The 103119-nt window shown below is 38.7% G+C and overlaps 1 protein-coding gene across 2 annotated transcripts; it reads left to right on the top strand.

The window, feature by feature from the left end:
- Positions 1–4253: 4253 nt before the first annotated feature.
- C5 (complement C5) lies at positions 4254–102291 on the top strand. 2 transcript variants are annotated; one of them, XM_070430817.1, is made up of 41 exons: positions 4254–4357; positions 7926–8118; positions 9950–10112; positions 10396–10466; positions 12735–12826; positions 19738–19820; positions 23024–23114; positions 24887–25001; positions 28798–28924; positions 31513–31628; positions 35342–35527; positions 37068–37271; positions 38528–38737; positions 38862–39011; positions 43669–43798; positions 45408–45470; positions 46592–46789; positions 48923–49013; positions 51730–51803; positions 52567–52706; positions 56127–56354; positions 58332–58392; positions 69745–69834; positions 71057–71266; positions 71727–71802; positions 73693–73852; positions 75712–75807; positions 77435–77606; positions 80746–80948; positions 82511–82663; positions 85773–85835; positions 88661–88742; positions 89730–89781; positions 92965–93067; positions 94147–94221; positions 94338–94443; positions 95772–95855; positions 97121–97210; positions 99599–99682; positions 101192–101330; positions 101895–102291. In XM_070430817.1, exons 1-41 carry the CDS (start codon positions 4293–4295, stop codon positions 102031–102033), a joined length of 5028 nt encoding a protein of 1675 aa, XP_070286918.1. In that variant the 5' UTR covers positions 4254–4292; the 3' UTR covers positions 102034–102291. The 2 variants fall into 2 exon arrangements, with proteins under 2 accessions (XP_070286918.1, XP_070286919.1); XM_070430818.1 differs by lacking the exon at positions 69745–69834.
- Positions 102292–103119: the final 828 nt, after the last annotated feature.

The raw sequence follows: 103119 nt of genomic DNA, 5'->3' as shown, positions 1-103119 counted from the left end.
GGCACATACAGGAGGCAACCTAGATTGCGGGTTCAATCCCAGTTGGTGCACATGCAGGAGGCAACTTATCGATTTTTTTCCCAAAGAGTAAAACTGAATTAAATACAGATTTCTATGATCCAATGCACATATTAAAAATAAAAAGTAGATAGCCCTCGAATATGTGGTTCAGTTAGTTGTGCGTCCTCCTGTGCTACAAAAGGTTGCCAGTTCAATTCCTGATCAGGGCACATGTGCCCATGGTTGCTGTTTGACCCCTGATAGGGGGTGTGCAGTAGGCAGCCGATTAATGTTTCGCTCTCACATTGATGTTTCTCTCTCCCTCTCCCATCTCTTTCTCTAAAAATCAATTTAAAATATTTTTTAAAAATAAAGAGTAGATGATTATTAATGTCTTAAACCAGTAATAATAATAGTGAAATATTTTCAAATTCATGCTATTTCAGGTTCAAATTCAGAGCCAAAGACTTTGTACATGTTTCATTTCATTCTCCCATCAGCGCTATGAGGCATTTTTTAAATTTGATTTCAGTTGATGAAAGGGAGGTTCCAAGGTTTCATTAAGTTGACCAGGATCACATTGGTAGTTAAATAGAGCCAGAATGTGAATTCAAGTTTCCTCACTCCAAAACATACTTTTTTTTAAAAAATATATTTTATTGATATTTTACAGAGAGGAAAGGAGAGAGATAGAGAGTTAGAAACATCGATCAGCTGCCTCCTGCACATCTCCTACTGGGGATGTGCCTGCAACCCAGGTACATGCCCTTGACCGGAATCGAATCTGGGACCTTTCAGTCCGCAGGCCGACGCTCTATGCACTGAGCCAAACCGGTTTCAGCCCAAAACATACTTTTAAAAAAATGTAACATTTCAAACTTTTAGAAAAGTACAGCAACTAACCTATCAAATACCAGTATATCTACCACTAAACTCTACTGAATTATTTGTGAGATAGTGCTATACTGACCTCAGATGTTCCTTTAAAACAAAAGGTGATGGATTGGAAGCACTCTATAAACCTGCTTCCTACCCCCATATTCTGCTTCCCTTCCCATACAAATTTATCCTGACTTAGTATTTGCTTTTCACCATCATTTGTGTATGCTATTACTACCAGTGGAAATGTCTATAGACAGTAACATTGCTCTATATGTTGTCGTTTTTATTAAGCCCTGATCAGGTGTACCTTGGTAAATATGTTCTCCCATTCAGTTTGTTGATAGTTTCTTTTGCTGTGGAGAAGCTTTTTATTTTTTTAAAATTTTTTGTGTGTGTATTTCTTTTTTTATTGATTAAGTTATTACATATGTGTCCTTATCCCCATATTATCCCCCATCCCCCCCACTCATGCCCTCACTCCCCTGTTGTCTGTGTCCATTGGTTAGGCCTATATGCTTGCATATAAGTCCTTTGGTTGACCTCTCGCTCTATATGTTTTTAAACTTATATAAATGTTATTATGCTCTTTGTGTCATTCTGCAAGCTGGTTTAATCAACCAACATTGCCTTCCATTGTATGCATATAAAGTAATGTATTTGTCATTTTTCTGTTGTTTTAAGTTTCTGCCAAATTTTTCTTATCACAAATAATGCTACAGAAAGCATTTCTATACTAGTCTTTTTAGGCATATGTGTAAAAGTTTTTCTGGAGTACATATCTGGAGTGTTCACTTTTCCATTATCCTCTACCAGGGCTCATGCAGTCTGTGTGAATTCCCTATTTGATGGTGAGATACCAGGGTCTTGGATGTGAGATATAGGTACAGGATTGTGAAGAAACGGGGGCTTTTAGAGGACTTTGTGTTGATAGCCCAAGTCATTTTGGAGAGGAATTTTAATTTGCAGCTAAAGCAGTGGATCTTGGGCACAAGATGAAAAGAGATTGGTTTATCCTTTGGCCTGATCAACTAACAAACTAATTTCAAGCTTGATTTGGAGTTATTGATAGAGTGAAGTAAAAGGGAATGGTCCAAGTGAAATAAGATCGTTGGGAATAAGCTGTTTGGTGCTTTAAGTCAATGTTTTTAAACCAGGCATCCAGGGACCCCAGGTTTCCCATTGATCTACCTGAAGGTCCAGCTGAGGGTATATGTTCGGGAGACAGGCAGACAGCAGGGCCACCCCACACTGACACACTTTTACTTTATACATTAGACTTTGTGTAAGATTTTGTTTCAATAAAGTTTTCGTAGCTCAATGTCTTTTAAAATTTGTATAAATACATAGGAAGTCAAGTGACTAATGAGAGATATGTACTTATAAGGCTCCACAACTGGACATAGTTTGTGCCCCCAATTCTCTTTCACGTGGTGTTATGGTGAAGCACTGGAGTAGTCTGTGTTCTGCAGTGCTGGTAGCAGCAATCCATATCTAAACCATGTTTCTGATGATATGGCAAATTAAGGATATAAATAGGTTAAGCATAGTAGTAATAGTATTTGGCTGTTTACTATCCCAGGAGCACCATTATGTTGTGGTGAACTCAAAGAAGAATAAGTAATTCAGCTTCTTGCTTGCAGTGAAGAATGGGAACACCGAAGCTGGAGAATCAAGTGGGACCCAGGTCAGGAGGTGGCCTTGTAAACTAAGTGAAGCCATTTGTGCTCAATCCTCAGCGTAGAATTGAGGTAGCATTAGCAGGAAGGTCGGCTGACCACCAAAGTTTCTGCCAGACCTAGCTTCTCCTCTTTTAGAGATGCAGATTTGTATAAAAGCCAAAGACTCCCCAAAGGTCAACATTTTTAGAATGTAAAGAAGAATTCATCTCAGCCATGTTTAAAAGGCAGGCAGAAATTTTAAACACTGGTGAGAACCTGTAAATTGTTGAACTTTGGTTCTATTAAGGATCTTTGAGATTCATCATTTTAAAAAAAGTTTTCTATTTGAGAAACCAATATCGTCACTATTCACTTTATAATACAAGCAAAAAACTTGCGCTTAGCATACATATATCATCTATGATGATTTAAGTGTTCTCACTTTATCCTAATATCTTTTCCCGAAAATGACGGCAAGAGTACTTTGTTTGTTTTAACTTGACCTATCTTTCACAACCCAGTTTAATCATTTCACAGGTATTCTTTTGAAACAAATGGGCTAGATGATCAGACAATAGTGGCATATTTTTACCATTTTAGTAATATATGCAAGAAACACCTTTAGTGATATTTGTATATCAAATTTCCTTTGTGTGTCTTTTTTCCCTAATGAATTCAGTATTAAAGGATTTATAAAATAGAACCTTATTAATTCAAAGCAAGGAATGCTAATGTGACCATAAAACATCTGAATTACAGAATAATGTTTAGAGAAATTTGTTTTATTATTTTAAAATAGAGTACTTACTATGTACTAAAATAGAAATGATTGCTAATATAAGGAAGGTAGTGAATTAAAAGTTTTATAGTGAACATAAAATATCATAATATCTTAAAGATAAAATTGTATTTCATTCTAAATTAATTACTAGACTTCTTTGTTATAGGAAGCTTTGTTTTTCCTGAACTCTTACATTAAGATCCTCACTGGAAGATTTAACCTGAGGTTGTGTTTTGTTTTGTTTTTTTAAAGAAAGATATTCTGTGTCTGAATGGGTATAAATTTTGTATTTGTGGTGTACAAATTAATAGATATTGAAGGATATTCATTCCCTACTAAATACTAAAGTCTTTGACTGGCTACTTATTTCCTAAAAATGATGTTGGCCTGCTCAACGTGGCATTTCCATTGCCCATCACAATCTTTCCTCCACCTAATGTTCAGCTTCTTTTCTAGACTGGGATAGCCCAAAGAACTATTCCATAAATTTCCTTTGCAGATTCAGCTTATCATTAGGCCATTCCCAATTCTAACAACAGTATTGCTCAGGACTTCTCTAAAAAGACCACTCAGTGAGCCCTGTCTAAACCAGGTGCTCACAGATGATGTAATGGCAGAGCAATTACCCTGGCCAAAAGAGGAAAGGCCAAGGGCAGTGTGATTGACTTACTAGTTTCTAGCTTTAAGCCATTCATTGCAGTGCCAAACTCCCATGTTAGAATCCCTTTCTTTGTATTAATTAAAATAAAATCTCTAGGTGTAAATCCCTATGAAGTATCGCCTACTTTTATACCTGGGCATTAAAGGTTGCTTCAGTTCTGATTTTATTTTTCCAACTTAGAAGTCTTTCTTTCTTATATTAATAATTAACCAGTAAACTAATTTACTCAAATTCTTTTAGCAAGGTTTATTTAAAAGGAGAGTAACTTCAAGAAAAAGGTTATACCCATGGTTTACTGCTGTCTCCAGCCATGGGTCTTTGGGGCATACTTTGTTTTTTAATCTTCCTGGGGAAAAGTTGGGGACAGGAACAAACGTAAGTAAAAGGACCTATCTTGATTTTCAATGCATCTTAGTTGTGATGAGTGAAAAATAAAATCAGTTAACTTTGTTAATTCAAAAATTACTTTCTACTTTTGAGAATACCAAGTGAATATTCTCATCTGAATAAAAAACTCATGGTAGTATTTTGATTTGATGAATAGCTAACAACATGACAGCTTTTACGGGATTGCTTTTTTTTAATTACATAAGTGATGATTTAAATTCACTTTGAAAAAGCACAAAATGACAAACTTTCTTGTCATTTATTGCTTGTTTATATTTGGTGCATTGTTTTCTAAATACTGTGCATAATTAAACGGGTTACTTGGGGGTTAATTCTAATACAGTGATTTGAAAAACTATTGTAATTATTTTTATATTTACGAGCTCATTCTTCACAATGGTTAGTGTTATTATTGAAATACTGTATATTTTAAACTATGTCTTAAAATAGTGATCCATATCTAGAAATAACATTATTGAAAAGGAACTGAGTATCTAATTGAACCTACTAATTTCACATATGAGGATAAGTGGCGACAGGGAAAGTGACTTACCAAAAGTCACTCTATTAAAGAGAGAAAGAAGCAGGACTAGTATTAAGGACTCCTCTTTACCATTTTAATTTTTTTCCAGTTTATCATAAATGTATAAATATGTAAACTATATTATGAATATAAATGTGTTCTTAGGATCTCATAAATCTGATTTCCTTGCATTGCTACAATCACCCCAGTACCTTTGGTATTTTTTATTTATTCGTTTTTGAAAGACAAGTGGCTGAAGTTCAAAGAGGTTGAGATTAAGTGGTAGAACTAGGACCAGGATTCTGAATTCTTCCTATACACTGTACTGGCCTTTAATAAGCATTGCCTTTCTTTCTCTTGAAAAAGTGAGAGTGTACCATTTACAACATGGTCATCAGTCAATTAAATTAATAAATTTATATACAGCTTGCATTTTAGTGGGAGAAGCAAATAATGAATGAACCAATGAATAAATGAATAAATAAGGTCAGGTGATTATTAATGCTATGAAGAAAGAAGTAAAGGAGAGTAATAGGATACAAAAATGATGAGGAACTATTTGAAAATGTAGACAGATAAGGTTCTTTTTAAAATTATTATTTTTTATTTTTTATTTTTTTCCGTCACCATTCTCTAAGGCACTCATACAGAACTTGAAGGAAGGGAACAGTCTTTGCAAATATCTCGGGAAAGAACATACCAGGTAGAGGCCAAACTGACATTTTTACCCCCCTGCAAGCTGAGTGGCCTGATCCTCTGCAACTATTGAAAGAAAATTTTAAAAGTGCAAAATTCTTTGGATTAGATTGTGCAACTGATAAATCAGTATAGACCAAAATCTGGAAAAATGGTGGTTCCAGAGCCATCTTTTACGGACTTGTAAACACTGAGTATTTTATGTTTCCCTACCCCTACCACATAGACAATTCAAAATTAAAACATAAAATACAAAATTTCTAAGAATACTGAAATTAAAATACATATTTTTTTCTAGATTTGCAAAGCTCTTGATAAATTCAGTGTAGTACAGCAATTGAAAGTGTTACTTCAGGAAACAGGCTGCTTGAGAACAATTCCAAATTCTATGACTTATTAGCTGTGTGACCTTGGGCAAGTTAATTATCAGTTTTCTCATCTGTAAAACAGAGATAATAATAAGACTTTTCTCAGACAGTGGTGGTAGCAATACAGTGAATTTACATATGTATAATATGCTTAAAAAGGTACTTAGCACATTGTAACATTTCTGTATATTTACCTTATTATCATCAAAGCTAAAATTTTCTTATTTTCCGATATTTCTGGGTAAGCACTTGGGGAAATCAGATGACGGTTGGAAGTCCGGAGATTCTTTTCTCTCGTTCATAATTTGACTGTAAATGGTTCCAAATTAGTTGTCATGTAGAACCGCCAGATGTTTAAAGGAGTTAATTGCCTCCAAATTAATTTCATTGTTACTAAACACTTGCTGATTTGAAAAGACTTTTTAAATGTCATAATTTTGACAAGAGCCTGCAATAATTCTGCCAGTTGAAGTGATGAGCTCTTAGATCTCAATCATTATCACCTTTTGGATTGAAACTCTTTTTTCTATGCAGTAGAATAAACACTTTTTTCTATGTAGTAGCTTTCGCTATTCAAACTATATACTTTGTGATATAATTAATAACCTGGTTTATATTTATAGGTTTTCTTTTAATAAACAATGAAAAAAATCACACATTAAAAAATTTATTTCAAAAACATATGATTCATATTCATTCTTGTATATATCACATGAAAAATAAAACTGAGGGAACAGCCTGGGGCTGTGAACAAAGCTTGTAACTTTGACCACAGTTTAACACAACAAGAGAGATCTGAATATAGTCTTTCATTCACATATAAGCCAGGTGACCTCAGTCAAATTAACCTCTTATCACTTGTAAAATAAGAAAACAATAGTATCTACGTCATTGGGTTGTTGTAAAGATGAAAAGAATCTATACTAATAAAAGGGTAATATGCTAATTAGAGCAGATGTCTTCCGGATGTCCTTCTGGACAAAGTCACGATGGTGGGGGTCGAGGCAGAGGCAGTTAGGGGCGATCAGGCTGGCAAGGAGAAAGCAGTTAGGGGCGATCAGGCCAGCAGGGGAGGGCAGTTAGGATCAGGCCTAAACCGGTAGCTGGACATCTCCTGAGGGGTCTTGGATTGGAGAGGGTGCAGGCCAGGCTTAGGGACCCCTCCCCTGCACAATTTCGTGCACCAGGCCTCTAGTTGTGTATAAAGTGCTAATACAGACACTCATATATGATAACTACTCAGTTACTGTTATCATTATTATTGTATGGTTGTGATTATTTGGTCTCTAAGGACTCTATAACTATTTGCATTTTCAAATGCATTCTCCCAAACTCACTTTTATTCTATCTTTTTAAAAAATCCACTCACTAGTATAATACCAGTACTTCTAAGATTACTTCCTTTCAAATAATTTAGTGAAATTAATGAATCTTAACATTTATTGAGTACTAAACATGCTAAGTGCTTTCATGTACATAGTCTCACTTCATCCTTACCTCAGCCTGGTAAAGAAGGTGATATTTTCACAGTTAAGTTATTTTTGTCTCAGAGAGGGTTAGTGACTTTAGCATGGTTACTCAGCCAGTAGGTGGCAGCACTGGAATTCAATCATTGGTAACTTGCTTTTTTCTGCTTTGGGCAAAAATAGTGACCCTATTTACATGTTCTAGTCAACACCATTAAGTCTTCCTTTGTTGCAGTAGCTCAAGAAGGTGCTATTACTACCTTCCTAAATGTTAACTAAATCTCCAGTGCTATTTTTCAAGTCCTGATTTCAAGCTATTTCTTTTTTGGAGACTATGCTGAAATGACCATAGATCACAAATAAATTTTAATTAAAAAATTATTTTTAAGTTGAGAAAATGTGCCTATTTTAAATTGAATATCTCAAGTGAGATGAAGAAATCAGAAGTATAACAATGTATGTCATATAGAGATACTGATCCTTCTCTTTTCCTGTTTCAACAGGTATGTCATATCAGCACCAAAAGTACTTCGTGTTGGAGCATCTGAAAATATTGTAATTCAAGTTTATGGATACACTGAAGCATTTGATGCAACAATCTCCATTAAAAGCTATCCAGATAAAAAAATTATTTATGCTTCAGCCTCTGTTACTTTATCCACAGAAAATAAATTCCAAAACTCTGCAATCTTAACAGTATGTATTTATCTTTTATTTTCTATAAACATGTAAAATATTCTCAATTAAATATGTTCAAAGTTTGAATATTGATAGCATAGAGATTTGATCTTTTATAACATTATATCTTTGTGTGATTATTAAATGATGTATGTCAATCACTAATGATAATATGAAGGAAACAGAAAATTCTAAATAGGAAAATAAAATTGTACTAATATGTAAATATTTGAAAATACATAGAAAATACTTATTATCTGTGAAAATTATCTTTAGAGAGAAATAGAGAAATATGATATGCATATTGATCTATAATGCATTGCCTACAGAAAGCCATAGATGCTATTGAACATTTGTTTGTTTAAATTCCAATACTATACAATTATAGTTTCCAAAATGAATAAATTATTGATAACTGAAGTAAATAGCTCTGATTGATAACCTATAGTTAGTAAAATAAAATAAAACCTTGATCAAATAACTTTTTTCCTATTAAGTTATTATAATATAGCTTGGCTAGAAAGGTGCTTTCAACTCATTTCTTATTAAAAATTCTGATAACTAAAAATAAATTTCCATACTTATTTATTTAGCAACATGAATAAATATAACCAAAATATTATTTTACAATAAAAATTCAAGAACCAGAAAAATAAAAGACTGCTAGGGCTCTGAGGTTCATTTATACCACTGTTTCTTAAAAGTGAGTTCTGTTTAAACAGTGCTAACTTAGTTAATTGGAAAGGAGATTAAGGTCGACAAATCATAAATATTGGTGCAAATTTTAAGCGTCTAATTTTATCTTAACATTATAATGTATCTTTATTTGCCAATTGTTTGATATTGTGCCAAGGCCTTTTCTTCATGTGCAAACCCATTGATTGGAATGCCAAATCTTATTTACTATGTGCCACACCTTTAATAAATCATCTTTGTTCCACAGTTTCTGTTTCTTTGAAGTGGACAAAGTACTTAAAGACACTTGCGAAGAACCTGAGTGCAGAATCTTAATAGCTTGTTACTGTTTTCCAAACTTTTTCAGTGCTCTCACATATGTAATTTCAAGCAGTTGATTTTAGTGATTAACTTATTCTATGTGTGAAGCCTAAGTTTTCAGAGAAGCACTTGTCTTTCTTTTATTACTTTTTATGTATTAAATTTGCATACCATGCAACGTAAAGTGGATAATTACAATTACTTACAAATATTGGAAAGCATGCAGCTCAACTGGTGGGAACAGAAGGATATAGATATAATACAAAGTGTCCAGACATCAGTGGGAATGTTGAAGGGAAGAAATGGAGACCATGAGCTAATCCAGCAAACTGATGAAGTGAAAAAGAGCTTCTATAGCCCTAGCCGTTTTGGCTCAGTGGATAGAGTGTCAACCTGCGGACTGAAGGTTCCTGGGTTTGATTATGGTCAAGGGCACATGCCTGGGTTGCGGGCTCAATCCTCAGTAGGGGACGTGCAGGAGGCATCCAACCAATGATTCTCTGTCATCATTCATATTTCTATTTCTCTCTCCCTCTTCCTTCCTCTCTGAAATCAGTAAAAATATATTTTAAAAACAAGAGAACTTCAATAGCTTAAATAGTTTTACTAAATGCATATAACATTTAGGAAACACTTCTAATTGCTTAAAACTAAATTTTGGTTATGATATTTAACACTGAAGGGCTTTGGGCAAAATTTATTTACTATTCTTTCTCCCCTACTGCTTTTAAAATGATTAAATACACATACTTATTTCTCCTTCTAATGAGATTACAGTGGTATTTAGAAAATCTGAATATTTTATAACCTTAAAACTATTATGTTCTTTTTTTAATCAACATTTCTGTTACAGATACAACCCAAACAGTTGCCTGGAGGACAAAACCTAGTTCCACATGTGTATTTGGATGTTTTATCAAAGCATTTTTCAAAATCAAAAAAAATGCCAATAACCTATGACAATGGATTTCTCTTCATTCAAACAGACAAACCTGTTTACACTCCAGAACAATCAGGTAGAGTTTAAGGTGCTTCTTCCCGTAGGGAGGAAAATTGACGCTACTTAGAGCTTTTTAACACTTGAAAATATGTGGATACAGGTTTTTAAAAGAAAAGACTCATTAATAATTTATATATCTGCAGACTAACTTTTTCTTTCTTTCAAAAATAGATTTTCGTGTATTAACCATGTATTGATTTATTTTAATGAGACATCTCTTTTAAGAATGATTATTGTTTAAAAAACTAAAATACCCTTGTGTTTAACAGAGTTTTTGATGCTATCAATTATTTTTACAGTAAAGGTTAGAGTTTATTCACTGAATGATGACTTGAAGCCAGCCAAAAGAGAAATTGTCTTAACTTTCATAGTAAGTATGTTATTTATTTAAATAATAATTTAACTCATTTATAGGATAAGATACATAATTTCATAACCCTACCCCAATGCCATATGAACTCATTCAGTGCTCAGTAAATGGTGACTGAACACTTTCTGTGAATATAACATTGTATGTCTATATCTCTAAAATTGGCATGTGTAAAGAAGCCATGAAAATGAAATCTCAACGATTTTAAACTAAATCATTTAAATATATACTTCATGATTTCTTTCTTTAAGAACATCAGCCAATCACTAAGAATTAATTGAATATCTATTATGAGATTTTTTATTTGTACAATTCAAGATAAAGAATTATAATCAATGAAATTTACATTTGAGGACTTTAGAGTTTAATAACTAACATACTAACACATGAAAAATAGTGCTAAATCATGAGGTAAAGATGAGCAGTTACCTATTAACAATATAGGTGTATTAGTAATGACCCTTCACTATAGGCTGCAGCACCTTTTCTCCTAATTGTACAATAGGACAAATGACACATAAACTCAGAGGGAAGACAAAATAGGGGTGAAATTGAAGGATGATGTAATCCTTTTCTGTAATTGAATACGTAAAGAAATCTTAAGCTGGGTTTTAATGACAGGAATAGCCATAGGTTTTTTTAAAATAATGAAGAACTTCCCATGGTAATATATAGCATGAATTTAGCTATGACAGTAAGAAATGGGGATAATACATAAACTGGCTGACTGATGTCAGAAGTCTGGAAGAGAACAAAGGAGAGGCAGTCAGCTCAAATACCCTTTTTCTGTCAGAAAATACTAGAGCATGTGGTCAGATGCTGTTTATTCTACCTTCTACCCCTCTCGGTGGTTGCACTTGAGTGATGTAGGATCCTGACACCACACAAGGAAGAATGGATGCCAGTTGTGCTGTGTAAGAGCTGTCCCAGGAAGACGGGATTGAGGAATTTGATCCTAGAGCAGTGGAGAGTCAGCATGCAGGTTGCCTGTCACTACTTGAGCCAATTAAGCAGAGACAGGATTGAATCGTATATGAGCGTTTTATTTTCCAATATTGCCGGCAACATGGGAGAGCAGTGGTCATCCACAGAAATCTGTTCCACACACCCCCTTTCCCTATAAACAAGTTGCTTATATTGGGTAGAAGGACAAAGATTAGGAATGGGTAAAATGGTTACAGATTACAGACAATGCAGGCTAGTGGTTACAAAGGGTAGGTGCTTCCAGGTGGTTACAGCCCAGGATTCCATTGTTTTGGCAACAAAATTGTTCATCTTTCCATGATGATAGGCAGTTCTCGGATAAGGAGAATGGACCACATTTCGAGTTCAACTCCCAGGTCCCGGGGCATACAACTCCCAGCCAGGTCAGAGTATGCTTTCTTTAATCAGAACGAAACAATCACAGTTAACAGAGCATGATTAATATTCTTTATAACTATAGCTATTCCCCACTATTCTATTTCTGCCCCTAAACAAAAATAGTACTTGAGAGAGATCATCTTAGAAGCACAGTGTACAATGGACTGCAGGGATAAAAATCAACCTAGAAGATATTTTGCCTCAATTCTAATTCTTTTTCAAAATGGACCTTTGCAACTCAAGAAAAAAAATACCTCAAAAATCCGACCATTAATTTCACAGTCATGGCATATAGTGGTAAATTTCTGGGTTAAGTTCAAAATGGACCTCTACATGTAGTCCAAAGAAAATAAGAAACCTCATTTAAATAATTTCCAAGCCCACACAGAAAAGGAAGCTTATGGGAAAGCTTTATGAAAACTTTAAAATTTGTTTAATTTGAATGTTTTATCAAGTTCAAAATGACCATACTGCAACTATAAAGTATCTAGCTACTAAATGTATTTTATAGATTTTGGTATCTATAAAGCCTATGAGTTCACATTTGATTAATTATAACATCAGTTATTTCTGTACTTTGTTTTTTTTAGTTATACTAGATAGAGTTGAATCTCATCTAAATAACTGAGACTAGGATACCTGGAAACTGATTTGTGTGTGTGTGTGTGTGTGTGTGTGTGTGTGTGTGTGTGTCAAGAGAGAGAGAAGGGGTCCAAGAAGAGAGAGGGACGTGGTTTAAATGAGCCATATTTGCCTTCCACACATTTAAATAATCTTTCTCCTTCATATTTAATTTGAAGGCATGGATATTTGTTAGTAAATATTTCTGTAGATCAAATATAATATAATCAGTTAATTTTTAAAATTCGGTTTATGTGCTTTGATGTTGTTTGTTTTTATTCAAAGGATCCTCAAGGATCAGGAGTTGACATTGTAGAAGAAAGTGATTATACTGGAATTATCTCTTTTCCTGACTTCAAGATTCCATCTAATCCTAGGTATTTTAAAATATTTGTTAATAAAAGTTTTCTTTAAAAAAACACATCTGGAACTTTTTTTTTTTTTTTTTTTTTAAATTGCAAGATTTTTTTTTTTTTTTCGCTAAAAGTATTACAAAGTGTATTACATAAGTGTCCTTTTTTCCCCCCCGCCCTTGACAGACCCCTGCCCTCCCTAACCCCCCAGTGTCTTATGTCCATTAGTTATGGTTATATGGATGCATACCAGTCCTTCGGTTGATCTCTTAATCCCCTCCCTCCTCCCCCCCAACCCTCCCTGGCCTTCCCACTGCAGTTTGACAATCAGTTTGAGGCAGCTCTGCCTCTGTATCTATTATTGTTCAAAAGTTTGTAATGGTCTTTATTATCCATGAATGAGTGAGATCATGTGGTATTTTTCCTTCATTGACTGGCTTATTTCACTTAGCATAATGCTCTCCAGTTCCATCCATGCTGTTGCAAATGGTAGGAATTCCTTCTTTTTTACAGCAGCATAGTATTCCATCGTGTAGATGTACCACAGCTTTCTAATCCATTCATCTACTGATGGGCACTTAGGCTGTTTCCAGATCTTAGCTATGGTGAATTGTGCTGCTATGAACATCGGGGTGCATATATCCTTTCTGATTGGTGTTTCTGGTTTCTTGGGATATATTCCTAGAAGTGGGATCACAGGGTCAAATGGGAGTTCCATTTCCAATTTTTTGAGGAACCTCCATACTGCCTTCCATAGTGGCTGCACCAGTCTGCATTCCCACCAGCAGTGCACAAGTGTTCCTTTTTCTCCACATCCTCTCCAGCACTTGTCGTTTGTTGATTTGTTGATGATGGCCATTCTGACAGGTGTGAGATGGTACCTCATTGTTGTTTTGATTTGCATCTCTCGGATGATTAGTGACTTTGAGCATGTTTTCATATGTCTCTTGGCTTTCTGAATGTCCTCTTTTGAAAGGTGTCTATTTAGATCCTTGGCCCATTTTTTGATTGGATTGTTTATCTTCTTTTTGTTAAGTTGTATGAGTTCCCTATAAATTTTGGAGATTAAGCCCTTATCAGATATGACGTTGGCAAATATGTTTTCCCACGAGGTGGGTTTTCTTGTTGTTTTGTTGATGGTTTCTTTTGCTGTGCAGAAGCTTTTTATTTTGATGTAGTCCCATTTGTTCAGTTTCTCTTTAGTTTCAACTGCCCTAGGAGCTGTATCAGTGAAGAAATTGTTTTGGCATATGTCTGAGATTTTGCTGCCTTTGTATTCTTCTAGAATTTTTATGGTTTCCTGTCGTACATTTAAGTCCTTTATCCATTTTGAGTTTATTCTTGTGTATGGTGTAAGTTGGTGGTCTAGTTTCATTTTCTTGCATATATCTGTCCAATTTTCCCAACACCATTTATTGAAGAGACTATCTTGGCTCCATTGTATGTTCATGCCTCCTTTGTCAAAAATTAATTGAGCATATTGGTTCGGGCTAATTTCTGGACTCTCTATTCTATTCCACTGATCTATATGTCTGTTCTTGTGCCAGTACCAGGCAGTTTTGAGAACAGTGGCTTTGTAATACAGCTTGATATCTGGCATTGAGATCCCACCTACTTTGTTTTTTCTCAGGATCGCTGCAGCTATTCGGGGTCTTTTTTTATTCCAGATGAATTTTTGGAGAGTTCATTCTAGATCCTTGAAGAAGGCCATTGGTATTTTAATGGGAAGTGCGTTGAATGTATAGATTGCTTTGGGTAATATGGACATTTTAATAATGTTGATTCTACCAATCCAAGAACATGGTATGTTCTTCCATCTGTTTATGTCTTCCTCTATTTTTTTTTTCAACGTCCTATAGTTTTCTGAGTAGAGGTCTTTTACCTCTTTAGTTAAGTTTATTCCTAGGTATCTTAATTTTTGGGGTGCGATGGTAAATGGGATTGTTTTTATAATCTCTCTTTCTGAAAGTTCACTATTGGTATATAGAAATGCCTCGGATTTCTTGGGGTTAATTTTGTATCCTGCTACATTGCCAAATTCATGTATTAAGTCTAGTAGTTTTTTGATGGAGTCTCTAGGGTTCTGTATGTATAATATCATGTCATCTGCAAATAAGGACAGTTTTACTTCCTCTTTTCCAATTTGGATGCCTTTTATTTCTTCTTCTTGTCTAATTGCAATGGCTAATACTTCCAGGACTATGTTGAACAGGAGTGGAGAGAGTGGACATCCCTGTCTTGTTCCTGTTCTTAGGGGAAATGGTGTTAGTTTTTGTCCATTGAGTATGATGTTGGCTGTGGGCCTGTCATATATGGCTTTTATTATGTTGAGGTATGATCCTTCTATTCCCACCTTGCTGAGAGTTTTTATCAAAAATGGGTGTTGGATTTTGTCAAATGCTTTTTCTGCATCAATTGATATGACCATGTGGTTTTTTTCTTTCAATTTGTTTATGTGATGTATCACGTTTATTGATTTACGGATGTTGTACCATCCTTGCATCCCTGGGATAAATCCTACTTGGTCATGGTGTATGATCCTTCTGATGTACTGCTGGATCCGATTTGCTAAGATTTTGTTGAGGATTTTGGCATCTATGTTCATGAGGGATATTGGCCTGTAATTCTCTTTCATTGTGTTGTCTTTACCTGGTTTTGGTATTAGGGTGATGCTAGCTTCATAAAATGTGTTTGGAAGTGTTCCATCCTCTTGGGCTTTTTGTAGTAATCTGAGGAGGATAGGTTTCAGTTCTTCCTTAAAAGTTTGGTAAAACTCCCCTGAGAAGCCGTCTGGTCCTGGGCTTTTGTTTGCTGGAAGCTTTTTGATGACTGCTTCAATTTCTTCCATCGTTATTGGCCTATTGAGATTTTTAGATTCTTCCTGATTGAGTTTTGGAATGTTGTATTTTTCTAGGAATTTGTCCATTTCCTCCAGGTTGTCTAGTTTGTTGGAGTAGAGTTGTCCGTAGTATTGTTTAACAATCATTTGTATTTCTTTGGGGTCTGTTGTTATTTCGCCTCTATCATTTCTGATTTGGTTTATTTGGGACCTCTCTCTTTGCTTCTTGGTGAGCCTGGCTAGGGGTTTGTCAATCTTGTTTATCCTTTCAAAGAACCAGCTCTTGGTTTCATTGATTTTCTGTATTGTTTTTTTGGTCTCTATTTCATTGATTTCTGCTCTAATCTTTATTATCTCCTTCCTTCTGCTCACTCTGGGCTTTTCTTGTTGCTCTCTTTCTAATTCTTTGAGTTGTAGAGTTAGATGATTAACTACCATTTTTTCTTGTTTTTTGAGGTAGGCCTGTAGAGCTATAAACTTCCCTCTCAGGACTGCTTTCATTGTGTCCCAGAGGTTTTGGATTGTTGTGTTTTCATTGTCATTAGTGTCCAGGATGTTTTTAATTTCTTCTTTGATGTCATCGGTAACCCAATCAATATTTAATAACATGCTATTCAGCTTCCAAGTGTTTGAGTATTTTGGGTTGTTTTTATTGTGGTTTATTTCTAACATTATGCCATCGTGGTCTGAGAAGATGCTTTTTATGATTTCAATCTTCTTGAATTTGTGGAGACTTTGCTTGTGACCCAATATGTGGTCTATTTTTGAATATGTCCCATGAGCACCTGAGAGGAATGTATATTCCGCAGCTGTGGGGTGAAGTGTTCTGAAGATGTCAATTAAGTCCATCTGATCTAGTGAGTCATTTAGGATTGCTGTTTCTTTGCTGAGTTTTTGTCTAGCGGATTTATCCAGTGATGTTAGTGGTGTATTAAAGTCCCCTACTATGATTGTATTGTTGTCGATCTCTCCCCTGATACCTTCCAGGAGTTTTCTTATGTATGTGGGTGCTCCTGCATTGGGTGCATATATGTTTATCAGGGTTATATCCTCTTGTTGTATTGATCCCTTTAGTATTATGAAGTGGCCTTCCTTATCTCTGGTTATGGCCTTCACTTTGAGGTCTATTTTGTCGGATATAAGTATTGCTACCCCAGCTTTTTTTTCATTTCCATTTGCCTGAAAGATATTTTTCCATCCCTTCACTTTCAGTCTGTGTGAGTCCCTTCTAATGAGGTGGGTCTCTTGTAGACAGCAAATGTATGGGTCGTGTTTTTTTATCCATTCAGCCACTCGATATCTTTTGATTGGACCATTTAGTCCATTTACATTTAAAGTTATTATTGAAAGGTGCTTGTTTGTAGCCATTTCTATTTTTTTGTGGCTGCTTTCTTTCTGGGCTTTTTATTTCTTCTTTTTACACCAGTCCCTTTAGCATTTCTTGCATTGCTGGCTTGGTGGTGATGAACTCCCTTAGCCTTTTTTTGTCTGTGAAGCTTCTTATTTCCCCTTCAATTTTGAATGATAGCCTTGCTGGATAGAGTATTCTTGGATTCAGTCCTTTGCTTTGCATCACTTTGTAGATTTCCGTCCATTCTTTTCTGGCCTGATGTGTTTCTGTTGAGAAATCGTTTGATAATCTGATGGGGGACCCTTTGTAGGTAACTCTCTGTTTCTCTCTTGCAGCCTTTAAGATTCTCTCTTTGTCTTGTACATTTGCCATCGTTATTATGACGTGTCTTGGTGTCGGTCTTTTGGGGTTCATCTTGCCTGGGACTCTCTGTATTTGTGTAACTTTTTTCTTCCCCATATCTGGGAAGTTTTCTGTCATTATTTCTTCAAATAGATTTTCTAATCCTTGCTGCTCTTCTTGTCCTTCTTGCAGCCCTATTATGCGTATGTTACTTCGTTTCATGTTGTCCTGAAGCTCCCTTAGGCTCTCCTCCTGTTTTTTAATTCTTTTCTCCAGTTGCTGTTCAGATTGAGCTTGTTTCTCTGCCTTATCTTCTAACTCACTAATTCGGTCTTCTGCTTCTTCTAGTCTGCTGTTGAAACTTTCCATGGTGTTTTTGATTGTAGCTATATCACTTTTCATTTCTTCCTGATTCTTGCATAGGTTGTTGATTTTTGGTGGTGAGGCAGATCACCAATCAAATGAAGCAACCTACTGTGAAAGAAATGAGGATATGCAAAATCTTTTAAAGAGTAATGAGAAGCTAGACTCAATTTCTAGGGGAGGGGAGAGGAGAATTTCCCAATACTTCTCATCAATCTGCTTTACACACAGAAATTAAACTTTGGAAGAGGAAAAAATAGACCCCAGGCTGGCTGGCTTTCTTTCTTTCTTTCTTTCTTTCTTTCTTTCTATCAAAACCATCAACCTTCCATCCTTTAAGAAAATCAAATAGACTATCAGTCTAAAAGGCTAGTGTGGTCCCGTGCCTTGCTCTGAAAGTTATAAATATATTACTATTTGTAGTCTTTTCTGCATAGACTATCATAGTTCAAGAGGGAGGATGTTCTTGGAGCTATTTCTCCCACTTGGCGTCATGTTAAAAGATTTAAGAATATGTTTAAACAGAATCAAATGTAAAAAATATTTAGTGAACACATTTCTAGTATGTGCAAAGTACAAGAGGAATGAGAGATATAAAATAGGAATGAAGAATCCACAGTTCCTGCCTTCAAGTTGTTTAGAGTAGGACAAATAAGATAGGTGCACCTATAAATGGCCAAATTACTTTAAAGTAAAAATCTTTTTATGGTAATTTTTGCTTTGTCCTCTAGAAGGTAGTTTACAGTTAATTTACTATACTGAAGATTATCTAGAAATTTGGATTAAATTGGGGAATTTAAATAATTTGGATAATTTTTAAATTGTATACTTTCTTGAAAATATTACATACTCTGTAGCACAGAACTGAACCTATTTTACAACTATTATCATTTCTCCAACTGTTATAATTTCTTCATCTTGTGCCATTTGCTCTGTGACAGATTATGTGTCAACCATGGTAGCTTCTCATGGCCAGTATTTTCATGCTCTAGTACCTTTGCACATGTTGTTTCCTCTGCTTAGATCGTGTTTTACCTTGTTCTTCATAAAGCTGGCTTCTTCCCATTCTGTAGAACACAGGTTAAATGCTCCCTTTTCAAAGACGTTAGTCCTGGACACATGATTTATTGTAGTCCCTCTCCTTTCTTTTATTCTCTTATTCCTTAGTGGCACTTATTTCAATTTTACAATTATTTATTTAGTTATTTACTTGCCTTTTGTTCCCACTAGACTGTAAACTCCTTGAGAACAGGGATGGTGTTTTTATTGTTCACTGTTATATCTCCAGCCCTTCAACATAACAGGCACATTGAATTAATTATGATGATAATATTCAATGTATTGATTGATAGCCAGTACACAAAGTAGATATTGTCTTTCCCATTTCACAAATGAGGTTAAGCAACTTTCCCAAGTATCCAATCTGCTAATAAATGGAAAAGTAAAAATTTGAAATCCCATGGACTATTAGCTCTATGAAGACGGACCCTTTTATCTTGTTTATTTTTTTTAATCTACAGTGTTTAATCCAGTGCTCAGTAAATATTTTTGACTGAAAGTTTTTAATTAAACCCAGATAATTTTCCTCTTTGAACAGGCCATACTTTGTCTCCAGCTATAGCTTCTTTTACATGAGGTGTGAATCTTATCATCTGGATGGGCTTGACCTGAATTATATGTTTCTAGAGACATTATTATGAATGTCCTACTATAGTGTAGATTTTAATATTACATTAAAAATATAAGAAAGCTCCAGAATCAAGTAAATTCTCAAGTATCACAAGCTCTTCAATTCAAAGCTATTGACAATATTAAGATAAAGTACCTGAAAAAATAACACAACATATGAAAAACTAATTACTAAACAGTGTCTAATATCTCCAAAACACTCAGCTATTTCCATTTATTGCAAATAAAATATATCACTTAGACTATATTAACTAACTTTTCCCTCCTTAAAACAAGAATTGATTAGATTTCTGCTGGGTAAATTAAAAATATTTGAAAACTTACGTAATTTTAAATATCTTGCTTTCACAGATATGGTATGTGGAAAATTCAAGCTAAATATAAAGAGGACTTTTCAACAACTGGAACTGCATATTTTGAAGTTAAAGAATATGGTAATTTTTGACAATTAAAAATTTATCTATAAAGAGTTAATGCTTTTGCAATAATTATTTTCATTAATGAATTTAATGTAAACTCAATCCCTGAAGAAAAGGCAACCTACTGATATGGTCAGAAGTACTGGTGGAGGGGGTGAGAGTGATTGTCCCCATGCCTAGGCTCTAGTTTCAGCATGCTCTTGTTAACCTTGAATAAGCACACCAACCTCTCTGGACCTTTGTTCCTCATCATAGAACCTGAAAAGTGCTAGCCTCCTGAGGAGCTTGACTAGTGAAGGTATTTTTCCAAGTTATGATTTTAGGAGAAACTTACTCAGAGATGAGGTAAATGGAACCTAGAAAGACTAATAGATGATTTATTAAAGTCATTACAACCAATTAGTGACAGAACAAGGACAGCAATTGGATTTCCTTACCTCTAGTCCAATGCTGTTTTTCTTCTGGTTCACAAATCCCTAATATATTTATTTGGAAATTAAAGATATTCTTATTTTGAAATCAGTCACATTAAAGGACTAATAATTAATGTATAAATAGATTAATCTTTCAGTTTTTAATAGTTGTTTATTAGAGTATTTGTGTGCTCTAATATCCAATTTAACTTTCTTGAAATCATTTTTAATTCCCCATGAAACTCTTTTTTTTAAAAATATATTTTATTGATTTTTTACAGAGAGGAAGGGAGAGAGATAGAGAGTTAGAAACATCGATGAGAGAGAAACATCGATCAGCTGCCTCCTGCACATCTCCTACTGGGGATGTGCCCGCAACCCAGGTACATGCCCTTGACCGGAATCGAACCTGGGACCTTTCAGTCCGCAGGCCGACGCTCTATCCACTGAGCCAAACCGGTTTCGGCTCCCCATGAAACTCTTAATTTGGAAAATAAACACACAAATTTAACAATTAAACAAAATAGTGAAAACAGATTTGTTACAATGAAACTCAACTTGAAGGATTATAGGCTTGCCCAGACAGTGTGGATCAGTGGTTGAGTGTCAACCTATGAACTAGGGATGTGCAGGAGGCAGCCGATCAATGATTCTTTCTCATCATTGATGTTTCTATCCCTTTATCCCTTTCCCTTCCTCTTTGAAATCAATAAAAATAAATAAATAAGTAAAGATGATAGACTCTCAATACATATAATTACAACCAACCTCCCTTCCTCCAAGTGTTTTTGCTGCTTTCTGTATATATCTAAAATTCATACACCTCTTATTATCTGTGGTCACCCTCATCTATTCATCAACAAGCTCTCTCCTGGATTACTGCAAAGCCTCTTCATTGCTATCTCTGCTTCCAAACTCTTCCCCCTTGGTTTTAGCCAAAATAATGTTGAAATGCAAATCTCATAATGTTATATCACTATTGAAAAGTCCCCAATAATCCCTCATTCCTTTTATAATGAAAATCAAAATCTCTAATTTGAGCTGGCCTACCTCCTCTTCAGCCTCATTTTATACCACTCTCACCCTTGCTTCCCTCCAACAGTGGGTACTTTGTGCATGATATTCCATCTGCCTACAACACTTTTCCCTCCCTCATTGCCTAGCCAGTTCCTACTCACCTTTCAAGTCTCAATTGAAAAGCCATTTATCCAGAAAAGCTTTCCTTGAATTCTCTTTCCTGAGTAGGAGTCTCTATATTTCTTCATATCTGTTTTCATAACTGTGGCTTAGGTGTTTATCTGTGCTTATGCTTGTCTTCCCTGCTTGACTGTGAGCTCATTAAGGACAGGGTTTGTGTCAATTTTGTTCACTGGTATATCACTGTTGACAGGAGTGTCCCTGCTATATGGATGAAAGGGTGAAATATTTTCTTGCATTTCATATCCTGGAGAGAGCACATCTACCTGGATCTTTGATAACATAGGAACACAGCCTCGAGTAGAAAATTGCATTGTTCTTTTACTTCTAGCCTTCACCATCCAGAAAACACATGAACCGTATCTGTAGCTAACTATCTCACTTACAGTTGTTTGCCAGTCTATGTCCACAATATCAGGGTCACTCAATCACCCAATTTTCTATTAACTGCTGTGTAGGTTAATAGAATTAGAATCCAGAAGCCCTGGTACACAGTCTGAGGAAGTATAAAGAGAAAACAGGCCCTGACTGGTTTGGCTCAGTGGATGGAGCGTTGGCCTGCGGACTGAAAGGTCCCGGGTTCGATTCCGGTCAAGGGCATGTGCCTTGGTTGTGGGCACGTGCCTTGGTTGTGGGCACATTTCCAGTAGGGGATGTGCTGATCAATGTTTCTCTCTCATCGATGTTTCTAACTCTCTATCCTTCTCCCTTCCTCTCTGTAAAATATCAATAAAAAATATTTAAAAAAAGAGAGAGAGAAAACAGTGGCATTTCAACTGGTGATATTATTTTCTCTTGGGCAATCAAAAAAAAAAGAAAGAAAGAAAGAAAGAAAAGCGGGGATAACCCAACTCCTTTCTGCTCTAGTTTTTACTTTTGCATGGGTATTATTTCTTATAGTTCATGACAAACTCTCTTTTCTTTTTTTAAAATATATTTTTATTGATTTCAGAGAGGAAGGGAGAGGGAGATAGAAACATCAATGATCAGAGAGAATCACTGGTCCTCTGACTCCTACATGCCCCCCACTGGGGATCAAGCCTGCAACCTGGGCATGTGCCCTGACTGAAATCGAACCGTGACCTCCTGGTTCATAGGTCAACATTCAACCATTGAGCCACGCTGGCTGGGCATAAACTCTCTCTTCTTGACTAAAGTCAGAGTTTTATGCTGGAATTTTGGACTGGGTGGATTTTATCTACTGGACAAAAAAGGGAAATGTTAAATAAGCAGGAATTTTCTATTTTTAATTTAATAAGCATTTATTATATTTAAGACTTATGAGAAGGATGAGAGGGGAAGATATACAAAGATATATAGAGAACATTTTATTTTCAAGGAATCCACACTCTAGTCAAGGAAATAAACAATTGCCTATAATAAATGCTGCAATCTAAGTATAAACAAAGTGCTTCTGATACATAGATAGCTGGATTGACTTCCGATTGGTGGAGTAGGAGACTTCCCAGTGATGTCATAATTGTTGTTGTTGTCCCTGATAATGATGATGACTACAGCTGGATGTTGTGTTGATGTTACATCAATTTTACCAGACAGAAGGCTGCTCTAATTTAAGTGGTAATATTGCCTTTTCCTTTTTATTTTCAGTGTTGCCACAGTTTTCTATCTCAATAGAACCAGAAAATAGTTTCATTGGTCATAAGAACTTTAATAATTTTGAAATTACTATAAAAGCAAGGTAAGAAAGTTATTTATTTTTCATATTATCCAGCTAAATTAAGTGCCAACTCTGGTTGGTGACAGTTATCCAAAATGAGATCTGTGATTTTTTTTCCAGCTTTATTGAGATGTAATTGACACGTAACATTGTGAATGTTTAAGATGCACAATATGTTGATTTAATACATTTATGTTGTTGAGATCTGTAATTTATTGGCAATGTCTGCCATGAGTTTGGGATTGACTGATTGAGGAGACATTGTACCTATAGTTTATTTGCTCATTCTGATGTGAGCTGGTTCTGATTTTAGCTTTGTTGTTATTCACCAGCAAAAATAATCCTAAAGAATCATTGTATACATTTAGGAAACAGCATGATTTAGGATATTGGGACTGAGATATGAAGCCTTCTTTCCTTTTCATTTATTAATGGCTTAATCAGCCAACTAGTGCTCCATAACTACCTCAAGACTCAATGCCTTAAAACTATGACCATTTATGAGTTAGCTGGCAGTTCTGCTGATCTGGACTAGGCTCATCTCAGCTGGACTCACCCATGTATGCAGTCATTTGGCAGGTCAGCTGGAGGCTGGCTGGTTTAGGTAGGTCTTACTCACATGTCTGGTAATTGGCTGCCAGTTAACTGAAGCTACAAGGATGATTGGACTATGTGCATCTCTCATCAACTAACAGGCTAGTAGCAGCAGAAATACTTGAAGAGAAAATATGAAAGCATAAAAATCCTCTAAAGGCCTAAGCTTGAGACTGGCACACCGTCACTTCCACCACATTCTTTTGTCCAAAGCAAGTTACAAGATCAGCCCAGGAGGAAATAGACTCTCTTCACACTCTTTGCACATAAATAGCTGCAAAGATGGTGAACATATGGGCAAGTGGAAATTGGGGCTAGTTTTACAAGCAATCTACCATAAAAGTTTAGGTTATTTAAAAAGGCAATATCATGTAGTTATTAATAACAATAACCAATTTACATAACTATATTATCAGGCAGTTTTGAAGCACTCTGTATATATTAGCTCATTTAATCTTTATGAACACTATGAGGTAGATACTATTACTACCCCCATTTTAAACCAAAAAATGGAGGTACAGAAATGTTCAGTAATTTGCCCAAGATTGCACAGCTAGTAAGCCACACAATCTGTCTGGTTCTGAGTGCAGGCCCTCAAATGCTTCCCTCTACTGCCTCTTTTCTAAAATAGAGTATTTGTTACTTAGTCTAAACCACATAAAAGGCTCACCTGACATGGAATTATAAAAAGTAATTTCTTCTAATGGAGACACTATTTGTTCAAACTCTGAATAAGGAAAGTTAGTTCCTGTTATAGTATTATTTGCTGTGTGGAAAATTTCCTTTACTCTTACTTTAATTCTAAACTAAAAAGGTTTAATATACAATTAGGATTAAAATAAAATTTATCTCACATAACAGTAAGATTGGGCATGCTGCTTTTAAATACATAAAAGGAAATAGGAGGCAGCTCCCCACTGACATCAAAATCATCAAGGAAGCAATGTGTTCTGTAGGAAAGGGCTCCGGACCTGAGTCTTTTGATTTCCTCAAGATCAGTTTTTTTCATCAAGCACATAGTCATAAAATCTGCACTTTGGCTTTATTATTGTAATTTTATGAGGATGAAATGTAATTGTAGATGGAAGACAATTTAAAGTGTATCAAGTATACAATGTAATTTCAAATTGTTAGTTTATCTGAATTTTATTTTTATAACCTTGATAGCCAAATAATCTTATGGTATTATTGTTTGACAGATATTTTTATAACAAAGTTGTTGCTGAGGCTGAAGTTTTTGTTTCTTTTGGAATAAAAGATGACTTACATGATGATAACAAAGAAATGATGGAAAAGGCAATGCGAAGCACAATGGTAAGATGTTAAGATGTTCAGTCGTACCTAAAGATACATCATGAATGCTAGAGATGGAAAATAACTTTAAAATTATCTAGTCTGATCCCTAATTTTATATAGGGATGGGAAATGGAAGCTGAAAACTCTCCATTGGCTTCTCATTGTCCTTAGGATAAAGCCAACTTGCCATGACATCAGCCTCCCTCACCAGCCTATCTCCTGGCACTTCCCACCTTCCTCTCCCTTACACTAGTCTCTCTTGCTTCCAGGTCTTTGCAATACCGCTCCTGCTTGAGAATACTCTTCCCCTTTGTCCCCTCCAACCTCTTCTTTGTCTGGCTAATTCCTCCTCAGACTTTAAGTCTCAACCTTGACACCTTTTCTCCAGGAAATCTCCCTGATTCCTCTCAACTAGGTTAACTGCCTCTGCCAGGTACTCCCTTAGGCCTTGGGCCTCTCTTAGTAGAGTACGTTTTACGATTTATTCTCAACCAGTGACTATTTTTACCACTAAGGGGAAATTTTGAGATGTCCCACAGACATTTGTCATTGTCATAACTGGGGAAGAAGATGCTACTGGCATTTCATAGATAGAGGTCAGGAGTGCTGATACACTCCTACAATGTAAAGAGCAGCACCCCCCAACAGAATTATCCTTCCAAAATGTTAATAGTAATGGTTTATTTACTTTTCTATCATTTATAATGGTTTTTTTTACTTTTCTATCATTTTCTACACTAAACCCTTTGTGAATCTGAATTATTCCCACTATATACTCAGAGCCAGCATGGTTCCTGGCAAATAGTAGGTACTACTCTCTATATACTTATGAGTGAATGAATTTGATACCATTGTAATGAACCCAGTTATGAATTAATAGAAAAGGAGAAGGGGGAAAGCCAAATAGTATAGGCATTCCATTTGTGCAGCTTTGCCAGAAAGCTGCAATTTAGACACATGCCCAATAAAGTCTGAGTGAAATAGGGAAGGTATTTGCCTGTCATTCATACCTGGAAATAGGTCATTGGCCAGAGTAGGCGTGGCCACTGCAAAGGCACGAAATTTGAGGTATTTAAATTTCTTAAACAAAGGAGTTCTCTCTTTTGCGTGATTCCTGGCCAGCAGGAGCTCTCACACTCCTGCATTTGCCCACATGGCCCATGGGTAACAGACACACTGGACTAATGGACTATAACTAGCCTAATGCTACACCAGACCCAGCTCCACCATGGACCAGAATCTCGGCACACTGGCTTTGCTTCTAGTTCTGCTGAATCTCTAGCTGCACTTCTCCCAGGACTGGTTTAAGGGAAATGGGACTTTACAGACACAAGAATATAATTTCACACAAATAAAAATCACTCATCCACTGGTGTAAATCTCAGAAAATTTTTTTTCTTGAGACATCATGAGGATCTGACCCCTCAGCACCTAGTAAGGAAAGGGATACCTCACTTTCAGTGGTGGACACTGCATTTCCACCAATAACAAATTTATTGGGAAGTTACTTGTCCAAGGTTAAGTAAGAGCTAGTGGTTGCTGGGACCAGATTAGAGCCCTGGTCCCCTTTTCCGTTATTCATTGATTTTTACATTATACCACAGACAATAAGGACTCATGTCATTCTACTCAGTGTTATATATTCATGTAGTTTGCATCACCAGTTATTTAGCCTTTGCTTTTTCAAAAGACCCTTTTATTTGTTCAAGATATAAATTAGATGCCTCTTTTAAAAATATCCTATATAATAAAAGAGAAACATGTAAATTGACTGTCCCTTCGCTATACTCACCAGCCAATCAGGGTGAATATGCAAATTAACCCAACAAAGATGGTGGGTTAATTTGTTTACACAGACGCCCGGGCAGAGAGCAGAGCAGGAGAGCCAGAGGCTTGGGGGGCTGTGGCTCCCTCAGTCGCTCCCAGTGTGGGGAGCACCAGGAATTCTGGGAATAGTAGTTCTGATGGCAGCCCCAGGACAGAAGTGGAAGCCCAGAGTGCAGGGAGCACCAGGAATGCTGGGAATCATAGTTCTGGTGGCAGACGGATCTCCTACACTAGAGCAAAGTGAGCCTGGAGCAAGTTACTGTTGCAGTGGGGGATGGAGGGTAAGCAAAGATGAGAAACATAAGTAAAATCAGAGTGTCTAGGAAAAATTAAAGGGAAGATATTCTAAAACTTCCAGGAAATCTCCACCAATGAAGCAAAGAAAAAAAATGCCTCTGTTATTCTGTGAGCAACAAACCAAACTGGGTTGGGGGTCTCCGACAATTCATTCATATGGTTGCAAAGACAGACAGAAGCTCCCGGATTGGAGAGGGCTCCCCTGAGGGCTCCCAGATTGGAGAGGGTGCAGGTCGGGCTGAGGGACCCTACCTACCCCCGCCCGTGCACAAATCTTTGTGCATTGGGCCCCTAGTATGTATGTGTGTGTGTGTGTGTGTGTGTGTGTGTGTGTGTGTGTATATTAGATGTCTAGTGCACAAGATTTGTGCACTTGGCGGGGGGCGGTCCCTCAGCCTGGCCTACACACTCTCGCAGTCTGGGAGTCCTCAGAGGATGTCCGACTGATGGTTTAGGCCCACTCCCCAAGGCAGTTGGACATCCTTAGTGCTGCCGTCACCACCGCTGTGCTTGCCAGCCATGAGCCTGGCTTCTGGGCTTCTGGCTGAGTGATGCTCCCCCTGTGGGAGCGCACTGACCACCACGGGGCAGCTTCTGCATTGAGCATCTTCCCCCTGGTGGTCAGTGCACGGCATAGTGACCAGTCATTCCGCCGTTCGGTCAATTTGCATATTACTCTTTTATTATATAGGATTTTTTATTGATTTCAGAGAGGAAGGGAAAGGGAGAGATAGAAATATCAATGATGAGAGAGAATCATTGATTGGCTGCCTCCTGCACGCCCCTCACTGGGGATCAAGCCCACAGCCTGGGCATGTGCCCTTGACTAGAATCAAACCCAGGACTTTTCAGTCTGTAGGCCAAAGCTCTAACCACTGAGCAAACCTGCTACGGCTAGATGCCTCTTTTTAATGCAAGATTCTATGCTATGCAACAGATGTATTTCAGAGGGAAGCAGGGCAGCCAGAAGAGATTAACCAAAGAACTTATATGCATAGCCCATGGACAAACAATAGTGTGGGGAAGGCCAGGGGAGGAGATGTGAATGTGGTAGGTAGAGGAGGTCAAGAGGCAGGGTGTGTGTGTGGGGGAACCTCTGTAATACTTTCAACAATAAAGATTTTTTAAAAATGATTCTATGCTAGACACTGAGACTTAAAGCCAAATAATACAAAAATCCCTGGCTTCAAGTTATTTAATTTTAGAAGAAAAAAATAAGGCAAAGTCTATTTTACTATTATGCTTAATAATTAAATGATACAGTATGACTTAACCCTATATCCCTTTACCCATTGTATGTTTTTAATTAATGTTTCAATATGTAAGCAGCAAAGCACTAATTAAATATAAAACCCAACAAGCTCTCAGTAAAGAGCAAAAGTAAGCCAAGAGGCCTAGGAAGATAGATGATGACTTAGGGGTTGGAAGAAGACATCTTTGTCAGCTAGTACAAAAAAGACCTAGTTGAATCAAATGATGTTTAAGACTCATCATGTCTATAATTCAATAATATAAATTAGAAAATAACATTCTGGGCTTAAATTTAGACCAGTCATTTACTTTATTGCTGATGCTCAACCATTCCTCTGACATTGGCCTTTACTATGAGAGGCTAGTAAATGCAGATTTTGTTAATTTTTCCTTAAAGTTTTTCTCTGAAATAACTCTTTCATTTTCCCCCTTTAAAAAGCTGATAAATGGAGTTGCTAAAGTCACACTGAACTCTGAAATGGCAGTTAAAGAATTGTCCTACAGCAGTCTGGAAGACTTAAACAATAAATACCTTTATATTGGTGTAATAGTCATAGAGTCTTCAGGTAAGTTTCTTTTTTTCTTTCTTTCTTTCTTTCTTTCTTCCTTTCTTTCTTTCTTTCTTTCTTTCTTTCTTTCTTTCTTTCTTTCCTTTACCTTGGGAAATATTTAGACAGTATATTAAAGGTATAAATGATTTCTATAGTTCTTTCATATTTAAATTTTACTTTTGTGTCATTAAAAGCTAGGGTTAGAATATAGCTTTGCCACTCTAGTCATTGGGTTCCATTGCTTCAACTGCAGGATAACACCTGCCCAGTTGATATCCTGAGTGGCTCTGCAGGCTATCTGGCTTGAACATCTGGCACCCTAATGTTCTCACTTGGTGAGAAACAAAATAAAAATGAAATTATGTATGTAAAAATGTTTGATATAGTAGTATGCAAATGGAAGTTATTATCATTACCAGTCTCCTTATCTGTGCAATGATGAAGTTGAACCAAATGCCACCTAAAGTCTTTTTCAGCCATAATGTTCAGAAATTCTGTCTAAAATTGGAGGCAGTAGTGTTTTTAAAGTGGGTACAATAATAGTATATACTTCATAGGGTGGTGGTTAGGGCTGTAGAGTCAATATACCCAAAGCACTTAAAACAATATTTGTCATACCCTGGCCAACGTGGCTCAATTGATTGTCATCATTCCATGCACCCAAAGGTCTCTGGTTTATTCCTGGTCAGGGCACATGCCTGGGTTTCAGTAGGAGGCATGCAGGAGGCAGCCGATTGATGTTTCTCTCTAACCTCTCTCTCTCTCTTCCTTTCTCCATCCCTTCCTTCCTTTCCCTCTCCCTTTCTCTCTCTAAAATAAAAACATTTCATAAAACAGTACCTGTTACATAATGAGGACCATATTAGTGTTAGCCCTCCTCATCCTCCTCTTTCTTATTCTTTTCCTCCTCCTCCTTCTTGGGTCCACCTACTACTTTCTTAGCATCCTTAACATCTTTTATAGTGCTCTCAACCCCACTCCAATGGTTTTTAATAGTAATTATTATTCCACATTGAGTCAAATTGTCTTGCTTCTGGTATGTTTTGATTATCAATGTTCTTTATATTTTCAGGTTCATATTTAACCCCCAACTAACCTTGAACAAATAATTTAACCATACTGAGTCTTTTCTTTTTCTTTCTTTCTTTTTTTCTTTTTTTTTGGAAAATTAAAGTTAAACCCTAAGGCCTCTTTAAATTTGTACTTCTAGAATAGAAGAATGAAGAATGGAGGTAATTATACAGATATTGAGCACCTCGTATATATCAGATGTCCAGTAGATGTTGGATAATGAGGATAACTTAATACTCCTTGCCCTGGCTGTTGTTTTTATCATTATTTTAATGTTTCTTATTTTTATTTTTACCCAATTTATTTCAAATAATTCAGTTTAATAAATATTTATAAAATAGTCAAAGAGTGTTGCTAAGCATGCAGGCTTCCAAATATGAATGATGTATAATACCAGCACTCAAAGGCTAACAACATACTAGCATCATTTATAACACAAGTAAACAAAGCATTCTATAACAAGAAGGAATTCTATGTATGCTTTTAGCATACTTAGCATACTATGTATGCTTTTAGAATTCCATATTCCATATTGCTCAATAGTTAATGACCTTGAGAGGAAGGTGAGCTCTTAGGTGATGGTTGAGCAACCAAGAACAGTGTCCTAAAGATGATCAGTCTTGCAGAATAAGTAGGGTTTTGAGACAAGAATAGTAGGGTGAAGTGAGCATCCTCTATACAGGGACATACCTAGGGTGGAAAGTGAATCTTGATCTTTGATAATAACAGACTATCCAGTTAGCTAAAGTATAGGGAGTATTAGGGATGTAATATTGGGAAGGAGTTTGGGGACACTAGAACTTTGTGTGTTATTTTTAATAGTTTAGCTTAAGTTTAGCTGGAGGGTAATGCTATTGGGCACTTGTCAGTGGACCCTCAATGGGAAACTGCAGGCCAGCTTCAGCCTTAGGGCAACTGTCATTATTTGAGATGTTAGGCATTCCCTAAATAAGCATTGCATTAAATTATATATAAATAAAACCCCGTAAGTCTATAGTTTTAAAAAACTAACATTTAAAACTATTTGGTAGTATGTTCTTAAAAAGCCTTAAGATGGAGATATCATTCTTTGATTCTCTCTACCTCAAGCACTCTTTTCTGACTTCCTCTACATTTCTCTCCACATTTCTCCACTCTAATGGTAAATCCCCTGTAAGGCTCAATCTCTGGCCTATCCTTTCCTTCTCTCCTTAATCCTTTATACATACTCAACTGAAACTCAGACCACTGATGAAAAGTAGTGTCCCTTCTTTGCATTCTTCCTCAATCCAGGTCTATAGGTCTAATTCTACATGGGAGATATTTACATACAAGCCTTGTACATAGGCTTTGGAAACTCCTGAGGTTTAAACTCTTCTCTGCACTGCCCCTCTGAACCAAGACCTATGTCCTACTTATAATTGATAAATGAATGAGTGCAAAATGGAGTGAGTGAAAGAACAAGTCTGTGGAGTCATAGCGACATAAAATAGATCCCAGTGTAGATAATATTCTCCTTAAAAAGGTCAACATGATCCTTGTCATTTCTTTAGGTGGATTTTCTGAAGAGGCAGAATTTTCTGCCATCAAATATGTCCTCTCTCCATACAAACTGAATTTGGTTGCTACTCCTCTTTTCTTGAGGCCTGGAATTCCATATTCTATCAAGGTAGGTGAGGGGCAGAGAGAAACTGCTGAATATAATTGTCTTTTTCTGTTTACAGAAAACATGGGGGTAACAAATAGGGGAAGAAGCCTAGAGAGGCAAATCATGGAACTCATTCTGTAAAAGTTGCCCCTCCTGTGGACGTGGACAGGGGTGGGAAATTGCAGGCCAGTTTCAGCCTTAGGGCAACTGTCATTATTTAATATGTTAAGCATTCCCTAAATAAGCATTGCATTAAATTATATAAAAACTAGAGGCCCAGTGCATGAAATTCATGCACTGGGGGGAGGGGACCCTCAGCCCAGCCTGCACCCTCTTGCAGTCCAGGACCCCTCGCTCCTTACCATCTTCCTGCTTGCTGCTCCTTGCTGCTCGGCTCCCTGCTCCTTAGTGCTGCTGCAGAGGGAGAGGCTCCCACCACCGCAGCTGTGCTTGCCAGCTGTGAGCCTGGCTTCTGGCTGAGCCGGTGCTCCCCCTGTGGGAGTGCACTGACCACCAGGGGGCAGCTCCTGCATTGAGTGTCTGCTCCCTGGTGATCAGTGCGCATCATAGCAAACAGTTGCTTAGGCTTTTATTGTATAGATAAAACCCCATAAGTCTATAGTTTTAAAAAACTAATATTTAAAACTATATGGCAGCGGTTCTCAACCTGTGGGTCGCGACCCCTTTGGCGTCAAACAACCTTTTCACAGGGGTCGCCTAAGACCATCCTGCATATCAGATATTTACATTACGATTCATAACAGTAGCAACATTACAGTTACGAAGTAGCAACTAAAATAATTTTATGGTTGGGTCACAACATGAGGAACTGTATTTAAAGGGCCAGAAGGTTGAGAACCACTGCTATATGGTGTCATGTTCCTAAAAAGCCTTAAGATGGAGATATCTTTCTTTGAAAAGAAACCCCTGTCTCTTGTAATTTTTTACTTCCTGCGTGTCTGAGTTTGTACTTCTGTGCTTTCCACTCTGTATTCTCCTTGTGCATAACTGTCTGTATTTTTTTTTATTAAATCTTTATTGTTCAGATTACATTTGTTCCTCTTCCCCCCCCCATAACTCCCCTCCCTCCAGCTCCCACTCCACCCTCCGCCCTCACTCCCTACCCACTGTCCTCATCCATAGGTGCACGATCCTTGTCCAGTCTCTTCCAGCATCTCCCATTCCCCTTTCCTCCCCCAAGAATAGTCAGTCCATTCCCTTTCTATGTCCCTGATTCATTATAATCACCAGTTCATTCTGTACATCAGATTATTTATTCACTTGATTCTTAGATTCACTTGTTGATAGATGCATGTTTGTTGTTCACAATTTGTATCTTTACCTTTTTCTTCTTCCTCTTCTTAAAGAATACCTTTCAGCATTTCGTATAATACTGGTTTAGTGGTGATGAACTCCTTTAGCTTTTCCTTATCTGTGAAGCTCTTTATCTGACCTTCAATTCTGAATGATAGCTTTGCTGGATAAAGTAATCTTGGTTGTAGGTTCTTGGCATTCATCACTTTGAATATTTCTTGCCACTCCCTTCTGGCCTGCAAAGTTTCTGTTGAGAAATCAGCTGACAGTCGTATGGGTATTCCCTTGTAGGTAATTGAGTCTCTTTCTCTTGCAGCTTTTAAGATTCTCTCTTTGTCTTTTGCTCTTGGCATTTTAATTATGATGTGTCTTGGTGTGGTCCTCTTTGGATTCCTTTTGTTTGGGGTTCTCTGGGCTTCTTGGACCTGTAAGTCCATTTCTTTCACCAGGTGGGGGAAGTTTTCTGTCATTATTTCTTCAAATAGGTTTTCAATATCTTGCAGTCTCTCATCTTCTGGCACCCCTATAATTCTGATATTGGTGCGCTTGAAGCTGTCCCAGAGGCTCCTTACACTATCTTCGTATTTTTGGATTCTTTTTTCATTTTGCTTTTCCGGTTGGGTGTTTTTTGCTTCTTCGTATTTCAAATCTTTGACTTGATTCTTGCGCTCCTCTGTTCTGCTATTGGGTGTCTGTATAATATCCTTTATTTCAGTCAGTGTATGCTTAATTTCTAGTTGGTTCTTTATCACAACTTCGAGGGTCTCATTAGATTTCGTGAGGCTCTCATCAAGTTTATTGGCAGCTTGTAGCACATTATTGCAAGCCCTCAAAATTGCGTTTTTTAGCTCTATATCCTCCATTTCTGTCATGTTTTTTTGTCTCCACATTTTTTATGCTTTCTTGGTGCACCCCCTTGTGGTCTTTGTGCGCAGTCTTGTTCTAGTTAAGCCTTGATTGTTGTAGTTAATACTAGAGGGATTTGACCACCAGGCCGACTGGCTGTGAGAATCAGCTGTGTGGAAAACTTCTGTCCTCTGGGGAGGTGCTAATCTAGCCTTTGCCTGAGGCGATCCGGCAAATGGCTCTGCACAGAGCTTGGGCGGGGCAGGATCAACAGGGCGGGCGGGCGGAGGGAGCAGTTATGGCTGCTCTCAGTCCGTCCCCAGGGGCTCTGCCTCTCTGTCCCAGCAACCGCTGCAAACCTCGGAGGGACCGTAGCCAGACAGTCCTGCTTCTCCCGTTTGAGTCTGGGTCCCTAGAGACTCGCCCGGATCTCGAGCTCAGAGTCTGAGACTCCCTCCTGATTGAAAACGACAACCGCGCCCTCAGCCACCAGCCCGCTTTGCGCGGGCACCTCCGTACCTTTAAATTTTCCACACTGCGCTTCCTCTGAGCCTCATAATGCTGTTATCTTTCATTCTAGTTGAAGAGTCTCTCCTCAGCCAGCCTTCCTGTGGTTCTGGGTGATGTCCGTTCCATCTTTTAGTTGTATTTTTGAAGTGGTTGTTTGTGGCAGCAGTCTCCGGTGTTTACCTATGCCGCCATCTTGGTGGTCTCCCATAACTGTCTGTATTGTTCTCCATCCTTTCCATCTTGACTCATCCTGTCCCTAACTATCTTTTCTCTGTCTTTTTTGCTTCCTCCTTCCTATTTAATGTTTTCTTTCCTTCCTCCACTTTTCATTTTAAAAAATACTGATAATATGGAATTGAAATATTCACTTGACTTTTTATTATATTTAGTATATATATTTTATTATATGTAATATGTTACATTATGTTTTTGCTTGTTTTTTTTGTGTTACATTATGTTTTTAAATTAGAAATTTTTGTTCCCTGTCCTTAGTTTAGGAAGTCGGGATGGTCTTTTTATTCTTTGAAAATGTGCTTTTAAAAATCAAATTTAGTATAATTAAAATGTTTTACTTATTACTTACTATAGGACACTGGCTTTTAATATCAATATAAAGATAAAATAATATAAGGTATATATTTGTGGAAAGTACATATGATTATATGCATGACAGTGAGAGGTACAGGTTAAGAGAAAAAAGGATGCATTTCTTATTTCTCATATCCAAGAGAATCATTCCCAAAAGTGACTGTCTCATTTTTCTCTTTTATTTAGTCCTAAACCAACACAGACGTTAGATAACAGAAGACCTATCACATCTACGTGGCATAATTAAAAAATAATATTTGTGTTTTGAGTCTGCTTGAAATACAAGAGAATCTATTCAAAAATAATTTAACTAAATAGAATTAAACCTTTTTATAAGCTGAGAATACACTTCTCTTTACTGAATTAAACATGAATAACTTACACTTTGATGGGGAGGAAAAAATTATTTCAGAATTGTTATACTTTAAAACAAATGCCGCGCTGTTGAATTGAATTTGGACTGTTCTGACAAACAGGTGCAAGTTAAGGATTCACTTGATGAGTTAATAGGAGGGGTGCCAGTGACCCTGAGTGCACAAACGGTCAGTGACAACCAAGAGATGGCTGAGTTGGAGTCAAAGAAAAGTGTAACAGGTTCCAGTGATGGAGTAGCTTCATTTGTGGTGAATCTCCCATCTGGAGTGACAGCGCTGGAGTTTACCGTGAGCTGAATTCGGTTAAATTTTCAAGGATAATGTCCACTTTTGACTGTATGCTTTGGCTAGTGTGCAGAACTGATACAGCAGATTTTATACTTAAGTCCAGTGAACAATTCCACAATTTTGCACCCAAAAATAAATAAAAATAACACCAGAGGAGGATAAATCTATCACTTTTTTTATTTGGGAATTATTTTCTCTTACTTTAGTAAGACTATATTAGAATCTAGAAGCTTCACAATAGGTATAGCAGTGGAAGTCAGTGGTTGGAATATTCTTTCCCCCAATTTTTATCTTTTCAGGGCCATAAAAGGGTTAAATGTGGCAGCCTCCCTATTTTTCTAGCTGCATGAAGCACTACACCTTGGAGCTCACTTAATAGTCATCTCTCCTAGCAAATAATGTCTAAGTTCTCATTTCCAGGTAAAAAAAAATGATTACGTTCATCACGTTAATGACTACAGCATGCATCCATTCACTGTGATCTACTGAGCACTTATGAACTGCTAACCATTGGGCTAAGAGTTTTATGTAGATCACTTTTATTTTTTTATTTTTATTTTTTAAAATATATTTTTCTTGATTTATTTTACAGAGAGGAAGGGAGAAGGACAGAGAGTTAGAAACATCGATGAGAGAGAAACATCGATTGAGCTGCTTCCTGCACACCTCCTACTGGGGGTGTGCCCATAACCAAGGTACATGCCCTTGACCAGAATCGAACCTGGGACCCTTCAGTCCGCAGGCCTATGCTCTATCCACTGAGCCAAACTGGTCAGGGCTGTAGATCACTTTTAATATCCACTTAATCAGCTCTATGAGTGAAAGAATATTATCTTTACCATTTTTCAGCTGAAGAAACAGAGGCTTCAAACTTCTCTTTAATTACTTATCCAGAGTTAATAAATGGCAGCACTGGGATGCAAACCACTCCAGAGCATGAACTACTAGCCCTTTTGCTGTCAGAGGTGGATATGACATCATTTCTGCCCCACCCCAGAAATATTTTCTAGCTGCATGAAGCACTACACCTTGGAGCTCACTTAATAGTCATCTCTCCTAGCAAATAATGTCTAAGTTTCTAGCTGCATAAAATACTACACCTGTGCTATTACTTCACAATGAAATTGGGCCAGAGAATCTCTGTGATGTGCATTCACAACTCCTATCTTCCAGTCCTCATGACCTCCCCACCACTACTCCAAATTTCTGCCATCCCAACACATAAGAAGAGGAATCCCCAACTTGCCATTACATTTCAGGAAGGGTACCAATATTTGTTCCTGGAGCATCTTTCTATCTTCACTTCACCAGACTTGCCCACCACAGCCCATAATTCCATATGATTCTAATGATTGTCCATAGACTTTATAAAGTTACTTAATACCACAGCAGTATAAACATGGGAGTAGTGGAGGTGTTCCTTTCTTCAGCATTTGGTGGTGTGGAATTTAGAAAGCAAATTTGTCATATTTAAAAGGTATATTTTACATAAAACATTTTATCACAATCAACAAGTCTTCTTTGAAATGTTCCCTTTTAGGTCAGGACCGATGATCCAGATCTTCCAGAAGAAAATCAGGCCAGCAAAGAGTACAGAGCAGTAACATATTCATCTCTCAGCCAAAGTTACCTTTATATTGACTGGACTGGAAACTATAAACCTATGCTCGTAGGAGAAAATCTGAATATTATTGTTACCCCCAAAAGTCCATATATTGACAAAATAACTCACTATAATTACTTGGTAAGTAAATAATGATAAAATTGCATCTATTTATTCCCCCACCTGGACATTTTCCTTTGCTCATAGAGAAACATTAGAATGATCCTTAAAATTTGTTTTAACAAAGCACTTCAACAACATCATCTAATTTGATAACCAGTTTTTAAAAAACCTTTGAGATTGGGCATGATTTTCATGACCATTCATTGATGAGGAAACTGAGAGACAAAGAAGTTAAAAGACTTGCCATGGTCACTCAGATTAGAAAAGGAAGATTTTGATTTGAACTGGGAACCTCTAATTCCTTGTCTGATCTCCTTTCACCAAAGACAGCTGGCTCAGAGAGAGCCTAATTAAATTCTCATGTTACCTATGCTCTATATCATGGCCAAAGATTACATGCCTAGACCTATTTAAAATACATGCTTTTCAGTGGCATAAAAGGAGAACCCAAATCCTGTTATTAAGTGTTGAGTTATATCATACCTGCTCCAGTTCTATAGCTCTATAACATTCCTTATTAAATCACTTATGTTAGCAGAGGTGGTCAGTCATGTCTGTCTGTGAAATCTAGGAAAGAATGTGTGAAAAATGCTAAGGGCTTCCTGACAATAGTCAAAGAAATGGAATGAATTATTCCAATGGGCAAGCTAAACAGATGGTGGTGATAGATTTTTTTTAACATTTTTTAGAAAGAAATTAAAAAATAAGTGAGGATCAAAGATCATATTGGCTGATGAAGAAGTAGGGGACCTACTTAGGGACCAAAACTTGCTGTCTACTATATGCAGTCCTGCTAAGGACAACTTAAGAGATCTTTTAGGACATTTTGGCTTCATGTAATTTGTAATTAAAAAAAAAAACTTATGCTTCCAACTTAGAAGCTAACCTCTGCTTTTAAAAGTTAATTCCTTAAGATGTACTCCACTTGTCTATTTTTTAAATTCTTAAAACAAAGGATATTTTAGTGACTTTAAACAGATTTGTTAGTTCTCTATTTTCCTAATTATGTGATTTTGAACTAAAACCAGTATGACATTTTGTTAATTCCTGAGCCTCAGTCCCTTCATTTGCACAATGGAAATAATATTTCTATCCTACTGGTTACTATAACAATTCAAGGTGTTAAAGTAAATATAAAAGTTTCTAACACACAGTAGGCTCATACAACTTAACTTTCTTTTTCCTTAATGTAATTTCTATTCCAGCTCCAAGCTCCATCCTGAAACAAAGGTTTTGTTTTTATAGTTATTGTTGTTACCACTCTTTATTTTTAGATTTTATCCAAGGGCAAAATCGTTCACTTTGGCACAAGGGAGAAACTTCCAGATTCCCCTTATCAAAGTATAAATGCTCCGGTGACACTAAACATGGTTCCTTCAGCCCGTATCCTGGTTTATTACATCGTCACAGGAGAGCAGACAGCAGAATTAGTGTCTGACTCAATCTGGTTAAATATCGAAGAAAAATGTGGCAACCAGCTTCAGGTAAGCCACAAATTATGTCACAATCAAATTTTTTTTCTGAATAAAGGAGACTATAAACAGCAACCTATGAAATTTTATCTCACAAAAATGACCTTTTTTTTTTCCTTTTCAAATGATTTTTTAGGTTTATCTGTCTCCAGGTACAGATTCATACTCTCCAGGTGAACATGTATCTCTTAATTTGGCAACTCACTCAGACTCCTGGGTGGCGTTAGCAGCAGTGGACAGTGCTATATATGGAGTCCAAAGGAAGGCCAAGAAGTCCCTAGAAAAAGTTAAGTAGTGCATAACCTTGGTTATGGTGCATGGGTGGCTTTGTGCAGTGCTTCAAAAAAGTATGGCCCCCAAGGTAGGTTGTGAGGGAAGAATTAAGGGAAGAATAGGCCTGTTTTTCCATAATCAAAATCTATACTCTAACAGTGATTCTTAGGAAGGTAAGCCATTGTCATGTTATTCCAGTGGTTCTCAACCTTCCTAATGCCTCGACCCTTTAATACAGTTCCTCATGTTGTGGTGACCCCCAACCATAAAATTATTTTCGTTGCTACTTCATAACTGTAATGTTGCTACTGTTATGAATCGTAATGTAAATATCTGATATACAGGATGTATTTTCATTGTTCGTGACCCACAGGTTGAGAACCGCTGTGTTATTCCCCAAAACACAAGTCCATCCTTTCTTGTTCTTTCAGGTGTAGAGTTAAGCACTTTAAAAGCATATGACTGTGATAGAAATTACATTCATGGAACAAAAGTGCCATCAATTGACGGGGGTTTGGGGATATGGGTGTGGACATGTATAGTAGCAGCACAGGAAAAGACTGTTTAGGCAACCTCTGAGTTTTTGTTTTTGTTTTTGTATTTTTACTTTCATAAAAGTCTGTGACAGAAGAATTTTAAAATGATTCATTTCTCCTAAGTTACCATTTCTCTCCCCTATACTCTGCTATGTTTCCTAGGCTTGAATTTCTTTGAACAAGGAAGAACGAACTAAGAAACTAAGAAACATTCAGAAAGGAAAACATTTGGGATCAAAATTAAAACTAGAATAAGCACCCCAAACAAATTCTTACCCACTTAGAACCTAGAGCCTTTCTCCCCTAAACACAAGAGGTTGTGCTCTTTTTGCTTGTTTATTTTAAGCAACGTAAAAATTAATTTGTTTGCTAATTCACTCATTTATGCATTCACCCATTTATTTTTCTTTTGTTTGGGGGAAGATATTATATTGATTGTGTTAACAGTAGAGTTATTCCTTAGTGTTGTTTTATATAGTGTGTGTGTATATGTGTGTGTGTGTGTGTGTGTATGCACATGTGTGTATACACACACACACACACACATACACACACACACACACACACTTGAGGCCCAGAGCACGAAATTCGTGCACGGGGGGGAGGGGGATCCCCTCAGCCCAGCCTGCACCCTCTCCAATCCGGGACCACTGGCTCCTAATTGCTCACCTGCCTGCCTGCCTGTTCGCCCCTAACTGCCCACCCCTGCCAGCCTGATCACCCTTCACTGCCTCTGCATGCCAGCCTGATCACCCCCAACTGCCCCCCTCCCTGCTGGCCTGGTCGTTCCTATCTGCCCCCCCCTGCTGGCCTGGTCACCCTTTACTGCCCCCCTGCTGGCCTGGTCACCCCTAACTGCACCCCCTGCTGGCCTGATCGCCCTAAACAGCCTGCTGTTTAGTTGTTTGGTCAACCCTCACTAACCCCCCTGCCAGCCTGGTTGTAGGCAGCCATCTTGTAAGGGCATGAGGGTTAATTTGCATATTACCTCTTTATTAGATAGGAGAGATATATCCTATCTAATAATAGACAAACATGGTAATTGACCATACCTCCACTATGCTTCCCATTGGCTAATCAGCAGGATATGCAAATTAACTGCCAACAAAGATGGCGGCCAGCAGCCACGCAGCAAAAGCGAACATGAGGCTTGCTTGCTCCAGTAATGGAGGAAGCCAAGGTTCCCCGCCTGCCCCGGCCCAGCTCTGAGCTCCGGAAGCAACAATGTTTCAATTATAGAAGCTAAACAAACCCCAGATACCTGCTTTCAGCAGGCCATGGCCTCAGAGCTGAGAATGCCAGTGTTGGCAACAGAGTTTCAATTATAGAAGCTAAAGAAACCCAGATACCTGCTTTCAGCTGGCCACGGCCTCAGAGCTGGAGTCAGGCCTCAGAGCTGGAGCCGGCTCTCAGCTCCAGTGACAGCTATAGAAGGTAAATAAATCCCAGAATTAAAAAAAAAAAAAAAAAAAAGGAGAGGCTGGGAGCTTCAGTCGCCCACCAGCCTGAAAATGGCCCTCAGCCCCTCACCCAGACTGGCCAGGCACCCCAGTGGGGACCCCCACCCTGAAGGGGGGGTGTGACCAGCTGCAAACAGCCATCATCCCCTCATCCAGGCTGGCCAGTCACCCAAGCGGGACCCCCACCCTGATCCGGGACACCCTTCAGGGCAAACCAGCCGGCCCCCACCCGTGCACTAGGCCTCTATCCTATATAGTTAAAGGGTAATATGCAAACTGACCCTAACAGCAGAAAGACTGGGAATGACTGCTCACTGTGACACACATTGACCACCAGGGGGCAGACGCTCAATGCAGGAGCTGCCCTCTGGTGGTCAGTGCGCTCTCACAGGGGGGAGCTCTGCTCAGCCACAAGCCAGGCTGATGGCTGCCAGTACAGCAGTGGTGGTGGGAGCCTCTCCTGCCTCCTCAGCAGCGCTAAGGATGTCTGACTGCAGCTTAGGTCTGCTCCCCGCTGGCAAGTGGACATCGCCCGAGGGCTGCCTGGCTGCCAGAGGGATGTCTGATTGCCATCTTAGGCCCAATCCCCCGGGGAGCAGGCCTAAGCCAGCAAGTGGTCATCCCCTGAGTGGTCCCAGACTGTGAGAGGGCACAGGACAGGCTGAGGGACCCCCTCCCCCCGAATGCACAAATTTTTGTGCACTGGGCCTAAAAATTCGTGCAAGAGTAGGCCTTCCTTTCCCCTGGCTGCCAGCACTGGCTTCCCTCTAGCACCCAGCACCTGGGCTTCCCTTGCAGCCCCAGCTTCATCTGGAAGGTCGTTCGGAAGGACGTCTGGTCTAATTAGCATATTACGCTTTTAGTATTATAGATTATTATCATAGATATATATTATTTTCAGAGAGGAAGGAAGAGGGAGAGAGAGATAGAAACATCAATGATGAAAGAGAATCATTGATCAGCCGCCTCATGCATACCCAGCACTGGAGATGGAGCCCAAGACCTGGGCATGTGCCTTGACCAGGAATCGAACGTGACCTCCTGGTTCATAGGTTGACGCTCAACCACTGAACCACATTGGCTGGGCTAGATCTTAGTTCTTGAGTTTGGCTAAGAATTCAGAGCTACGAATTCTGATGCAAGAAGTTTACTGAGAAAGTCACAGGGGTAGAAGAAATTTTGTTTCATAAAAATGACTTTTTTTCATAATCAAAATCTGTACTCTAACAGTGGTTCTTAGGAAGGTAAGCCATTGTCCAGCTGGGATTCATGAACTCAAGTAACAAGTTACAGAGGCAATAGAAGGACTCTTGGAGCTCTGGATAAAGAAAGCAAAGATAACAGGGCTGAGAGAAGAAGAGGGGAAAGATGAAGGCATGCTCCAGAGAGAGCACACCTATGGAAAGAAGTGGGTAGGGAAGGGCACAGGTGTGTGTGTGTGTGTGTGTGTGTGTGTGTGTGTGTGTGATAGAGAGAGAGGTGGGGGGGGGGGGAGAGAAGAGGAGAGGAGAGGAGAGGAGAGGAGAGGAGAGGAGAATGCAGACAGAACCCTGGGTCCATTGAATTAAGGCGTTTTATTTGTTTTGTTTTTTTCCAAAGGCAAGGATTTTTAGGGGAAATATCTATCAACTTTCCAAGTGTGTCCTTTCAGGGTTGTGGTCCCTACTAATTGGTTGACACTATGGGTGGGAGTCATTAATTATTACATCTGATCCTGATGTCAGTCATGGCATGGCTTCATCTGGTTTTGCTGCTTTTCTGTGCCTGGAGCTGAAACACAACTGAGGCCTAGATGTTATCTGTACTTTGACCAAAACTCTGTCTCTGTTGTCAACAGACATGAGACTTTGTTCCTAAGATTATTTGATGCAGGTCAGAACCTCATTGTCCTGAGGGCTTAATGCTTAAGGGAATCATCATGCAAGGGCTTGTATGGGAGTCATATGAGTCTATCTCCTGACCCCTTGTTCCTCCTCTAAGGGAGTCTAAACCATATGACTTATGGCGCTAGGGGAAGAAAGGTCACCCTGAGGGTAATGTCCTAGCCTATAATATTTGTTTCCAAGTTTTGCTCATTGCTAGGCACCTAAGACTCTCTGCCCTGTTGACATTCTATATCTGGCCTATCATTCATGTTCTCCTCATGCCTGTCTAACTGCCTGCTCTATCAATTGCAGCATGCATTCTAAGTACAAAACACCATGGATCAGTTTCTAAAAAGCTCCTCACCAAAGCTTAAGACTTAGTTCTTGGTTTAATTTTGAGTAGGTATATATTTAAATATGTAAAAGGAAAACCTAAAGGAATGAAGTTGGGAAATTTGGACTTTGGCCATTTGATAAATGAGTATTTCACAAGTTTGTTATAACTATGAAACAACTCACACCTTTAGTTCTTTAGAGCAGTGGTTCTCAACCTTCTGGCCCTTTAAATACAGTTCCTCATGTTGTGACCCAACCATAAAATTATTTTCGTTGCTATTTCATAACTGTAATGTTGCTACTGTTATGAATCGTAACATCATAAATATCTGATATGCAGGATGGTCTTAGGCGACCCTTGTGAAAGGGTCGTTCGACTGCCAAAGGGGTCACAACCCACAGGTTGAGAACCGCTGCTTTAGAGGAATGATATCTATATCTGAATAGGCTCAACATTTTGACTGTCTGGACAGGTATTTCAAGCTTTAGAGAAGAGTGACCTGGGCTGTGGGGCAGGTGGTGGCCGCAACAATGCAGAGGTATTCCGCCTGGCTGGACTCACTTTCCTCACCAATGCAAATGCAGATGACACCCAAGAAAATGGTAAAACTCTCAGCACTTTTTGTTTATTCTTCAAATTGATACTGAAACTTACATTGACTATTTGCTTCCTAGGTTTCATTTATGTTCGTCCTCCAGAATATTCTCTACACTGATATTAGAATGACATTTCATTAGCCTTAAAAATAAAGTACACTTTTTTTTTTTAATAAAGTACTCAAACCCTCCCATGATCTTCTCTCCAGCTCTCTCCAACTATTTCTCATCCTACTCTACTTTACCTTACCTTATGTTTAAGCTATATAGAAGCAAGTATAGTTCTTGGATGGCACTATGCTATTACACTTTTGGGCCTTTCTTCATCAGAACTGCCTTTCCTTTTATTAGCCTAGAGAAGCTAGTGTAAGAATCATCTCCTCTATGAGGATTCTTTCTCCCATAAAATTAATCATTTCCTCCTCCTTTGATAGAGAAAATATTGTAGGGACTAGCTCTATTTATAAGTAATACAATAGGAGTGCATCACTGCACATTCTTATACTGAATTATACAACTTTTCTCAGGCACTGCACTGAGAGCTTCCTAAAGGCAAGGACCACCTCTTTATATATATTGATTTTAAAGAGGAAGGGAAATGGAGAGAGAGAGTGACAGAAATATCAATGATGAGAGAGAGCACTAGTCAGTTTGGTCAAGGGGCAACTAATCGATATGTTTCTCTCACTGATGTCTCTCTCTGTCTTTCCCTCTCTCTAAAAATCAATGAAAAAATATCCTCGGATGAGGATTTTTAAAAAAATGATGAGAGAGAATCATTTATCAGCTGCCTCCTGTACACCCCACATTGGGGATTGACCCCACAACCTGGGCATGTGCCCTGACCTGGAATCAAACCGTGATCTCCTGGTTCATAGGTTGACACTCAACCACTGAGCAACACCAACCAAGCAAGACCACATCTTAATTGTCTTCTTTCTATAGTTTTGAAATTGTTCATAAGTATATTTAATACTATTATTTGTAACTAGAGGCCTGGTGCATGACATTTGTGTACTACGGGAGTCCCTCAGCCCAGCCTGTGCCCTTTCGCAGGCGGGGAGTGGGCCTAAACTGAAGTTGACATCCTTAGCACTGCCACGGAGGCAGGCCATCAGCCCAGCTTGTGGCTGAGCAAAACCCCCCCTGTGAGAGCTCACTAACCAGCAGGGAGCAGCTCCTGTATTGTCAGTGTGCATCATAGCAACCTGTCATTCTGTGGTTAGGTTGATTTGCATATTACCCTTTTATTATATAGGATAATATAGTTCAAAGAACAAGTAATAAAAATAACATATCCAACAAAAACTTTGTTCACTTAGCTATTTCTCTGTAATGAGTGGTTCAAAAAAGGTTGCCGGATTCAAAACCAAACTCAGATCAAACAAGTCAAACTATATAACACTAGATCATGAGCTCTCCTAAGATAAAACAAGTCATAGTAAGATGTATAGTGTGTGATGCCTAGTTGAAAGCATGTTTTCAATATTTTGAATGAATGATTTGTGAATGTTTTAAATATTTATATATTTTATGGAATTTTCTTTTTTTGAGATTTTAATCTTTTCTTTCTTTCTTTCTTCTTTTTGTCTTTATCATTTAAAAAACAAAACAGATAAACCTTGTGAAGACATTCTCAGGCCAAGAAGAATGCTGCAACAGAAAATATTGGAACAAGGTACTCTAAGAGTTTCATGTGATTGTAAAAAGCTTATGGTCGAATCATTCAAAATCTGGAGAAAATTAAACATTATCTAATGTCCCCTAACTCAGAATGGGCAAAAAGAAACATAGGTACAGAAATCTAATTCACCTACTAATCATCTAATTCATCTAATTTATCTAATAATCAAAAAGATTATTTCAATACATCCAATAGTTCATTTGCCATAATTTTAATCTGAAGAAAATAAAGTATTATTTTTATCTCTAAAAGATAAACTTTTATTTGTCACAAATATTTCCTCTCCACAAACTTAATCTAACAATTAAAATCATATTCTTTTATTTTATTCTGAAATCATTCATAATTTAATTAATTTTGGGGTATATCTGGAAATCTATTTCTTTTATTTCATATGTTTAACAGTTAATAGTATTTTGGATTACTCTTTGGGAAATAAGTCTAATATAAATTATTTAAACAATTATTTAACTAGAAATTTGATAATTGGCAGTGTTATAATAGAAAGAACATTGAAATGGGAGTCAGTGACCTGAGTTCAACTAATAACCATGCTTACGATAATATAATAATTTCTTCCATTTTTATTTGAATTATTTTAATTCTAACTTTCATTTTAAGTTCTAATGACACAAAAAGAGACACATAAATTTAAGTACTTACAATGAAGAGTGATGCCACTAGTGAAGGTCCTCAAACCATATCACTCAAAAAGTGTTTGGGGGAAGAAAAGGATATTTAGCTTGAAGAAGGAAATACTTGTGTAGTGATGATTGCTATCTTTAAGTACTTGAGGGCTTCTCATATAGTTAACTTATTTTAGTCAAAGGGTGCTGAACCCAAGGTGCCAGTTTCAAGACTTAGTATTTAGCTTAGTTGCAGGAAGCCCTTTAACCATTTAATATGAATCAGAATTGATTACCTACCTCGTGAGACCACATTCTCCCCATTCCTAGAGTAGTTCCAAAGGGAGGCTGATCAGCCAACTAACCATGACTCTTGTGGGGAGGGGGTCATATAGCAGTAGAAACCAAGTATCTCTTCAGATCTCTTCTAAGCATGAGGTGTTATGACTTTATGCATAATCAAGGACACCTGTATTATTACCATTTCAGCTGCTAAATACAAACATACGCAAGTGAAGCAATGTTGTTTAGATGGAGCCTATCGTAATGATGATGAAAGCTGTGAACAGAGAGCTGCCCGGATTAAGCTAGGCCCAAGATGCTTCCAAGCTTTTATGAATTGTTGTACCATAGCACACCAGTTCCGTGCTGAAGAGTCTCATAAACATATGCATTTGGGAAGGCTACGTAAGTTTGATATTTTCTATCAGAATTCTCTGCCCAATATGAAGAATTTTGTGTAATTTTATGCTGCTAAGAAAGGCAATTTTCATGCTCTATTTAAAATTAAAATAGAAAAGATAACTTGTAAATGCCCCTAAGGAAAAAAATCTGTTAATCATTTTTGGGAATCCAAAGAGGTACATATAGTGTATGGAGCAGAGTACACTTGTCCATAGTCAAGACCCAGGGCTCATTCTATAAACCTGAATGATTGTTTATCCTCTCAGAGTCTCAGCCTTCTCATTTCTAAAGCAAGAAAGTTAGGCCAGATGATATCCCATGTGCCTTTGAGCTCTGAAATTCTATGGTGCTGTGATATTACAACCATTAAAAATTCCATTTATACCTATGTGACCAAATATAAGCAAAAGATTTTAAAATCTAGCATAAGGTTAAGTGTACTTATATAAAAGTTGAAATCTTTTTTCCATTTCAAGTACAATATATAATTTCAGTTTCTATAGAAATCTCATTAATATGTTTTCAGAACTTTTAGGACTTTTGTTTCATTTACATGTATATAAACAAAACAGGCAAAAGCAGAATGACCAGTCCTATTTTATAATCTGACTAGAGGCTCAGTGCACAAATTCATGCATCAGTGGGGTCCCTCAGCCTGGCCTGTGGGATGGGGCCAAAACTGGCTCTCCGACATCCCCTAAGACAGTGGTTCTCAACCTGTGAGTCACAACCCCTTTGGGGGTCGAACAACCCTTTCACAGGGATCGCCTAAGACCATTGGAAAATACATATATAATTACATATTGTTTTTGTGATTAATCACTATGCTTTAATTATATTCAATTTGTGACAATGAAATTGGGGCTCACCACAACATGAGCAACTGTATTAAAGGGTCACAGCATTAGGAAGGTTGAGAACCACTGCCCTAAGGGGTCCCAGATTGTGAGAGGGCACAGGCCAGGCTGAGGGACCCCACCGGTGCACGATCGAGGTGAGGAGGGATGCAGGAAGTTGGCCAGCCAGGGAGGGAACCTGGGAGGGCTCCAGGGCATGTCCGGTCCATCTCACTCAGTCCCGATAGGCCGGACCCCAGCAGCAAGCTCACCTACCGGTTGGAGCGTCTGCCCGCTGGTGGTCAGTGCACATCATAGCAAGCAGTTGAGCGGCCTTAGCATAGCATTAGCATATTACACTTTAGTTGGTTGAATGAACAACCAGACACTTAGCATATTAGGCTTTTATTATATAGGATTGTTTTGCTTAATAGTGTGTCTTAAACATCATCCATTTGATGACATCTTAAGACTCCTATGTGTGTTGCTACAATTTTACAAGGGTCTGCATGGGTTCTTCTACCTGCCCTGTAGCCTGTAAACTATCTCCAGACAGGAAACCTGGACAACCTTAGGCTTTACCTAATCTTCTCCCTTCTCTCTGGGATCACAGTCCTGGATCACTTAAGCTCTGGTGTCTGAAAACTGTTGTATATAGTGTATCTGGTATTCTTCTTCTTCTTTTTTTAAAGACAGAAGGATAACCCCAGTCCCTGTTAGTTCATCTTGGACAGGAGCAGAAGTTATGTTCATTTTGACTAAAGAGAATTTTATAAATAAATTTCTAAGCTAAGGCAAAGAATCACATAAACAGAATTGTTGCAATTATAAAAATGCAAATAACTTTATAGACTGATTAGTATCTTGTATAATCTCAGGAACACTAAACATTTAGCAATTTATAAAACAAACTAGAGGCCCAGTGCATGAAATTCGTGCATGGGTAGGGTCCCTAGCAGCTGCCGGCCTGGGCCTGGGCCTTCCTTCGTTCCGCGCTGCCCCCTGGTGGTCAGCGCACAGCATAGCGAGTGATCGAACTCCTAGTCAGTCGAACTCCCAAGGGGACACTTTACATATTAGGCTTTTATATATAGATAGATAATTAAAGGTATTTATGCTTTGTTTTGTCAATGCTATTAGTGGAGAACTCCTAATAGTTCTATTTTGAAATCACTTAACAACATGTTTCATTGATCTTTCAGAAAATGCTTGTCTCAATTAATGTCCATATTTAAAATTTGGATCTTAGTAGAATAATGTTATTTTTTCTATAATTGAATATACTTCCCCTGACCCCCAGATGTACGGCCCCTGGCAACAGTAACCAAAGCAGAAATAAGAAGCTATTTTCCAGAAAGCTGGTTATGGGAAGTTCATCGTGTCTCCAGAAGGTATTAAAGAACTCAAGAGATTCCCCACTTTGATCCCCACTTTGTGTGCCCTATTCAATCAACTCAAACAAGGTAGTTGTATTTACTTGCAGCTAGTAAAGGAGTCAGGGGATTCATATCCAAAGCTTTGCCTCCGGAAGGGAGGCTTAGCCATTGCTTACATACACTATTTGGTCAATTACTTGATGTCCTCTTTGTACTTAGCTACAGGTTGGGTTATCCTATTTACAGTTGGTCTGCAAAATACTGTGCTTCATTTTAACATTTAGCAAGAACAGCATTTAGTAAGAATGGTTCAAACCTTGAGACCTCTGTCCTATCTAACAAAGGTATTATATACATGCTTCTTTGACATTCCTCTGAAAAATGTGAGAAAATATTATGGCAGAAATCTGAAGACAGTCCATTTCCCAATAGTTTAAGAGTTAAGATGATACTAACATGAGCCACATCCAGCACAGCCAATGGTGAACCTGAGGAGGGGTGGTGAAGGATTAAAGAAGACAGAAAGAGAATATAGTTGGGACCAGGTGGATCACTGTGCCTGGATGAGGAAACAGTGACACAGCCTGTAAGCCGAAGCTTTAATTTATAGTCAGGTCACACAAAGCAAAACAAGGGCAAGATGTTTACAATGTTCTTGTGAATTTCAAATCTGCTTCTTTCCTGTTGTTGCCATTCTCCGAACTCTATCAAGCCTTGTTTTGGCAGCACTTGCTGCACCCCCTCCCCACCCCACCTCAGCAGCCCACATCTCTTAGCTAGGACTGCAGGGTCGGACCATAAGGTCACGTTTACAACCATATGCCGTAACTGGTTTGGCTCAGTAGATAGAGCTTTGGCCTGCGGACTGAAGGGTCCCAGGTTCGATCTGGTCAAGGGCATGTACTTTGGTTGCGGGCATATCCCCAGTAGGGGGTGTGCAGGAGGCAGCTGATTGATGTTTCTCTCTCTCTATTCCTCTCCCTTCCTCTCTATAAAAAAATCAATAATATATATATTTTTTTAAAAAGTTTACAACCATAGCCTTTTGGCTATAATTGTGCTGGGAGGGCTTTGCCCTCCAAACTGGGACTTGTATATGGCTTTGCCACAAGTCAGTCAGAGGCTTGATTCGGTCTGAATGCTGTAGCCACTCTCCACGCTAACATTTAGCCAAATTTTGTTTTTTGGCTTCACTTTTTTTTTCTTAACTGTATGCTTTGCTCTAGTAGTTGATTCCAAGGCAGAATTAACTCTTGGGGAAGAAGAGTTCTATTCCGTTTAATTGCATTTCACTTCAGTAAGCATTAACTGAGCACAACTGTGTTTATACTGTAAAGAAGCCTTTTTTTATCCTGAAATATCTGTACATAAAACAAACATTGATTAATGAGAAGAAAGGTTCTTTGCCCATTAAATTTCATTATTCAACACATTTTTATGGAATGCCTCCTCAGTACCAGGCACTGAAAACAGTAATGAATAATGCGGAGTCCCTGACTGTCACCCTTCCTTGTGGGCTCAAAGCACTGACTTTCCAAGGAGCAGTCAAAGCACTGAGTCCCGAGCCTGGCATCAGTTTTCTAATGGGCTCCTTGTCTTGATTTTTCCTCCACACTGTTGTCATTCCAGCTGAACATTGCCTTTTGGCTAGCACTTCCTCTGGCAAGCCTCCCCATCACTGTTCCCTGCCCTACCAGTGACTGAATAAATTACTACTCCTGATTAACCCTGTTTCATGTATCACAGTATGATAATGGCCTATTTACTTGCCCATCTTCCACATTAAAATGTAATTACCTCCAGAGCAAGGATTAAATTCAGATTACTGTTTTATACCTAGTCTGTCTGGCTTGTAGAGGAACTAAACTGTGTTGAGTAAATGCAAACTACCTCTGAATTTTTAATGCTTTATTGGTACAGTTATTATAGTGTATTGCAATTTATTTAATGAACTGTTTTTTCCACTAGACTGTAAATTGCTTGAGAGCAGAACTACATCTTTTATGAGCTGTATACTCAGTACTTAGCACTATGCCTGACACAAAATTGGTGAACAATAGCTGTTTGTTGAATGAAATAAATAAATATACAAACGTAATCAGAAATTTTTAGTTACGTCAACTTTATGAGCACTGTTAAGATGCATTACTTTGCTTCCCTATTTTAGAACATACTTCATAATGAACATAATTTTTCTTTTTTCGTGTGTTTTGAATTTGCAATGTTTCAAAGGCATCCTTCTGAATTTGAATTCTCATCAAACAAGTGAAAAATCTAAAACCATAAAACAAGTAGATTGCCCTAGCCAGTTTGGCTCAGTGGATAGAGTGTCGACCTGCAGACTGAAGGGTCCCGGGTTCGATTCCAATCAAGGGCATGTACCTCAGTTGCAGGCTCCTCCTTGGTCCGGGCAAGTACAGGAGGCAACCAATCGATGTGTTTCTCTCATATTGATATTTCTCTCTGTCTTTCCCTCTCTCTTCAACTCTAAAAATCAATGGGAAAATATCCTCTAGTGAGGAATTAAAAAAAAATAGCACAAGAAAAATCAACAAGTAGACTTACAGAATATATTTTTCTTGCTTGATTTTCCTTAATAACTGATGTGCTTTTTGTTTTGCTTTAGTTTTTTTTCTAAAGTAGTATGAAGCAAAAATTCTGTTAATGAATGTTGTCCAGTTGGGTTTATTGATGTTTCACTGTATTTGAACATTAACTTTTTCACTTTCAGAAAGGAGCTGCAGTTTGTGCTACCTGATTCTTTAACTACCTGGGAAATTCAAGGTGTTGGCATTTCAGATAGTGGTAAGCAAGCTTAAGTTTCATACTCTTTTAAGTAGTGATTTGATTATCAAAATATAGTTTGATGCTTTATAGAACACTGTGTTTTTGCCATCATTGAAAAAATATAATATTTGTGTTATTGTCTATTTAGTTTACCCAAGACTTAGTGGTGACATTTTAAATAATATTCTTTTAAATGTATTACAAAAAGGCTTAGATATGCTCACATTTTTTACCATATTTATTTCCTCTTTTGCTCTTCTATAAGCCATCATTCTTTAAATGCTGATGTCAAGCCCCTATTTTCTTTCATTTTTCTCAGTGATTGGGAGCTAGAGTAGAGTTAAATAAATGCATGACTTCTCTCCAGGGCCGATGAACTTATGTTGCAATTTAGTGCAGATACTTTATAAATAATTTCAGGATTGGCTTCGTTTGTTTGCTATTTTTTGTTTTTATAAAATATTGGTTTCCATAATAAAAATTTTACACCCATTAAATGGAGCCAATGATAAATTAAAAAGAGATTTGGTGCTTTAGTTGAAAATCTCATGCCTTAAGTAGAATTCAATATTGGTTGGACAAATAAAGTTTTCTGTTAATACCAATAATTATTGAGATAGAGATCAATGAATAGAAAATTTAAGGACATGGGTGACAATAATGAAAAACCATGATCTAATTTTTTTCTTGAAGCAAAGCAAATGTGAGACATTTTTGTACTAATAAAATATTATAGAAATTCCCTAATATGATTCTACTTTGCTTTTACTTTGTGCTGAAGGTATATGTGTTTCTGATACTGTCAAGACAAAGGTATTCAAAGATGTATTCCTGGAAATGAATATACCATATTCTGTTGTACGAGGAGAACAGATCCAATTGAAAGGAACTGTTTACAACTATAGGACGACTAGGATAGGGGTAAGTAGGTATTTATGATATGTGCAAAATCTCTAACTTTCTGAGAATTCTATTAATGGAATTATAACATACACAAAAAATAAAAACTCAGTTCAACAATATAAACCAATATGACCCAATAGGTTTCTTTTATTACTGCCCCAACCACCTTGGTAGTTTGTGTTTCTGAAGAGGAAGAAGGAACTTTTTATTTTTGAGAAATTCTTCAGAATTAGTTGTTGAATATTGGCATTATTTCTTGTTTCTCTGCTTAATTTATTCTGGTTATTATGGATTTATTCTTTTGGGTATAGTTTTCAATTCTGTCAGTTTACTAGATTTTTGAAGGAAGATGAAAAGTATTCACTATTTGAGCCAGTTAGAACCTACTATTATCCCTACTATAAATATGGGGACAGGGAGAATGAAAGAGGTCTTACAACCTGCTCTCATTATACAGTAAGAGGAATAGCCAAGATTTGAACCTAGGTCTTTCTGGAGTCAGAGTCTTGTTGTAAAATTAGGTGTAAGTGGGAAGTTAAAAGGTAAGATTGGAAAATTAATTTTGGGACATATTGGGCAGGGCCTTGAATGCCAAGAGATGAGAGTTTTCATTCTTTCATAAAACCATTTGTAGCATGCAAGGACTGAGCTAAAAGACAGAAAAATGAGTAACACAGAATGCCTTAGCCTGCGATTCCCACTGTCTACAATACAAAGAGACAATGTACCGATGAGAAACCAAGATGGCAGCATAGGTAAACACCGGAAATTGCTGCCTCCCACAACAAATTCAAAAATACAACGAAAAGACAAAACCGACATCATCCAGAACTACAGGAAGGCTGGCTGAGTGGAAATTCTACAACTAGAAGGAAAGAGAAAAGCACACTGAGACTCAGAGGAGCTGCGGAAGTAAAGTGCAGAGGTATGGAGGCTCGAGCGCGCGCACACAGAAAGCGGCTGGCACCTGAGAACATGGCTGTCATTTTGAATCAGGAGGGAGTCACAAGCTCCCGACTGCTCTGAACTCCAGTTCCGGGAAGTCTCTGGGGACCCAGGACTCATACAGGGAGAAACTGGACTGTCTGGCAGCAGGCAGAACTCGGAACTTGAGGGCAGCTTTCCCTCAGAGGTGCTTGCAGCAATTACCAGGACACTGAGACGCGGGGCCCCTTAGGACAGGGCTGAGGATCAGCCATAGCTGCTTGCTCTGCCCTGTTGATTCCCTGAGACCCCGCCCTACCCAGGCTTCAGCAGAGACTTTTGCATATGAATGCCCTGGCCTTTTGCAATCTGAAAATTACCTAACAAATTGCAGCTGGGCCAGACAGACCCAGAACTTCCAAGAGAAGGCCCAAGGCCCCACAGCAGCTTGCATTGCCTCACAGCTGGGCCTCATCTGGGCAACTCCAAACCCCAAAAAAGGAAGAGAAATCTGCAGATCTCTTCGTAGCTCCTGCTGGGTAGCCTCAGGCAGAGGCTAAATTAGCACCTCCTTAGATCCAAGAGCCAGTGTACCCAGTGGTCAGAGTGGGACCATCCAGATTACAACTCCTCAGATTCATAAGGGACACACTCAGGGAGCAGACTCAGTGAGCACCAAAGCCCCACTGAAGCAAGTCTTGCCCCAGAAGGGTGTCTTCAGCACAGAAGTTCTCCCACTGCAGCCACAGCTGATTCTCACAGCCAATTGGCCTGGAGGTCAATTCCTCCCAGTGATAACTACAACAACCAAGGCTTAACTACAAGACTATAACAAGACTGTGCACAAAGCTCACAAAGGGGTGCACCGAGAGTGTCCACCTCAGGTAATTGGGGAGGCTGAGCCACTGGGCCCTATAGGACACCTAGCACACAAAGCCACTCTACCAACACAGGGAAGCATAAAAAATGCAGAGACAAAGAAACAGGTTACAAATGACAGAAATGGAGGAAATCAAACGACTGGATATAGAGTTCAAAACCACGGTTATAAGATTTTTCAAGAATTTTATGGAAACCGCCAATAAATTTAGTGAGACCCTGGAGGATATGAAAAAAGACCAATTAGAAATTAAGCATACACTGACTTGAAATAAAGAATAATATACAGAGATCCAAAGCAGACAAGAGGATCCCAAGAATCAAGTCAAAGATTTGAAATACGAAGAAACAAAAAATACCCAACCGGAAAAGCAAAAAGAAAAAAGAATCCAAAAATATGAAGATAGTGTAAGGAGCCTCTGGGACAACTTCAAGCGACCAACATCCGAATTATAGGGGTGCCAGAAGAAGAGAGAGGGCAAGATATTGAAAACCTATTTGAAGAAATAATGACAGAAAATTTCCTCTACCTGGTGAAAGAAATAGACTTACAAGTCCAGGAGGCACAGAGAACCCCAAACAAAAGGAATCCAAAGAGGACCACACCAAGACACATCATAATTAAAATGCCAAGAGCAAAAGACAAAGAGAGAATCTTTAAAGCAGCAAGAGAAAAACAGTCAGTTACCTACAAGGGAGTACCCATACGACTGTCAGCTGATTTCTTAACAGAAACTATCCAGGCCAGAAGAGAGTGGCGAGAAATATTCAAAGTGATGAATACCAAGAACCTACAACCAAGATTACTTTATCCAGCTAAGCTATCATTCGGAATTGAAGGTCAGATAAAGAGCTTTACAGATAAGAAAAAGCTAAAGGAGTTCATCACCACCAAACCAGTATTATATGAAATGCTGAAAGGTATTCTTTAAGAAGAGGAAGAAGAAAAAGGTAAAGATAAAAATTATGAACAGCAAATACATATCTATCAACAAGTGAATCTAAAAATCAAGTGATTAAAAAATCTGATGAACAGAGTAAACTGGTGAATATAATAGAACCAGGGGCATGGAAAGGGAGTGGATTGACAATTCTTGGGGGGAAAGGGGTGTGGGGGTGCAGGAAGAGACTGGACAAAAATCGTACACCTATGGATAAGGACAGAGGGAGGGGTAAGGGCAGAGGGTGGGGTGGGAACTGGGTGGAGGGGAGCTATGGGGGGAAAAAAGAGGAACAACTGTAATAATCTGAACAATAAAGATTTAATTAAAAAAATAAATTAAATAAAAAAATATCCTCCAGAGAGGATTAACAACAACAAAAAAAGAGAGACGATGTACCAATGCTCAAAGAACTTCAGTAGCTTTGCCCCTGACTTAGTAGGTAACAGTGTAAGGAAAGGAAGATATTTCTGAGCAGTGTTGAGCTTTCTAGATATCCCTTCACATTGCTAAGGTCTACAGCAACTTGTGTGTATGTTTTAAAAACTCAAAAGTGAGCTTTCTCCTCTGCCTTAGAATCTAAGGGATTATTTAACACTGTAAAAGTATCAGGGAAGAATTGTGTCCAGATGAACAAAGGGCATACTTTCCTTATAAAGTGTTTTGATATAATTGTTCATTGGTGATATTTCAGTTCTGTGTTACAATGTCTGCTGTGGAGGGAATCTGTTCATCAGGAAGCCCAGTCATCAGCCATCAGGGGAGAAAGACCTCTAAATGTCTGCAGCAGAGAATAGAGGGCTCCTCCAGTCATTTGGTGACCTTTACTGTGCTTCCTCTGGAAATCGGCCTCCACAACATCAACTTTTCACTGGAGACTTCACTGGGAAAAGAAATCTTAGTAAAAACATTACGAGTGGTGGTAAGAAGCATGTTTTTCCTCATTCTTTTAAAAATCACATTTTTCTGTCCAAAAAAAAAAAGTTATCAGCAACTTATGCTTAGTAATTCAGTAGGTACACAGAAAATTAGAATGTACATGTAACAAAATGTTTGCATTTGGGGAATCTGGGTGGAGGTTATCTTGGATCTTTTTTGTACTATTCTTGTAACTTTTAACTTTGAAATTATTATTTAAAATTTTAAATAAAATAAAACGTGCTTATTGTAGAAAATATAGAATATTGAAAAAACATAAAGAAAATTAATTCCCATACCCAGAGCTATCCAGTTTTAACAATTTGGTATATAGCCTTCCAGGCCCAACCCCCCACCCTGACACATTTAGAAAGTGTGTTCTTGAAATCTTTGTGCCAGGTATTATACTAGCCACTAGGAATATAAATAAGACATGCCCTAGTATTTCATAGAGTATTTTTGAGGTTAAATAAACTAATACATGCATAGTTTATAATCTACAGTCTAGAAAACTTTCCATTTTATAAATAAGTAAGTAAACAAGTCAAAAAAACATACAAACTATCATTTATTAAGTATGATTTACCCATAGAATCTGGTGAGTATCTTCATGTTTTCTTATTAAGATTCTTGCCCAGGGTCACATGGCTAGTTAATGACAGAACTGTGTCTTCCTAGATCTTGTCAACCAATGGTTGTTGGCACCACTACAACTGCAACAGGAATCCCCAATTTGGGGTGCTGGAAGGAAACTTTATTCAGTGCAAAACAGCTCTATTGTGATATAGCATGGCTGTGAGGCAGCCCCAGGACCAAGTGGCCCTGGAGCCAGGTCCTTCTCTGGCTAGTCTGCTCCTGAACGGTCTACTCTGCTCTGCTTCTTCCTGCTTTGCTTTGTGCTGTGTGATCTGGTCTGCCCTGCTGTGATTTGATCTGCTCCATTCTGTGCCAGGCTGCTCTGGCCATGTTTCAGCTGAGCCAGGGAAATGCAGTCTTCAGTCTTCTGTGGAAATGAAACTGTGCTCTCAGAGCCAGAGGGGAGCTGGCTTATATAGACAGAATTTTCCATCCTTGCTCCCTAATTGGTCTGTCCTCATGCAAATGAGGATTCCAAATTTTTGTAGTGTGATTGGTGCAAAAGGCACTGTCTTGATTGGTCAGAATAGAGCCACTCTGGTTGGTTGGAGCTGTGCAGCTCCAATTGGATAGGAAAAGCTTCAGTCCTATTGTAGGATTCCAGTAACTCCTTTATAAGAGCTGGTTCAGATGGCAGAACATAGTGCAGGGCAGGCAGTTCAGTGCAGAGGCAGGCAGTTTGTGTGAGAGGCTCCAGTATACAAATGGCTGCTAGGCTCTATTTTTGTTTTTTAATTTGAGCCTAGCTAGCCACCAGACCTTCTTAGTAAGTTTCTTCTCTCTCAAGGTTCACAGTCTTCATTCTCTGCGTTCTGACTTCATCCATGGAATTCACTTCAGTAAACATATATTGACTTATTTTGTGCAAGGCTTGTTCTATTCATCCTTACATGGTGGTTCCATATGCAGCCTCTGGAGCCAGGCTGCCCCTGTTTGAATCCTGGCCCTATCACTTCCTAGCATTGTGCCATTGGATAAGTTTGTGATCACTCTGTGTGTCAGTTTCCTCATCTGTCAAATGGCAGTAATAATAGCACCTACTTCATACATACAAATAATAGCACCTACTTCATACATACAAAATAAACTAATACATACAAAGCACTTAGGTCAATTGCCTGGCTTATAGTAACTTCTATTTAGTATTTGCTCTGATTATTATGTAAATGGCCAGAAAAATCTTATTCTTGAATTTATGCATTTAAGTATTTAAACATGCTTTGCATTACACCCCCATTTGCAAAAAGGATTTTTTAAATTGGAAAAGTGGTCAAATTGAACTAAGAATTGAGATCATATAGGTTTAATTATGTTCTTAACTGAATGTTTTCTGTCTTTATTTTAGCCAGAAGGTGTCAAAAAGGAAAGTTATGCTGGTATCACTCTGGACCCAAAGGGTATTTATGGTAAGTAAAATAATTTTGTATTTTACATGTTATCTTTTGCTCTAGAAATTAAAGTGTATGTGTAATTTGAAACACTATTTTTCAAAATGTTAATTGTCTAGACTAAAAAAGTCCACTTCTTACTTAGTTTATTGTCATTTTTTGATAGTATGTATCTATCTATATAAAACCATAATATGCAAATCAACCGAATGGCGGAACTACCAGTCGCTATGATGTGCACTGACCACCAGGGGGCAGACACTCAACGCAGGAGCTGCCCCCAGCCCACAGGCCCCGACTGGTGGTGGCAGCAGGTGGGGGGCCAGCGAGCAGGCAGCACCAGGCCAGCCAAGGGAGGTGTGAGCGGGGGCCCCAATCACCCCACCAGTCTCCCCATGGATCGGCCCTGATCACTGGCCAAGCCTAGGGACCCTACTTGTGCGCAAATTTTTGTGCAATGGGCCTCTAGTTATACTATAATCTGAATGGGTTTAAAACAAATAAAAATAATTCCATTAGTTTAAAATGCAAAGCATTGAAATAGTAATAATTACATGGCTTCCCTTATCTATTAATCATTTTCTATTCAACACAATAATAACTATAATTTACTGAACCATCAGTCCAAAGAACACATGAGAAAAAGTCATTACAGCCCAGCTGGCATGGCTCAGTGATTGAGCATTGACCTATGAACCAGGAGATCACAGTTCAATTCCCAGTCAGGGCATATCCCAGGTTGCAGGCTCAATACACAGAAGGCAGCTGATCAGTGATTCTCTCTCATCATTGATGTTTCTGTCTCTCCCTCTCCTTTCCTCTCTAAAATCAATAAAAATATTTTTTTTAAAAAAGTCATTCACATACTTAACATGCATTATTTGACAACGCAATGCTAATTAATCACTTTACAAACCATTCCTCTTTGTTCCTGCATCCCTTTTTTCTTCACTGAGATCTTCTGAATCTTCTCAACCATAGAATTCTGCAAACATTTGAGCACTTAGTCAAGGTCTAAATACATTATCTCTTTGTGAAATTTATAATATGCTCAGTTAACAAATCTTTTCAACAAAAAGAGACAGACTTCGTGTTCTTATTAAATGGTTAAAATTTACCTTATTGTTGCATTGAATAATTTTTTCCTTTCTTTCAGTGACATAGCAATGGTGATAAAAAAAAGTTTACTTCAGAGTGCCATTTTCTCTGAGAAAGTAAAGAATTAAGACCTTAACATTTTAAACTAACTGAGTATCATAAACTTGAATAAGGTGACTTCAACAGAGTAGCAAAAGAAAAATCTGTCCTGTATACATGTATCCATACACTAGCGTTTTTCTCTAATTTTATTTACACACAGACTTCCTCCCAGCTTGCCCACTATGTGGGATCTGTGGGAAGAGCTATCCTTAAGGTCTGAGGATTTTAGCCTCAAATAGTTAAGTCATTACTCAGAGCCACTGCATCCTTTGGCTTTTCCTCTTTTTTACCCTTGTGCCTGCTATACTAACATTATTGCAAAACAGCTTTCCAAAACAGCCCTGTCTTACCTATCCTAAGTATGAACATCAGGGCCACAAGATGGAAATAAATGATCTTTTATCTGGGAATAGATCTCTCCATCAAAAACCTTGGTTAAAAAAAATCTATGCCTCTTTCCAATCTTGTCATATAACTTTTTCCTCTTATCATTTTAGACAATTTAGATTTAGGCAACTTTGTCACTTTCTAGAGTGCTAAGTAAGGTAATGATGGCAATCAATTCTGTCAAATTTATTTCAGAGATTTTATTAAATACTTTAAATACATATATGTTGGAATTGCTATACCAGGATAAAACTTTATAGAATTTGTTGTTGTTTTTTTAAGCTAAGATATATTTGGAAAAGTAAATGAACAATAACATTAGAAGAAACCTGAAAAGTATATCAGTGAGGAAGAATGAGGTATCAGAACAAATTATAAAGTAATAGTAATTAACATTGTGTGACAACAACTTAAAAGAGACCAAACACTACTATGGACTCAAAACTTACGATGAGCCTTAGTTGTCAGTTCTACTTTCTCTCCTTGACAAACGCTTTTCCCTAAATATTTTCATATCTCAGATGTGAACCCAACCGCACTTCCTAGCACACTATCATTGGTCTGGGCAGACCCCTCTCATGTTTTATTTCCTCCTTTCATTCTTTACCCCCACTCCCATTTTTCCTTCCTCCAAATGCTCCCACTTAAAATGCTTGCTTAATATATGTCTTTGAGTAGGCACATAATGTTGCTATAGACTATAGATCCTGCTCTATTTCTTAATACTATGTTTTAAAGAAATATCTGTAATGCGGTATATACATTTAATTCAGTGCTTCATACATTTAATTTCAAAGTATAGTCCACCACAGTTTTACTTAGCCATCCTTAATTGATGGATTCCCCACTATTATAAACAATGCTGCAGTAGACATCCTATGAATCTCTCTTTGTGAATTTGTGTGTGCATTTATCTGGACTATGCACCCAGGATTGGGACTTCTGGGTCAAAGAGCATACATATATTGAATGTCATATACTTCTGTCATATTGCTCTTCATAGTGGCTTTACTATTTATACTCCCACCAGCACTGTATAAGGGTTTTCATATCTCCACATCCTCACCAACATTTAGTATTCCTTGTCTCACTAAAATGTGCCACTTTTGAGGGGTAGAAAGTGATATATCATTATTGTTTTAATTTGGATTCTTCGGATTACTATTGATTTTAAACATTTCTTCATATAAGTGTTGGCCATTTGGGCTTCCCATCTATAAATTATTTATTCCTACCTTTCACACTTTTTTTTCTATTTCTTAATTTGGGTTTTTGTATATTTCTCATAGATTTTTATCTCTGATATACTTCTTCATGTAATAATGAACCATTGTATGTTTTGAACAGGAATTTTTTTAAAAAATATATTTTATTGATTTTTTACAGAGAGGAAGGGAGAGGGATAGAGAGTTAGAAACATCGATGAGAAAGAAACATCAATCAGCTGCCTCCTGCACATCTCCAGTAGGGGATGTGCCTGCAACCCAGGTATATGCCCTTGACCGGAATCGAACCCAGGACCTTTCAGTCCATAGGCCGACACTCTATCCACTGAGCCAAACCGGTTTCGGCTGAACAGGAATTTTTAATGCTGGATATAGTCAAATTCATTTCATTTTATTATTTATACTAGAGGCCCATTGCACAAAGAGATTCGTGCAATAGGCCTTCCCTTCCCCTGGCTGCCGGCACCGGTTTTCCTCCGGCACCCGGAACCCAGGCCTTTGCTCCGGCTGGAGCCTTCAGTCTTCGCCTCTCCACCACTTCGTGTGTACGTATGCAAATTAACCGCCATCTTTGTTGGGTTAATTTGCATACTCTCCTGATTGGTGATCGTAGCGGAGGGATGGTCAATTTACATGTTTGTCTATTATTACGTAAGATATTGGGGGTAATTATAAAGAAGCCTTTCCACACCTTTAGTTAACAAAGATATTGCTGTATATTTTATTAGTTTCACAGATTCAACTTTTAAATGTTTTAATTTGCGTGACATCTACCTTTATATGGAATGTTTTTATGTCTGGCAAGGAGTAAAATTGACTTCTCTCAGTGTTAGCTTTCTCTTCTGTATTTTTTCCATCTGGTAGGAGAGTTGATAATGAGAATTGAAATATTCAAGAACAGGTATCAGTGAGAAAAATGGATCAAATTAAGATAATTTCAAAAAACCTACTGTCATTAAGTACCATATATAGTGCATGAACTGTTTGCCCGATTCTTTGTTTATATTATTTTTACCCTCACAAAACCCCTTTGAGGAAAATATTATTACCATTATTATTTAACTGATAAGTAAAACAAGGCAGAGAAAGACTAAGTATCTTGCCCATAGTCACATATAGAGTAATTTCTTTCTGGACTCCATTCTCTTTCAATGACACTGCAAACCTCTTAAATGTACCCACCAAGTTTTATTTTAATACTAGAGGACTGCTGCACAATTCATGCATGGGTGGGATCCCTAGGCCTGGCCGGTGATCAGGGCCAATCAGGGCCATGCCGATCAGGGCCTGCCAGTCAAGGGGAGGGTCAGGGAACAGGTTGGCCACTGGCACTAACTAGGGAGCTGGCCCTTGGCCCCCCTGGGAAAGGGGCCACACCTGCCACCCATTCCCGGTTCTCCATCCCAGCCCAAAGCCCTGAAGGCCCTGGTGGGGTTGGGAGAGGAGGCAATGGTCACTGGGCTGGGTGTGGAAGGAACGGACGCCAGACGCCAACGCTGGCACCCCTCCACTGCACGGTTCCCCCCTCCCCCCTCCTCCTTCCCTTGCCACCACCATGGTGGGCAGTTGGCGGACCAATCAGGGCCTGACAGCCCGGGGGAGAGACAGGGCACGGAAGGTTGGCCGCCAGCCCCAAGTAGGGAGCCAGCCCTCGGCCCCTCTGGGAAAGGTGTTGTGTCTGCCACCACCCACCCCTGGCTCCCCATCCCAGCCTGGGGCCTTTGGGAGAGGAGGCGACAGTCGCCAGGCCGGGCATGGAAAGAACAGACACCAGACGTTGACATCGCCAGCCGACCGTGGGAGGTTGACTGTGGGAGCGCACTGACCACCAGGGGGCAGCTCTTGCATTAAGTGTCTGCCCCTTGGTGGTCAGTGCATGTCATAGCCACTGGTCGGTTGGTTGTTCCAGTCATTCAGTTATGGTTGTTTAGGCTTTTATATACATAGATTATATCCTCAGCATTTATCAAAGATTAATGAAGAAAGAAGTTACCTGAGGAATGTTCCTATCTCTTCTGCAAAGCCATGTGACTTGTCCATTAAATTGCAAAATGTCACTATTTTTTAAAGCATCTACCATATGCCAGGGACTGTATTAAATGCTGGGACTACAGTATTCAATAAGAGATGGTTCCTGCCCTAAGATCTTTCTTATAAGGTCAATGGGAGTATATGTGATGACTACTGTGGACTCTGCAGTATAATTTCTGGAGTTCAGATCACAGGTCCATCTGTAGTAGCTGTATGACCTTGAACAATTTACTTTCTAAGCCTCAGTTTCCTCATCTATAAAATAAAAATAATAAACACCTAGCATATAGGAATGTTGTGAGGATCCAATGTAACTGCATTTAAAGAGCTCAGCAGAGTCCTTGCTTTTCTATCAGTAAAATGGTAAATAGTATCATCCTTATGAAATAAACAAGTTATAGTAGAAAAATGCTCTGATACTGGTGTGCTAAAACTCTTATAATGGAGTGCCAGACCTGAGCCCAGAGGGTCGGAGGGAGACCGCATGGCAGACAGCCGCGTCTCTTGGGACAGACACAGACCCTGACCAGGGTAAGGAGTTCCGCGGGTTTGCTGGCGCCAGGAGATTTGAGATTTGGATTTTGTGACTGCGGAGAACTGAGACTAAAGGGGGCATCCTGAGGAACTGATCAGACCATGCAGTGCCCATAAGAGAGGAGCGTTTCCCAGACCGCAGGTCCAAGCAACAGCAGCCCCCTGAGCACCGCAGCCTCCTGATCACCACAGCCTCCTGATCACCACACCCTCTGTCTGTGGAACAGCAACTGTACGTGAAGCCTCCCCCCACCAGCCAGAAGAGCCAACACAGCTGTGAACAACACCCACCAGAGGAGCTGCTGCCAACTGGAAAGCAGCTGCTACCGCAATCATCTGAGCAGCAACCACAACCCAAGGAGCCCCTGCAACCCAGGGAGCAGCCACTGAACATCTCAACATCTACATATGTCAGCGAGATCAAACATGGGTAGGCAAAGAAACCCCCAAAGGAAAGAAAAGGAGGACTCCCCAGAAAAGCAGCTAAGTGAGACAGAGATATGCAACATGACGGAAAAAGAATTCAGAATAAGGTTCCTAGAGTACATGCACCACATGTTCAAGAAGCAAGAAGAAACAGATGAAAAACTCAACTACTTATGCAAGAAGCTAGAAGAAACAGATGAAAAAATCAACAACTTAAGTAAGTCCCAAGAAGAAATGAAGAGTGACATAGCTTCAATAAAAAACTCCATTGAAAGTATCAACAGTAGACTGGGAGAAGCGGAGGACCGAATTAGTGAATTAGAAGACAAGGAAGCAAAACACACTCAAACTGTACGGCAAATGGAGAAAAAAATTAAAAGACAGGAGGAGAGCCTAAGGGAGCTTTGGGACAACATGAAACGAAACAACATACGAATAATAGGGGTGCCAGAACAACAGAAAGATGAACATGGATTAGAAAACCTATTCGAAGAAATAATATCAGAAAACTTCCCTGAGGTGGGGAAGAAAAAAGTCACACAAGCCCAGAGAGTTCCAAACAAGGTGAACCCGAAAAGACCCACACCAAGACACATCATAATTACCATGGCAAATGTTCAGGATAAAGAGAGAATCTTACAGGCTGCAAGAGAGAGACGGAAAGTAACATACAAGGGATCTCCCATTAGATTATCAAATGATTTCTCAACAGAAACACATCAGGCCAGAAAAGAATGGACGGAAATCTACAAAGTGATGCAAAGCAAAGGACTGAATCCAAGAATACTCTATCCAGCAAGGCTATCATTCAAAATTGAAGGGGAAATAAGAAGCTTCACAGACAAAAAAGGGCTAAGGGAGTTTATCACCACCAAGCCAGCCATGCAAGAAATGCTAAAGGGACTGGTCTAAACAGAAGAAATATCAAGCTCAGAAAGAAAACAGCCACATACACACACACAAAAAAAGAAATGGCTTCAAACAAATACCTTTCAATAATAACTTTAAATGTAAATGGACTAAATGCTCCAACCAAAAGACATCGAGTGGCTGAATGGATAAAAAAACATGACCCATACATCTGCTGTCTACAAGAGACCCACCTCATTAGAAGGGACTCACACAGACTGAAAGTGAAGGGATGGAAAAATATCTTTCACGCAAATGGAAAGGAAAAGAAAGCTGGGGTAGCAATACTTATATCTGACAAAATACATCTCAAAGTGAAGGCCATAACCAGAGATAAGGAAGGCCACTTCATAATACTAAAGGGATCAATACAACAAGAAGATATAACCCTGGTAAACATATATGCACCCAATGCAGGAGCACCCACATACATAAGAAAACTTCTGGAAGATATCAGGGGAGAGATCGACAACAATACAATCATAGTAGGGGACTTTAATACACCACTGACATCACTGGATAAATCCGCTAGACAAAAACTCAGCAAAGAAACAGCAATCCTAAATGACTCACTAGATCAGATGGACTTAATTGACATCTTCAGAACACTTCACCCCACAGCTGCGGAATATACATTCCTCTCAGGTGCTCATGGGACATATTCAAAAATAGACCACATATTGGGTCACAAGCAAAGTCTCCACAAATTCAAGAAGATTGAAATCATAAAAAGCTTCTTCGCAGACCACGATGGCATAATGTTAGAAATAAACTACAATAAAAACAACCCAAAATACTCAAACACTTGGAAGCTGAATAGCATGTTATTAAATATTGATTGGGTTACCGATGACATCAAAGAAGAAATTAAAAACATCCTGGACACTAATGACAATGAAAACACAACAATCCAAAACCTCTGGGACACAATGAAAGCAGTCCTGAGAGGAAAGTTTATAGCTCTACAGGCCTATCTCAAAAAACAAGAAAAAATGGTAGTCAATCATCTAACTCTACAACTCAAAGAATTAGAAAGAGAGCAACAAGAAAACCCCAGAGTGAGCAGAAGGAAGGAGATAATAAAGATTAGAGCAGAAATCAATGAAATAGAGACCAAAAAAACAATACAGAAAATCAATGAAACCAAGAGCTGGTTCTTTGAAAGGATAAACAAGATTGACAAACCCCTAGCCAGGCTCACCAAGAAGCAAAGAGAGAGGTCCCAAATAAACCAAATCAGAAATGATAGAGGCGAAATAACAACAGACCCCACAGAAATACAAATGATTGTTAAACAATACTACGAGCAACTCTACTCCAACAAACTGGACAACCTGGAGGAAATGGACAAATTCCTAGAAAAATACAACATTCCAAAACTCAATCAGGAAGAATCTAAAAACCTCAATAGGCCAATAACTATGGAAGAAATTGAAGCAGTCATCAGAAAGCTTCCAGCAAACAAAAGCCCAGGGCCAGACGGCTTCACAGGGGAGTTCTACCAAACATTCAAGGAAGAACTAAAACCTACCCTCCTCAGACTACTACAAAAAATTCAAGAGGAAGGAACGCTTCCAAGCTCATTCTATGAAGCCAGCATCACCCTAATACCAAAACCAGGTAAAGACATCACAATGAAAGAGAATTACAGGCCAATATCCCTCATGAACATAGATGCCAAAATCCTCAACAAAATCTTAGCAAATCGGATCCAGCAGTACATCAGAAGGATCATACACCATGACCAAGTAGGATTTATCCCAGAGATGCAAGGATGGTACAACATCCGTAAATCAATAAATGTGATACATCACATAAACAAATTGAAAGAAAAAAACCACATGGTCATATCAATTGATGCAGAAAAAGCATTCGACAAAATCCAACACCCATTTTTGATAAAAACTCTCAGAAAGGTGGGAATAGAAGGATCATACCTCAACATAATAAAAGCCATATATGACAGGCCCACAGCCAACATCATATTCAATGGACAAAAACTAACACCATTTCCCCTAAGAACAGGAACAAGACAGGGATGCCCACTCTCACCACTCCTGTTCAACATAGTCCTGGAAGTATTAGCCATTGCAATTAGGCAAGAAGAAGAAATAAAAGGCATCCAAATTGGAAAAGAGGAAGTAAAACTGTCCTTATTTGCAGATGACATGATATTATACATACAAAACCCTAGAGACTCCATCCAAAAGCTACTAGACTTAATACATGAATTTGGCAATGTAGCAGGATACAAAATTAACCCCAAGAAATCTGAGGCATTTCTATACACCAATAGTGAACTTTCAGAAAGGGAGATCAGAAAAACAATCCCATTTACCATCGCACCAAAAAAATTAAGATACCTAGGAATAAACTTAACTAAAGAGGTTAAAGACCTCTACTCAGAAAACTACAGGACGTTGAAAAAAGAGATAGAGGAAGACATAAACAGATGGAAGAACATACCATGTTCTTGGATAGGTAGAATCAACATCATTAAAATGTCCATACTACCCAAAGCAATCTATACATTCAACGCACTTCCCATTAAATTACCAATGGCCTTCTTCACAGATCTAGAACGAACTCTCCAAAAATTCATCTGGAATAAAAAAAGACCCCGAATAGCTGCAACGATCCTGAGAAAGAACAAAGTAGGTGGGATCTCAATGCCAGATATCAAGCTGTATTACAAAGCCACTGTTCTCAAAACTGCCTGGTACTGGCACAAGAACAGGCATATAGATCAGTGGAATAGAATAGAGAGTCCAGAAATTAGCCCGAACCAATATGCTCAATTAATTTTTGACAAAGGAGGCATGAACATACAATGGAGCCAAGATAGTCTCTTCAATAAATGGTGTTGGGAAAATTGGACAGACATATGCAAGAAAATGAAACTAGACCACCAACTTACACCATACACAAGAATAAACTCAAAATGGATAAAGGACTTAAATGTACGACAGGAAACCATAAAAATTCTAGAAGAATACAAAGGCAACAAAATCTCAGACATATGCCAAAACAATTTCTTCACTGATACAGCTCCTAGGGCAGTTGAAACTAAAGAGAAACTGAACAAATGGGACTACATCAAAATAAAAAGCTTCTGCACAGCAAAAGAAACCATCAACAAAACAACAAGAAAACCCACCTCGTGGGAAAACATATTTGCCAACGTCATATCTGATAAGGGCTTAATCTCCAAAATTTATAGGGAACTCATACAACTTAACAAAAAGAAGATAAACAATCCAATCAAAAAATGGGCAAAGGATCTAAATAGACACCTTTCAAAAGAGGACATTCAGAAAGCCAAGAGACATATGAAAACATGCTCAAAGTCACTAATCATCCGAGAGATGCAAATCAAAACAACAATGAGGTACCATCTCACACCTGTCAGAATGGCCATCATCAACAAATCAACAAACGACAAGTGCTGGAGAGGATGTGGAGAAAAAGGAACACTTGTGCACTGCTGGTGGGAATGCAGACTGGTGCAGCCACTATGGAAGGCAGTATGGAGGTTCCTCAAAAAATTGGAAATGGAACTCCCATTTGACCCTGTGATCCCACTCCTAGGAATATATCCCAAGAAACCAGAAACACCAATCAGAAAGGATATATGCACCCAGATGTTCATAGCAGCACAATTCACCATAGCTAAGATCTGGAAACAGCCTAAGTGCCCATCAGTAGATGAATGGATTAGAAAACTGTGGTACATCTACACGATGGAATACTATGCTGCTGTTAAAAAGAAGGAACTCCTACCATTTGCAACATCATGGATGGAACTGGAGAGCATTATGCTAAGTGAAACAAGCCAGTCAATGAAGGAAAAATACCACATGATCTCACTCATTCATGGATAATAAAGACCATTACAAACTTTTGAACAATAATAGATACAGAGGCAGAGCTGCCTCAAACTGATTGTCAAACTGCAGTGGGAAGGCCAGAGAGAGTTGGGGGGCAGGAGGGAGGGGAGATCAACCGAAGGACTTGTATGCATGCATATAAGCATAACTAATGGACATAAGACACTGGGGGGTAAGGGAGGGTAGGGGTTTGTCAAGGGCGGGGGGGGGGGGAAAAGGATACTTATGTAATACCCTTTGTAATACTTTAAGAGGAAAATAAAAAAAAAAAAAAAAAAAAAAAAAAAAAAAAAAAAAAAAAAAAAAAAAACTCTTATAATGTATAGAGAACAAGTATCTAAGAAAGACTGAGAAGAGATGGTGGAAAGAATTTCAGGGCCTGTTTCCTAATGGAGCTAATCTTCACATTTCCTTGACTAAGGAATTACATGTTATTTTTAGATTTCAGTTCCAAGAACAATTTTCTCTTTGGACAAAATGACTATCTCATTTTTACTGGTGAATAAGATTTATATAACCTATTTGTTTCCTATTTTATAATAACCAGAAAGCTTACAGTCAAATTTAATCTTTTATTTAAAGGGATTACAAAAGCCTAGAGTTTGATAAAAATCCTTAATTATTTTTAACTCCCTTATAAAATTTTTATATTATTATTATTAAAGAGTTTTATTTTTTTAATTCCTTGGAAGATTCCTTGTAAATAATCTAATAGTCTTCCCTCAAGAACTCTGTGTAAATCTAATAACTTTTTAAAATATTTATTTCAGGTGTCGTTAGCAGACAAAAGGAGTTCCCATACAGGGTACCGTTAGATTTGGTCCCCAAAACAAAAGTCAAAAGGATTGTGAGTGTAAAAGGTAAATTAACAAATGCCATTTTTATTTATCATTTCACTTTGTGCTTCAAACAAAATTCAAATATCATCATGATTATTCTATTTCTCCTCTTCTCTATTCAGTGGTATATACAAATTCACCCCACAATTATTCCCTCCTTCAAATCCCTGACCACTTTTCCTACTATCTTCTTCCACTGGCCTGATTTCAATGGAAGCTAATTCTCCATGATGGAAGTTGGGAGCTGTCATTGGCCCAGAGATTTCTCTTCAATGCAGGTGAAGCTGCTTCTAGACTTAAGAACTTTCCATGAGTTTAGTGGCCAGTCCTGCTCCAGAGAATGCCTTATGAACTGCAAATGGCCCCAAAACTGAGTACTGCTCTGCTCAGGAACCAATTCCACAGGGTTCTTTTGCATTTGCAAAAGTGGTGACTTCGCTGGTCTCCAGCCTTTACAATTCAATGACATATCATCAAAATAATAGAAGATCCTGATTGCCCTTTATCTCAGATACGATCTTGGAATCACTGAATGTTAGTACTGGCAAGGACTTTTTAGCTCCTGTGCAACCTTGTGTGTATAAGAAAGTGGTTTGCCCAGGATTGCATAGTGAGTTGTGGACAGGACCCTCACAGCACTCATAGAGCATTCACAAATTCAGATTCTTTGCTTTGCTTTGGGGAAGCAACTGATCAATAAGGTTTACAATGTTTAATACTATCAGATTGAATGGCAATTAATTTGCCATGTACTCTATGCAGTAATCTACTCACTGTATTACACCATTTTACCACCATATAACAGTGGTATTTTTTAAAATATATTTTTATTGATTTCAGAGAGGGAGAGGGAGTGAGAGAGAGAAATATCAATGATGAGAGAGAATCATTGATCATCTGACTCCTGCATACCCCAGACGGGATGAAGCCCGCAACCCGGGCATGTGCTCTGACCGGGAATCGAAAACTGACCTCCTAACCAGGTCGACACTCAAACACTGAGCCATGCTGGCTGGACTCTAACAGTGGTATTTTAAGCCTATTTTTGGTGTGTTTTTAAAAAAATCTATCTTCCTAACCAGATCTTTTATTTTTTATCTCCCCAGTTCTGAGAAGTAATTCAACTGCCTAGATAAAAAGGAAAGAATAGGGATGCTTGCTCTTATCTCTATTTAAAATATACTATTACTCAGAAATTAATAGACATTAACTGTGCCTCTTTTGAATTGTGTGTGTGTTTCAGGACTACTTATGGGTGAGGTCATGTCTGCAGTTCTGAGTCGAGAAGGTATTGATATGCTTGCCAACCTCCCCAAGGGAAATGCAGAGGCAGAATTGATGAGCGTTGTCCCAGTATTCTATGTTTATCACTACCTGGAAGCAGGACATCATTGGAACATTTTTCAAAATGCATTAACCGAAAAACAATACTTGAAGAGAAAATTAAAAGAAGGTAAAATATCTATTTCACATACTGAACATAAAAATCTTTTGTTTTTTAAGCCAATAGTTTAATTAAACTAATATTTATGTTGTTAAGAAAAACACAAAAGCTTAATTATAAAAGCATTTCAGCAAAAAAAATCATAAGATAGACTCTACTATATGAATAAATACTATTTGCTGTTGCATTTTGGCTTAACTTTCTAAATTGCATGGCTGAGAGACAAAACAACTGCATTCCAAAGCACTTCCTCCCTTCTTGAATGAGCTCAGAATGTTTTACTTGATAATTCCCAATTCAGGTGATTTGTAATCTTCCTTTGCTAAAATCACTGTTGGCCACAAAGCATATGCTTGCTGCCCAACATCAAGGGAAATTTACCACTTTATTATCCAGGGGCTAATGAAGCACTCTTTGAGTAGATATGGAGGTCAATGAAGCACTCTGTTCTTTTTCTGGTGCCTCTTAGGGATGATAAGCATCATGTCCTACAAAAACCCTGACTATTCTTATAGCATGTGGAAAGGTGGAGATGCTAGTACTTGGTAAGTAGAGGGTTTTGATTTGCATTTTATATAGTAGTTGATTAATTAACTAAAGAATAACAACCTTAATGGAAACTTCATTTGTCTAGTTGCTCAGGCTAAAAGCCTAGTCATCCTTCATTGCTCTTTCTCTTACAAGCCAGATCTGATCCATCAAATACTTTTGGCTGCACCTTCAAAATGTACCCTGAATTTGACTACTTCTTACCAACTGCACTATACCATCCTGATCTAAGTCACTCTTACCTCTCACCTGGATTATGGCATTAGCTTCCTTAGGTTGTTTTGGCTTCAGCTCTTGACCCTCTTCAGTCTATGCAGCACAGCGTCTGGAATGACCTTGTTAAAATATAAGTTAGTTCATGCCATTCAAAACCATTCAGAACCTTCCCATTTTATCAAAGTTCTTACTAGGATCTATAAGGCCCTCCCTGTTCTGGCCCCACCTCACCTCCCCATCTGTATCCCCGTCTACTCTCTTTCATTCCACTAGAATCCCAGTGGCCTCCTTGCTGTTCCTCAAACATGCCAGCCATCCTTCCAACTCAGGGCCTTTGTATTCACTATTCCTTTTATCTGGAATGCTCCCCCCAGGTATCAGCATGGCTGGCTTCTTTACCTCCCTCAGGTCTTTCTCTGTTCCCTTATTCAGTGCACATGAAGCAAGAGGTCTCTGGTTCGATTCCCAGTCGGGGCATATGCATATGCCCCAGTTGCAGGCTCAATCCCCAGTAGGGGGTGTGCTGGTGACAACTGATCCATGTGTATGGTCGATGCTCAATCACTGAGCTACACCAGTCAGGATACAGTGGGTGGATGGTGATCCAGACTGAAAACCACCACAACAGAAGCTGTGAACTAAATGCCTGGAGAACAGAAACCCGCACAAGAAGATGTGACAGCCTCTCAGTAAACACCCAGAGCCTCTCAGGAGTTCTGGGCAAAACTGAGTGGATAGTGTTCAGCCAAAAACATAGAAACACTTGTGTACTGTCCTAGACCCAATTCCATAAGTTCCTTGAGAGAAATAGATACATAGAAAAAAATGGCTTCTACCTGAACACTTTCAAAAATTTGGGGGCGGGGGGAATACAGGAAATATGCAAAAAGTATAATGAATAATATATCTTTAATTTTTTTAAGGAAAATGAAAACAAAATTTTAAAGTGAGAGAGTAAGTCAAGTGTCTCAAAGGCATCTGAGGAGCTGAAGAATGGGCAGATCTAGGGCAGTTGAGTGAGTGAGGGAACTAGAGGAGAGGAATGAAGTGTATAAGAGGCAATATGGGGATTGTGAATTAGATCCTGTCTGGTATTCTTTGAGAGATTTTAGTAAAGGCTTAAATTGATTTTTGACTGAGTAATTATGATCATTAAAGCTTCATTGTGAGATGATGAGTCCTGAATCAATGACATGACTCAAGGGGAAGCAGATAAACATTCCCACGGATGTTCGGGAAGGGTGTTCAGGCCTCAGACAGGGATTTAGACTTGATAGTTTGTACAAATTTTATAACCTAGAATTTTATGATTTTGCTCTCCCACATCTCATATTCATGGGTCAGTGCCTTGACTCAATACTATTTGTTTTTCTATTGTCTTTAACCTAAAAAAATTTTTTTCATCAGACATCAATTTTTAGCTTGTGTATGGGCTAACAGTGTTGCAATCACAGAAGATATGTGGCTCCCACTTGCTGACTGAATGTTTTTGGAGATCTTCCTAAAATCTTCCCTTCTCTTGTAAAATGATGACAACTTACTTTGGAATTGCATGTTTTAAAATGTTTACTTTTAAAGAACAAGCACTGTATGAACTAAAACACACTGTAAAGTGACAGCCAAAAGGGATTCAATTCTAAATGTTTATTTATTTGATTTTTGTCTTAAAGGTTAACAGCTTTTGTTTTAAGAGTACTGGGACAATTACATAAATATTTACCTCAGGACCAAAACTCAATTTGTAATTCTTTGACCTGGTTGGTTGAACGTTGTCAACTAGCAAATGGATCTTTCAAGGAATATTCCCATTATCAACCACTAAAATTACGGGTAAGGAAACCAAATATTCAGATCAGCAATAGTTTTATTTATAAGTTCGAATTTCATTCTCATCCTATTTTAGGATGAGAAGAGAGGAAACAAATAGGTATATTCCTGCAAGAAGCTCTTCTTGTATACAGACAAAGAATTTGAAAGGTCTTGTATTGCTCTTTAGACCATCCAGTATAGGTCAGATAAGTGCTATTTTAGACATCTTATATAACAGGCATTGATGGTTCATAGGGAGCAAGTGCTAGAGATCCCGGAACAGGTAGAATGCACTAACTGTCCATGTACCCTTGGTATGGAATCTGTACCTGAAGTTCAAAGCTCTCTTACAAGTCAAGGCTGCAGGGTGTTATCATGAAAGATGGGAAGGCCCCTATTTACTTTCTGCTGGAAAGAGAGATTGAGGTCAATTTATTACAAAGTGTAACAAAGTGTTGTTTGAGATTAGAATCTACTTTATATGTTTGACATACAAAATAATTTCAGTATTGCTCCAATATATTATACTCCTTAGAAAATTTTTTATCAGACACAAGGAGCTCCCTGGCTAACAGGAGTCTCATAACGGTCCTCTGTTGGGCCAATAGCAGCTTAGGACTCTCTCAAAGTAAGGGGGCAACTGAAAATGGCATTTGAAGAGTAAAATGCTATAACAATTGTTTTTTCTGAAGATGTCCATCCCATTCATCCATCTGTCTACATTCATTCAACAACTATTCACTGAGCACCTAATACATGCCAGGGCCTATTTTGGGCAGCATGGGGGAGGAAGAGTGGGAAGGATGGACCAGGCAGTGTCCTGCCACAAAGGAGCTCACACACTGGTAGGGAAAGTAGAATAAAAATACTAATGATTCTAATCAAGACATTAATGTGTGTGTTTATTCATTTGCTCAATAGATGTTAATTGAAAGTGAACTAAGTACTACATGGTAGGGTCACAACAGTGAACAAAACAGGTGTGGTCACTGAGGCCACAGAGCTTATGATCTAGCAGAGACATTGAGTAGGTAATTCCAAGTGTGAGATACATGTTTAGAAAATGGAAATACCGTTTCATTGAAAGCAGGGGATCTAACCTAGATTGGGGGAGTTAAAAAAAATGAGTTGCCAACCTCCTGGGAGCTAGATAGGAGGGAGTCAGGAAGAGTGTTCCAAGTGGAGCATCCCTGGCATTTTTGAAGTGGAGAGAGAGGATGGTTCATTCAAAGAGCTGAGGCCAAGAGAACTAGGGGGTGAGTTACATGAAATAAAACTGGAGAGGTATTAGAGGTCACTTCATGGAAGGTCTTAGAAGCATTGCATTGGAATGTCACTGCCCCAAGAGAAAAAAAAAATATAGGAGAGTAGTGGCAGAATAGTGTTTTGTGCATTTTTTAAAAAGAGAGCTCTGTTCGTTGTTTTTTTTTTTAAATATGTTTTTATTGATTTCAGAGAGGAATGGAGAGGGAGAGAGAGATAGAAACATCAATGATGAGAAAGAATCATTGATCAGCTGCCTCCTGCATAAGTCCACAACCCAAGCATGGCCCTTGACCAGAATAGTCCCCGGGCGGACGCTCCATCTACTAAGCCAAACCAGCTAGGGCTGTTTTGTTCATTTTAACAGGGTTTTGAAGGAGGGGAAGAATTTGAATGTGGTGAAGAGGTATGAAATAGAGTTTCAGGGTGGGGAGGTGAGGGAGAGAAGGGCACATTAAGGCACAAAGTAAGAAAGATACAGGGTTTACTGAGAAATGGCAACCTGTCCAACTAGAAGGTATGAAGGGAGAGAGGAATATTAAACTCAAAATGGAGATTAGAACTAGATCATTTTGCTTTAAAGACACCACTTCACTCTCCTTTATCATTATTTTTAGGGTACCTTGTCTACTGAAGCCCAAGAGAGCACCTTATACCTTACAGCCTTTACTGTGATTGGAATTAGAAAGGCTTTTGATATATGCCCCCTAGTGGTAAGTAAGAGGATTTTTTTCTCTAATACCCATCATCTATTTCTGTACCTTACTGGAGTGGGGAGTGGGGGGGGGAGGGGGGCTGGAGGCCGGCGGGAGAGGGCGGGAGGGGATTGGCAGACCTTGAAGGTAACTATAACTCCAGAATCAAAGGATTTCAGAATTATGATCGATTAGAGACCACCTAATCCAACCCACTGGACAGTTGAGAAAACTGAGGCCTATAGGACAGATGAATTCAGTTGTGCAGTTTCACAGGCTACTACTGAATTATAGAGCTGGGATTAGAACTGAAAACTTCTGACGTGATGAGAGAATGGCTCAGTATCCCAGCTTTCTTCTTTTATCTCTGCCAAATCTTATGATATGTATATGACTCATCTATTGTTGAAGCACTCTATATCATGGAACTACTAAGGATACACAATAATGTTTGCTGTTTCATTTGCTTGTAAGCTGGGGGGAGAAAGGAGAGGATTCACTTAAGTGAATCAACATAAAAGATTCAAAGGGGTAACAGATATGAAGCTCTGATCTGGGAAGAGATGGGTCCCTGAGCTGCGGTTAAGCATTCCTGCCTACAGATCAGAGGTAAATTAGGCAAGTTCTTCAAACCAGCATTCAGAATGAAAATGAAAAAACCCAAGGGAATTTGTAGGACTTGAACCATAAAGCAAAATAATGTTTTCCATTTGTTTCAAGATAATTGTTATTTATGTTTAACAAGACAAAATAATTGATGAGGACCAGTTCACAGGGGCCTAGAGGACCGGTTGGCACCCAGCAGTACATGAGTGAGACACAGATGGAGCTGAGAGAGAAGGAGCCAGGCAAAATGTTAGCAGCATTGCACTGCACTTTCTCCTAACCACTTGTCCAAAATAACTATTTTAGTTGTCGCAGGACAAAGTAATAGAAACTTTTTTCCAGGAATCCTTAGGACCAAAAAGTACTTTGGCAGCTTAACGTTTTTTCTGCTAGTTATGGTTTTATTTAGTAAAATTCCTTTTGAAAATGTGAATCTGTCCCAGTTATGCTGGGGGTGGGGTGGGGGATGATGAAAGCTGTGTCTGTGCTCAGTGCTTTTTCTTCCTGGAGGCTAGGTATGACTTGGAAGTAGAAACTAAAGTAGAAAACCTCTAGAGCAGCAGTTCTCAACCTGTGAGTCGCGACCCCTTTGGGGGTCTAACGACCCTTTTACAGTGGTCACCTAAGACCATCGGAAAACACATATATAATTACATATTATTTTTGTGATTAATCACTATGCTTTAATTATGTTAAATTTGTAACAATGAAATTGGGGGTCACCACAACATGAGGAACTGTATTAAAGGTTCGCGACATTAGGAAGGTTGAGAACCACTGCTCTAGAGGGAGATGAGAATTCAGGCACAAAAAGCTTGACCCAATTTGGACAACCTCATTTTCACTTCTGAGATTATGCTCTGCTCCTTCTCTGGGAAGGGTTTGCTTCTGCCAGACACCATCCATTTCCATTAGGTTATTTCTCTTTCCACCCCTTATTTTGTCTACCCCAGGATGGTGCCACATGGGGGTAGTTCACATTAGTTGATAGGTTGATGCTTCACAAAGAAACATAGGTATCTTCTTCCCTTGTTTCCAGAAAATCAACACAGCTCTAAATGAAGCTGACTCGTTTCTACTTGAAAATGCCCTCTCGGCCCAGAGCACCTTCACACTGGCCATTGCTGCTTATGCTCTTTCCCTGGGAGATACAACTCACTCACAGTTTCGTTCCATTGTCTCAGCCCTGAAGAAGAAAGCTTTAGTTAAAGGTATGACTGGCTCCATACATTTTTCAGCAAGCATTTACTAAGTATATAGAATCTGGTCATTCTGGGAAGTAGGTGTGGCATGCAAAGTTGAGTAAGACACAATCACTGCCCTAAAGGAACAAACCATCAAAATGCAATGTAGCCCTGGCCGACTTAGCTCAGTGGATAGAGCATCAGCCTGTGGACTGAGGGGTTCCGGGTTCGATTCCGGCCAAGGGCACATGCCTGGGTTGCGGGCTCCATCCCCCGCGGGGGGGCGGGGTGTGCAGGAGGCAGCTGATCAATGATTCTCTCTCATCATTGATGTTTCTCTCTCTCTCCCTCTCTCTTCCTCTGTGAAATCAATAAAGAAATATTTTTTAAAAATGCAATGTAATAAGTGCCATTCATTCAGTACATATTTATTCATTCCTAAATCTAATAAATATGTATCGAGTACCTCCTATGTATCAGGCACTGTTCTAGGCTCTGGGGATAAAGCAGAAGCAACAACAAGAAAAATCCAGGCCCTCATGAAACTTACATTCTCATTAAGGAGAAACAATGTGATAAATAAATAAAACATTGCATATAGTGAATAGGTTGGTAATATGAAGAAAAATCAAGCAGAGAAGGAAGACAGGATGAAGTGGTGGGTTCTAATTTTTTAAAATACATATTTTTATTGATTTCAGAGAGAGAGAAGGAGATAGAAACATCAATGATGAGAGAGAATCATTGATTGGCTGCCTCCGGCAGGCCCCCTACTGGGGACCAGCCCTCAAACTCAGGCATGTGTCCTGATAAGGAATCGAACCATGATCTCCTGGTTCATAGGTCGATGCTCAACCATTGAGCCACACCAGCCAGGCTGGAAGGTTGTAATTTTTGATGGGGTGATGAGGCTTAAACCTCACTGAGAAGATGATATTTGAATTGAAAGCTGAAGGAGGTAAGTTGAGGAAGCCAGCCAGTGGCCATCTAGAAGGGTGTTTTTGGTGGAGTAACAGTATGTGCAAATACCCCGAGGTAGGAGTGTGCCTGGTGCTCTGAGAATGGCAAGGAGGCCGGTGTGGCTGGAGAGGAGAAAGATGAGGGATAGAAAATCAGATTAGGGGGAAAAAGGGTGAAGCAATTATGTAGGGCCTTGGAGGTCATTACAGGAGCTCTGCAGGACTCTGGTATATAGTTGTGCAATGTACAAGATTCTCAAGCAAGCCAATGAATTGAGGCTGAAATCCAGCCCTTGCTCCACTTCCCCACCCATGCGTGTGGTTTGGGCCTGCTTCCACCTGAGCAAGGGGTGTCTGTGTCTCTTTCACATCAAGGTGCCAGGGGGGCCAGTGAGAGCCCTGGAACTTTAATTTCCACTTTAAGTGAGAAGGGAAGGCATTGGAGGATTTTGAGCAGAGGAGTGCATTATTTAGCTTATATTGTACCAGTTTGGCTATAAAGGTATATATTTCACTTTGAAGACTATAGATACTGCTTCCTATAAGTCAAGAGTAAAGAAATAGAGAGTAACAGTGATGATTGGCCAATGTGCCTATATCAGCATGGGCATGGTTGAGCACTTCTGAGCCCTTTCTTGGCTGATGTTTTCTAAAAGTTTAATATATCTTACATGAGGTTTGTCACCATCTATAAAATGTGACTTCTGTCATCATTTAAAAATAACTGAATTTTAACATATATCTTAAAACCACTTATGCAATACTTATACTAACACCAAACAAATGTCTTGAGTATTATAAGATATGGATCATAAAATATAGAATTTAAGAGCTAGAAGAGAATTTAATTCAAATAATATTTGAGCTGGAAGTATATTAAACACCAAATCTTTCATTCTAAATATAGCAAACCTGAGTCTCTGAGTGGAAAGGATAACATCTTGTATAAAGTCATGCAAATAATGGAATCCTGAATTTTAAACAGACACATCAAAATTTTCACTAATCTTCAAAATATAATTTCTAAATATGCTTTACAGTTTTTAAAAATAATTTGTTTTAAAAAAGAATTTGAGGTGACAAGTTTAAATTACTAGAACAATAATGAAAAAATATAATTAGAACCTAATTTATGAAAAGTGCTGCATATATAAAATTACGTTTAGTGCTTTAAATTGGAAGTAGATAATAAAAGACTGAATGAACTCAGGCTTTAAGTGTGATCTCATAATTTCCAGAATGTAATTATTTTCTGTCAAGGAATTTCCTAAGTGCTAAGAGCAATAAAGTTGTCTTTTGTTAAAGAAGTGACTTTTGGAAAGTCCTTAGGTAACCTAGGAATGGAGGCTGGTTGCCAGGAGAACCAACCATGTAATTAGAGGGTTGGCGCTTTTAGTATCTGCTACCACCACCAACTTCAGGGAAGGAAAGAGGGGCTGGAGGTTAAGTTAGTCATCAATGGCCAATGATTTGATCGAACATGCCTATGCAATGAAGCCTCCAAAAAACCCCAAAAGGACAAGGTTCAAAGAGTTTCCAGGTTGGTGAACATGGAGAGATTCAGGCAGAGTAGTACACCTGGAGAAGGTATGGAAGCTCTGTACCCTTTCCCCCTACCTTGCCCTAATTGAGTAAGTAAAATGTTTCTCTGAGTTCTGTAAACTGCTTTAGCAAAGTCATCATGCCTGTGGGGAGGGTCTTTGGAACCTCCAATTTATATCCAGTTGGTCTGATGTATAGGTAACAACAAAGGTTTGGGATTAGCATCTGAATTGGAGGATTGGGGGAGAAAGCATCTTGTAGGGCTGATTCTTAACCTGTGAAATTTGATGTTATCTATCTCAGAGTAGATAGGGTCAAAGTTGAGTTCAATTCTCCAGCACCCTGCAGGTGTCCAAGAATTGGTTGTTGGTGTGGTGGAAAACCCCTACCCCATTGGAAATTGAGTCTCAGAACTATCCTCAGCTACTAAAAGATGTGGGCATTCCATGTTGACCTTTTCAAATAAAGACAAATGACACTGTATTAAAGGATCTTGTTTTGTATTGGACACCTTGAGGAATTTTTATAAAAGAATAAGAAACTTCTGGAAATCAGAAGGCCTCTATTGGAAGAAACTGCTAAAAATCTTGTTAGATTTGCTATGTCAAATTCACATTTTTAATCATATAAATCTATATTAATCTATATGATTTGTTGATGGTTAGGTATTTCATCCAGTTATCGCTTTTGGAACGATGATCAACAGCCGGATAGCCCTGTACCTAACACTGGTACAGCACATATGGTGGAAACCACTTCCTATGCTTTACTTACCATTTTGAACTTGAATGATTTGAATTATGCTAACCCAATCATCAAGTGGCTATCTGAAGAGCAGAGGTATGGAGGTGGCTTTTATTCAACCCAGGTAATGTTTCTTTTTCTTATCTCATCCCCCTGAAACATATTAGCTACCTTCCTCACCACACATTTCACACTCATTCTGGCATGCTATAGATAGGAGTAAATGACTAGAATCAAAGGGCTCTTAGAGGTTATCTTCATTGACACCCTTCTAACACAGCAAATCAACCCTGAGAGGTTCATTCAGGGAGTTAGTGGGTGAGTCAAAATAAAAACTCAGTTCTCCTGACTCTGTAAGTCAAACACTTCCTTTATTATTCTTAATGATTATGAATGAGTAGTAAGGGTATCAGCAATTGTGTTATATCCTATGTAATAAACAGTGGCTGCCATGTAGACAAAGGTTCTGATGTTCCCTTCCCCTAAAATAAACAAAAATTTAGAGAAATACTGATTGTTACATGTTTATCTACCAAGGTAAACTCATTTGAATATGTATGTTTTACATTAAAACTATTGTATAGTTGTATAGTATACATCTATATTCAAGGTTAGTTCAAATGTTTATATCTTCTCTGTTCCCTGGATTTTTTGGGAAATTACAGAGTGTGTGCATATGTATATAAAACTTAGAGCTACATGGGTTCTTCAGAATTACTTTAGTGGTCATCTAATTCTGGGGGGCAAATGTGTTTCATCTTGGGTACATCTATAGCAGTGTTTCTCAACCTGTGGGTCGCGACCCCTTTGGGGGTCGAACGACCCTTTCACAGGGGTCGCCTAAGACCATCGGAAAACACATATATAATTACATTACGATTCATAACAGTAGCAAAATTACAGTTATGAAGTAGCAATGAAAATAATTTTATGATTGGGGGTCACCACAACATGAGGAACTGTATTAAAGGGTTGCAGCATTAGGAAGGTTGAGAACCACTGATCTATAGGCTTAGCAGGAAATAGTGATGCATTGGTTAGCATTGGCTACCAAGACATGGGCAGACAGGATAGCCATGTATTTGAAAACTCTGATGTGGTTACATTTCCTGATTTTATAGATGAGAAAGAGGAAATCCAGAAAAATTAAGTTCATCCATTTATCCTTTCAACAGATACTTGTTGAATATCTGCCATGTGTGTACTACTAAATGTAACAGATTCCAGGAAAGATATAATACTTGCCCTCTGACTCTTACATTACAATGGGGAAGGCCAACAAGAAAATATGCATAAAAGTATTACAAATTGAGATGAATGCTCTAAAGGGCAGAAGGAGGAACCTTAAGAAAGGGAAGGGGAAGCTTATTTATGGCTTCAAGCTGAAGCCTAAGGATGAAAAGAAAATAGTCATGCAAGGAGTTGGAATCATTTTCAAAGAGCAACTTGCCTGTGGTCATATACATTCAGGATTGTGGAGAATCTGGACCTGAAGCCACACATCCTTCCTGTCTCTGGGGAAGGAGAGACCTTCCTTCCACCTCCACAAGGGGGCCCTTAACCAGTTTCACTCAGTTGAAATTTCATCTCCCGACAACACTGCCCCATCCATAAGAAAGGGTACTTGTAAACAGAGAGCATATAAATAAGCTAAACCTGTTTTTGTGCCTTGCTGCTTGTTGATAGGATACAATTAATGCCATCGAGGGCCTGACAGAATATTCACTCCTGGTTAAAAAACTCCAACTGAATATGGATATCAGTGTTTCTTACAAGCATAAAGGTGACTTCTATCATTATAAGATAACACAGACGAATTTCCTTGGAAGACCAGTAGAGGTAAATGAAAGATGTTTTATAATATTTTATAATTGGATGGGACCTTTGAAATCATGTTTCCTCCCTTGTTTTACAAATGTATCTATTCACTACTTAAACAATGAGTGCCTTCTGTGTCCTAAGCAGGGGTGCCTACTTTTTCCTGGCACTAAAGATTCAAAAGTAAAGCTCAAAGAACCTGTGTGTATGTGGGGAGGGAGTGGGGACAGTCATTTAAACCAACAGTGAAAAATATGAGCCTTGATAGATGCACGGAAAGACAGAGAGGGACCTCCTGAGTCAGGCTGAGAAGAGGAGTTTATCAAAGGCATCCAGATGGGCAGGTTAAATCTGAAAGAATTTAGCCAGGTGAAGAAATGGAAGAACATTTCAGACATAAAGAATAGCATGCACAAAAGTACAGCAGGAGAATAAGAGAAAAGACAAATTTGGGAGTCCTCCAGTGGTTCCATCTGGCCTAATCACATATGCAGACTGTGGCTAAATTGGAATTGACCCTTAGGTCCTCCAACAACTTGCCCATGTCCTTTGCTACTACTTCATTTTTAAAAATGAAAACCTTGACAGCCTATGACAATTTTCAAAAGAGAAAGACACATTGGAAAAACTATTAATAATAGTAACTGCCAATATACAGCTTTTTAATTACCTATTTTTCTAATTACCACATTTTAGATTATTTTAAGATATATTTAAATGTACAAATAACTAGAGTTTCCAGGAACTCTTACTGTCCACATTCTCCACAAATTTGTTTGTGAAAAGCCATAAGCATGGGAAATAAAATTTAATGTAAAAATTGCAAGCTAATAGCTCATAGCAAATATACAGAGTAAAGTAAAAGTAGGTTTACAGTTGTTCATATTGAAAATAATACAACAATTAATCTCTATATATAAAAGCCTAAGCAGCTGGCCAACCAGCCTGTAGCTATGACGTGCACTGACCACCAGTGGGCAGATGCTCAATGCAGGAGCTGTCGAGATGTGGTCACTTGGCAGCTGTGGTTCTCGGGTGATGCACTCAGAACCAGAGAGGAGGGAGCCTGATCCCGAGGTGTGTCACCCAAGAACTGCCCTCTCGCAATCTGGGACCCCTCAGAGGATGTCAGAGAGCCAGTTTTGACTCGATCCCTGAGTCCGTGTACCGGGCCGTTGGTAAAAAATAATAACATTAAGAATAAACTCTGTTTCATGCACTCCCAACTGTAAGCCTACTTTTGCCCCACCCTGTGTGTATGTATATGTATATATATAAAGATGGATGTGGATATAGATGTAGATGTAGACATAGATATATTCCAATATTTAAAATTCAGAGATTTCAACCTGATTTTCAAATTCTTATGCAAAAGACAAAGATCTAGCAATAGGATGCTGTAGCAGTGGCATGCGTTCTTCGATTTGTTACAGTCCCCACCAGTCATGTGACGCATGTATTTGACTTATGCCCATCCTTGCTTGGTGCCTGGGCCACTGCAGGCATTTGTGGTTTTGGCCCTCAGTTTGGTAACCTCTCCCTGGGAACATTTAGAGTTCACCAGAAATTCACATTCTGAGCAAGGGTCTGAGCTCTCATGAGGAGCTCTTGGTCTGAAGAGCATGGTAGACCACCATCTGAGGTAGCTGGAATTATTCTTCTCTTATAGGAGTAATGCCAATAAGGGCTTCTTGTCATCTTAAAATAATTTAAACCTCAGCTCATGATGTTGCCTTTGTGTGAAACCTGGACTGTTTTTATCTAGTTTGGAATTCTCTACTCCAGCATTTCCTCAAATGTGTTAAATGGAAAAAATGTTTGGTGGGGTACTCTAGTTTAAATTAAGTTAAATAAGTTCTTTAGTACAGGATTCCCTTGTCTTTAATCTGTAAGTGACTAAGTGTGGTGATTCTGGGGAAAAATGGGCTATGGGCACAGTGGAGTGTACATTTGCCAAACTTATTGTCACTTATTTGTCCATAGAACCCTTCTCTCTTGCAGTATCATGATTTAATGGCTTTCCAGTAAATGCTGCCATATCCCATCAGGGAGAACAAGAAAGCTGGCCTATTTACCTACATTTACTAAAATTTTGAGGAAGGCCTGACAACCTTTCATTCACACAGAATCCCTATTGCTCTAGGGTTGTGGTCGGCAAACTGCGGCTTGCGAGCCACATGCGGCTCTTTGGCCCCTTGAGTGTGGCTCTTCCTAAGCCTTAGGAATACCCTAATTAAGTTAATAACAATGTACCTACCTATATAGTTTAAGTTTTAAAAATTTGGCTCTCAAAAGAAATTTCAATCGTTGTACTGTTGATATTTGGCTCTGTTGACTAATGAGTTTGCCAACCACTGCTCTAGGGTGATAGGTAAAGGGAAAGACAGGCTGGATGCAGCCTTGGAGTGAGCAAAGAACCAACTCTTCAGGCCTCTTGCTCAAAATGATCTCTCCCATGCTTTGCACAGATTGGAGAACATTCGTATGATAGATTTTCTCTGGAAGGAGAACTAACTCAGTTCATATCTTCAAGTCTCCTCCTAGCAGAGTGGGAAAAAGAGCAGAAGCACCTAAGGATTTGGCAGGCTTGGGTGGGCTACTAGTGAGTTTGGGTGAGGTGCCAAGGTTTCTATTAAAAGAGACCAGAGAAAGTAGAGAAAACAAACCATTAGGAGGTGAAAGAGGTGTGCAAAGCAGGAGGTGGGAGGGACAAAGATAGATTACACCTTCTTTAGAGTTATGTTGAGGTTCCCTGTTCTTGCTAATGAAAAGGATCTCCTTTGGCACATAGGATGCTAGGCACTGAAAGGAATTTATTTAGTTGGCAAAGGAGGTGAAGATCCAGTTTTACCAGACCATAAAAAAAATGACAATGTAACCAAAGTGACTTCTGACATGTTGGTGTTGATGGCTTACTTAGGCTATTTCAGAAACCTTATTTACATGTGGAAGCGAAAGGAAATTCCAGGATTTTTTACTATGTGCATGGGATCGTCAGTGCCTTATCCATTTAATCTCACAAGAGCTTTGAGAGAGGAAGCTGGCAGGTGTCAGCTCATTATTTTCATTGCTCTCCTCTCTCCCTCTTAAATAATAAAAGAAAGCATGCTTTCTCCATCCACCTTTCTAGGTGCCTCTCAATGATGACCTCATTGTCCGTAGTGGATATAGCAGTGGCTTGGCTACAGTGCATGTAAGTATTTCATTCAGAACTGACTTATTTGGGAGTTATGTGCAAGCATTAAGTAACATAAAATAACTTTTTTTGCCACAAAGTTAAAAAAATCTGTGCTCTGGTAACTATGACTTAAGTGGGATTCATTTATCTAATTCTTTTTAGATATCTTAGTAGCTGTCCTCACAATTTCTTTTTGAAAATGGCTATTTTCAAACCTTGTAAGTATATAGTCTGTATATAATTATACATACAAAGTTGGGCAAAAGTAGGTTTACAGTTCCTTGTATGGAAAATAATATAACAATTAATAACTAATAATACAAGAATAAACAGTTTCACATACTCACAACTGTAAACCTACTTTTGCCCCACCCTATATATTATGAAGGTATAATTTTGTGTTTACATATGTATATGTATATTGTACATATATAATCCTATGCTTACATATGTATATGCATACACATGTATTCATGTTTTCTATGATTAGTAACATAGTCACATCTTATTTATACAGCATCATTGGGGATTGATATATATATATGTAAGGGCTTAAGTTTCTTTTATTTTAGCTATAGACTACATAGACATTCGTAAACAGCTTAGGAAAACTTGCCACTAAATGACTACAATAAAATGAAATATGTGTTCTGAGCATAAATTAACATTCTATTGATTATTTTAATTATACTTTAATCTTTAACTAGAGGCCCAGTGGACAAATTTGTGCTCAGGTGGGGTCTGGCTGACCCTCCCCGATCAGGGTCGATCGGGGCTGGGCTGGCCTGGAGAAGGGGCTGTGGGAGGTTTTTCACCAGCCCTGCCCCCAATCGGGACCCAATCAGAGTGGGCCAATGGGGGGGAGGGGCCACAGGAGGTTGGCTGGCCGCAGTGCACATCGTAGCAGCCGGTCGTTCTGGTCATTCTGTTCTTTCTGGTCGCTTTGCTTTTATATATATATATATATATACTAGTGGCCCGGTGCACGAAATTCGTGCACAGGAGGAGGGTGTCCCTCAGCCCAGCCTTGATCCTCTTGTTGGAAGGTTAGAGGCTAGTAGAAATCTTCCTTGTGAATATCTCCATGGAGCTGAGGGCAGGTGTCTAAGGTGGTTGTGTCTCAGCTTTCCCATCATCACCAGGGCCCAGGCTTGGGGTCCTCATGTCTTCCTTACTCTCCTCACCTTTGGTGCTCTAACCTCTTGAGAGGTGGGTGGAGAGGGATAGGTCTGTGGAAGCCAAAACTCAGGCTAAGACATCTAGGGCTGGACACTGAATATCTCTTGGTTTCCTTGTTTGCTTTAAGCTCTTTGGAGCGAGCCTAGCCTACGTGTACTAAACCAAAGGGCTTTGCTCCCATCCCATAGAAGAAGCAGAGATCTGGAAGGTCCCAGGAGGGGGAGGTTCAGGGCTCCTGTGGCCTTGGCCACCCTGCTGGAGAAGCAGAGCAAAGCATGGGGTGTGGCATAGAGACACCCTTGACAGGGCCCTGCGTGAGGCTGGCCGAGGCGTCCAGCCTGGGCAGTGGCGAGGACCCGCGGCTGCAGCAGCGCCGCGATCACACGGGCTCCGGCCTGGGCAGCGGGGACCCGCAGCTGCAGCGGCCCCACAATCGTGGGCTCTGCTTTAGGCCCGGGCAAGGGACCCCTAGCTCCCGGGACTGCCAGCTTCTCCCGTGCCCAGCTCCCATCGCTGGCTCCACCCCTACTTCCCGCTATCACTGGCCAGGGTGGCAAAGGCGCCCGATTCTCCAATCATGGCTGGGGGGCAGGGCTCCCCCCTGGGTTTCCAATCACTATCAGTGGCAGGGGGCTTCTTCCTGCTTTCCCTTTCGCCTCCCTGCATTGTGCCTACATATGCAAATTAAACGCCATCTTTGTTGGCGGTTAACCGCCATCTTAGTTGGCAGTTAATTTGCATATCGCCCTGATTAGCCAATGAAAAGGATAGCGGTCGTATGCTAATTACCATGTTTCTCTTTTATTAGATAGGATACACACACACACACAGATACTAGAGGACTGGTGCACGAATTCGTGCACTGGTGGGGTCCAGCCAGCCCGCCCCCGATAACAGTCATCGGGGATGGACTGGCTGGGGCGAGGGGCCACGGGCAGTTTGCCAGCCGGCCCCGTCCATGATCGGGGTATGGGCACCTACTCGGGGGTGGGGCCGGCAGGGGTGAGGGGCTGTGGGTGGTTTGCTGGCCAGCCCCACCCCTGATCAGAATGGGGGTACCCGCTCAGGGGCAGGGCCGGCCAGGGGGAGGGGCCACAGGCGTTCCAGTCATTCCGCCGTTCGGTCAATTTGCATATTATCCTTTTATTATATAGGATACATTGATTCTTTCAAAGACTGTTTATCACATTGCATGCGCAGGGCATGGATTGTCCACTTTCTATCACTTCTAGTTGCTTCAATAAACCTACTTCTGGCAGCAACCCTGCCCATCCATACACACCCATAATTTCTTGTTTACCATGGTGGTATGTGGACAAGGAGAAAATCACACTTTCTTGTACTGTTATATGTAAAATTGGAGTGTAGAAGCTCAAAGATGAACATCTTAGGAAGAGTGAGTTGCTCAGATTTAACTGCATAGAATTTGGACCAAGATTCTACCTGGAAGTTTTTGCTTAATTTGGGCTTCTCAGCTATGTTTCAGGTTGTGGAGTTTGCCAGAAGTCCAGCTGCTGGGAAAATGGGTCTTGATCGTACACCATTTGCACTGGATTTTGAAAATGATACTTCAAGCATCCCATTTACAACAGCAGTCCTCCCAGAATACCTTTTACACTTTCCCACTTTAAATATAATCTTGTTTACTTGTCCCAATGCAGGTAGCAACTGTGGTTCACAAAATTGGTACTTCTGAAGAATTTTGCAGCTTTCATTTGAAAATTGACGCCCAGGACATAGACGGTAAAACAGCATGATTTACACTATAATTTTGCCTAAGCATAAAGAGTGTCTTAGAGCTTCACTGAATGGGAAAATGTACTGGCCTCAAAATAAAAATTTCCTCGTCAAATTCTTTAGCAGATTGACATCAGAGTAAACATTACTGCCATTTATTATAATAGAAATAACTCCTTAATAATAGTTAGAAACTGGTATTAAGTAACAATAACTAAGCTAAAAGTATGCATTATTGATCAAGAAATTGTTTTGACTAATTTACTCTTTAAGGATGCTAATTTCAGATATTTGAATTTCTGTTACTTTAGTGTCAATGTTCCTTTCTAGAACCCTGAATTTCCCTATGATCCTGTTGGATTTCCACCCCTTACCCTTTCTGTATTCCAAGGGTTCTGACAAATACACATTTCTCTGCCTCCATCTTCAATTTGGCCTCTCCAGTACTTACGGCCTTTTATTAATGTACCCTTTCTTCTATGTGTGGCCTTCATATCCCTCGTCTGGTGGGTTGGTTCTCCCTTTTTAGTCCAAAAGCGAGTCCACATGTGCACTCCAGTCCTCCTCTAAGCGTGACCCCAGGGTAGGGGTGTGTGGTACTCCTCTGTCCTGATGGCTTTCCTGTGTGGCTCAGAGGCCTCTTCCTACACGAAACCTTCCAACTACCCATGAATCCAGGCATCTGCTTTTTCTACCTACAACCTCCCCCAAGCATGTTACCAATACATATTTACCTTAAATGACTCCTTCCTTAAATTATAAGTTATTTGAGAGCAACATATTGTTCTAATGATTTAAAGACTTCTTGGTATTGTCAGTAGCCATGAATTTTCATTAAAATCACCACAGGTGCCAACTTCCAAATCACAAATAACTTTTAAGTGTGTTCAGAGACCTGCCCATTAATGATTCTGTTCAGATGAGTTCAAAACAGTTAAAAACAGCTTATTCTCCTTTTTGTTTGTTTGCTTGTTTGTGTGTTGTGTGTGCCAGCATCCAACTTCAGAGACACCTCGGAATACAAGCGCCTAGTAGCATGTGCCAGGTGAGCGCATTTCCACAGAAGGAACTGTATACTTCAAGATCTCACATTTACCATTATATTATTGCTCTACATCTTTTTTAATTTTAAGGTGCAAAGTTGTTCACTTGTTCAAATGTAGAACATAACAGGTATTTTTAAATAGCTATTTACTATACAGACAAGTTTCATTTTTTGCTCATATATAGTTTTTCCTCCTGTTTTTGGCCATTTTCTAATTCAAACACTCTAATTTTTTTTTGTCTTTCAAACACACTAATTTTTTTTTGTAAACTGGGGACAGAATGTTCAAAAAAGCCAGATGGAATATGCTTTTGGCTCTGTAATGCTGAAGTTACATTGGATAAGTAACTGTGTAGTACTGAATCATGTGAAGAATTCTTTGCCTCCTAATATTCTCTCTCCTGATTAAAAAAAAAAATGCCAGCACACAGTTTCTGTGTTCGGAGGGCCTCTTTCGTGTACTTAGCTTTTTACAACATCTCTGTTGCATTCATAAGAAAAGAAAAAAAGGATTTTATTTCTCTCCTTCTCTTGGAACAAAATGCCTTTGGGAAAGTGTGCTGTCTTTGGCAGCAGGCAAAGGGCTTCTTGAAAGAAAGGTTTCTGTTCTGTGGTTGAAACCGTCACCATGGTAATCAGTCATCAAGGCTCCAGCAACTTTTCATAGAAACTTTCCTTTCAGGAGGCCCCTTTCCATCCTGTTGACAAAGTATTTGCATCTGTGAGCAAGAGTTCTCTGCTTCTGGTGACACTCACCCATCCAATTAGGGACATGTCCAGATGTCATATTACATCCCAAGTTGCTTTATATTCTGTTTAAATTGTTAACTTGGTGAGGAATGGAGTTAAAATTTTTATAAACCAGAAATCTTACAATATTTTAAATTATTATGGTAAATAATACATTTAGAACTTTAAATAGGGTCTGCTTCATATATGCTCTATGAAGTGTGATTGGGGACCAGAGATCCTCTGCCAACTCACTAACTCAAATACCTCCCATTTCACTAATACTTATTCCTTTAGGTGAGATCAATTCATTTTCCCTCTTATAAAGCTGGTTTCCCAGTTTCTTCCTTTAATCCTGACTGTTCTTCCAACCTCTACTCTTCCCCCCACCCCTCACCTGAGGATATGTTTATTGATGAGAGAGAGAGAGAGAGAGAGAGAGAGACAGACATTGATTATTGCCTCCTCTGTGTGCCCTGACCAGGGATGGAACCCACAACCTAGGTTGGTGCCCTGTCCAGGAAACAACCCCACAACCTTTTTGGTGTCTGGGACAATGCTCCAACCAATTGAGCCACCTGGTCAGGGCCCAAGCTCTACTCTTGAATGCCCAGCTACCTCTGAAGCACCTTGAGGTGAAGCTAGAACCTGGAATCAATCTTTGCAGAACCACATTATGCCCCTGTCCCCAGTCTCAGACCCACCAGCTTGTTCCATTTTTAATCTTCTAACTCTACTTAAAACTTTGGAATTTTAAAGATAAATTTAAAACACAAGTCTATACTTCTTCATAGTTAATTTTAGAAATAAGAAAATGAGCTCTAAAATGGGAAGATGGTTGTGGAAAACTCTCAGCAGAACTGGGATAAAACCCAAGTTTCCCGAATCCCCATCTCAGTGTTCTTTTCTCTCTTACCAGAAAAAACCCCCCACAAAACAGCAAATCTTCCATTTTACTCCCTTTGCTTTACTCCTTAGATGTTCCACAAGCACAATTCCTAGACAAAGGATAGTCCTTAAAACATTTTTTATGGCAGAATAGTATTCCATTGTGTAAATGTACCACAGCTTTTTATCCACTCATCTATTGATGAACACTTGGGCTGCTTCCATATCTTGGCTACTGTAAATACCACTGCAAAAAACATAGAAGTACACATATTCTTTTGAATTAGTGTTTCATGTTTCTTTGGATAAATTCCCAAAAGTGGAATCGCTGGGACATAAGTCAGTTCCATTTTTAGTTTTTTGAGATAACTCCATAATGCTTTCTACAGTGGCTGCACCAATCTGCATTCCCAACAACAGCACGCAAGGGTTCCATTTTCTCCACATCCTTACCAACACTTTTACCCTTTGCAACAGCATGGATGGACCTGAAGAACATTATGCTAAGTGAAATAAGCCAGTCAGAGAAAGACAAGTACCAAATGATTTCACTCATATGTAGAATTTCATGAACAAACTGAACTACCACGCCAAATAGAGACAGACTCATAGAGAGTGGGCAGACAGCTCTGGTGGGGAGAGTGAGAAAAAAAAAGAAAATAAAAAAGAGAACTCATGGACATGGACAACAGTGTGGTGATTGCAGAAGTGGGAGGGAGGTGGGTCGAAGTGGAAAAGGGCATAGAGGGATAAACAGTAATGGGGGGGGAAAAACCATACATTTTTTAAAAAATAAATTGCCTTTTGTGGAAAGTTTAGAAAATAGAGAAAAGCATGGAAAAGAAATAATCACACTTGTAATCTCACAATGCAGAAAAAATAGCTGCTAATATTTTAGTATATTTCCTTCCAGTATTTTCCTGACCATGCTTATTGAGTCTTTTTACAATATACAACTAATTTTCTTCTTTGAATATGCTCTGTTAGATAAAGAACTAAAATGAGAACTAAAATGCAGCTCTGAGGTGAACCAGTAATGTAACTGATCTTCAGTCAGGTGCCTTACTCTCACCCTCAGTTTCCTCAAGTAGTTAAGAGCTTGGACTGAATGGTTTTTATGAATTCTACCAGCTCTATTGAGATTATTAGTGAAGTGAGTAAAGAGTTACTATAGAGCAGCGGTTCTCAACCTGTGGGTCGAGACCCCTTTGGGGGTCGAACGACCCTTTGACAGGGGTTGCCTAAGACCATCGGAAAACACATATATAATTACATATTGTTTTTGTGATTAATCACTATGCTTTAATTATGTTCAATTTGTAACAATGAAATTGGGGGTCACCACAACATGAGGAACTGTATTAAAGGGTCACGGCATTAGGAAGGTTGAGAACCACTGCTATAGATGATTAAAAGGCCTCTTGAAACTAAAAATTCAGAGATTGACATGCATATGTTGTGGTGGAGATCCAACTTTAAACATGAAAGCCTATCAAGGAACGTAGCCTTTTCTTAAAGAATCTTATCTATTTATTTACTCCATTTTATAATCTCTAATTATTTTAGCTACAAACACAGTAAAGAAGAATCATCATCCGGGTCCTCCCATGCAGTGATGGATATCTCTTTGCCTACTGGAGTCAATGCAAACACAGAAGACTTAAGAGCTGTAAATCTTTTTGTATATTGTTATGAATTCTTGGTTTTCTTTACTGCATTATTTTACAAAGATATTTCCTCTAACTCAAATATGTCACTTTCAAAGAATCACCCAGAATATTCTTTCCAAACCAACAACCTGCCTAAATTTTGATTTTTCAGTGAAGTTATTGCTGGTGTAAATGAGTTCTTGCAGTGCAGTGAGAAAAGAATTTCAAAGGCACACATGTGGGAGAAATTTAATAGTGGCAAGATTTATTGGAATGAAGGGATACAACAAGCCCTTATGGATGTAGAGCAAGCATGTCAAACTCAAAGGCTAACACAGGCCAAATAAACAAGGCATGCTACTCGCAGGCTGCTAGTTAGACATGCTTGATGTAGAGGGTGGGCAGGCTTTAACAACAACTGCTCCGAGAGCCTTGATAATCTTCCATATATTTTCTTGGTTTTCAGAAGGAGCAGGCCTGCTTTCATCTCTCCAATCTACTTCCTGGGTTTCCCAGGCTTGGGTTGGTCCCTCCTCCTAACCAATTCCTTTCCTGGATCTTCTGGCGTTCCATGCCCTTATCCAATCTGATTCTTTTCCCAGATTTTCCCAGGCTAGACTCCACCCCTTTATAGTTCATTTAGCTCCTACTGCAAGTGCTCCAAAGTTCTGCAGTCATCTGGTTTCTACTGTGCATGAACTTTCCTTTCCCTTCGCCATCTTGGCTTCTACTGCATATACACCTAGTGACCTGCCTTATTTATCCCTCCCTCAGTAATCCGGCCTATCTTCCTGCTTCAGAGTGAATCAGACTTAATGTCCAATTCAGCTCCCTAGTGAATCAGGCTTAATGTCTGATTTCATTTGCTCCCTTTTCTAACTAACTCACTATCTATGCTAACAAAGTGAGGACATATATTTCCATGGCACAAAAACTGTGAGTGCATGTGATAGCATGTTCCAACTTTTTCAAGAGGAGGAGCCCCACTTTTTTTAATAGTGGTTTATGTCACCATTATCTAACATCTCATTACCGAGTGAATGCATTTAAACAAAAAGATCATAAAATTAAATTCAAGCTTTTCTCTTTCCTCCCTTAGCTTGTAGAAGGGGTGGATCAAGTATTAACTGACTACCAAATCAAAGATGGGCATGTTATTCTGCAACTGAATTCGGTAAGTTCCACCTCCCATCATTCTTTATTTACTATTACTATTCAAAATGTACAAGCTAAAATATTATCAGTTTCTTCTCTCTCATAATTTCATTAAACCTTGAATTTGCCAAACAGATTCCTTCCAATGAGTTTGTTTGCGTTCGATTTCGGATAGTTGAACTTTTTCAAGTTGGGTTTCTGAATCCTGCTACTTTCACAGTGTATGAATACCACAGACCAGGTAACCAACTCTACTCTGAAATTTCTCCAGAGGACTACTTTGTATTCATTACAGAACCATTAGAAATCCACTAGAGGCCTGTAAATGTTATATATTGCCTCTTGAGGACTTACTCTTCACAAAAGTCCCAACTTACACATACAAACTACAGCATGACTTTGAGCAAATCATTTCCTCTCTCTGGCCCTTCATTTCTTCGTTTTAAAAAATAACTGGATTAGTTTGCTCCCAGTTCTTTTATTTTTTCTTTTTGTTTGTTAATCCTTATACGAGGATAGTTTTCCCATTGATTTTCAGAGAGAATGGAAGGGAAGGAAGATAGGAGGGTGGGAGGAAGAGAGGGAGGGAGGGAGGGGGAAGGGAGGGAGGGAAGATAAAACCAGCAACCCACGCCCTTGACCAGGAATTGAACCTGGAACCCTTTGGTGCGTGGGGCAACACTCTCTAACCACTGAGAACTTCAGCCAGGGCAGATTATTCCCAGCTTTTAAATTATTTGCCTCATTTTCATTGAACCTCTCCTTTTTAGAGAAGTCCATTTAGTCTACAACTTTTTAAATTCTCTCAGAATCAACTTCTACTCCAACTATATTCTCATCATATTTTGCAGAGAACTCTATTAGAGTAGTTGCCACATTCACATTGCATTGTAGTTATTTGTTTGCGTATCTTTCTCACCAGCCCCAGATGGAATATTTTCATCTGTTGTGTCCCTAGTATCTAACACAGTGTCAGGTACATAATGTGTATTGATAAATGTTGAATGAATGGCCCACATTTGGCCACTTCGGAGAATATTAAGTGATTGGAGAGCTCTCTGATTCACAGGACAGATGACTCCACTTTGGACAGTTGTACGTCTTAGAAAAATTTTAGAGTGAACCAAACTCTGACACCCATTCATTCTAGTTTTAACTACTGAAATCACATAGAACATACTTAACCCCACCTCCCCTTCAGAAATAAAACACACACACACACACACACACACACACACACACTTGTTTTCTTCTCCAGCCTAGACAATTATAATTCTTTCAATAGACTCTCATGTAACATAGTATATTTCCTTTCATTCATGGAAGCACCAAATATTTTCATTCTAAGAAAGAATATTGAACAGTAAAATTTCAAGCACAAAAGGGAAGATCATTTTGAGGGGCCATGCTAGGATAACCAATTCAAAATTTAATCACCATGAGCCTTACCTACCAAAGAAGGTTTTGGAATTGGTGATCTCCAAGACACCACAGGCGAGATTCACAGGGTGGTAAATGTGTTGTACACTGACCAAGCCCCCTCTCCTAACCATGCTTTCATTGCCACAGATAAAAAGTGCACCATGTTTTATAGTACCTCCAATAGCCAACTTCAGAAAGTCTGTGAAGGAGCAACGTGCAAATGTGTAGAAGGTAAATGTCATTTAACATGTTTAGGATGCATGCGTGTTTAAAGCAGCCACTCATAATCTGGTGCTATTCTGGGAGAAGCTATCTGACAAACTGTGGTATATCAGAAATAAAAATGCAATCTCTGATCATTGAAAGCTGATGCCTTGAGCACTATAAAGCTACTTCTCAACAACTTCTGAACAACCTGATGTTTTCTACGGTACAGATAGTTGTTCACTATTAGAGGGATAACAGGATATGAAATTCTTACTTTTCACCTGGTCTTTCTCATGTAATAGGTCCACAACTTTACAGAATAGAGGCTCCCCTTTCTTTCCCTTATTCCTCCCCAGTCAATGAATTCTCCCTTCAATCTTTTATAAATCCAAGACAGCCTTCTTGGCCAAGAAAAAGACCCAGAACTCACAAATAATCAACTGACTCCATGAGGGTTGGGGTTGGTTTGGTTTTATTTTGTTTTTCTAAATCTTTAATCTCTATATATAAAAGCCTAAGTGACCATTATGACTGAAAGACTGGAACGACCAGTCGACCGGTCGCTATGACACACACTGACCACCAGAGGCAGACACTCAACGCAGGAGCTGCCCCTTGGTGGTCAGTGCTCTCACACAGTGGGGGCACCACTCAGCCAGAAGCCAGGCTCATGGCTGGCGAGCACAGCTGTGGTGGCAGGAAGCGCTACCAAGCAGCAGTGGCAGTGGCGGGCACATCAGGGAGCCAGAATGAGCAGCAGCGGAGCTGCACCCTGCCCCAGCTGGGGCTCCTCCCCGGAAGTCCAACATCCCCCGAGGGGTCCCGGATTGCAAGAGGGCACAGGCCAGGCTGAGGGACCCCACCCATGCATGAATCAGTGCACCGGGCCTCTACTATGTACATATTTCTTGGGTACTTGTTGCATCATTTTATATCTGTAAATCAGTGAAGTTATCATTTTGTTCCTTCAAGGGATTTTTTATTATACTTAAAATGGGAAAATTTCCTCCATTCTTCAGTGGAAGCATCTACATTTCTGAAAAGCTGAATGTGAAGTGACTATTCATTTTAAGAATAAGTCCCATGGTCAAAATTTTGTTTTTATTTATTTTGTTTTTGCTTTATATAATGTTTCACTTTATGGAAGAGGAGAAAATAGACGGGTCTTAGGAATCTGGTATATATAAGATTATATTTGATTGTCTCAGGGCTCATGGGCACTGTGTTTACTCCCATGGAGAGTGTCTGCTTCCTTGCATTAATCTTTTACCATTTTTCACAAAATCCAGCTGACTGTGGACAAATGCAGCCAGAATTGGATTTGACAATCTCTGCAGATACTAGAAAAGAAACAGCATGTAAACCAGAGATTGCATATGGTAAGTTCAAAAGTTTAATATATAGTTCCATTGAACATGACATTTTATGAATACAAAATCAGGAAGATCAGTAACTTTATGTACTGATTATATGGATACAACAGTACATGTATTTCTTTGAAGAAAAATGACAGCAGTTTTTAGCATTAACATGCAAAGTTATTTATCCTTCAGCAAGAAACATGATTTTCATTAACAATGATGGAAGTGACGTGCACACCTAGCCAAGATACTTTACCCCCATATATCCCATTGAATTAAAGGTGCTTAAACATATTCAAAGACAATGTTTTCCAGTCTTCACCAAAGTAAATGTTTTTTATTGATTTTTAGAAAGAGAGGGAGGAAGGGAAAGAGGGAGAGATACATCGATGTGTGAGAGAAACATAGATTGGTTGATTCTCATATGCACCCTTACCGGGGATCCAACACGCAACCCAGATATGTACTAGTATATGCCCTGGCTGGGAATCGAACCTGCAATACTTTGGTGCATGGGATGACCCTCCAACCAGCTGAGCCACCCAGCCAGGGCTCAAAGAGAATTTCTGAGAAATCACAAAGATGTAAGATTTCACTACTTACTCTATTCTTCCAGTTGATGGAGCAGAGGTGGAGACAAAAGTGGTTTTAGGATTTGGGTGTCTTTTTTTTTAGATCTCTTCAAAGACATAGTAAAACATCAATACTAAATAATTTTAATATATATAGAATTTAAATCCATGTTTGAGACTCTCCATTTAAAAAAAAAAAAAAAAGCATCTCTTGGTTTTTCAGAGCTCAGCTCTAAATTAAATAAATGCCCAAGTACAGTTTTGTGTTATCTCAAGTCCCTCATGGAATTAGCTCCTTTATTTTTTATCCATACTTTCTCATGTTTATTTCTGGATATTGTACACTATCTCATATCTTTTCTTGAGGAACTTTTCATATTACTTTGAGGTAACAGAATATTATCTTTGTTTTACTAGTGAAAAAAACTGAGGCTCAGGGAAATGAAATAATTTTCTCAAAGCCATACAGGAAGTTAAGTAGTAGAACTAGGAGGTATCCTGGTCTCCAATATGATTGCCATTATATTACACTGAATTCTCTCAATGAAAATACAACCATCAGAATGAATTTTGTGTGGTTATAGTCTTTCTTTCTTTCTAATTCATCTTCTTTCTTTTTTCTAAAGCTAAAAAGTGGCCCAACTCAGCCAACACCCACTGTAGTTTTTAAAATAGATTGAGACCTGAAGAAAATACCATATTGTTTTAGCAAACAAAAATTTCATTAAATTATTTCTTCCTTCCATTTTAGAACTATTTAAACTTTTAAATGTCAGAAACCTACTTAACACAGAATAAATTCAATCTTGATTTAGTTTATTACTTAAAAAAAGAAACTTAGCTGGCTCTTTGGGAGATTATTGGTTTTTACCGGAATAACAGGATAGAAACAAAATAAAATAGTAAATACATTGCTCATATCTACCATAAAGATTTATGAATCCGAAATTCAGCACAGTTTTTATTTTAAGTGACTAATTTACACAGCCTTTCCCCCCGCACCCAAAAAATGAGTCCATTCATTCATCTATTTTGTCTTTTCTTGAAAGTAATAAACTAAATCCAGATTGCATTTATTTTCTGTGTTAAAATAGGTTTCTGGTATCTAGCTAGCTAGCTAGGATCTCAAAAATGGACAAAACTTTCAACCACATCAAGAGCAAAACTAAAGGATCCTTTCTCAGGCCACATGGAAGGAATGGACCCCTTCAAGCTGGTCATTCCAGGATGGAGGTCAAACACACCATGGATTAAACATTGATGCCTGAAGAGAAACAGCATTGGGAGTGGCTTATGTCAGAAAGTTGCCAATCCAAGCAAAGATGAATCAGAAAACAGAATCCTATCAAAAACCAAAAATCAAAGCCAGTGGAAGCAAGAGAGCAAGGAGGCTCCCAAGGCTGGCCTGAATGATAACTAAAGGGTCCCCTCCGTGCTTGTGCAGAAAAGGAAGGGGCTCTTCACAGGGTCCATGAGCTTGACTCCACTAATCTTACAGGATCCAAATCTGAACTTTATATCTAACAAAGTCTCATTTTGTTTGTTTTGTGTGCTTCTTTAATTTACTATTGTTCTTATCCTAGTCAGCCTGTTCTATAACAGTGCCCAGGGCTAATGATTCTACTTAGAATGAATCATTAGAGTAATAATCAGTAGAATCAGACTTCCAAGCCTTTGAGAAGGCTTTTTGGAAAAAATAAGATCTACCTCAGGGTAGAGAGCTGGCCATGCTTTATTTCTCATTTGTTTGACAAACTCTGGTCTCTATTGGACATGGCATTCGTGGTATTTAGCATGAACTGTTGTTGTTTTCTTTTTTTTTTTTTTTTACCAGCTTATAAAGTTAGTATCACATCCCTCACTGAAGAAAATGTTTTTGTCAAGTATACTGCAACCCTCCTGGATGTCTACAAAGCTGGTGAGAATACTCATTCATTTTTCCATTCAACAAAGATTTAGTACTTACTATGCGCCAGACATTTTATAAGACACAGAGAATACAACTTGTATAACAAAGCCAGAGTTACTGTCTTTATGAAGCTTATATTCTATTTAGGGAGACACATTTTTTTAAAGAAAGGAAATGGGCAACTAAAATAAATAATTATTTTTGAAAACTGTCTTGGTGTAAGAAAATTTTGCATACTTTGTTATCTCTTCACTCTGGATTCATTTTTAATATGTGTAAATTTTTAATTTATAAAAATATCAAAGCACCACACACTTAATAACTTACACAAGAATTTCTGCACACTAATAATAAACCAAAATAAAAACAAACTATTTAGAATCAAGGGCAACTATGTGGTTCAAGGATAATAAATTGGTGTTTCTCCTAAAACACAGGATGCTTAGAGTAGGTGAGGATATAAATGATAAACAGATTAGTGATTGTTGACGCTGAGGTTAATTAATTATTCTCTCTTCACCTGAATAAGCTTGAAATTTTCCATAACAAAAGGCTTTTTAAAATAATGGTAAGGCACCACACAGCCACTCTGCTAACGATGACAGGGACTGAACTGGCAATTAGTACTGAGAACGTTGTTTACATGTTGCTACGACAGGAAGTCATTGGAAAAGCCCAAGAAAATTAGCTTGAACTAATGTGTGTATATTAGAATTTGTATTACTAATTAAAGTTGATTGTTTACACAGTTACTATTGTATACTATTTATCAATATATTCAGAAGTCTTTCAGGATTTATTGATTAGGATGATTCTGCCAGAGTTTGACAGCTAACTGGAAATCAGTCCTGAATATATAAGAGTGAATTAGACCCAGTCTCTGCCTCAAGAAATTCCCAGCCAAGCTGAGGAGACAGACATGTGGAGCGAAATATCATGGTAGAAGTTCAAGTATAATGGGAGTAACGGGAAGATAGATATTTTAGGTGTTCCAAGTCTTTTACATGTCTCACACTTTTTAACAAAGTTTCCCATTGCCAGCTACCAACTACTTTTTAATTTTGCTATACAACTGTGGAGATTAATATTGTTCAACTAGAGAGAGGTTCTTTTAATTCCTGGTTCTGCAAGAGTAATGATAAGCAAATATCTAGTGCTTACTGTATATGTATTTCTAAGCATTTTTCATATATCAACCCATTTAATCTCACAACAGTTCTACAAGGTAGGTTTTATTGTCATGCCCGTTTATCAGATGAGGGGACTGAGCCCTTACACAAAGAGCAAAAATCATTTGTCCCAGGTCACACAGTCAGGAAGTGGCAGAGTGGGGTATAACCTAGGCACCGGAGTCTGAAACCTTAACTGTATGGACATTGTTGCTCCCCAGTAGCCATTAGTCTCCCTATATAAATTTACATACACTAATAAATAGCCTTGAGGGACTGGAATGCTTAAGAGAGATACAATTGTGACACCATAACAGGAATGTGATAACTTTCTTTGTATGCCTCTCAGGTGAAGCTGCTTCTGAGAAAGACTCTGAAATCACCTTCATTAAAAAGGCAACCTGTGTTAATGCTAACCTGCAAAAAGGAAGGCAGTATTTAATTATGGGTAAAGAAGCTCTCCAGATAAAACACAATTTCAGTATCAAGTAAGTCACCAATATTTTGGAGTCTCTGATCTTCCCTCCAAAATTGAGTATAATTTATCCTTAAATACACTATATGTTTCTTATGTGCCCTGCTGTTAATCAAACAAACCATTAGGAGCAAAAGTGAAATAATGTGAGTTTGAAACAAAGAAATTTTTAAAACCATTAGGGTAACTGAGGACTCTCTGACAGATAAACCGTGTGCCTGGGTCTGAAGATGAATCTGAGGGTGCTTATCCAAACCCCCTATACCACATCTGCTCCCTCAATAATTTCTCAGGCTATTCTGTTTGTAAAGAGAGAAGTGCTTACATACACTTTTTATTATCATTTTAAAAAAATAGACATTGAAACAGATGTCGTTTCTGCCTTTAACTGTGAGAGCTCCAAGCAGCTTCATGACCAGCAGGGGCCTGTGGATCTTCCCACTGGGAGGCGAGTCCAGAAGAGTTTGGCCGACAGCCTGACCCCCCGGGACCTGAACAGCCTGAACTCAATCAAATTTGGCTCTCCTCTATCTGTGGCCATCATCACAAACGCTTCGTTTTTATTTTTTCTTGGCAGGTACATCTACCCTTTAGATTCCTCCACCTGGATTGAATATTGGCCTACAGACACAAGGTGTCCATCATGCCAAACATTTTTAGCCAATTTAGATATGTTTGCTGAAGACATCTTTTTAAATGGCTGCGAAAATCCCTGAAAAAAGTCATCGGTGTACAGTTTTCACTATGAATTCCTGTTGTTGAAGTCTCTTCCTTTTCTTTTTTTAAACGTTCACAGCTGGTCTTATTTGGAAAGCTCACTTTACTTAGAATTAGTGGCACTTGCTTTTATTAGAGAACGGTTTTAAGAGCTGTAACATTCTGAAATAACATGGCCTTGGGGGCATGGAGACAGGTACTCATTCCAAGGTTATTGGACACCAGAAGCAATAAATTGGAACGTCTCCTAAAACCTACCACTCAGGAATGTTTACTGGGGACAAAAGAATAGCCCATTGAAATGTGGTATCTTAGAAAAACATGCCCTTGCTTAAAAGAAAATACCAAGGAAGAGAAAACTGATCATTAAAGCCTAACTTTGCTTTCAAAATGTGCAAAAAAGCGGAAAAGCATGTTATTTTATGCCTCACCCACATAAAGACAGGCAAATTGAGAGGTGGAGAAGGTAGCAGTAGAGAATCAAGAAGGCCTAACTTTGAAGCCCTCAGCAAACTGAGAAGGTAGGAGAGTTTGTCTTTGCCCTTCCCCTTCTGTTGCCCTCTCCTTTCCCCCTTTCAGGACCTCTAGTTTCTTCCCTTCCCTCCCAGCACATATTCATTTCCCCAGGAACTCACCCTTGCTAATAATTGTTCTCCTGGAAGATAGGCCCCAGTGCAGCAACTGGTGAAATCAGGAATCAGGAGGCCTTTGTTGTACCCCCAACTAGATGTCTAAGCCTTCGTTTGGCTTTATAACAGAGGAATTATAACAGGATGTTCATTTAAGTGACATTTTGTAGCACATTAAAGCTCCCACACATATTCCCATGTAATGGCTCAAGCATCTCACAAGGTATAGGAATTATTATTATCCCCATTTTACAGATGAGGACATGGAGGCTCAGAAAGATGAAGCAATTTTCCCAGCCTATTAAGGGGCAGAGTCAGTGACCACATCTCAAGGCTCTCTCAGTGTAAGCACACCCCTCTTCTGCATCACTGCACCCGCCACATTGCTTGTCAGGTTTCACTTTCTAAGACTAAGACAGGATGCAGTTGGAGTTTCTCAGATGTGTATAGTTTAAC

Source organism: Myotis yumanensis, unplaced genomic scaffold (assembly GCF_028538775.1).
Source record: "Myotis yumanensis isolate MYYU_CA2020_CCGP unplaced genomic scaffold, mMyoYum1.0.hap1 SCAF_12, whole genome shotgun sequence".
NCBI classification, from domain to species: Eukaryota; Metazoa; Chordata; class Mammalia; order Chiroptera; family Vespertilionidae; genus Myotis; species Myotis yumanensis.
Note: the sequence above shows the minus strand (reverse complement) of the source record. Positions and strands in the feature narration are given on the sequence as shown.

Bases quoted from the DNA above. Each gene is read 5' to 3' on its own strand.
- C5 (XM_070430817.1), top strand. From the start codon at position 4,293: ATGGGTCTTTGGGGCATACTTTGTTTTTTAATCTTCCTGGGGAAAAGT. The intron at 69,835-71,056 runs GTAAATTAACAA...TGTGTGTTTCAG, and splicing joins AAGGATTGTGAGTGTAAAAG to GACTACTTATGGGTGAGGTC. The intron at 82,664-85,772 runs GTAAATGAAAGA...CCACCTTTCTAG, and splicing joins TCCTTGGAAGACCAGTAGAG to GTGCCTCTCAATGATGACCT.